The sequence below is a fragment of the Thalassophryne amazonica genome, chromosome 13 (genome assembly GCF_902500255.1).
Source record: "Thalassophryne amazonica chromosome 13, fThaAma1.1, whole genome shotgun sequence".
NCBI lineage: Eukaryota > Metazoa > Chordata > Actinopteri > Batrachoidiformes > Batrachoididae > Thalassophryne > Thalassophryne amazonica.
The window spans coordinates 34,802,946-34,947,124 of record NC_047115.1 but is presented as its reverse complement, the minus strand read 5'-3'; the positions used below and the strand labels follow the sequence as shown (position 1 = coordinate 34,947,124).

The following is a 144,179-nucleotide window of genomic DNA, read 5'->3' as shown; positions in this document are numbered from 1 at the left end:
TTCACACAGCTCTAGTGATCTGTTGAAGATCTGGGTCCGTCTACACCAGAAAACACCTTACGTGTTTGGCTCTGTATGTGTGTTTGTAGTGAAGATGGCACTCTGCGCAGTGGCTGGCTATGTGTGTAAGCCGCCACTTCACTCAACAGAAAAACGAGCATGTGCTTCTTAGATGGCATGTTAACACTATCATCACTATGTGATGGTAGCGATTTCTAAAAGATGGTGTCATTTTCAAGATGTGAACAATTAAATCTATCGTGAGTCACTGCTTTAAGGCACTCTCCTTGGTCACGTCATTGGTCACAGTTAGAAATAAAAATAAATTGCTACTTTGTATTAATCTGCATATTGCAAACCAGCTTTGGGGGTGTTTCCCACCACCTACTACATCATAGTGATTTAAATCATAGTATTAGTGATTCTGAGTCAATACAATACCGAACGTCAAACAATAACTTGAAAAGTAAAGTAAAGCATACAATTAATATCAACACTGTCAGGACACAGCACAAGTTTGATAGTTTGAGCACAGTCCTACTGCACTTTTAAAAGATTGACTTTATACAAACATTGACTGACTGAACCTTCAGCAATGCTATAGCCTATGACTATGAAACTTAGTTTATTTTTTAAAACTTACGTGACAATCTAGCAACATCATTAATTATTTTACCTTCTGCGTTTGGTATGTGTACAACATTTCCTGATGAAGATGAATAAATACTGGGTGTAGAAAAAATGTAAACACACTGTTAGAATCAGGGTGGTTGGAGGCTATAAATGAACAACAGCACTCAGACTGCATAACTCTGTTAAGGTAAAAACACTTACAAATAACTACAGGGCAAAAATGTTTTAAGTACGTGGTGGTTTAACGCTATAAAATTCATACTCTGCATGCTGTAGTTTTATTTATAGCTTAAAACCACTGTGTTGACGCACTGATTCCATTCATTAATTTTCTATACCTGCTTACTCCAGTTAAGGGTCACAGAGGTGCTGGAGCCTTTCCCAGCAGTCATAGGGCGGGATGTTGGGTACACCCTGGACAGGGCGCCAGTCTATCGTAGGGTCTCGTATAGACAAACAATTCACATGCACACCCAAGGTCAGTTTAAAGTTTCCAATTTATCTAACCTGCATGTCTTTGGAGGTGGGAGGAAGCTGGAGCACCCGAAGGGAACCCATGCAAACACAGGGAGAACATGCAAACTCCACACAGAAAGGCCACAGGTGGGAATTTTTTTTTTTTTTTTTTTTTTTATACAAAACTCAACCTGGTAACTTGTTCACCTGGGCAAAGATGGATATCTGCTATAAAGTATTAAATTAATTGAACTTTTTTTTTTAACCATTTCAATGTAGTGTTTTAAAATGCAATAAAACTTTGCATTTTGTGTTGCTGTTTCAGAAAGGATTCAGGGGAACAATCAAGGACTTTCCTGGAGCCGATCCACTCAAAGATGTGGAGGTCTTGAGGAAGGCCATGAAGGGCTTTGGTAAGTGATGTGTGTTAATGTTTGTTGGTTAAATTGTAGTGCATGTTGTCTTTGAAATGGTGTAAATTGTATTTTCCTTGGGGCTTCAGCCTTAAACAACTTATAGACTGATTGAAAGTTGGTGTTTTTTTACATCCATTGTGTCAAAACTGATGGCTGTCAAATTATTGACAAACCTAATGGTACATAAACTGACTGTTCAAAACTTAGTGAAGCCACAGGGGTAAGAAGAATGGTGAACAAACAAAAGTTGGAGTTAAGATATTAGTGATCAGAAATAAACATATATATTGTCTCTACAGGAACTGATGAGCAGGCCATTATCGACTTACTGGGGAGTCGATCCAACAAGCAGCGCGTGGAATTACTCCGAGCTTACAAAACATCGTATGGGAAGGTGTCATAATTTTTATGTAATGTCAATGTAATAAGCTATGTAATTTTCTTATTGGAAGAAAGTATCTACTTAATAAGGTTTGTTTACTTGTACAAAACAAATACCATTTATTAATCTAGTGTTAACGCATGCCTTGCTGTCCATTATGTGGTGATTTTGATATGTACACAACAGATGCTAAAGCTGCTTGGTCTTCAGTTGATGTTGCACGTTATTACAAATATATTTCTGGTTCCAGGATCTGATTAAGGATCTACATTCAGAGCTGTCTGGGGACTTTCGGAAGCTGGTCATGGCAATGTTGAAGACTCCGGCTCAGTTTGATGCCTCTGAGCTCAACAGTGCCATAAAGGTAAATGCTCAGCATCACAATCTACTGTAAATATTCTGTGTGATCACATTTTTTTTATCAAAACAGATGATCATTAATAAACAAACCATCTTAGTTATGCGATTTGCATTATAGAGACATTAGTTAATTATTTACAACCCAAATCTGTAAAATTTGGGATGGTATGGAAAATAGCGCAGTGTTTCTTACATTTTCATTGACTTTTATTTCATATCATTCGGCTGCCTTTTGGCAAAATCTTGCATGTTTGTTCCGTTTTGACATCCCTTGTACATCATGTTTCTCACCCTGAATGTTTGGTGGGAGTAATGTGTACACATTTGGTTGCCAACTGCCAACCTCCACAGAAGAAGAAGAATAACTTGCTGTGCTGTCACACAGTGATTCATGTGCTCTGTGAAGAGGAGAGGTTTTTATTTTTTTTTTTTTACATAAAGGAGGGATGAACACAAAAACTTTTTTCCACTCATGGATAGTGGTGGGTGAAGCCATTTATTGTCAAACAACTCTTTTTTTTTATCATGACAACAGAAACTACCCAAATGACCCTGATCAAAAGTTTACATCTTAATACTGTATGTTGCCCCCTTTAACATCAATGTCAGCTTGGAGTCTTTTGTGGTAGTTGACGAGGCTCTTTGATGGTAAAGCTGCCACTGAATGTCTTGGACTTTATTTGCATCCGTTATGAAGAAATGCAAACAGTATGGCACTCTGTGGTAAATCTGCATGGAGTAGACAGTTTTAAAAAACTGAGTGGCTGTGCAAGAAGGAGAAGAGTGATGAAAGACACAAAGACACACAAACAACCCAGAAGAAGTTATAGGCTTATGTGGCTGCAATTGGAGAAATTGGGCAGAGAGCAGATTTTGCATTTTGCATCACCACTCTTAGTTTCTTAGTGTAGTAGAGCGGAGATATTCTTTCACCAAAACAGATCGAATCAAAGCTTGCATCTCAGATGTACCTTCTCACAATTTGTAGCCAAACTTTCAAGTCTTCTTTTTAAGAAAATCCTCTGTTCCACTTCATCATGAAGCTGTATAACGGGTGATACAAAATGCAAAATTTGCACTGTGTGCAATTTCTCCAATCATAGCCACATAAGCCTATAACGTCTTCTGAGTTGTCTGGGTGTCTTGGTGGCTTTCCTCACTCTTCTCCTTCTTGCACAATCACTCAGTTTTTAAGAACCGTTGACTCCATGCAAATTTACTATAGAGTGCCATACTGCTTGTATTTCTTCGTAACTAATGTCCAAGACATATTCAGTGGCAGCTTTACCATCAGAGAGCCTCATCCACAACGACCACAAAAGGCTCCAAGCTGTCATTGATGTTAAAGGGGGGCAATTACACAGTATTAAGAACAGGGGTATGTAAACTTTTGATTAGGGTCATTTGGGTAGTTTCTGTTGTCATTATGATTTAAAAAGAGTAAACACAATAAATGGCTGAAACTAACTAAACTTGTTAACTGAAACTATTGTTCTTAGGGCTACACACTTAAAAAAAAAAAAACAGTATATAAAAAGACATTCATGTAAAAAATACAAAAACATATATCAATAACAATGAAGCTCATAAATATAAACAATACAAATATAAAAAAATCACACATCAAGCCTTTACAAAACCAAACAGTATAGTAAAGGATAAAAAACACACCTCAAAAATAGAAAACCTATGACACATACAAATTAAAAGAAAGCAGCCCAACAGTAATTCCTTATTCATTCCTCTTGGAAATTCCATTTGTAGTGTGTGTATCCAAAATGCTTCCCGCTGTGATAGAAGCTTCTCCCTATTACCTCCCCGTCTAGGGGGTTCAACCATTTCTATACCTTGAAATCTGAGAGAACATACATCGTGGCCAGCACTCAAAAACGTCTCGCCACCGAAGACTTTTCAACTCTGTTCCTAATATTACTTTTATGTTCTGAGATGCGAGTCTTTAGTTCTCTCTTAGTCTTGCCCACATAACACAGGCCACAAGGGCATTTTAGCAAGTAAACAACAAACTTAGTTTTGCAGGAAATCCTGCTCTTCACCAAATATTTACGGCCCGAATGTGGATGTGTAAAGCAGTCTCCCTTAATCATAGCGTTACACTGAACACAACCCCGGCAAGGATAATTCCCATTAGGCAGTGAAGACAAAAAATGTTCTGGGTGCATATATGTGTCTGTCTTAACAAGCTTGTCTCTCAGGTTAGGGGCTCTCTTATGGGCAAATATAGGCAACTCTTGAAACAAATGGCCAACTTGTGAATCACTTGACAAAATGTACCAATATTTCTTAACACTGTTTTTAAGATCTAGTGTGATATCCAAGAAAGTAGTGGCACAGACCAACCGTGAAGTATTGGACGACGAGGTGTAGGAGTTAAAAGCGACCGTCTGTCAATTTGTTTGACCCTGTGCCAGCAGTCCACCAGTATCTTTTTGTCATATCCTTTTACTAGAAATCTATTATAGAGTTCCTCTGCCTGTACATCAAAACTCTTGTCAGTACTACAAATTCTCCTTACTCTCAAAAATTGACTGAAAGGCAGACTCTTTTTAAGACCAGATGGATGATAACTGGTGAAATGCAAATAACTATTAGAGTCAGTCTTTTTCTTATACAGACTGGTACTAAAATAGTCATCCTTACACACATTCACGTCAAGAAAAGAAACAGAATCAAAGCTAAATTCTAGCATAAACATAGTAGGCATCCTAGAATCAATATAAACCTTAAAATCCTCAAGTTGAGCCACAGTTCCAGAAAAAATGAAAAAGATATCATCTATGTAGCGAAACCAACACTTTAAAAACTGTAAAAATGGATTATTATTGTATACAAAATCTTCAAACTTGCCCATAAATAAATTGGCATAATTTGGACTATATACACTGCCCCTACTTAACACCTTGACATTGTAAAAAATAGGAATCCTCAAATTTGAAATAATTTCTATTCAAAATAAGTTCAGACATGTCCAAAAGGAAGTTCGTGGGAGGGACAGGATTATCTCTGGTATCACGGAAAAACTTCAATGCTAGTAGCCCTTCAACATGTGGTACATTTGTATACAGACTGGCTACGTCCATTGTGCAGACAAGGTCCTCTGTCGTAACACTCTGTATCGCCTCTAATTTATTAAGCAAATCAGTAGTATCTTTAATAAATGACGGTAGCTGAAAAACCAGTTGTTTAATATGTTGATCAATATAAATAGAAATAGGCTCTGTAAGAGAGTCATTGCCTGCAACAATGGGACGTCCAGGTACTGGTTCAACCAAACTCTTATATATCTTAGGAAGAGTGTAAAAAATAGGATGCACTGGATATCTTTGAAAAAGAAAATTAAATTCAGCTAGTGTGATAAGTTTCTCATCCACTGATTTTTGAGAAAAGAATAAATTTCATCTTGAATCTAACAGTGGGATCATAAGAGAGAGGAGCATAAAAAGAATTATCACTCAGTTGCCAAAGAATCTCATTTCTATAACAGACTTTACTCTGAATAACCACAGCACCCCCCTTTCACAACACCCATTTCTTGTTTGTCACATTCAGCCTCTAAACAACTCTCAAATGACCTGAAAACAAAGATTGTTCAACATCATGGTTTAAGAGATGGATACAAAAAGCTATCTCAGATTTCAGCTGTCAGTTTCCACTCTGAGGAACATAGTGAGAAAATGAAAGACCGCAGGCACAGTACTACTTGAGGCCCGAAGTGGCAGGCCAAGAAAAATCTCAGATAAGCTGAAGCGAAGGATGGCGAGAACAGTCATAGTCAACCCACATGATCTTGCTGCAGATAGTGTCTCTGTGGATCGTTCAACTATACAGTGTACTTTGCACAAGGAGATGCTGTAATGCAGAGGAAGCCTTTTCTCAGGGATGAGATTTTTCTGCGGATTTGACAGTCCCGGGGGTCGATTTTGTGAAACGTCCAAATCCGTTGAGAAAATTTTAGGGGGGGTAAGAATGCAAAAAAAATAATGCCAGGCGTACCTTTGTTTAATAAAATTGTCGTCTATTCAGAACACTGAGTGGTCTTTGTTTGTTATCGCCGACGCAGCAAGTTTCGATCAGTCTGTCAGTCAGCCGAACGCGGAAGTAACGCTGTGCTGATCAGTGACCAGTATGAAGTAGGTGCACAATGAGCATGTAGTGTAAGGGAGGTAACTGTGTAGTCTTTCAACTTCCAATATTCGGTAGTTTTCCCTCCAACAAATCATAAAAACCGAGACGGTATCGAAGCGCAGTCAAAGCTATTACTTACGCACGTTTTCATTGGTTATTACAAAGCTTATGACCAATCAGCGCAAAGGTTATATATGCGTTTCTCCCGCCCTTACATGTATGTTTGTTGACAAGTGTGCCATGCTGAAAGTGGAGAATGCTGAAAATCAGTTATGAAAAAATATTTTGGTCACAAAAATACACATGTACAGTAGATAGTCTTAGTAAGGGTTTACAGTTTGAATTATAGATATGAACACCTGGCATTTATAGTAGTTTTTAATATCATTTTAGTGCAATTTACATGTTTTAAAACAGCAAAAATGCTGCTCCGCCCTGGACCCGCCGGGGCCTCCGGCCCCTGGACCCTGGCTTATTTTCCTCTGAAAATCAAATTTGCCAATCTCATCCCTGTTTTCTGCATACACGCCGCAAACAGAGTCACTTGAGGTATGCTACAGCACATTTGGACAAGCCAGCTTCATTTTGGAATAAGGTGCTGTTGACTGATGAAACTAAAAATTGAGTTATTTGAACATAACAAGGGGCAGTATGCATGGCTGAAAAAGAACACAGCATTCCAAGAAAAAACACTTGCTGCCTATAGTAACATTTGGAGGTGGTTCTATCATTCTGGGCCTATGTCACCAGTGCAGGTGCTGGGAATCTTGTTAAAGTTGAGGGTCACATGGATTCCAGTCAGTATCAGCAGATTCTTGAGAACAATGTTCATGAATCAGTGACAGAGTTGAAGTTGCGTGGGGGCTGGATCATTCAACAAGACAACAACCCTAAACACTGCTCAAAATCTACAAAGGCATTCATGCAAAGGAACAAGTACAATGTTCTGGAATGGCTGTCTCAGTCCCCCGACCTGAATATTATTGAAAATCTGTGGTGTGATTTTAAGCGGGCTGTTCATGCTCAGAAACCAACAAACCTGAGATGTTTTGTAAAGAAGAATGGTCCAAAATAAAATAAACCAGAATCCAGACTCTCATTGGAAGCTATAGGAAGCGTTTAGAGGCTGTTATTTCTGCAAAAGGAGGATCTACTAAACATTGATGTATTTTTTTCTGTTGGGGTGCCAAATTTATGCACCTGCCTAATTTTGTTTAAAGAATTATTGTACACTTTCTGTAAATCCTAGAAACTTCATTTCACTTTTCAAATATCACTGTCTTGCCTGCTATATCTGCAAAACTACATATATATTTGCAGCAGTTATGGTATTTTTATGCATAAAGACATCCCTCTTATAAATTAGTGTTTTGTTTTTGGATACATTAAGGGTAAATCTAAGTTGCAAGTGAAGGCGGTTTTTTCCTATCAAAAGCAAATTTTATGGATGTTTTTGTATTTATTTCTCACAACAGAGGAAAGGTGGCCCAACAAAAATGATTAGTTAGAAGACTACCCCGTCCAACTGATAAGCATGTATTATGTCTTCTCCAGAGTATCAGCTATTTGATAACATGAATCGTGTGTCACATGCACCCGGGGCACAGTGAATCAGTCTAGAAAGTGATTTACTAAGCCCCAGTATCAAGTGGATGACAAATATTACTTGTTGAACCTTATACATTTATTTTTCTATGAATTATTTCTATAATTTGTGTATATAAACAGCTGTTTTCACGTTTGAACAGAAATTATGACAGTTGTATTTATAATAGTTTCTAAAGGACTTATATCACTATATATGACACTCACACATTACATAGTTGGTTTGTTGGATTACAGTTTGTATATGCATCAGCATATATTTAATAATTTTGAAGAAATCTTTATAATCGTGTTTTTTTTTCATTATATTCTAAATTGATTCACTGTGCCCCGGACACAAATTCATGGGGCACAGTGAATCAAAATTTTAAAATCGATTTTTAAACACCTGTAAATTACACTTGGAGAGAAATAAATAACACAGCCTTATAAACAGTAACTTACTGTATTAAATCCACAATAAAATGACCTAAATCTATGCATAATGTGTTTATGCTGCCACAAAACAACATTTCTGATCCACTGTGCCCCGGTTTCCCCTATATTTAACTTAAATCGCTGAGCCAAACAACCAGTGATTTATAATGGAAAATCATGGATGGTGCCCAAACTTTTGCATACATCTCTCTCTCTCTCGCGCGGATCCGAGGAATTCCGCGGATTTCATTATGCAGAGGAGTGGGGGCTGTTAGTGTGGTACTCTGTAATTGTGATCGTCACTGAGTTTTTAAAATGCCTATCACAAAGCTTTTCCTTTTTCTTTTTTTTACGACATCGTGCAAGGTTTATAAGTCCGCGGACACTGTTCTGTGTGTTACAGATACAAATCTGTGTCCTCGGATCCGCGGAACTTCGCGGAGGAAAAATGCCACTCAAAGCGTATCTGTTACGACAGTTGTCGTAAAGCGGGACTGTGGTTGCTGCAGCGACGCTGTGTGTCTGCTGCAAGACAGTTAAGCTAAACGTAGCATGTAGACATTGCAAACTTTTGGAGATCTCAAGTTTTTAAAAGAATAATTTTGCAGCATGTGTGTCACGGGGCGACATCAGACAGAGCGACGATGGTGAGAAAGACGGTTTGAAAACGTTTGACAAGGACAAGAATCTGTGGAATTGTCGCTGGCTTCATGAACACACCTGAAAGATAAACGGGAGAAACATGGTAAGAATTTCTGTCTCCCTGGAAAATAAACATTGTGCTGTTCAAACAGGATTTTAGTAATAAAACATTTTTAATTACCAACTTATAATACAATAAAAATAGGCATTAATAAATTTGTTTACAGGTTGATTACTCAATAAATGTTAAACTTCAAAGTAATGAATGATTTGACATCTTAATCTGCAATAAAAGGGCAATTGTGAAAGTAATATAAAGTCTTAACGCATCGGCAAATAGTTGTTAAGCACATCATTTAAATTTAGCCTACTTATTTACAGTTTGTTTTTTTTAAAGTTTAACAAAATATTTTTACAGAGATACACACACACAAAAAAAAATTTAGAACATAGAGCAAAGAACATGCAGGGGTGTACTTAAAAAAAAACAACATTCAAAACATTCAATTTAAAATGAGAATACAGAGTGTCATACAAATTCAGGATGCCTGGCAGAAATGTAACTCCTCCATTTGCTCCAAACCTCTTCGAATTTGTCCGATTGTAATCTCCTGGAAAATGTAATTCGTTCCATTGTGAATAGTCCGTAAACAATCCTGTGTCAGTCCTCTAAAGATGGAGCGTGGGAGCTCATCCACTTTTTGGTGATTGCTTTACGGGCTGCCGTACTTAACATGCCGTATAGACATCTGGTTTCTTTGTCTGTGTCCACTGAATGTAAAGGTCCAAAAAGAAGTTCGTCCCAATTAAAAGGGAACTTCAGACCCAAAATTTTTTCCATTTCAGAATGAATACAAATCCAAAAGCTATTGACCAGTGGACATGACCAAAACAAATGGAAGTGTTTTGCAGTCTGGGCTCCGCAGTTTCTCCAACAACTGGAGGAGCTTGAATAATATTTGGTTTGTGCTGGAGTGATAAAATATCTACACAAGCTTTTCCAACCAAAACATCTCCAAACATTAGAGCTGGATATTTTCCATTGAAATGCACATTATTTAGACCAAGTAACATCAGAAATCACCACCTTTGATTCCCTTTCCCATTTTTGTTTAATATATGATTATTTCAATCCTTGGCTGCTTGTATAATTTCGAGATTAATTTAAAATTTGAGTCTGTGCGATATGCCTTAATAAAAATTCTAAGTATTGGAGTTTCAAAAATATCCTTATTTCTAGGCAAAGTTTTTTGTAGATGATGACGCATTTGGAGGAACCTGTAAAAATCTGAATTACTTAGTTGATATTGCTCCCTTACTGATTGAAATTCCCTCAAAATTTCCTTATCATACAACATACAATAAGCTCCTAAGCCTAGACCGGCCCAACTTTTATATGTTGTATCTAGTTTATTAGGAGTGAAATCCAAGTCATAAGCACACCATCTTAAAATCCTAGCTTTCTCATGCCAACCATTCTTATTAAGACAATTTAGCCAAAGTTTCAGCGGAAGATTAATCCATTGATTACCTTGTTCTATCTGCTCTTTTATCAGTCTTTTGTCGCCTAACTTTGCCTGAATTGGATAGTTTTCAGACTCGGCCATCTCTAGCTCTTTCCATCTTGCTTTATAGTCTGGATTACACCAACACACTAACGTCCGGAATTGTGCTGATAAATAATAGTCCCTCATGCACGGTAGAGCTAATCCCCCTTTGTCCTTTGCCAGCTGTAAATATTTGTATTTTAATCTTGGTCTTTTCCCCTGCCAGATAAATCTAGAGATTAGTTTGTCCCATTCATTAAACTGTTTATCAAATATTTCAATTGGGAGAGTTTGGAACAGATAAAGCAGTCTGGGAAGAGCATTCATCTTAACTACATCAATACGTGACTCAAAACTTAAAATTGGTAGCATGTTCCATCTTTTAATATCTTCATTAATTTTATGACTCAATGGCTTATAATTCACATCATGTAAATTTATAAGTTCTTTAGGTATGTTCACGTCCAGGTACTTCATCTGCTCCAAATCCCATTTCAATTTAACACTTGTTCCTATTTCTTGACTGGGCTCGTAATTAAAGGTTAATATCTGTGTTTTTGGAATGTTAAGTTTATAGCCAGATATTGAACTGAAGTCCTCCAGGAAAGATAGCAGTTTGGGGAAAGACAAGTTTGGATTTGTTAAGTAGATCAAAACGTCGTCTGCGAACAGGGAAATTTTGTGTTCTTGGCCCGCCATTTTGACTCCAGAAATACCACTGTCCTGCTTGATGTCTTGACTCAGGGCCTCAATGAAGAGAATAAAGAGTACTGGACTCAGCGGGCACACCTGACATGTCCCTCTTCTCAGGTCAAAGGATTTTGAGTGTGCTCCGTTAATTTTAATTCTTGCTTTCGGACACCTGTATAATGCCTGGATGACTACAATAAACGACCGATGAAAACCAAATTGTCCCAAAATTTTATATAAAAATTCCCAGTTTACCCAATCAAAGGCTTTTTCAGCATCAAGACCAATGAGGATCATTTCAATATTTTCTTCTGTTACGTGATCAATTATATGTAGTGTTCGTCGGATATTGTCCTGTGTCTGTCTCTGCTTAATAAAGCCCGTCTGGTCCAGGCTAATTATCTCAGTGAGAATATTCTCCATTCTTTTGGCAAGAATGTGTGTGAATATCTTGTAATCTTGATTAAGTACACTAATTGGACGATAATTTCCACAATCAAGCTTGTCCTTTCCCTCTTTGGCTATTAAGGAGATAGTAGCCTCGTTCCATGATGGGGGAGTTACACCTGTCTGTAAAATAAAATTAAATGTGGTTTTCATTAAACGCACCAAGAGGTCTTTCATCTCTTTGTACCACTCTGAAGGGAAACCGTCTGGTCCCGGAGCTTTATTTGGTTTCAAATTGGAAATGACCTTCTTAATTTCAAGTTCAGTTATTTCAGTCATCAAGTTTTTATTTTGATTTTCACTCACTTTCGGTAGAATTAGTGTATTCAGGAAAGACATGTTTTTTTTTTTTCATCAGTTTTTGATTGTGTGTATAGTTCTTTATAGAAAGTTAAAAAAGTATGTTGAATATCTTCCCATTTATAAATTAACTCGTTTGTTTGAGGATCTTTAATTTTATGAATTGTATTTTCTAATTGTTGTCTTTTCAATTTATAGGCTAACAGTTTTGCTGATTTACCCCCTACCTCGTAATATCTTTGCTGTAAAAATACCATATTTTTCTTTATTTCATTAATTGCGTTTTTCTTTTTTTTGTATTTCTAAGGACAAATTTTTATTCATAGTAATTTTATGGTCATTTTCCATTATTTTTAATTGTGATTGGAGTTTTTTAAATGTCTCATTTCTTGTCTTTTTTAGATTGGAGCTATAGCCTATAAGTTTCCCCCTCAGGACAGCTTTTAAAGCATCCCATAAGATAATTGGTGAAACTTCCTCATTATCATTCTCGATCAGATAATTCGTAATATCTTCCCTGATCTGTTCTCTAAATGGGGGTAGAATACCTGTGTTTAATCTCCAAAGTGTGTCTCTCTTTCTATTCCCAAATACACTGGGATGTGGTCCAATAAGTCCATTACTCCTATCTCACAACTAACCACTCTATTAAAATCTTTTTGGAACATTAAGAAATAGTCCAGCCTAGAGTAGAAAGAGTGCGGGTGGGAGTAAAAAGTGTAATCTTTTCTAGTTGGGTTCATCTCCCTCCACACGTCCAGAAGGCCCAGTTCTTTAAGAATTAATTTAATAAACTTAGTTATTTTATTTGGCTCCGAGCAGTGAGGGTTAGACGAATCCAGCACTGGATTGAGTCGAATCAGAGTGCCCTGTACCTCTACTGTAATTAATTCAAAAATATTTTTATAAAATTTCAACTCTGACCCCGGGGGAGCATATATGTTCAAAAAAGTAGTCAAAATACCTTCCAAGTATCCCTTCACCATTACAAATCTCCCCTCCTTATCTCTTTTCTCTTGAATACACTCAAAATTAAGCCTCTTTGAAATTACGATTACCACTCCTCTTTTAGAGCCCTGAGAACAAGCAGATGAGAATTGGTTAAATTTCCATTTTATGAGTTTCTCATGTTCTGGCTGTGACAAATGAGTTTCCTGCAAGAGAGCCACTTCTATTTCTTCTTTTTTCAACTTAGACATAATCTTACCCCACTTAATAGGATTACCCAACCCGTTTACATTATAAGATACAATCTTAGTAGTTTTATTACTCTGCATCATATAGGCATTTAAATTTGAACCTCAATATCTTTGATAAAATAAAACGTACACCCCTGGTAAACAACAACCAAAAAAAAGAAGGTAGTATTTGATAGAAGGAACAGTAAAAAATAAAAAACATACTACCTTGACTTCCAAAAAAAAAAATAGCTACCGTATAAGCTGAGAGTGGTGAGGGAAAGACTCTTCTGCCAACCTGTGGAAGAGTGCCCCCTGCAGCCCGCTGACTGACAATGCGTAGGTCCGTGGTGTCCCTATATCTTTCACTAACCTGACATAATCAACTTATAAATGCCCTCAATCCCCAACAAATTAGTATAACAAAACAGTGAAACAATTTAACAAATGAAATAAAAAAATAAAATGGATAAATAAGAGAGAACATATTCCTCATATATAATGTCTCTGTGTAAGCCGCACTTTTGTTAGTTTGCGTCATCTCTATGCCTGAACTCCTGGAGCCGCTCTCTGAAGCCCTGCTTTTGTGCCGTGCTACCTTGCTTCATCTTCTTACTCTTTGTTTGCCATGACTGCTGATCGATTTGGTCCAGAAGTGTAGATCGATCCTTCACCACTTTCACCGACAGTCCCCTTGTCACCATATCCGCCGTAGCTTCATGCGCCGTGTTGTACGTCACTGTGCCGTCACTATAATACACTCTCAGCCTGGCTGGGAAGGGCGACTGGAATCTAATATTGTTCTCCTTAAGTACATCCTTGGCCGCCATATACTCTTTCCTTCTTCGTTGTATTTCTGTGGCATAGTCATTGTCCACGTGCACTTTTTTCCCCCTTGAAGTCAAATCCTTTCGCTTGCCAAGCTTGTTTGAGTATATCCTCTTTGGTGCGATAACTTGCAAATTTGACAATAAATGAGCGAGGCGCGGCTCCTTCAGGTGGTTTTTCGGCAATAGCACGGTGCGCTCTTTCAATACCCAATGTGGAAGGAGATGAGAGACCAAAGCTTTTTCAAACAACATCTCCACAAAGTTAATCACAGATGGAAATGAGTCCTCTTCTCCCTCCTTCACTCTGTATATCCTGATGTTCTCCCGCCGTGAGCGGCTCTCGAGGTCCAGCATCTTTGTTTCATACCGCGTTTGTTGTTTAGTTAGCTCCCTTAGCAGCTCTTCCGAATGTTGCACCCGGGTCTCCACTTCATTTAAGCGGCCCTCTGCTTCGTCCAGCCTTTTGCCGAAGCCATTTACTTCTTCTGTCATTGCATTAAACTGCTCATTCGTGTCTTTTCTGAAATCACGTAACTCTCTTAGTATCATGCCCATATTAGCAGGGCGGTCTTTCTTGTCAGCGCTACCTTGTGGCTCATCCTCCATGTTGTTGCTGGCTTGCGACAGAGTATCTTCACTCGCCTCACTGCGTTCACGTGCTGTTTTTTTCTTATGTTTTGTCAGAATTTTTCTTCTTTAGAATAGTACCCGCTTCTTTAGAACCAATATTTTCCAATTTTCGAGTTAGAAAAATAGGGTAAAATAGGGAATTACTCAGTCGGGAGCGTGCACTCTATGCTGCCTTCACTTGTCCCGCCAGACCGGAAGTCCCCAAACAGGATTTTAGATAAGATTATGTCACTTTTTTATTATTAATCTAGACTTTCTTTCATTGGAAAAAAGACTTTGTGGCTTTGAATGGATGTACATGAATTTACACAAGAATGTAAATCAGTTTTTGTTAATGTAGACTTTTTTCATGGGAAAAAGACACTGGATTTACAAGAATTTACACACAATATTTGTCTTTTTTACTATAAGATATGTTATTGATATTTTACCCTGATTTTCAAAATATTCTACAAGCTTTAGCTGTGGTTTTTGAAATGCTGCAACAGTCTTTTCAGTCTTCATGAATTTCATGTAGTTTAATTGTTCTGAGTTAATGCATAATTTGGTTTACAATTAAAAGGAACATCATTCCAGGTCCGACTTCCACATCATATTCTCTTATTTCAACATTATCATTGACAGTTAAAATAAAAGGTTGAGTCTAGGATCATTTAAATATGTGCTTTTGAGATTTTGTTTTTTCTTCCAGGAGATGCTAAAAATGTATCATTAGATAAAAAATTAATTTGGTTTCTGGGGCCCCATGGGCCCTCGACCCCCTCCAAATTTTCCTCGGATTTCACAATTTCCATTTCACTGTGTGTGTGTGTGTGTGTGTGTGTATATGTATATGTATATGATTGTTACAAACCCCAGGCTTTCACATTATTGCTGTGTTTTCCTCTTTAACAGGGTGCTGGAACTGATGAAGCCTGTCTGATAGAGATCCTGTCTTCTCGCTCAAATGCTGAGATCAAGGAGATAAACCAGATTTACAAACAAGGTAAAATACATCTGTGTGGCTATTTCACTGCCTTGAAATACTGCTGTTCTTACTTATTATATTCTCTTAATTCCTTGTCTGTAAAGTGTTTTATTACATTATTCTGCAAGTAGTGTGTGTGTTTTGGCACTGCCAAAAATACCTCCAAGGGTGGTGGCCAAGTGTTTAGTGCAGTGGTGTCCAAACTATTCCAGAAAGGGCTGAGAGGGTGCAGGTTTTCTTTGCAGCCACTGACTCCAGCAGGTGATTTCACTGATGAACTCATCCCACCTGCTCAAAGGGATGTTAATCAGTGAAATCACCTGCAAAAAATTGTATTTTTAAAAACAATTATAACTAATTACTTTCTTTGTGTTTACATGGTAACCTGTTGTACAGTTTCCTTATTAATATGATTAAGTTAGCCCATCCTAACAACCCTGAATAGCTGTTAGGATGCAGTCGTATGTTTGTTGGAAAATGTTGGTGCCTTATTCTTTAAATAGAAACTGTAAGCAAAAGGGAACACATTCTCATAGAAGTCCATGTTAAAATGCCCAGATTCAAAGGAAAAAATAAACATGTTTACAGCCTGGTACAAAAACTGGTTTTGGTCTCTATAGCTAGTTTCCCCCACCATTTTTTTTCTGGTCTCCTGAGTTTAAGCTGTTTTAAGCCATAAAGTTATGTATAATTAGGGGTGTGGTTGCTCTGAGTGACAGCTAGTCTGTCTGATGGCAAAGAAGCCACTCTTCTTCTAGTTGTTGCGAGGGACCATGTTTGTCCTTGCTGAGCATTTTATGTCAAATATCTGTATGAACATGGGTTGTTGTGTCGTTACTTGTCCTGATGTATCATGTAAGATGTCTGTGTTCAGTATTTCTGTCAAGTGATATTTTTGCCTTGTTTAATTTTGGATGCTAACAGCATTAACACTTTTAGCAGCTATCAGTAGCTTGATGGCATTGATGGTCCAGTTAATCTGCCCTTACTAAGGAAATAAGCGGGTCAGAATTTTTAATGCCCACACCAAAGCAAACCAGTACCCAGTCCCTAAAAATATAATTTAATTAAAAACCTGATCCAAGTTTAGCTTAATTTGTCTGATAGCTGGAAGACAGGGTTGCATATTTGGGCCTCATTTGTCCCACCCAGATCGCACACAGTCTCACCCACACTCCACCTCTTTATCCAAATATGAGTTGATTGTGGCGTACGCAGAGTAAGCACTGCCAACATGGCAACACCCAGAGCAGCACTGTTTGGTTTTCAAGACTGGTCTTCTGGATCTGTATAGAGAGGCTTTGTGTGACATCATGCAGGGTGTTTCCTGTGTGTGTGTATATTTAGTTTTTATATATATATATATATATATACTCTATGTTTAAATGCAGTAAAAGTGTCGTATTTAAATGTGCTCAACATCAACATTTTAGCAACCACAATCCTGTATCCCTGAAACCCAAGTTTCAGTATAGAGCCTTTGCTTTTACTTGAAGATTTTATTGTTGCTTGTTGATATTCCAGAATACAAGAAGACACTGGAAAGTTCTATTAGTGGAGATACGTCAGGCCATTTCCGTCGGCTCCTGGTCTCACTTGCTCAGGTAAAGCTCAGACCCAATTATATGTGAGATCTCCTTGTTATTACAATGAGACAACAGTAGATGCAGTACTGTACTGTTTTAAAACTGTATTTGAGACATCTGTGCCTTTCGTAGGGTAATCGTGATGAGCGACCAAATGTTGACCTCTCTCTGGCCAAGCAGGATGCTCAGGTAAAGTCTCGTTTATGAAGAACTTCCCTCTGTTCATGCGCAGCATCACAGTGTGGAGTGGTTAGAACTGTTGGCTCCTGGTTCTAACCTACGCTGACAGTTTTTCCATGTGGAGTTTGGATTTGCTCCCTGTGTCTGCAGGTACTGTTATATTCCTAAAACAAAAAACATTTTGGTCTTGCAGGCCTTGTATGCTGCGGGAGAGAACAAGTTAGGAACAGATGAGTCCAAGTTTAATGCAATTTTATGTTCGAGGAGCAAAGCCCATCTGAGCGCAGGTACTGTTGAACAAAATCTAATTCAATTTTAAAATTCTGTATAAAAAAAAAGAAGTACAAGTAGAATGAAGCCCATTGAGCAAATGTGTGTGTGTGTGTGTGTGTGTGTGTGTGTGTGTGTGTGTATGTGTATAGTGTTTAATGAGTACCAGAAAATGTGTGGTAGAGACATTGAGAAGAGCATCAGCAGAGAGATGTCTGGAGACCTTGAAAGCGGCATGCTGACAGTTGGTGAGAATACACACACACACACAGATACAACGTAGCGTATTCCCAGAAAGGCTGCATCTGCAGTGCATTGTGAGTAAAAGAGTGCAGAGATTTGCCAACATGTTTTATGCACTGATATAACTCTGTGTTTGAACATTTGTATCGCACAACTACAAAATATTTTCTGTGATTCTTGTTTATCACATAATACATTGGAACTGGAGGTTATATTGCAGCTAATTGCAAAATCTTTTCTTTTTTGTTTTGTCCCTTTTTGCTAACATTTTTCAGGTCTGTGATACAGTAAGATGATTTCCAGTAGATGTGCTTACATTTCAGGAAATCCACACTGTACATATTCCCATGTTGGTCCCCTGGTGTGTAGATGTCTGTCTTTGTGATGAAGTGGTGTGCACTTTGTGTTTTCATTTTCATGTCATTGGTATGGGGGGGTCTTTGTTTTCTAATTGAGATTTATATTCTTTATATCTCTGCCGCTGTACAATTATCTCTGCCAAGGAGCATTTATCTGTGTATTTGTGTGTGAGAGAGAGGGGGAGAGACTGAAACGAGACCTTCAGCTTGACCAGACCCAAAGTGGGTAATTTTTAAAACTTAGATTCCAGACCATTTTAAAAGATATTTAAACATTACAAAAGAAGCCATTAACAACCTTGGCAGAGTTATGTACTCTCAGTACCCTGAGAATTTATTTTCATTTAGCTTGTCATCTTCAGTTACACTTGTTTTGGGCCCTATTTTCCACCAGGCATAAAATGGTGCACAGCACAATGCTTGTATCATTGCTAGTTTCCACCTGATGCAGTTGTAAGTTTTGCAGCCACGTCATCAAGTCCATTTTGCACTCGTCAGATCATGTTGGTCTAAATCTCATGTGTGGTCAGGTGTAGAGCCAGTGCATTCGTGTCAGTTCACAAGCAACCATTATCTATATTATAATAGTGAAGTGGCTTCTGTGTGTGCGCGTGTGAGAAACCGGTGAGAGCTGACATTTTCCATTTGGCATGCTTTTGTATTTTGGGTCAAGGATAAATGCTGCAATGCACCATGACAGTTTAGGGTTTTGAGGCTTTAAATGTTGTTATTGTGGTTCGTATTAGTTTAACAGTGTTGTTAGTGTTTTTTGATTCATTGTGTTTTTGTAGTTCAGTTGGTTTAGTCAGTTTAGTTAAGTGTTACTTTGCTGTTACCATGAGTGACTTAAGTGTCATGCTCCCAGTACCATAAGTGAAAAGTGCTGTGCTTTTAATGTCTTCCGCCCCACTCTCTGTCAAATTAAAAGCACCTGCTTACAGCAGAAAGCAGAAAAGACAAAAAAAAAAGCTCTGTGTGCATGCAATTTTGATCACGCACAAACTTTGGAGAGCTGACATTTGGCATGTTTATGTGTTTTGGGTCAAGGATGAACGGCGGCAAGGATGAAAGCTGAACGTAATATTTGTAGAGAAGCTAAATTAGCCAACAACACTGAATAATGGACCATTGATATTTCCATTTGGGACTCACACACCAATCAAGCAGGGGGCGGTAAATTTATTTATTTATTTTTTGTAAGTTTCATTGTAAGTACATAATATTGTAAATACGTTAAAAATACATGGATAACACAAGAAAGGGAAAACACTTATTTCCATGGTGGTCCATTTAAAAATAAGTTAATAATAGTGTGAATATCATAATAACCTTAACAATTTATACAGTAAATTAACATTAAAAAATTATGTAATTAACAAGAAATAAAAGGTTTGAGTTCTTCTAAAACTGTTGAGGTCTAAGCTCAAAGGTTCTAAAAACATTCTGGAACCACACACAATTCCAATTCAACTCCATTATAGAAAGATTGCACTTTTTTTTTTTTTTTTAACCACCCTTGAAAAATGTCAGCTACTTATTTTATGACGACTACCCAATCTAGAGCCTGTGGATCCCCACGAGCAAGACACTAGTTGTAGAACTATGAAACTTTTCTCAAACGTAGTGCAGGCAACCGGCCTCAGAACTTGTTTTCATTCCAGAGTTTGCATGTGAAGTCCGTCTCAGAGGCAGAAACGGCTGCAGTGGAGAGTACATTAATCCAACGCTCATAGCAGTCACACCTCTCATGTTTTGTGAATGAATCCAGCTCCTGTTTTGCACAGCAGCCTGATTTGCTTATTGCAAAGTAAACATCAGTATGATGCCAAAGTCACCCTAAAAACATTTGCACAATGTGTTGTGCACCTGCCATGAAGATAAGGCAATTTTTTGTGTATTTCTTCATATTTTGGTTCTTTTTTCAGTTACTTATTGAATTTTTCCTGCCTTCTATCACCCTATACTGACTAGTTATTTTGATTATGTAAACATTTGGACAAATTCATTTTTTGCAGAAGAAGCCCCTTAATTTTTTTTTGTTTGTTTGTTTTCCAAGGGGATTTTGGCAAGACAATACAAAGAACGTTTAAAGCTTGCATACAGTGTAACTGGAAAGTATTCACAGCGCTTCACATTTTCAACATTTTTTTATGTTGCAGCCTTATTCCAGAATGGATGAAATTAATTTTTTCCTCAAAATTCTACACACAATACCCCAAAATAACAGTGTGAAAAAAGGTTTTTGTTTTTTGCAAATTTATTAAAAAATAAAACTTAGAAATCACATGTACATAAGTATTCACAGCCTTTGCCACAAAGCTTAAAATTGAGCTCAGGTGCATTCTGTTTCCACTTATGATCCTTGAGATGTTTCTACAGCTTATTTGGAGTCCACCTGGGGTAAATTTAGTTGATTGGACATGATTTGGAAAGACGCACACCTGTCTACATATAAGGTCCCACAGTTGACAGTGCATGTCAGAGCACAAACCAAGCATGAAGTAAAAAATTAAAAAACCTGTCTCTTGACCTCTGAGACAGGATTGTCTCAAGGCACAAATCTGGGGAAGCATACAGAAACATTTCTGCTGGTTTGAAGATTCCAGTAAGCACAGTGACCTCTATCACCCGTAAATGGAAGACATTCAGATCCACCAAGACTCTTCAAAGAGCTGGACGCCTTTCTAAACCGAGCGGTCAGGGGAGAAGGGTCTTAGTCAGGGAGGTGACCAAGAACCCGATGGTCACTCTTTCAGAGCTCCATCATTCCTCTGTGGAGAGAGGAGAAGCTTCCAGAAGGACAACCATCTCTGCAGCAATCCACCAATCAGGTCTGTATGGTAGAGTGGACAAACTGAAGCCACTTCTTGGTAAAAGGCACGTGACAGCCCGCCTGGAGTTTGACAAAAGGCACCTGGAGGACTCTCAGACCATGAGAAACAAATTCTCTGGTCTGATGAGACAAAGATTGAACTGTCTGATGTGAATGCCAGGAGTCACATTTGGAGGAAACCAGGCACCATCCCTACAGTGAAGCATGGTGGTGGCAGCATCATGCTGTGGGGATGTTTTTCAGCAGGAAGAACTGGGAGACTAGTCAGGATTGAGGAAGGATGAACGTAGCAATGTACAGAAACATCCTGGAAAAAAACCTGCTCCAATGCGCTCTTGACTTCAGACTGGGGTGATGGTTCATCTTTCAGCAGGACAGTGACCCTAAGCACACAACCAAGATATCAAAGGAGTGGCTTCAGGACAACTCTGTGAATGTCCTTGAGTGCCCCAGCCAGGGCCCAGACCTGAATCTGATTGAACATCTCAGAAGAGATCTGAAAATGGCTGTGCACGGATGCTTCCCATCCAACCTGATGGAGCTTGAGAGGTGCTGCAAAGAGGAATGGACAAAACTACCCAAAGGTAGGCGTGCCAAGCTTGTGGCATCATAATTCAAGAAGACTTGAGGCTGTAATTTGCTGCAAAAGGTGCATCAACAAAGTATTGAGCAAAGGGTGTGAATACTTATGTACATGTTTTTATTTTTAATAATTTAATTTAATAAAAAAAACATGCTTTCATTTGGGCATTATGGAGTCTTGTGAGTACAATTTTGAGAGATAAAAAATAATTTACTCCATTTTGAAATAAGGCTGTAACATAACAAAATGTGGAAAAAGTGAATTTTTTCCAGATGCACTGTACTTGTGTGCCTCATTGGTTGTAAGTAACTGATTTGTCTTTTTCAGTGAAGTGTATTAAGAACATCCCTGCCTACTTTGCTGAGAGGCTTTACAAGGCCATGAAGGTGAGACATATGTCCTGTTTGGAATTTTTTCAAGATAATATAGTGTAACAGCAGTTATATCATTTTCTAAAATTTCTGTTTCGTGTCACCTGCCTTATATACAGTGTATGTGTGTGTTCATGTGCTCAGGGAGCCGGAACCAAAGACAAAACCCTGATCCGGATCATGGTGTCCCGTTCTGAGGTTGATATGCTGGATATCCGCCAGGAATACCTGAAAAACTATCGCAAGTCGCTGTACACAGACATCTCTGTAAGTACCTTTCACAGATCATTGAAAAGTAATAAGTGAACTGGCTATTTTTTGCATGGTGAGCAAGTTCACAAACAGAATAAACGCTTTGCTGACATTTTGTTTGATTGGCAGGGAGACACATCAGGAGACTACAAGAAACTACTGCTGAAGCTCTGTGGAGGCAGTGACTGAAACAGAAATACAAGATCTACTGCACTATAGCAGTTTCCTACCAATATCTGATTTTCACCTTATATATATACTATGCACAAGCTGCAACACTGCATGTCATGCCAATGCTCTCAATGCAACTTTTAGTCGCTTATCAGAACCTCATACATGTTGCTGTTTCTTCTTCGTGCACTAAGGTTTTATACTTTTTTGCCACGTGTATGTTTTTGCATATACATGCTTGAATGTTAAATGTCTATCAGATTGTTTAAATTTTAAGAGCTACAGTATGTATTTTCAGGATATTTAAATTGTGCCAATATCAGATATCTCAGGATATTACATTTATTAGCTAATTTTCTAATGTTAAACAATTTTGAGCAAAATGTTGTACATCAGATTATGTAGCAGCTAAGTACCAAAGTAGAATGTTGTTTACAATTCCATCATTGCTATATTTTTTTCAACTCTTCACCACAGTTGTGCTGATTTGCAGATCTTTGTTTTGACATTAACTTATGTACACCAGTTTAGAATTAAATTCATTAATAAAGCCACAGCTAATAATTACTTTCATAATTTAATAATGGATTTTATTTCTATGGTTAACCTTTTGTGTAGGCTCCAAAATGTCATTAAACCAGTGGAAAAAAAAAAAAAAAAAAGTAATTCCAAGCCCACACACAAAGATAATATCTTTACAATGCTTGTTCAATTAAATACTTGTAAAATTTAATTTATGTTGGTAATAGGAACAAAGCAAGAAATGCACTTATTCAAAAAGTTGGAAATGGGAAAAACTTTTTTCCTTGATAAATTACAAAAATTATTACAATAGTTGATTACAGTTGATTATTTAAAATTTGTTTCAGCTACATCGAAAACAGTGTTCCTTTAAACCTGGTTTTTAGCCCCATAGAATTGGCTTTGTTTTAAAACTGGATGTGCACATGCACCATTTCATAACAAAAACAATATAACCACAATATCCTGAACAAGTAAGGAGTGTCTCCTTGTAAATAAACGCATTTCAATAATTGATGATGCTTGTCTTAATTACTGTCACAGAAATAAGAGAATTTGCATTTAAACTAAATTTCACACAGTCAATATCTGTTGTTCATTGGACAGAATGATCATCAACATCCACAAAACACCTGCAGCTGTAAGCTTGCATCTCACACTGAATCGATCGTATCCCTTCATTCACAATCAAAGGAAACACAATATTGATGTTTGTTTTATCAGGGGGCATACCAACAAATAGAATTATTATAATGACATTATTATTATAACTCTTAACCATGGGTGTATTTTATCTTTTATCATTGTTAGCACTTGGTTGTTGCACGCAGTTGGCCACTTGCCTGCCAAACGGGAAAACCCAGGTTCCCAATTCAAAGTCAGCCATGCCTCATTCTTCATGTACATCTGCAGCTGCTTCAGGAGCAGCATCTGGTGTAAAACTTGAACCAAACAACATGCAGATCCATATTGGCTCAGCTATGGTGACCCAAAGCAAGAATGAGAGCAGCCAAAAATAAACTGTAATAGCTGTAGTTTGTCTTGTTGTTTACCTGCAGAGGGCAGTGAAGTCTTTATTTTTGTATGATTTAAACCCCTGGAACGCTGGAACCTGATTACAAGTGCTCAGCTGTGAACAGTATGGATCGACAGCATAAGATCAATAATTATGATCACAATTCATTTTAAATTGGTTCAACCTGATGATTTCAAAAACAATAATACCATAAAACTACACTGTATTTTAGTCTGTTTATACCCAAGAATGAGACAGCTTTTTTTTTTTTTTGTCTTTTAGTGTCCTTGAAGGCCTGCATGCAGAAGTCTCCATGCTTTATCGAATCCTGTTTGCTTCACTTAAAATTCAGTTCAACAGACTTGACTATAAAGACAGCTTTCCACTTGGGTGGCTACAATAATGTATGTTAACTGCACTTTGATCAATAACTCAGAGAAGGTGGGGGCGGCTGTGGAATTGATGGCATCCATAAAGCTGCCTTAGCTGCAGTAAGCAAGTCTAGGATTCCTACAATGCTGTGACAAGACAGTGGGTAACGGCCACTTTAGGTTCAGATGGAGAAAGGCGGCAAAGGCTTGAAGGGCCTTTAGATACATTGTAAGGTAGCAGTTCAAAGGCACTGTGAGTAGGATTTGGGGGTATTTAGCATTATCAGAAATGAATTGTAAAAACAAATTGTTTTTCATAAGCAGAAGAGCCCTACATAACTGTGGAAGAGGGTCCCTGCTTGGAGCCCACCATATTGATACAGTAGCCCCAAAAAGGACATATTTGTCTTTTGCAGCATGGCTGAAACACTGGAGGAAAAAGGTGGCTGCTCCCCTATACGCAGTGTGGATGCTATTGCAGGGTAACAACTTCAGCAACCTTCATTTTGGGTCATGCACCCTGAAGGGAAACAATGTGCCTGCCAAAGGCATGATGTAATCTGCAATCTCACCACTAGATGACACTAAATCATAAACTTTAAGTTCCAAAAAGTGCAGACATTGATTAAAAAAAAAAAAACCTTTCTGCTGGAGACAATTTGGTGAGAATAAATGAAGGCTATGCTTGTTGGCAGTATCTTCAATAAAACATAAAGCTATTAACTTCTGTGATCTGTCCTAATTAAAACAAAACCTAAATAAAGGCTGACTATAAATGTGTCTCTTCACAAGTATAGACATGTCTGAATCTGTCACTAGGGAGAACCTGCTTCCCTTTGAAACGAATGAACTGTAATTAATTTTTCATCTAAGCGGGCGGTGGAGACATAGAGAGACGGTTGTGTCTGCTGCAGTGAATTTCGGTGCATGCTTGAATAAGGCCATAATCTATATATAATACAGAGAAGCACGGCTGCAGATGCTCCAATATTATCTCTATAGAGACACTAAAAGCAGTAAAGATGGCAGAAGTTACCTGATTGTTGCTGCTCACATTAGGGGCCGCCACAGCAGATCAATCGCTTCAATCTCATCCTGTCCTCTGTATCTTCCTCTGTCACACCAACCACCTGCATGTCCTCCCTCAGCACATCCATAAACCTCCTCTTTGGCCTCCCTCTTCTCCTGCCTGGTGGCTTCATCCTCAGCATCCTTCTACCTACATACCCTTGGTCCAAACCATCTCAGTCTTGCCTCTCTGATTTTTGTCTCACCTGAGCTGTCCCTCTGATATGTTCATTCCTAATCCTGTCCATTCTCGTCACTCCCAAAGAGAATCACAACATCTTGAGCTCTGCCACCTCCAGCTCTGCCTCCTGTCTTTTTGTTAGTGACACTGTCTCTAAGCCAGAGAACATAGCTGGTCTCACTACTGTCTTATAGACTTTGTGCACCATGCCGGTGCACAGGAAGGGAGGCTTGCAGAAGAAGACACCACTCCCATCTCTGGATGGAGCCGCACCTCAAACAGAGAGAAAAAAATTTAATCAATTGACCCCAAGTATTTAATCTGCTTTCACCGCTTCTACTCCTTGTCACCACACTATTCTACACTATTCACATATACTCAGTCTTGTTCTTGCTCACTTTCATTCCTCTTCTCTCCAGAGCATATCTTCACATCTCCAAGCAAGACTCAACCTGCTCTCTACTCACTACAGATCACAATGTCATCTGCAAACATCATAGCCCATGACTGTCTGATCTCATCTGTCAACCTGTCCATCACTATTGCAAACAAAAAAGGACTCAGAGCTGATCCTTGGTGTAATTCCACCTCCACATTGAATGAGTCTGTCATTCCTATTGCGCATCTCACCGGTGTCGCACCATCCTTGTACATGTCCTACAGTATCCTCACATACTTCTCTCCCATTCCAGACTTCCACATACAATACCACAACTCTTCTCTTGACACCCTGTCATAAGCTTTCTCTAAATCCACAAACACACAACGTAACTCCTGTCCTTCTCTATACTTCTCCATCAGTATTCTCAGAGCAACATTGCATCTGTAGTGCTCTTTCTTGGCATGAAACAATACTGCTGCTCACAGATCTTCACCTGTTTTCTAAGCCTAGCTTCTACTACTACTACTTTCCCATAAGGTCATGCTGTGGCTGATCAACTTTATGCCTCTGTAGTTACTACAGCTCTGCTCATCACCCTTGTTCTTAAAAAAAAGGAAAAAAGGAACTAGCACACTTCATCTGCACTCCCAGGTATCCTCTCACTTTCCAATTATTAAACAGTTTGGTTGCTCTCACTTCATCCTTACTAATCACTTGTACTTCCTGATTTACTCTTACCACATCCAGCCTTTTCTCTTTCGTTTTCTTCAATCATCAGCTCCTCAAAATATTCCCTCCACTTTCTCAACAGACACTCCTCACTTGTCAGCACGTTTCATCTGCATCTTTTACCACTCTAATCTGCTGCATATCCTTTCCAGCTCTGTCTTTTTGTCTGGCCAATCGTTACAAGTCCTTTTCTCCTTCCTTAATATTCAGTTTCTTGTACAGCTCACAATGTGCCTTTTCCTTAGCTTTTGCCATTTCTCTCTTCGCCTTACGCCGCATTTCCTTGTACTCCTGTCTACTTTCTTCATCTCTCCGACTATCCCAATTCTTTTCCGCCTGATTGTGGTTGTACTAATTTGATGGACATTTCAAATCAGGAATTATACCATTACATTTTCAGTTATTTATGATATAAGTTGATAATTGCCTACAGTGAGAAGCAAAGAAATGGACGTTTACACTTCCTCACCAATGCCAATTGCTTTTTTTATTTTCACTCGATGTCATCATGTGACAACATTGACACCAGAGGTCTGCAGGATAAGATAAGACTTTATTGAACTCACAGTGGAGAAATTCACGTTAGGTCAGCTCTTAAAAACACACACAAGATGGGTGTGAGTAGATGAAAATGAGCATCGAACAGCGTGTGCAAGGATAAGCAATAATAATAAATGGACTACATTTATATAACGCTTTTTCATCTGTATCAGACGCTCAAAGCACTTTACAATTATGCCTCACATTCACCCCGATGTCAGGATGCTGCCATACAAGGCGCTCACTACACACCAGGAGCAATAGGGGATTAAAGGCCTTGCCCAAGGGCCCTTAGTGATTTTGCAGTCAGGCAGGGATTTGAACCCATGATCTTCTGGACTCAAGCCCAACATCTTAACCACAAGACCACTAATAATACTTGTAACAATACAATAAAATAAGAAAATGAGGTAGAAATAGTATATATATATATATACACACACACATATAAGTACATATGCATATATAAACATGATTGGAAATGAAAAAGTTAGGAGCATCTTATTTACAATATGTGAAGTGGAATTTAGATGTGATAAGGTGACATTAGTGCTGGGATTTGTAAATGAGTTGTTATTGCACATGATTTGTAGACAGATTAATATTGCACGTGATTTGTGGACATATTATTGCATGTGGTTATTTCACAGTGTTATTGTACAGTCTGACGGCAGCAGGGAGGAACGACCTGCGGTATCGTTCCTTCTTGCACTGAGGGTGCCTCAGTCTGTCACTGAACGAGCTGCTCATCTCCACTACAGTCCGGTGCAGAGGGTGAGAGGAGTTGTCCATGATGGATTTGAACTTGGCTAACACCCTCCTCTCAGCCACCTCCCCCAGAGAGTCCAGAGGACAGCCCAGGACAGAGCTGGACTCCTGACCAGCTTATTCAGTCTCTTTCTCTCCCACTCTGTACTGCCCGGGGCCCAACAGACAACAGCATAGATGAGAGAAGAGGCTACAACAGAGTCATAAAAGGTCTTAAGCAGAGGCCTGCTCACTCCAAAGGATCTCAGTCTCCTTAGGAGGTGGAGGCGACTCTGTCCTTTCTTGTACAGGGCGTCAGTGTTGTGAGTCCAGTCCAGTTTGTTGTTGAGGTGAACAACCAGGTATTTGAAACTGTCCACAGTCTCTATGTCCTACCCCTGGAGGCTCACTGGTGGGTGAGGTGGTGGTTTCCTCCTGAAGTTGATCACCATCTCCTTTGTCTTACTGGTGTTGAGACACAAGTGGTTGTGCTCACAGTCCACAAAGTCTGTGATGACTGACCGGTACTCCAGCTCGTTCCCCTCAGACACATGACCCACAATGGCAGACTCATCAGAGAACTTCTGGAGATGGCAGCTGTCCGTGTTGTAGGTGAAGTCCAAGGTCTAAAGGGTGGAGAGGAAGGTGCCCTGGGGGGCCCCGGTGCTGCATCTTACCACCTCAGACTGACAGGATACCACATTTCAATTATGTTTTACTGTGAATTATTCGGTGTTTAGTGCATATTTATACATGCCGTATAGAGAGAGTGCAGCTCAAACTGAAGTCAAATTCCTTGTATTCTTTGGATACTTGGCACACACACACTCATCTTCAACCGCTTAGTCCAATTAAAGGTCGCGGGGAGCTGGAGCCTATCCCAGCAGTCATAAGCTATTCTGATTCTGGTTCTGATTCTGATTAGAGCCTGACAGATATGTATTTTTGGGGGTCTGTTAGAGATATTAGAGAGTACAATGTTTGCAGTAGTGACACATCTGCTGATAGTCATTCATTGCTTTCTATACTTGTTTACTCCAATCAAGGGTCACTGGGAAGCAGCATTTCCCAGCAGTCACAGGGTGAGAGGCGAACAGGATGCCAGTCTATCGCCATATCTGCCAATATATACACAAAAATTAGCAGTGATTCCTAACATTTCATTCTCAAACCCTTATAATAACAACAACAACAAAAAACATAATTGAGGCTTGATGTTTATAGTTTAAACATGAACTTTATTATAAATACATAACTCTAAATATAACCAGCAATCAACCAATGTACATGCTTCACTTGGACTGGCAGACACCATGTTGCATCACTCAGTATTAGCATAACATAGATTTCTCATCTATTTTGGCCTTGCCTAGCTGACGGCATATTGGCTGCTTGTCTCTTCTCATTGTAAAACAATAACTCTGCTTGAAAATGAATGGTTACTGCTTGATTGCCTCTGTTTCTTGTACCTAATGTGACCAAGTTATGTATCCCAGTTATGCTTGACAGCATTATAAACAATGCCATTGCACCCTCTGCTGGACCAACTATGTAATGATGTAATTTCCAATAACCAAAGTGTTTTTCTGCATTGTTTGTTCTGTAAATATAAATTTTCATGTCAGCAAAAGTAACACACAGCCCTATACAGCTGCTGGGATAAGCTCATTCCCCCCATGACCCTTGAATGGAGTAAGCGGGTATAGAAAATGAATAAATGAAAAATAACACTCATACTGAATGTTCAGGCTCATATTGCCTGATATTCTCAACCAGCTGTTACAATCCACAGGATGTTTGACTACTCAGTAGGCACGGTACCCAATAGATCTACTACCTTCATAGTATACAAGCAGGCAGCTGGAGCCTGGTAAAAGAAGATGAAGAACTAGTAGAGAAAATTCAAAGATAGCAGACATGCACTGTAGGTTTAACTACGCTATCATACTGTTTACACTAATTACCGTTTTTGTTTATCGTGTTATCTTGCTGGGTACAGTTGGCTTATTCACGCCTAATTTAGCTCTTCTACTATAACTAGCTTATTTTTGCCATTCACAATTCTATTTTACATGGTGTAGATTTTTAATGATTCATCAGTTTATGTGTTCCTTTAAAGATATCAATATATAGTACCTAGGTTCTTAGGTTTCCACTTGATAGCATAATGATTATACTTCTTATTTTCCTATAGTATGCTAACAGAGTTACTTTAGATAGATACCAGTACACTCACACACTCATAGCTTCTGCTTCTATAGCTTAGCCTACTAACTATATTTGATTTTACTACTAGTCTACATACAAAATTACCTATACTACAATCTTCTCCTGTGATGTCTTATCCTTCTTATGTCTTAGATATTACTTATTATATTATATATACCTTTTTCTTGAGCTGCTTGGGTGGGTAGGGAGGTTTCCCATGGGATAAAAAAGCTTTTTAACCTACCATCCCTGGTTCTCAAGACCAGGCACCTAAGTGGCTCTACGGCTCTACTCTACACTTTTCTACTCTCCTATTTTACTCTTCCTTTTTAGATATTTAGATATACCTTTGTATACTGGCATAGTTCCACCTTAGAATTGGAATATAATATATAATTCATAATTTATAATTCATAATTCATTTTACTGTGTAAAATATTTGTATACATGATTGCATATAATGACACATCATAAATCATAACATTCAATAAAAACAGCTATTAACAATTAAAATCTGGTGGCATTCATTATAATACAGATCATAATTTGCTTTAAAAATATCTGTACTTGAGGATAAGACCACTTCAGGTGGCAAACTATTCCAGATCTTTACTGCTCGGTTACTAAAGAATTCTTTCCTCACATTTAATCTAGATCTATTAACTTCCAAGCACAATTCATGACCTCTGAGGCCAGTATACCTTCTCAATTCAAAAAATACAGTGGGGTCAACATTCTCAAAACCATGCAAAATTTTGTATATTTCAATCAAATCACCTCGAGTTCATCTGTCTTCAAGACTTGTGAGACCAAGCTGCAAGAGCCTATCCTCATAAGACAAATCTTTAAATTCTGGAACCAACTTAGTGGCCCTTCTCTGTACTTTCTCTAAAATATTTTTGTCTTTCTGCAAATATGGTGACCATGCCTGCACACAATATTCAAGGTGAGGACGAAGAAACGTTTTGTATAAAAGAAGAAAGGAGTCTTTGTCAATAAACAAAAAGGCCCTTTTTATCATCCCAAGAATTATGTTGGCCTTAGCTGCCGAAGAGCAATGTGGCGAGAAAAGGATAAGTCCTTAGAAATCAACACTCCTAGGTCTCTTTCTTCTGAAACCACTTCTAATTGTTTTTCATTCATAAAATAATCGTAACATGGATTTTTTCTACCAGTATGGAGAACTTTACATTTTCCTTCATTAAACCCAAGTAACCATTCTTCAGACCAAGCCATGAATCTATGTCTGACTGGAGTTCTTCCCCATCAGCTAAAGAAAGGATGGGGTGATACACCTTGTGTCATCGGCGAAAACTTTACAATTTGACTTTATTGCACATGGCAAATCATTAATAAAAAGCAAAAACAATATCGGCCCTATGACCGATCCCTGGGGGACACCACTGGTGACCTTCGTCCAAGAGGACTTCACACCATTCATACAAACTCTCTGTTCCCTGTCACTTAAAATTTTTTCTATCCAATTACAAAGTCTTCCTTCTATACCGTACTTTCGCAGTTTATAAATGAGTCTGGCACTCGGCACAGAGTCAAATGCTTTTCGAAAATCGAGATACAGGGCGTCAAAGGGTAAGCCCTCGTCATACATTTGCGTCCATTCTTCAAGAGTAACAAGTAAATTAGTGAGACAGGATCTGCCCCTTCGAAAACCATGCTGATCGTTCGAGAGCACTTTTTCTATAAAGATTACAAGCTTATCTCGAATGATTTTTTTCACATAATTTGCAAACCTGTGATGTCAGACTCACAGGCCTGTAATTACCTGTTATGGTCTTTTCACCATTCTTGAAAATTGGGGTCACACTGGCCCTCTTCCAAATGTCAGGAAGTCTACATTGGTCAAAAGATTGCCTAAGAATGCAAAATAAGGGTAAATAGATGGCCTCAGCCGACTCTTTAAGAACTCGAGGATGTATTTCGTCCGGACCCATCGACTTATTAGCATTCATCTGAAGCAACAACTTTTTCACGTCTTCAGGTGAGAAAAATATGTCATCTAAAACATGATGTTCAACAATCTGACCATAAAAATTAAAGGGATCACATACTGTTCGCCGTAAATGCATTTAATAAAATCATTAAACCAGATCAGGCTTTTATCTTCTTCATTCACAAAGACCGACTGGAAAAACGATTTAACTCAACAGCAATTTCTTCATCATTATCAATAATCATGCCATTTTCATTTTTCAATTTTTCGATAGTAAACCTGTTTTTAGTCCTATTATTTACAAGCCAGTGCAGGGAGTAAAGTACAGGAGTGATGTGGCTGTGCTTCCTGGTGTTGGTCAACAGACGAGCAGCAGCATTCTGGACCAGTTGGAGTCGGTTTAGGGAGCCTTGAGTGATACCAACATAAAGTGCATTGCAGTAGTCAATCCGGGAGCTGATAAAAGCATGCATAGCCTTTTCAAGGTCCTTTTGGCTTAGAAAGGGTTTGACTTTTGCCAGGAGTCTCAGCTGGAAAAAACTGGCACTTACCACACTGTCAATTTGTTTCTCAAATTTTAAACAGTCGTCACACAGCACACCAAGGTTCCTTACCATAGCCCTACGATAAGGAGCCAGGGAGCCAAGATCTGGGTCAGAGTCAGTTTTAGCTCCAAACAGAATACACTCTGTTTTGGCTTCATTAAGGTGCAGAAAATTCTGAGCCAGCCAGTCCTTAATATCCTTTAAAAAGTTATGTATGGACTCCAAAGCACTTGTATTATTAGGCACAACTGGCATATAAATCTGGAGGTCATCAGCATAAAAATGAAACTGAAGAAATGAATGAAACATCTGAGTCAAGGGACAGGTAATAAGATGGTGGTGACGTAATCCTTCCAAATTGTCTCTCTTCCTTTTGCTGGCTTACTTCTAGTACGTACTACAGTAACAGTTGAGTAGTATGCAGTAATCAAGTCAGTACATAAATGTATTCGATGCTGTGTTGGTCTTCCCTTTCTGGATGGAGAGAAGGCATGGCAAGCAACAGCTTCTTTCTATTTAAAGGTACAGTAATGACTAATTTATAGACCTGAAAAGTGTCTGGTTTTTCAGATGCATCTCCTGGGTATATGGAATAGTTTTACTATTAATGCTTCTTAATTAAACACTGACTGATACATAGCTCAATAAAAAAGGTGTACAATCAGACAACGCAAGAGACTTTATGACTCCCCCTGGAAGGGATGCCAGTCTGACACAGGTTACATCCCCAGCTGAGTCCAGTACCTGTTTGCAGCTGGGTGCACTGAGATAATGTAGATCACGTGTCTTTTGTCAGATTAATAATGAAGAAAACAAATATTTCTTTGGTCCGCTGAGCAGGTAATAAACTGAATCTATTCATTCTTATCTTTTTTTTCCGCCTGGGATTTTCGACGTACTACGGCCGATGAGAACGCCCATTGAAGAAGAGGTGGGTGTGGTTTCAGTAAAACCCCGCCTTTTTATTCTTTATATGGCCATCGAGGGGAGCGTTGAGTGACAGCGAGCAGCAGCTGCTGAGTTACTTAGACATGGCGGAGGAGGATACACCGTGAGGAGCAGCGGTGGAGTTACGATAGTTTCTCCAGCAGCTGAGTCGGAGAACGACGCATTAAATGACACATAAGAAGAGGAAAATGTGTTCGGGTTAAGCGTACTCCGCGAGGAAACCAAGAGCAAGCCGAACAGCCACCCTCGCGTAAAATGGAAAAATGTATCGCTGTGAGTGAGTGTTTAAAGCAGTCAACAGCCTTGGACAACAAATATGGCTTCTTGTGCCTTTTTCATTATGCTGTAAAAATTGTTCTGCCGTGCAACCTAATGCCGCGGTGGCTCCGGCGAACTTCTGTAAGCCGCGATAAGTTTCGTTCAGTAATCGCTCGGTACTTTTGATCGGTGAGGACATTCTATCCACTTGTCTGTGTGTTAGCTGCGAAGCTACGGAACTACAGCAGCGGATAGCAATGGAGCCAAAGCACAAAGAGTTGCTCGACCAGTGCCACCAGAACTTGCTGGAGTCCATAACGGATGCCGACCGTGTGATCGAGCTGCTGATCGTTTCTGGTACCTTGAGCCAACTCGATAGGTTCGAATTGGATCAGAATTGCTCGTCCAGCGCTGAGAAAGTGGATCACCTTTTGAAGATGCTGATGAACAAGGAGAGCGACCATTTCCTGGACCTGTGTGTGGCCCTGGAGAAGGCTTACCCCGACCTGCATTCTGCTCTGTTGAGCCACAACGGCGGAGGACCCGTGGACCACTCCACTGGTAGGAACTGACGTAATTAACTAGTCATTAATAGCTTCAAGCCTGTAACAGCCTTTGTACACCCATTTGCCACAAGGAGCAATTTGGGTGGTCCTCTGCAACAATATGTTTATACTTTTTAGATGCTCCTATATTGTGATAAAATTGGTGTTGTGTAGTACTGTATTCTGTCACTTCATACGGCATTCAGTGACAAAACACTGTGATTGTAGGGCATCCATCCATTGACAAACCGTGCTGATCAAATGGCGTCCAGTGACAAAACACTGTGATTGTAGGGCATCCATCCATTGACAAACCGTGTTGATCAGACGGTGTCCAGTGACAAAACACTGTGATCGTAGGGCATCCATCCATTGACAAACCGTGCTGATCAAATGGCGTCCAATGACAAAACACTGTGATTGTAGGGCATCCATCCATTAACAAACCGTGCTGATCAAACAGCGTCCAATAACAAAATGTCGTGTGATCGTAGGGCATCTGGTAACAAGCTGCCATGATTATTGTGAGATAAATGGGGACATCATGGGGTTGAAGCTGTCCAGATGGCAATGGACCGATGTTACAATCTGAATGCGCATTCTCAGTGGTGTATAAGTCTCATGAGACTAAAGGTGGCCTTAAACTTGCACGACTTTGATTCGCTCATTTCCATGCACTCTGCTGCGCACAAGAGTAAACTCGTCTTAAACTCGTTGTAAACTGTGCACATGCGCAAAGAAAACATTCAAAATCTCCATCATGCATTAATGATCTGAACATTGCGCAAACAATTCAAAAACACTGCGAGTGATTGCATCAGCACGCAGCCTGTCTGAACTATTTAACGAGACGTTAAATCTATCGTAAACGTACTTTTACAGCTGCACACAAGAAGGAATGAACAGGCAACTGTTTTACCAAGCTATTTACAATATAAACATTAAAAATAATTCCCTTTTTAGACTGTTCCAAATGCATTCTCCACCACATTAAGCATGCACCTGTGAGAGAGACAGAAAAGCTGCAGCTGGAGCAGTCCGCTGTGATTCCGGAAGTGATCAGAGCTGTTTTCAACAGCCAAGTCCGACAGAAAATTATACAAAATAATTATTTTATATACGTGGCAGCCAGGGGAACAAAGCACGGCGTCCAGCTGGGAACACAGTGGGTAGGATCGTCACGACGATGTGTGCGGATCAAAGTCGTGCAAGTGTCAGGGCACCTTAAGCATGAAGTCTCATTTCTGTCATCAGCTTGGGGGGCAAAGCATTATTCCAATATTCAACAGTATAGTGTTCTCTACTAAATATGGTCTTATTGTTACATCTGGGACACGTTTAAGGGACTTTGCCCCCCTTCTTTGGGCAACTTACAGACATTTGTTGCAGTGTTATCCATAGATTCTGCCATGTCTAAGTAACTTACAGAGCATGCATGTCAACGAACTGCTCACTTGCAGTTTTGCATACCAAGGCGTTCCATGCGAGGGAATTCCGGAGTACTTATTGCGCATGTGCCAAACAACGCAACAACGCTCGATTGATGAATTTCAAGCTGAAAAATGTGGAGTTAGCTGGTTGTTGTGGATGAACTGTGATAATTGGGTGCTGGACTAATACCAATTTGCAGTTTGCGTACTGTATCATACTATATCATTTGGCACACGTTTTATGATGGATACCTTTCCTGACACAACTCTGTGTCCCATGGAACATGGGCAGGGGTGGTCTTGAACTGGGAACCCTTTAACGTTTCAATAGCAACAGCCTAAAATGTCTACTGCGTAGACAGAGGTGATGTATTTTAGAGGCCCAGTTGAGAATGAGGAGCTGATTTGATACCACATTGCATTTCTGGGTAATTTACATTATTTTTTGGGCACTGTTACCTCTTGTTTTGATTACCCTGACCCTGCTTCGGCCAAGAGAGACTGTGCAACAGCATCTCTACCTTCTCGCCTTTGCCTGCCTTATGCTTGATTTGCAAATGGTCAACACATCTCGACCTTGAAACATGCAGTTTTTATTTATTTATTTATTTTTGCTGTGGTTGCCACTCCTGTAAATAAGTACAAGGCTCTCCCCAGAAATTTAGAGCATAATGGTGCTGGAAGTCAGGTTGGGTGCAGAGCAACCCCCGCCGCGGGAAGCGCTGCACCTGGCTGTCACTACGTGATGTCAACGTCCCCCTAACATTACAACAAATGATCTTCATTGTACTGTTTTTTTTTTTTTTTTTTTCTCTCTCTCTGTTGTGCAAGAGCTTCAAGTGGTCAGTGAGCTCAAGACCATACAGAGGAGAGACGACAAATACATCACCCTCAACACTGAATTTTTTGAGAGGACTTTGGATCCAGATGTGTGCAAATCCTGGTGTCTGCAGAAGTCGGATCGCAATGCCATTTTAACCCGACTGTGTGGACGTGCAGCTGAAACACCACAGGCTGCCTGAACATGCAGCTGTATTTCTTCCACTCACATTTTCCATCATTACTGCATTGATGAGACACTTATGAGCATGCACCAAGCTGTCTCTAGCTGTTTTTAACAGACTGCATTCATGACTGCTCACTCACAGTGGCAGCCCGTTTTCTCTCTTTTTTTTTTTTTTTAAGCAGCGACTACATTGAAATTAGCGCAGTTATCACTTTTTAAAAACATAACACAATCACACACATGTAACCTACAGAACACATGCATTCTGAACCGTGGGGTGTCCTTTTGGATTATGGCATGATGGCACTGAGATCATAATATGATGGGCGCAGCACCATTATTCCATTGCTTCGGTAGAGCTCTGAAATAATTGTCAGTACTCAGTTTGATTAGTGGAAAAGTTCTCATGGTTTCCATTTTTTTTCTTATCTATTTGAAATTACATAAGGTTAGGGATGTGTGGGATGAGCTGCTTGATCTATTGCCACTGCAACCCCGTTAAGTGACAGAAAATGAATGAATTTGAAACAAGGGTAATGTCAGGTCTGCAATATATTTTGCCCTCTGCTGGGCCACAGGAATTGTGTTTTGGAAAAGACGAAACAGGGTGTGTATTTATAGTCTTGTTTCCTGCAAGTTTCTGTCATTGGGCTCATAATATGACACCTCCCCCCCCCCAAAAAAAAAAAATCAGTTCTTTCCTTAAACTGTGGTTATATTGATTCTGGACAGAGACCCCCTAGTTAGACTAAAAATGGTTTTATTGGTGTATAGTGTAGTCCTTTATTTCACACCTGTGTGACCAATGTTTGACATATCCCTTGGTTTTCTTTGCTTTCACATGGTATTAGTGAGAAGTGGAGAAAAAATATGAGAAGTCACTGTCTACTCACTCGTAATAAGTGCTGTGTTTATATGCCAGGATATTGGTCATAGCAGCAATATCTGGAAATTGCTCAGTGGATTGGTGGGGTGGGAGCAGTCTGTCACTAAGCTGAGGTGCTAGTATTAGAGCTAACACTATCCTCACAAGATTCCACCATATCCACAGGATCCGATTAGTCCTGAAGATGCATAAATTAAATGCTTTCATACAAAACTATACAACATAAAGCTCTGCATTTTCTTAAGCTTATGTATGTTATTTGACCATATTTTTGAGGCCAGACTCCCCATTGACCCACAAGTTATTCTGTAGTGTAGTTTGACAGCAAAATTGAGTCCCAGGCCAGTTATGTTGCTGCAGTTTTGAATGAAGTTGCTACTTTTCATAAGGCCAAGTGAAAGTGAATGGAGTGGAAAACACACCAAATCTGAGCCAAGCCTTCCAAACAAGGGAGGGGTGAAAACACGGTAAGAAGTGACGTGTTTCTGTATGTGCTGCTTTAAATAGAAAGGTGCTGCTGTTGCTTGACAAGATACAGGTTGTTCCACCTTGTGTCTCCTACACACTGTGTGGGTGTGTTGCCTAGCACACAGGTGTTCTACACATGAAATAATAGGTGGCAGCAGGTCGGCCTGTCACGATAATTACTATATCGACTTATCGTTTTATATATAGATATATCACAAACATTGTCGATCAATAATTTGGTAACTTAGTCTGTAGTGTTTTTAGTGTTGAATGCAGCCTGTGAATAGCGTCAGTTCAAAGCTCAGAAGCACACGCCGTTGTTATGGTACACAGTGCTACAGAATGGAAGAGGTCAGTGGGGCAAACAGGACTTGTAAGATGTGTTGCTGAAGTCCAGAACAAACCTGATCAGACCTAATTTTTTTGGAGTAGTAGTGTAGTTTGTACATATACAGACACCTATGAAATGGATATGACAACAGATTTTTTTTTTTTTTTTTTTCCCCCAAAGATGACCCCGTATGGAGGGAAAAACGACAAGGAACTCCATGTACACTTTTTTCAAAGTGTACAAAACGTTCTACATTATAAAAACGATATGCCCTTGGACCTGTAGAGCTATTGCACAGTTTGTAATTAATTCATCCAGTGCTGTTTTTGCTTCCCGGCCTTAAAAGGTGTTCTAAAAAGCACAGCCAGTGCACATTATGGCGTACGTTTGGATGTATACAAAGCTAATTTCTGTTAAATCTGTTATTCTCATATTAGAAGATAAAAGCAAAATAATTTCACTGATAGCCAACAACCATAATCAGTGGCATGATGTTGTTGTGGTATATTTGGAAGCTGACATGTTTCCATGACAGTTGGTTTGCAGCGAGCATGTTGGTCCATATCCACCTGTGCACAATCTGTCCTTACATGCTTATTAATCTGCAGCATGACAGAGATTACAGTTTGATATTTGGAGGGAAAAAAAATTAAAAACACATAATTTCACATGCACAGAAGTAAGGTGTTTTTTGGTGGGCGGGGTGTCTTGTAATTGGTTAGTAAAGCTTAATTTCAGGGCTATTCATTGGACTCTCTTTGCAACAACTGCCTCTGTTGGAGCAGTTTTGTTTGTTGCACAGACACTAAAGGCAACCAAGTGTGAAAGTCTCATCTAGTTCTGCCTGTTTTGCTTTGTCTAAATGACTGAAGCTGGTGGCTTTCTCACAACCAACGTCACGCCCTGAGGGCCTGATTGCAGGATGAGCCTTGCTTTCAAAAAGCAGGGAGCAGATTTGGAGACCTACTACAGTATTTCCCCAATGCTTTTATAGGCCTGGCGGGGCTGGAGGGTTAACGGGAACCTCAGCCTCATTAAAATTTGTTTTATTTTTAAAATGATGCCAAAATTAATTAATTTGGATGCCAGTCATTTCAGTTCATCTGCAGCACTTTGATTGTGGCTTTCCCTTTCCCTATCACACACTCTTCTGTGGAGTAACTTTTTTTTTCTTTTTTTTTTTTTTAAGTGATATGGTGGTGGATTTACTAAATATCTGGGGAAAATTGATTCATATTTATTGAAAATCTAGGTGAAATTGATGTATATTTATTAATTATATGGGTGAGATTGATTTACATTTACTACATATCTGCATAAAAATAATTTGGATTAACTAAATAAAATAAATCATATCAACTCATATTCTAGCAAAAAAGTAAGAACCTTCAGCTGTTCCCTTGTTTGCACTCGGGGTCGCCACAGCAGATCCAAGGTGGACCTGCATGTTGTTTCCTGGCACAATTTTTACACTGGATGCTTTTCCTGAGGCAAGTCCACATTACATGGAGAAATGCGGCAGGGGTGGGGTTTGTACCAAGCACACTAATCACTGGGCCACCACCCCTGTCTGACTTGTATTCTAGCACATTGTTGCTTAATTCAATACATTTACACCATTGTTCTTATTTATCTGTACCTAAAATAACTGTTTTAATTTTAAGTTTTAATTTGTATTACGGGACTTTTAATCTATTAAATAATATTGAATAGATTAATTGTGTGCTTGGTTTCAGTGCGAAGGTTCCTGGTTCAAACCCTGACACGATTCTCCATGTAAGGTGGACTTGCGTCAGGAAAGGCATCCATTGAAAAAATTGTGCCAGAATCAACATGCAGGTGCACCTTGGATCTGCTGTGGCGACCCAGAGTGAAAACAAGGGAGGAGCTGAAGGGCCTTACTTACCTTTGTGCTAGAATATGAGTTTATTTTATTTACTTAATCCAAATCATTTTTATGCAGATATGTAGTAAATGCAAATCAATTTCACCCAGTTAATTATCAGTAAGTATGAATCAGTTTCCTGTGTGCTTGCTCTAGGGGTTGGTAAGGTTAGACCTTAATTGTGTGAAGCACCTTAAGGGAACTTTGTGATTTGGTGCTGTATAAATTGAAATTTCCCCCAGATATTTCGTAAATCTATAATATTTTTGCTTAGATACTTAGTAAATATGAATGAGCTTTCCTTGTGAAATTGAATAGGATTTACTAAATATTTTTTGGCAATATAACCAATCATTTGGCGTGCTATTACTAAGTCCAACATATTTCAACTTTTTTTTTTTAGGTTTAGTTAATGTTTTCAGTACTTTTTAATCAAAATTGTAGAACTTAAAATGTATTCAATTATATTGTGTGTCACTTTGTTGCCACAATTTTTTTTGAGTAAATGTTGGTCAGTTTTTTTACAGTGCAGGCGGCAAGCGATCCCACAGCCTCTTTGCTGTGAGTTAAGTGCTAACCACTGAACCACTGTGCCGCCATTATTATTATTATTATTATTATTATTATCATCTTACCAGAGGTCAGCTGACATCAGTGCAGTGTTGAAAACTCCTGTTAAACATCCTACTCTCCAGCATCAACTAAAGTTAGCAGTCAGAGCTTTAAGTAACAACTTCTATCAACATTCTCCTCTACCATCTCCCTCAGATGTTTATTTTTTTTTTTACTTACTTATTTTTATTTTCATGGAATGCTCTCTCACTGTTTGCGCGATACATTGGTGCCAATAAAACTCTTAACTCCTGTTTCACACCAATCATCTGTGTTGTTGAAGGGAAAGTGTAATTGTTTTTTTTTTTGTTTTTTTTTAAAAAGAAGGTATACTGCTTTGATGATTGGTGTGATGGTTTTCTTGGAAAGCGCCTTGTTAAGTTGGCCACTGTACAGAGCTTGAATCGGGGCCGCTAATTTGCGGCCCACGGGCCATGTCTATCCCGGGCGCCGTTTGTTTTGAAATGCTTCAGCAGGAGGTTTGGAGTCAAATTTTAAGAACATAGTGGCTGCACATGCGATCTGCCAGTGGTGACTGGGAGGATTCTGACGAATGTGGTCATAAAATTTTGCTGTTAATGAAATATATTCTTGCAGTAATCATCCAGTTGCCAGTAGAGTCGGTCTGCTCTGTGTACGCCTGATTCTGTCAGATCTCAGAAGCCAAGCAGTGCAGGATCTAGTTAGTACTTGGATGGGAGATCTCTTCGGAACGCCAGCGGCTGTGTGTATTTCTACAGGTAAAACTGGAGTTGCGTCAGGAAGGGCATCCAGCGTAAAACTTGTGCCAGATACTAATGCGGATGTATGGCTGTATTCGCTGTGGCGACCCCGAACAAAACGGGAGCAGCCGACAGGACAACAATGCAGTTGTCAGCAGAGAAGTTACTTATGTTGAAACTGCGTGAACCTAGTCTTTGGGATTTTTTTTAAATATGCTAAATGTCTTTTTATTTTTTTCCCCCGTATGTGCTGTACACACTCACTGGTAAACTCTACATTCCAGAGAAACATACATGAGTGTGTTTCGGGGTTCTTTTTTAAGGCTGAGAGAATGAGATGAAAAATAAAACCTTGCATCTAGTTTATGAAATGAGTGCAGACTTCTTAAAGGTTAGTGAGATAGTGATCCACACAAACTATTCTCTTTTCTTAGTGTTACATTTGTGATTTAGTTTTGCAGCCAGTGTATACAGGTTCATCTGAAAAAAAATTTATCTTCAGAAAGTGAAAAATTTATATATACTTGAATCATAAGGCATAAATAAAATGTTTCAAAGATCTTTTTTTTTTTTTGTTAGATAATTACATCCTTCAGCTCCAAAAATTAGGAAAAATAATTCATATCTCAGAATATTAAGTATTTAATTTTAAGTTTGGTTAACACTTTCTGCCATATAAATACCATGAAACTTGATCTTGTTCAGTACACACAAGCACAGTCGTAAAGAACAATGCTGACTTGAAAGTTGTGGAAGAGACACTCACAGACACCCTCCACAAAGTGGGTAAGCCACAGAAGGTCATTGCTGAAGGGGCCAGCTATTCAGAGTGCTGTATCAGAGCATATTCATGGAATGATGACTGGTAGGAAAAGATGTACAAGCAACAGGGATGACCACAGCATTGAGAAGATTCTTAAAGATGGTTCAAGAACTTTGGGGAGCTTCACAAGGAGTGGACTGAGGCTGGAGTCGGTGTATCAAAAAGCCACCATGCGCACACGTGTCCAAGAATTGGGGTAGAAGTGTCACATTCCTAGTGTCCAGTCACTCCTGAACCAGCCATGTCAGAAGTGCCTTACTAGGGCTGAGTGTTGCCAACTCCTCAGTACGAAAAGTAGCTATTGGCTGTACGAAAAGTCACCAGAAATAGCTAGACCCCATCGGCTAATTTGCATATTATTTGCATCTTATGATGTCATAACAGATGTAGGAAAAAAATATTGTTTGAGAGATCACTGAATACATTATCATTTAATTATGGAATATGGAATTTAATTATACATTAAATTCCATATTCATAAATGCAGAGTACTGAAAAGGAATTTACACAGATTTCTGGCTGAATTTGAACAATATATAAGCAGTATTAAGCTTATAGATCCTCCCAAATGTCATAAAACTGTCACGCTCTATAAGGAATTTTTTTGAAAGAGAATTAATGTTAAAAAAAACCCTTTACTTTTGTTATTTTACAATTAATGTATTTTTTTCTATCTCTTTCTATTTTGGCCTTGTCCTTTGTTCATTTACTATTAATGTATTTTTTAAATACAGTTTTTGGGAAAAAAAAAAAAAAGTGAGACAAAAAAGCGATTCTTGGTTTATTTATTTTTCTATTAAAATTGGCCATCACTCTTCAAAATAACATAACTTCTCAAGGACAGGGAACCTCATATTCTGGATACTATTACAGCACAGCATACGAGGTAACTAGGCTGAACGAGTCAGAGTCAGGTTTGACATTCAATGCAGCAACATCCGCGAAGGTGTCACACGTGCGTGTTTGAACGCGGAGGATTGTAGATATCCCTCTGCTCAGTGCTTTGCAGCAGCAGTGGCGGTGGGGAGATCCGCTGCCACTCAGTGAAAACAGAGACTAGATCTGAGTCGCCAAACACCAGAAAAGTCTCCAGTGACACCAGGAAAAGTCCTTAGATTTGTCGCTAGTCGCTTTTGAGAAAATAAGTTGAGCATTGAGCAATGGTCCAAAGTCCTCTTTTCAGATGAAAATAAATTTTGCATTAATTTGGAATTCAAGGTCCCAGAGAGGCTCAGAATCAAAGTTGCCTGACGTTTCAAGGGTCAGTGATGATTTGGGGTGCCATGCCATCTGCTGGAGTTGTTCCACTGTGTTTTATCAAGTTCAGAGTCAACACAGCAGACTGCCAAGAGATTTTAGAGCACATCATGCTTCAGTCTGCTGACGAGCTTTATGGCAATGCTGATTTCCTTTTCCGGCAGACCATGGCACCTGGCCACAGTGCCAAAACTACTAGTAACTGCTTTGATGACCATGGTATTACTGTATTTCACTGGCCCTACAGACAATACCTCATAGGTTGTCTATGTAACAGTGGAAAGGAAATTTTTTTTTTTATCTATCTATGCCAAAATCGATCTGATTTTTCGATTCCCTTATCAGTACCTCCTTTGAATTTTCTGTGTACTAAAAGCAGGCTTTACATGTTTTCTATGTCAATAATATTTTATTGAGTGTTAAAATAAAGAAACATGAAATTGGTCACTGGATCCTTGATCTCTGGACATAACTAAAAATAAAAAAAATCTATACATGGTCACTGGATCCTAGATCTCTGGACATAAATGCAACCCCAATTCCAATGAAGTTGAGACGTGTAAAATGTAAATAAAACCACAATACAATGATTTGCAAATCCTCTTCAACCTATATTCAATTGAGTACACCACAAAGACAAGATATTTAATGTTCCAACTGATAAACTTTATTGTTTTTGTGCAAATATTTGCTCATTTTGAAATGGATGCCTGCAACACATTTCAAAAAAGTTGGGATGGTATGGGGGTGTGTTAGTGCACATGGCATGGGCAACTTACACATCTGTGATGGCACCATCAATGCTGAAAGGTACATCCAGGTTTTGGAGCAACACATGCTGCCATCCAAACAACTTTCTTTCAACTTGTCTTTTTCAGGGACGTCCCTGCTTATTTCAGCAAGACAATGTCAAGCCACATTCTGCACATGTTACAACAGCGTGGCTTCATAGTAAAAGAGTGCAGGTTCTAGACTGGCCTGTCTGCAGTCCAGACCTTTTGCCCATTGAAAATGTGTGGCGCATTATGAAGCGCAAAATATGACAATGGAGACCCCGGACTGTTGAACAACTGAAGTCATACATCAAGCAAGAATGGGAAAGAATTCCACCTACAAAGCTTCAACAAATAGTGTCCTCAGTACCCAAATGCTTATTGAGTGTTGTTAGAAAGAAAAGTGATGTAACACAGTGGTCAACATACCACTGTCCCAGCTTTTTTGAAATGTGTTGTAGGCATCCATTTCAAAATGAGCAAATACTTGCACAAAAACAATAAAGTTTATCAGTTTGAACATTAAATATCTTGTCTTTGTGGTGTATTCAATTGAATATAGGTTGAAGAGGATTTGCAAATCATTGTATTCTGTTTTTATTTACATTTTACACAACGTCCCAACTTAATTGGAATTGGGGTTGTAAAAACAAAATCTGTACTTGATCTCTGGACATAAATAAAAACAAAATCTGTAGTTTTTGTTAAAAGCGTTTCCTTTCAGGTATTAACAAGACAAATTTAACTCCATAGCCACTGAGCTGCAGTCTTTCAGCTGGCTGCGCTGCAAGTCAAGATCAGTGTAATTTGAATGAATGGAGGACATCTCATTTTGGGGAGGGGAAAAAACAGTTTTGGTCTGTTGTAGTTTTTCTGTACAACGTTTGGAAAGGTGTCATTTGATTTCAAATGGTGATTCGCTTTGAAGTTATACATTCTGACTGGAATCTGTCTTTCCATGTTTGGAGCTGTGCAGTTAGTCCCACAAAACATTTTCTTTACCTGAGACAGTAATTTCAGTTTACAAACCAGTGAATTGGGTCCAGAGAACCATCGCATGTGCTGCTCATTTAAAGTTAATGAGGAACAAATTAAAAACTCCGGTGTGGAACAGAGAACGAATCTCGTTTCTTGTCCGCAACAAGACAAGAGTCCCAGTTAGTGACTTTAATCAGTACGAAGGTGAGTCACAATTGACATCTTTAAATATCTTTGAGGGGGGTTTAATGACGTAATTGCGGACCTGCTGATTCAAGCAGTGAAGCAGCGCTGCGACCCGCTGCTTCAGTTAGCGTAGAGTAATGAACATTTTCCTGATACACACCCTCAAAAACAGTGGCCGCTCCACCATAATGTGAACTGAAGAACCGATAAGGGCATCGTTAAGCAAAAAAGCTATTAATGTTGATGGATCAAATAATTTCTTAGCGATTCTTAACAGGAACAAAAATCAAATGAACAAAATACAATAAAGAATTGTCAGATATGCCAAACAAGATCAGAAAAGAATAGTTAATTAATGTGGACCACTAGCTGGATACTCCTTTCTGCCACAGCCATCAGTGAAGAGTCTGATCACCACACCTCAAACAGAGAGTGAGCAGAATCAATTAGTTGTAATGTCCAACTCGCAGAATAACAGACATGGTGATAATGTGATTGCCGGCAACTGGCCCTTTGCTTCACTAACAGACCCAGAATTTAGTTATGAGACTGAGCCCTGCTCTATTTTTAGTAATAAAATGAATATAGAGTACAACACTAATATCTGAGTCATATGAAAGACAGATCAAATGGGTCTGTAATCTGGATTTGAACAAATTGAATGAGTCACATTATTTTATAATGGCAGGCAGACTATTTCACAGAATAAGTGCATGGTAAAAGAAAGCTATGTGGTCTGCTTGCTTCTTTTTAACCTTTGGAACACACAGCAGTCCTGCAACCGTTTAGTTATTTAGGGTCTACTCCTTTCTCTGCCCCTGACCAAGGTGGTGTCTCTGCATCTGGAGTTGGTGGACTGTGGCTGCCCCATAGAGCTGTATATGAGTATGAGAGAGTGCAGTTGCAATGCTGCCTGCCTAATGCAAATGTTCCCTCATGGAGAGTGAGCCGGCATTTTCTAACCGGGCACAATATGGACCAAATCTCAAATGTTTTCGTGTGCATTTCAGTGCGGATGTAAAAATGTGAATGAACACACACGGAAAAAAAACTTTGCAAAAAAACATGTTAAAATACCCTTTCTTACCTGGATATTGAGCCAGTAAAATTAATTTACATTAAATTATTTAACGAAAGTATTAAACTTACCCTGACACTCACACATTCTGAATTATTAGTGTTGAAAGTTTACACGGATCTGATCTGTTCCAGTTTCAGTCATTTTCTTTGCAGATGATCATTCATGAGTCACATTTTATTCCAGGCACTGCCAGGCAATGTCAAGGTACAGAAGTTGAACTTGAATATCTCATAATCCAAACAAGTCAAGCCACCTTGACACTTGCACGAATTTGATCCCTGCACTGAATTGCACAACTTGTCGTGCCAATGTGACCCGCTTTTGTCCAGCTTGACACCGCACTATATTAAAATAAAATAATCGTCTCATAGTGGATGACGCATTTGCTCTCAGGACTTGGCTGATGAAACTGTCTCTCATTGCTCCCAGAATCAGAGAAATGATCTGCAGCTGCATTGTCTTGTGCACTGTCTTGTGCACGTCGTGTGGCGGAGAATGAATTTGGAATAGTCTCAAAGGTGATATTTATAAAGACTGTGCGTGCACTCATTGCTTGCCCATACATTGCTGCAAAGGACCTATTGTTTTTATGATGCGTGGACCTTTGGCCCATTGGTATTTTTACCCAGAATCATCCCTGTAATATGAACCAAATTTTTGAGGAAGGTGATTCAAAACCTTGTTGAATCTGTGCCATGAATAAATAAGGGATTTGGAAATCCAAAATGTGGTCTAACCTGGGAGTAGTAAGGTGCACCTAATTAAGTGACCAGTGAGTGCAGATAGTGTGTGCGTGTGTGTGTGTGTGTGGGGGGGGCGGGGGTCTGGCGAGAGAGATCCAATGTTCTACTATTAGTGCACAGACATTTGCAAGTATTGCTTAGGTGTTTTTCCTGTACTCCCGATTGAACACTAATGCTTTCTTAAACTTTATTACTTCTTGTATTGAGTGTAGCACTCAGCCTTAATTACTTGAAAATAAATGAACAGTCTTATATCTGTGAGCACCTGCTTCACTAGTCTCTCTTTTCAGTCCCTTCAGAGCCTGTGTGTGCGCGCTATACGCATATTGACGCACACAGCTGAATGTATGATAACAGAGATCTAGACACTGATGCTCACTTGTATTAAAACTTGGGTTTTATATATCCTTAGTGTTTTTGCAGGCAAACTCAATTGTGTCTGCTGTCAGGAACTTCCAAACGAGTCATTCATTATTTAGCCTGTTTTTGTCACACCAGTGTGCTTGGGTAGTGTGGCTCACTTATTTTAACAAATTCCAGAAGTCAGATTAAACTGCCAAGCAGGAGATTCTCTCTGAACATTGAGAATAAAGTTTGAGCTTTATTATGTAGATGAACACGAACAGACATCACAGCTTCCAATTTGAGTTGAATTAATTCCATGCAGTGGATTATGCCTTTGCCCTCATAATGGATGAGGAAGATGCACTGTCACATCCCCTTTTCGTTTTAAAGATTCTGTGCACTCTGACAGTGATTTAAACCCAGTCCGAGAGGACAGCACAATTCTCCCTGACAGGAGGCAGAATCCACAATCTTTTGCTCTGTTTGCCTTCACTTTGACACCCCCCCCCCCCCCCCCCCCATGTTATTGTTTGGGTCAGGTTGTCTGTTTATCTTCTCTTGTTCTTCTTCACTGAGTGGTTTGTTTTCTGCACATGGTTAAATTGATGGTTGAGACAGTGGAAGGCAAAAGAAAGAGGAGCAGCAGAGAGGGAGACAACATGCTCTGTTAGAGAATTTGAGCAGAACCAAAGTGTCCAGTCAGCGGTTTGCTCTGTGTACAGCAGCCTAGGGCATAGGCCTGTTTTTGTGTGTGTTGTCTCCTCTGTCAACCAGTTTCTCTGTCCCACCCCATAAACCACAGTGGACAGACAGAATGAGTTATGACCCTGACACACTGTCACGATTGCTGTCTTTAAATATCTCCCATGGGCTGGACCTGACCTCTTCTCTATCTATCTATCTATCTGTCTGTCTGTCTGTTTGTTACTCGGTGATCTCACTTATCTCTTCACCTTTACTTTTTCCTCTGTGCTTAAGGTGGTTTTTACCTCCTGTGGACAGGCCAGTGAGTGCAGGGGCATTCGTAACAAAGACAGGCACAACATGTATTTAGGGCGGTCGTATGCATGTGTGCACAGTAGTGTATAGTGTAATGGACCGTAGCTGATCCTAAAGAATAGGGATGAGTATCATTGAGATTTTAACGTTACTACTACATTTAATGATACTACAGTACTTTAACAGTAACATCAGTACTTTCTGGAAAAAAAATCAAATTACAGGGGTCGAAATACATTTTTTTAACCTGCTTGCACTGGTGCTAGCAACCAAAAAAAAAAATTACTTGCACCAAAAAAAGTCACAACCAAAAGTCACTTTAGTCACTTTCACACCGGGCCCACTTCAAGTTGCTTCTTCCTGTGGCGTCATGACGATGCAGGAATTTCTGCGTCAGGTGCACGCATCAGGGGGCAGAGAGGATGTGAGAACGCAGCCTGTAGGTTCTCTGCACAGAGAAATCAGAGTGCACAGTTTGGCTGCAGCCAGATTATGCTCTGTGTGTGAGAGTCATAAAACGCAGGGAAGACGTAGACAACACACTGGAAATAGTTTTTTTTTTTCCCCCTTATTTATTCCTTTATTGGTTCATTCTATCGGTGCTTATAGTTGATTAAAAATTGGATAAAGTTACTTGCACCAGTGATAGTGAAGTATAAAATTACGTGCACCGCTCGAATAATAAGTGCACAAACTAGCACATGTACGTACTATTTCGAGCCCTGAATTAAGACTAAAATTAACAGTGCTTTATTTTCTATATAACACAGCAATCAAGTGCAACCACATTTTTGAGCATGTAATTCTCTCAGCTATGCGAGCGTGTGTATTTATTTGTGAGTGAGAGCTGATCATTCAGTATTTTTTTTTCAAATGCTCAAACACTTTTGTGTGTGCACCCATATATACAAGCGGCACTCTGTCTTCACAGTTGCACGGACACACAGATGCAACAAGAAACAGAGCTGAGACAGCTGATTCAAAGGGATGCCGCACGCAGTTGTGCAAGCACACAGAATGCAAGGTCCCAGCGAGAGACAAGATGCGACATCTGGCCAGAAGACCTGCCTTCAGCAGGCAGTCTCTGCCTCCTTGCACTGGCCTCAAGGTGGTCTGTTGCAATGTTGTCACACGTGCCCATCCAAGCATGGCAAGAATCACTCTGAAATATCAGGAATTGAGAAAGGCGTAATTTCCCTGTGACTGGGAACTTAAGCTACAGCAGAAAAATATAATTTGTCCTGACTTTTGCTGAGTTGTGCACCAATTACAAAGCAAAGTTATATTTGCCCCTCCCCTTCCCTTTTTCCCCTCTGATACAAAAAAATGATCAGATCATGACTAAAAACCATGATCTGAGCTGAATTGTGAGTTTTGTGATGTGTGACCCCAAGTGCATAGTGGGCAAATTTTGTTTTTGTAAAATGAAGCTGACAGCTTGTTGAATGATGTGCATGCAGCGCATTATTCAAGTTGATTGGTGAAAGTTAATATTCCTTAGTGAGCTCATGAAATGTCTTGTTTTTCTGATGGTTTGAGAGTGAGTTTGTATTAGAGCAATTGTTTGTAGGTCACAATGTGGTGGTGTGTTTTTTTTGTTTTGTTTTCCCATTTGTGAAAGAGCTTCAGAACAGCTTTGCACCACAGCATTGTCAGAAGTTACAACACTGAAGTACTGTTGTTGGGCATGGTCATCGTGAAAGGGTGTAAGAACGGTTGATATTTAGTAACGTGACCGGTTCATCACAGAGCCAACTGCAGGAAGTGGAACTCGGCTCTCTAGGTGTCTGCACACTGTCATTTTTGGGACAATTGTTTTTTTGTTTTTTTCAGGGGTGAAATTTTACATTTATACATTTTTATACATTTTTAAACCTACTTCACTGGTGCTAGTAACAAAAAAAATTACTTGCACCAAAAAAAAGTTACTTGCACAACCAAAAGTCAGTCTTGTAACAACTTTAAAACTCCTCCTCTCATGTGTCAGACTCTTCCTGTCTTGGGAGAATTTGAGGGGAGAGCGGCAGCAGCTGCAGACAGATTTTTTATTTATTTATTTTTTTTACGTGCGTGCACGAACAAATTGTCCATGAAGATTATTTTATTTATCAACTACACAGTAGTATAATAAAACAAACGGTGGCTGGTTTATTCCACAATTATGACAGAGTTTGAGCGGAGAGAGAGTGAGGAACCGCAGCGGCAGCCATTTTTTTTTCACATGTGCGCAAACTAATCGTCCGTGAAGATAATTTTATTAACTACACAGATGTATAATAAAACAAATGGTGACTGGTTTATAACACAATGATGACAGAGTTTGAGGGGAGAGAGAGTGAGGAACCGCAGCAGCAGCCAGGTTTTTTTTTTCTTTTCTTGTTTACATGTGCGCGCGAACAGTAACAAATAATGAAACGCCCCCAATTGGGAACGTCTCATGAGGATGTTGTGAACCCAGGTACAGCGCCGCTGGCGACGTTTGTCAGCTTTCCACAACAAATAGAGCACAGCAAGTCGCTTCGTGTGTGAGAGTCATAAAACGCAGGGAAGATGAAGACAACACACTGGAAATTTTTTTCCTTATTTATTCCTCTATTGGTTCATTCTACTGGTGCCTATAGGTGATAAATTTACTTGCACCAGTGCTAGTGCAGTATAAAATTACGTGCACTGCTCGAATAATATGTGCACAAACTAGCATATGCACTTAATAATTTGACCCCTGTTTTTCATTTCAAATAGAATTGCTCCAGAATGAAGGTTGGCTGACTTTGAACAGTCAGTGTGTCAAGTTGAATAATGGCTAGATGCCAGACTGCCAGCTGATCCATGAGAAGATTTGCCTCTTAATTCTGCTGTGTGGGTAATGCTTGTAGCCATCCTGACTATGCTCATTGAGCATCTTGGCCAGGGGTTTATGCTGGATGTAATGTTTATGTTCACTGGATACATTCACATATGGTCTGTCTGTACCTAGCTTATGTTTTCAACAGGGAATGTCCAAAAAAAAGTCCACCTGTGTTCTTAGTAAATGAACACAGAGTAAGTGGTTATTCACAGCATTGCATGAAATGGTGCTGAAAAAATTATATGTCCTTGTTTTCTGTCAATCATTCTTTCTGTGCAAGCACTTGTACTCACAGAGCACAGTGATGCCACATGAATTCAAAAGTATCAGACATGTAGACAAAATGTTGCTTGGGTTTTTAAACAAACAAGTTCTTTCATTCATTCATTTTCTATACCCACTTGTTCCAATTAAGGGTCACTTTGGAGCTGGAGCCTATCCTGGCAGTCATTGGGAAAGAGGCACGGTAAACCCCTGGACAGGCCGCCAGTACATCACAGACATACACATTTGTTGAAGTTCACTAATGATAAAATAATTGATTGAAAATTGGCCATTTTCCTATATATTCCAATGGGACAGGAACTTTGACTTTGACTGTTCACCAGTCATAATAAAAATTTAATCTTTTCAATTGGTACCTGCCAAGTTTGAAGATCTTGTTTGCATATGCAAACATAGTTACATAGAAACCAAATCAATCACAAAATCAATATTTTACGAAAATAACTGCATTTTACAGGTTAAATGCTCTGAATAATTGCTTTGAACAAAAGTAAATCTAGGAAAAGGGTCTGTTTGTTTGTCTTAGGATCGTTGAAATACACGTTTTGGCAGTGTTGATATGCTGAATTGAAGGATTTGAAAAAAATAATCAGTTTTGCTCATAAGAAATGCCCAGTTCCATTTCAGCAATTTCTTAAATCTTCAAAGATCAATCATCATCAAAAATCTTAAATTTCAGTTCTGGACTCAGTTTGCATTCCAGTTATGTTTGAAACTGACCATGATTCAGGTGCAAACTAGTGAGAGGGTTACTAAAATTAAAATAAATCTATTGATTTCTGGTCATTTAAAACATTACTGTAGCTCACCATTAGTGTAAAATTTGTTAGGTTGTACAACCCCTGCCAACGTTTGTGTACACTGTCTTTATTATGGAGCAGCTCTTCATTACAGTTTTACATGTTCCTCTACGTTCTAATTGCCCCACAACATACAGGAAATGCCAGCATCTAAATGTTTGCCAGCAAAGTGAAGTCATGGAAATAAGCTGTTTTGCTCTTTGACTTAACTATCAGCACCTGACCATCCTCCAGTCTCAGACCTGTGATCTTTTTACAATGTTTTTACAAACTGTTTAGTTTTGTTTTAGATTTTGAAGTTAACTGTGATCAGATGCATCCAGAACAAGTCGCGAGATGCTTCTTGTCCTGTGGTGTGTCACATATAGTCCAAAAACAGGTGGTATTTCTCTGTTTTTGTCATGTACATAGCGCGGAAGCTGCAGCTCGTCCATGCATTGTCTCGTCTGGTTTTTACAAAGAAAGGCTGTAACAAAGCAGTATGGCATCTAAGAATGGACAGCCCTAGTTGATGATGAGCTAGATTGCACACTACATATGGGATGCATGATGAAGGGAGTTTATGTTCTACTCCACAGCGTCTGATTTAGAAGAGCACTGATAAAGGGTCACACATGAATCCTTTGTGGTTAAAAACAGCAAGGTTGGCATGCAGAGATTGCTTATGAAGTCTCCAACAATTATCTAAGCATGAGTTTGGTTATTCACTCAGTGTATTATACATTTTAGTACATAGTTTAAGGGAACATTGACCTTACTTTATATGTAACCTTTCAGGATGAATATGGAATGCTAACATGCTCTAAATTAATTAAATGAGGCATTATTAAATGTGTAATCATAAGCAATGCAAGCTATAAATGTTTGAAATGATCAAACGCTGAAATTAAAATTATGAATTTTTTCAGCTTTTTCATAATTAAACGCCAGCTTCTTGGGGTCCGAGGGTATGTGGGATATGTGATGATATGGCAACATGTGCTTAAACTTGCTTTAAACCTCGATCTGCACGTAAGCCAAACGAAGAACCCCATGTGTTTCAGATTTATTTGGAAACTGGATCTCTGTTTGAAACACATTATGTCAAGAGCCAGTCCTTCTGTATGAGTGAAAAAGACAGGGGTGGGTTTGACCACAGTGGTAGACGAACATGGAGCTGTGATTCAGGGTCTGTGCGTGCGATGGAGTAATCCTGGCTCATGGAGTCATCATGTTAGAGGTCTTCATGTTTATGCTGAGTGTGGATGCCTTCAATGAGATGAACAATCCGTTGCTCTGGCAGTAACACTTCACTGGCTTCTTGCCCAGAAGCCTGACTTGCTGTGTCACTGCTTCTGCAGAAGTTGAGCTGTCTGCTTGGCTTTACTGCAAGCAACTATGTTGTACAACTGGGGGACAAGAATTTTGGCAAAGTAACTGTTTCTCAAAACCCATTGAGGCATCATTAAATAACTTTTTACCAAACAGCAAGTCATAATCCAAAGGTTTTTTTTTTGTTGTTTTTTTTTTACAACAAAATCACGTCTGACACTGCATGAATCCACTAGGACCAGTCAGTTGCTGTAATTTATTTTGGGATTAATATTTGTCATGTTTGTGATCCTATTTTTATTTATTTATTTAGTTTTTTTTTTCCAAGCATACCTACATCTTTTTTGTCATGCCCTCAAGCTAAACTGAAAGACAAGCAAATGTGTATTGACATATTGTAGCGATGGGCCGATCCACATTTTTTCAGTTCCAATCTGATTCTGATACACAACTGCCGATAACGATACAGATTTCGATACAGTAACTCTTGTGGAACTTGTTAAACCCTATGTGCTTTCTTTTCAAAGTTTATTACATTTCTGGAAAGCATCAACAAGAATCTGCTGCCTCTTGGTTTTGTCTGTTGGCCAGCATGAATGCCTGGTACTCTTTCATGTGAAATGTTAGTACCACCCATTGACACGCTGGCTTTGCATGTTACGAGTAGCTGTCTTGCTTTTTGGGAGTTCCAGGCTAAAATATCACCAAACATATGACATTTTAGTCAAACCAATAGCTCATGTTCCTCACTCAGTTACAGGCGGGCTTTGCTGCAGGTTAATATAGTAATATAGTAGAATGGAATCTGGATTGTTGGATTGTTTTCTTAACTGATAAGTCAAGTTAACTTAAACGTAAGTTAATGAACACAACCCTAGTTGCTACCTCTACAAATGGTTCCACATCCTCTACAACAGAAGCCTATGTGTCTGTAATGTATAGTTACACCAAGTGGCAAAGAATGATATTTCAGTTGCTTTTTATCCCCTGGTATGAAATACAGGGGATATAGGGATCAGCGTGTCCATCCGGCCATTTTCGCATGTAGTGCGATATCTCAAGAACAAGGTGACCAGTTTCATTCATATTTAGCAGAAGGGTGTACTTGGGTGATTCCCAGACACCACTCAATTACAGTGACCCTGGGGTCAATTTCAGGGTCACAATGAGATATTCAAGCTATTGTCATTTCCACCCTTGTTAGCGCGATATCTCAAGAACCTGTTGACCGACCACTTCCATTCATATTTAGTATAAGGATGGACTTGGGTGATCCCCAACACCAGTCGATTTACAGTGACTTGGGGTCAATTTCAAGGTCACAGTGAGATACTCAAGATATTGTCATTGCCACCCTTGTTACCGTGATATCTCAAGAACCAGTTGACCCAATTCAATCATATGTAGCGTAGTGCTGTACTTGGTGATCCCACGACACTTCGTGTCACTGATGTGGTGATCCTTGATTTTAAGTTGCACTGATTGTGTTAAATGGGTACTAGATGTTGTTTCAGATCGATCACAGGCGCCCAAATTGAATCGTATCATCACAGACTTTATGATGACAGCGTATTTCACATTGCCATAAAATCATGATGAAACTTCTGATTACAGCCCCATTGAACACACAGATATTCCAGACCTACAACCCTCTCTGCTTCCTACCAGAGGGGGGTGTAAGTGCAGTTAAAGGATAACGCACTTTGCTGCAAAGTTTAAACTATCCCAGTAGCATTTTTATAGACAGCTAACAGACGTCAGTATGGTATGATACAGTAGCTGCTTACCGTCTGATCTACTGTTGTGTCAAAGATTTTGAAATGTGCTGCAATTTATTAGCTTGGACTGAAAGAAATTAATCACATTAACCATCATCCAAAAGAGCACTTAAATCAGGCCCGATTCTCTTATTGCCGAGAGCTTCCCAGGAATATTACAGTACCTCCATTTCATTTGAGGGTTTAACTTCTTCACACAACTAAGCAGCCTGTGCACACTCCCTGTCAGTACTGCTGCACCATCTGTACAAATGTGACTGCAGGATTTTCACATGTTTTTGAATTGTCTACAATCTTAGAAATGTTCTTGAAAATTGAAATTTGTGTCTGACACATAAATGAGGAGCTGTTATTTTATCCACTTGCAACGCAAACTGACATGTTTGCTTCATATTATCCACCACTTGCCAAACAATATTAATGGGCACAAGATCCATCTGATGGCACACTGTATTGTTTGATAATGGAATTCCTGTGAGTATGTTAGGTATTTTTGTCTGTCATTGTTTCAACCAACACTACTGCTGGGAAAAAATGAGATCTTTAGTGATAAAATGTGTGTGTGGGTTTTTTTTCTTTCCTTTTTTTCTGCTAGCCACAAGTAGTGATAGTGCAAGATGCCTCCAGTCCTGTGCTTGATTCCTTGTTGCTTTCTTAAGTAGCTTGTGAACTGATTAGACATGTCATGCATGTACCATTTTACCAGTGTGCCTATTTAAATGCATGAGGATTTTTATCATTTTGGAAATAAAATGCAACTTCCAATCTTTCCATATACCCCTTGCAAGCGTCTTATTGAGAACCACTGCCCCACAACAGTGATTTTTGCATAACAGCTAGCCCAATCTTTATGATATTAACCCTTGATAATATGTTGGCAGTTTTGTTTGATTCAAAAATAACTCTTTAAAATGATGCATTGTACTGAAAATACCCACAACAATACCACCACCAAAATCATACTAAGCATGATTGCAGTGCTGACATCAGTTCTCTGCAGGAGTTTGAAGCAGTAGAATACGATCACTTCGACAAACATACATGTATTTAGGAATCATTTTTATTGTCTGGTAAGATTTTCTGGGCCTGATGAATAATTTAGTTTCACCTGATAATGGGAGAGAAGTAGACTTTGCATCTTTCTTTAAGGTACTCTTTTAAACACGATCCTCCACTGCACTTCACTCTCTCGTTTCTTCTTTTTCATGGCACTGCAGGATTTGCTATTCCTCTCATCCAGTTTCACTGTGGCAAAATATGTCATCTTGCTTTATGCACTTGAGAACATTAATCTGGTTGTCTGAAGCAACTGTTGGCTGCTGAGCACATGACTTGATTGGGATGGAAAGCTGAGGAAAGAAAAGAGCAGTGGGGAGGGGCAGCAACAGAATCACCTAAGGTAGGGCGAGTATTAGCCTGACCTATTTAGAGGAGTGTAGGGACAGGCCTTTGTTAGTACCTCAGGCAACACAGGGATATTACTCACCTTAGTGTTCATCTCTCTATCATTAGTGCTGCTTTAACCACATTGCACTATTTAATGTCTCCTGATTAAATCTGTGTATTACTTAAAGCAGCACAAACGTGATCTTAAAATGCAATGCAAATTTCTGCTGTAATTTCTCATTTATAATCTGTCCTGTCTGACAAGCATCTAGCAGAAACTGCTGAATTCTGCCTGGATAGATGAGATCTATGGTGTTCCAAGGGAAGCATGTTTTAGTGATGCTATGAATGTCTACAAATGACTGGTCCCACTATCTGTGGCTCCTGCTAATTGCTATTGATGATTAAAAGCCTGCCAGAAAAGGCCAGTGCTGCAGACCTATCAACTAAATGCAAGCCTGCCTATATCTAGCAATGTATAGAGAATTTGTTGGCGCAGTTACAAAGGTAACTGATCTAAATATAGAAACCTTTGAAAACATGCATAGTGGCACACACATTTGTTCTTCTAACCAAATCACATTGTGTGAAACTAAGGTTTTGTCCCAGTTTTTGGTATTTAGCAGCCAAACTAATTCTCAAGTCAGAATTAGTCACATATCACCAAGTACCTTTGGTGTGATTTTAAGTTGTTTTACTTTAGAATTTCAATGATATTACATGCTGAATCACACTCTGCATGTATGCATTGCCATGTTTAGAAATGCATATGACTTAAGCATATAATTGTTAAAAATGTTACAGTAAACAACCTTGAGAATCATCAGGGAGGTATGTGAGGATATGTTGAACAATAAATATTATGGTGTTTATGGATAACAATTCGTCATCGTTTTTCATAAAAAATTTTTATATGATGTTCGCAGAATTAATGATTAACTACTAATTAACCATCCTGTATCAAAAGAGCAGTAATCACAGATGTATCCATTTCTGGTCTTTCTGCAAGATTGAAGACCTGAGGTGCTGAAACATAATTAAATTGAAGTAGATCTGTAGATAAAATGCACAATACAGTTTTATTTTGAAGTCTATGCGCTGATCAATACCTTGCATACAGTCCTTGGTGCGTGTTACTTTATAGATGTATCTGTATGTATACATGTATGCATTTCTACAATAGAAAAGGAGGAAAAATCTAAATATTCCTCTTTAACAATCTAAGTGGTCATTCGCCAATAGATTTCACAGTTTACTAAGTTCAGTTGAATGGATTACATTTATTGTACAAATGAATGCAGATGTGCAATCAGTTTGTAAGTGAAGATGCTGTAACTGCTCATATCTGAAGTGTAGCGGGCATGACGGCAGTAAATAAAAGCTAGCAGTGCGCAATGTCTGCCTCGCGGTGGACTGCAAACTGCATGAAAGGGATTCTGTGTTTGGAAGTTTACTTGACCTGTTTCTCATGGAGATGAGAGCATCCTACCAGGAAACACTTGTCACTGGGTTTTCACTGTGCCATCTTTTTAGCAACCAGTGAGGCTAGCCTAGCCCAGTTGTAGTTATGAAACCTGACTGACTATCATCATGTAAAGCCCACCCCATAGCAAATAAACTTGCAATTTTATGCTGCAGTTTCTTTGGGAACGATGTTGGACTAATTTTCAAGTGCAAATTTAATATGAGCACTCAGATTAGTCTGCTTCCCAGCAAGACTTTGAACCAGTTCAAGTAACAATAAACTAAAACCACAAAAAAACAGGAACATTATATATTTTTAATTTTCCATAACAGAGAAGCTTAGATGAACTAATGTTAACCTTTAAATAACTTTTTATTTTGTTTTTCTTCTTTTATTAAAACTAAAATAGTTTCTGCATGCAGTGATTTGGGACTGAGTTCACTTCCTGCCTTTCTCTGAATGTTATGCATGTCTTTGAATGTTGGAGGAAAAAGTTTCCAGCAGGAGATTAAATTATAATGTGATGTAGCCTCTCTGTTTCCAACAAGAGGAGGTAAATTTTGTTACTACATGTTGGTCGTAGTCATCACCTTCAATGTTTGACAGACAGGCTAACATGTAAAGAGAAATTATGCTGGATGTAGTTGACAACTCCAGTTTGCAGTCTGCAGTGTAAAATATTGCTCATATCAAGAGGTATTTTTATTAAGAACAGAACGGAGGACGATTCTTGTTTCTTTCTTGGAACAAGACAGGAGTCCCAGTTAGTGACTTTAATCCGCACAGAAGTGACTCATGATTGACATATTCAGCGATGAAAGTGGTGAAAAACAATACAAGCTGAAACCAAAAATTACCCCCCAACACCACCTGCATGAAAATGTTTGAATTCTAGAAGCTCTGAAATGCAATCTGGGACTATTCCAGACAGAATTACAGTGAGTGCAGCATCCACTTGGGTGAGAAAAAACCCAACTTTCCTTATTCAGATTAATTTGTAGTATTCTGCTCTTACTAGGATGCAGCAGTTTTCTAGCTTGGCAGATAGTTCTGGAGGAAATCACTGAAGAAATTAACACATTGAAAATATGATTTGACCGAAACAAATTGTCATTAAAGTAGGTGTTCACAGGAAACAGTTATTTTTCTATATGTATTTGTTTATATTCATTGTCAGTTGGTTTTATATTTTCTGTTTCGTTTTGTTTTGTCAGGTTCTTTTTCACACACTCACGAGCGCCACTAGCTTAGCTTATGGCAAGCTAAAAGTGGACGCTGTCGTTATGGCCAAAGTATTCTGTGTTAGTACGCGCCCGCGGCTGATGTGCTTGATGAATTCCTACGCAAAAAGTAGTTCCCAGATAATTGTGATGATTGCTCAAGCGCATTGTAAACATTGACACGATGGAGTTTGATGCGGAAGAGCACACTCTCATGAGCACCACTAGCTTAGCTTGCGCTCGTGAGAGTGTGGTAAAAAGTAGTCCGGTGAGTTCAATCTGTGGGCGAGAGCTATCCCACAATTCCAAAATAGCAGAGATGTTGGTCCAGTGAGAGCGGCACGCTGAGCAGGGTGGTTCTTTGTCTCTTTCTCTAAAATTGAAATGTCGCATTATTAGTTATTGTTGTTTTTATTATTGTTATTATTAATATATAAATACAAATAAATTTAAAAAATTACAATTTAACTCTTTTACGACAATGAACAATGAGCCATTAATTATTATACAGAAAAAAATGCACACAAACGTGCTGAGATGCGAACAGCTTAATGCTATTTTTAACATTGAAAACACCATAGACATTTTAGCGCGTTAGCATCGGTCCCGTTTTTAAGTTATAAAATACATCTATCAACTGTTACAGAAGACCATAACAGGTCAGTTTAACATAAAAAGGTAATTATTACTCAGACATATGCTCTTTAGGGTTTTAGCGGGGAAAAATTAAGATAAAGCAAAATAAAACAATGAACCAACGAAGCAGCACGAAGCGAATCACTTCTTCGATTGGTTCAAGGTTCAAAGCAAAGCCACACTGCAGAAAAGTTGATTACAGACGCGCTGCAGGGTCTGTAATCAAAGTAGAGACATTGTCATTTTTCTGACCAACACCCCCAAAAACAACAGCCACTCTGAAGGACAAATAAGGGAATCGTTAAGCAAAAAGGTTATTGATGTCGGTGGATCGAATCATTTCTTAATGATACCTGAAGGGAACCGGTTCCTGATACCCATCCCTAGCCAAGCTACATCCTGTTACAACAGCGTGGCTGAAAGGAAAGGTGTGTAAGATGTAACACAGTGGTAAACATAACGCTGTCCCAGCTTTTTTATCCGCCTATCGAGAAAAAAAAAATTGTAATTTTTGCCAGTAGTACGACTAGAACTTTAAGGGTTATTTTTATATTTGCAACCACGGTGGTTCACAAGCGAAGTAGGCTCACCACATCATGTATTCATTGGCCATATGCGGCATGGCAAGGGCTTGGATGGGTAAGTAGATCGGTCCTGTCCTTGTGATAGCCGATACGTAAATGTCAATATTAGACCCTAGTACTTGTAGGTGGGGAGGTGATGGTCTAGTGGTTAAAGTGTCGGGCTTGAAACCAGAGGATCATTAGTTCAAATCCTATCCTGACTGGAAAATCACTAAGGGCCCTTGGTCAAGGTCCTTAATCCCCTAGTTGCTCCCGGTGTGTAGTGAGCACCTTGTATGGCATCACCCTGACATTGGGGTGAATGTGAGGCATTATTGTAAAGCACTTTGAGCGTCTGATGCAGATGGAAAAGTGCGACATAAATGCAGTCCATCTACCATTTACTGGTATAGGACTGGATCGGGTCCATCTCTTTGTAATAATACCTCTGAGGCGTTTGCCATCAGGTCTCATGCTCTGTTCAAGAAGTCGGTTGTTGCTTTTTAATGAACATTTTTGCATCACTCTATTGGGTGCACTGAACAAACGGCGCTCAGCATCAGAGTAGTTCATATCGTGTGATACAGCAATATGAAATGAAAGCTGTGTGCTTCACAGAGTGAAAGTGTTGAGTGTCAGGGAACATCAGAACAGATTAAAAGGCTTCACGTGCAGCTTCTCTCTGCCCCCCAACAGCTTTCCCTAATTTCACTCTTTGTTTCTTAACAGCCTCCCTCCCTCATTTTGCAGCTTCAGACCATCTCCTTTCATCGGTCCTCTTCACACCGCTCCATGCTTTCCTCTTCTTCCCCCTTCTGCACTTCCCATCCCTCTCCAGTGTCTTGGAATGGAGTGGCTCAGTTGCACAGAGATCATAGTTAATTAGGCTTGGCCTTGTCACACAATGAGAGCTGCAGCCACAGTTGTGGCTGAACCCAGTGGGGAAGCGAGGACAGAGATGAGATCTGGAACAGTTGGCTTCAATCTGTTGCCTGCTGCGGACAAAGCAGTCGTCCATTCCTCCCCTCCGTTAATGTGGTCATACATGAGACTTTGTTGACGTTTTTGGTGTATACTCTGGTGTCATAGTCATAACCAGTATGATGCACAATACCATCAACACCTTGAGAAGATATTTATTAAAGTGATCCAGCGGCTCAAAATTGGTTATAATGCATTCACCATCCAAAAACTGAAAAATACAGTGATTTTTAATTTCCTACCATATTTGCCCACCTCTAACTTAGTGTATATTTATCGCATTGGATTAGCACCGTCTCTCATTGTGCAACCTTTTTAGATTCAGACGTATTTCTAAACATCCATTTCAAAATATGCCTTTTGCAGTCAGTATGTGTTTGGAGCTGTCATGTGTTTGGATTAGGGACTTTGTGATATAATACTGATGTGCATGCACAGCCTCTTCTCTGCTTGTGGCAACCCTTTGGTCTCTCTTGTGCGTGTGCACTCTTTCTGTCTCTGTGCTTGACATAAAAAGAGAAAATCCCATTTTAAGCATGACATTGTGCCTGTGTAGCAGAAATATACAGGGACTATACATCAAAACCAGCCTGAGTGCACAGTGAGGGAGAGAGAGGAGGTATAATGACAGCTGCAGTCTGAAGCAATAATGCAGAATACGGTGGGAAGGCATGGTGGAAGTTGTTATTCCAAGCATATGCGCTGCACCAAATTTATCTTACAGCTACTCAGGGAATAGGCAGCTCATTTTATAACACTCTTCCTTTGTCTGTTGTACGGACAGTTAATCCTGGCTGGAGAGAAATTGACTAATCAGTTTGCTGTTGGTTCTTTTTTTTATGTTCATCTTCTCTTGATAGGTTCTACATACAGCGTGCTCTCCACCATGCCCTCAGACTCGGAAAGCAGCAGCTCCCTCAGCAGTGTCGGTAGGTATTATCACCTAAGGTGCCTGTTACACCGCACCACATGCCAAGTTTCGGTTTGTCTCTTCATCCGCCATTACAGTGCGACACATCGATAAATCAGCCTTGTCTCCATTAAGACTTGTGCTATGACATTAATGCTGTCATTATTTTGCAGCTGAAGACAGAAGGCTGTTGATGTTCCTTTCTCCTTCTTTAAGGAGGTTTTCCATGCTTGTTTTTCCTAATTTTGACTGAGGTACAAATGAGTACAGCTGTGTTACATAAACCTCCAAAAGGGCCAAAGATGAATCTAATTCTCAGATTTCTGGCCCATCCTCTCTGCCGTGGGTGTTCTTTACTATGAAGAGCCTTGTTTTGTCAGAAAAATTTTAAAGCCTATCATTCATATTTAGCAATAGTGAAGGGCATGATTTAGTATTGTAAAGGTAAAAACTCTTCTGTTAACATCACTTTGCCAGAGTCAATGTGAAAGGCAAATGTCATATAAATGCATTAAAAAAGTGTTGTAATAAAAGCAGCCACTATAAATTATTCATTTATAAAGACTTATTACCAATCCACACACAAGTATCTGCATAGATGTGTACATTTAAGGGAAGAGTATATTTGAGATTTTGCTTTAAACCACAGAAAAGGTATTATAATTTCAGTACATCATCAAATCCCAGCTGTTCTTCCTCTCTTATTTTGCCACTCGAGACTGCAAAATATAGCAGACTTGCAGCTCTTTAATGCTAATATTTGCAGGAACTGTGACTGACCTCCTAATTCTGGAGTTGGTTTTATGCAAAGCTCCTTTTGAGCTTGGGTATTTTTGCCACAATGCTCATTATTCATTAATTAGTGGCAACTTGGCTAATATGCATTATGTAGCTTCTAAAACATAGTGAGAATTGCTGGTGAAATGTCACCAATGTGTATCACTCAAAGTCTGAGTATCGTGCTTATGTGCTCACTGTTTCAGGTTCGCCAATTAACGGTGAAGCCTCCTCCCCGCCCCTAGTCATCAATGACAACCGGCCAGCTGGTGACAACCTGGACACCATCTTGTTCCAGCTCCGCCAGGTGACCAGGGAACGGGATGAGCTCCGAAAGCGGCTGGCGTTGGCATCACCTGGGACCACTTTCGATGACTGCAGGTGCAAATCCTGACATGTCTGCCAAATGTTTGTTATTCCACCTGCACACGGTAACTGTATTGTTTTGAGCTGTATGTGTGTGTGTCTGTGATCTGGTTTAGAGAAGTAAGTAGTTGTGGTTTAGCCTGGTTGAATCACTTTTAAATTCAAGGTCAAGGTAACTTCATTTATATCCAAAGGTACATTTGGTTTACGGTGAAGCGAGTTGGATTTCTCTACACACAGATAACACTTAAATTTTGATTTAAAAAAAAATGGCAACAGTGCTAAAAGTCAGTGATCAGTGCAAGTAAGTACAATACAAATTAAGAACCATCATAGCAGATTAGAAGAGCAAAAACAGGATAAAAATAAATAAGAGCTGTACAAAGAGCTATATTAAAAAAATCTATACAATCAGTAAATTAAATTCCAAAAGATACTTGCTAGGGTTTGTTGATCATTCCTACGCCTGCAGGAACCAAGCTGTCTTAATATCACTTGGTTTTACAGACCAGCAATTTGTATCTGCGGCCTGATGGAAGAAGCTCAAATTCACCGTATAGTAGGTGGGAGCCATCTTCCAAAAAAAAATACAACCAGCTGTCCTCTGCAACCGTCTGGTATGTAGAGATTCTGGGTTAAGCTGTGGCTCTCCAGTCAGCCTACTGGACCACATCACAATTTGATTCAGAGAACCTTTATTCTTTAGGGTAAGGTTACTGAACCAAGACACCAAGCTAAAAGATAAAATTGAGTCAGTAAATAAACAAAAAATAAAAGGTCGAGTGTTCTATCAATATAACAAAAAGAGTTTCCTCAAACAGTGCAATGTTGGTTCCCCTTCTTATACACAGCTTCACTGTTTGCCTCAAAAGTTAGTTTGTCAATGATTTTTCCAAGATATTTCTATTTTTTTCCGCACACACTGTCTGAGTCTTTATAAGAGTGGGTTCCTGAGCCCTGGGAAGTTTTCTGAAGTCAATACATGCCTTTTATTTTAGAAATGCTGTGACAACATTCAGCAAAGTCCTGGGTGACTGGGTCATGGATTGGTCAGAGTTTCTCTCTAATGTCAATAAAGACGGACTATTTTGAATGATTGTATTAGATTAATGGTTTGTGATGCCTATTTGCTTAATGCTGCACACAAATGATGTCAGATATGACCCACTTGCTTGTCTTATTATATATCATGTCTTCAGGTGATCTTGAAACATCAAAGTGAAGTTCATAAAAACTCACTGCATAGAACTGATATAAATGCTCATTCTAGAAGAGAATGATAGGATTTGGTGAAGAAAAGGTTGTTGAATAAATGCTATTATTACAGCTTTGTTTGCTGATTGAGCATTTCATTGTCAAATGTGCAGGGCACTGATGTGCACTCTGTTCAGTGCCTTGCATGGACTGGGTCTTGGGTAAGGTTGTAGAAATCAGCAGTTGAGTTGCCTTTGTTGATGACTGAAGGTTTACTGACTTTGAGTTTGAAGATGGTGCTGTGATCGTTGTGGAATCATTGCAGTTGGAGAGTCTGGTTTTGTGATTGACTTGGTATCAAGACTAAGACCCAGGCTTTCAGTGACATTTTGGGACTCAACTATGGGGATTGCCTCTGTATGTAGTGAAAGTGTAAAACTTATTGATAGATTAATTTACAATCTGTTATCATTGACATTCATTCTCCTTTGTAGCAGAACAAAGGTCTAAGTCCTCATGGTTCTGGTGTATCCTCTCTTATAAGTTTGTGAGACTGGGGTATTAACCAATGACCTATGGAGAAGATTGGCTGTCTTTGTTCTCTTTGGATCGTCCTTTGGTACTGCAGATCAAATGGATGGTTCTATAGTGATTATATGTGACTGATATGAGGAGTATCACTTTCATTGTGAGGAAATGCCAGCTAAGACATTTTGACCAAGTGTTGCATATCTCTAGATGTGATCCAGCATGCAGGTGTCTCAGATTGAGGGTTCTAGCAGCTGGAGAACACCAAGGAGTAGGGATGGGAGATAACAGACATAAAACTGTATCAATATTGCATGGTATTTTTGGAATAGCAATATAACTGATGATATAAAAATGGTACCATTCAAGGAGACACCACCTGGAATGGCAGATAGATGAATACTTTTGTGAGGTGGGGTTAGACCAGTGGTGTGCCTGGGTGGTTGCCATCCAGGAACCAAGGCGTTTCCGTGATGTGGTGACGCACAGCACCAGCGCCGGCTCTCAGACCTAGTCTGACCTGTTGAATCTGTTTTTAGTGATGATGTCTACCTGTTTGCTAAAATTAAAGCCACTAAATCCATTGATTGTCTCAGGTGTAAGATCTGTTTTTCAGGAGCAAAGTGTGTAGCAGCTTGTGCAAGCCAGTGTGACGCCAGCTCTCTTTGCTATATGTCTTCTAATAATATTCAGCTGTCAGTCATATTTATTTTACTTTGAAGATTGAGGGCACTGACACAGTTGCCTATTTAACTGAGTTCAATGTGCGCCAGTATCCAAATAATTCATATTTATTAGATTACAGCGAGGCTGAATTGTGAACATCTTGTTTTTTAATGTCTTGATGACTTGTCATACAACAGAGTGCATCAGCAGTCTTTTCTGTCGTCTCCTCTGATTTGTCTCTGGTCATGTTCTCATACAAGGTCAATGATGGAGTGTTGATTCTGTGCTGCTTTTCAGCCAAAGGCCAAATTCCAAAGCCATTCATGACTATGAGCGTCTGAAAAGTCAGTGCATGAGAGCCATGGCAGACCTGCAGTCACTTCAGAACCAGCACACTAAAACACTCAAGAGGTGTGAGGAGGCTGTTAAAGAGGCCGACTTCTACCAGTGAGTATCATGGTAATTAAAGTCATTGTTTGGAGTAGATACCGCCATTCTGTAGTTCAAATTTTGTTGAGCTGGTTAAATTTGATATGGGTTGAACATCATCACTTCCCATGAGATGCGTTTGAGCATTAAAAAAAAATCTTCTTGCTTGTTTATTTATTGTTACATTTTTATACTGGAAGACTGTAAAACATTGATGTGGTGTTGCACTTAATGTGTGGTCAGAAAAGGTCAACTTGCAAAATGACAAAAATGTTCAGTGCTTTGTCAAGATGTGGCATACGTTTAACATCAAAGACCTGAATATATGCAGTGTGCAACAAATTAAATACATCTTAAAATATGAAAATAAATGCATACAAATGCCAGAAGAAATTTTGCTTTTTTTGTTGTTGATAAGGTACTTGTATGTTTTTGTTACGTACTTTGTGTACTGTAATTAGTGTTCATATTTTGCATCTGTTGTTGAATATTTATTTATTTATTTATTTAAATTCTAAAGTCATTGATAGTGCTTAGGATCTCATTTGGAAAGCATTAAGTTTTTTATGGTGAGCTAATGAACATACTTTCTCACCATTTGGCTGTTAAAGCTCCACCCACCTTTCATTATATTCCCACTGAGGATGGTTTACTGTTGAAGTACATTCATTTTATGATTGTCCAGTGCTGGCTTTTGATGTCACAGATGTGTTGCACTTACACTAATTGAAAGCACATCCCTCAAAGCTACAGGGCTTCATATTTAAAATGAGCTGGAATTATAAAATCATGCATGGTTTTAAAAGATTGGGAATGAAGTCATTTGTCTGATTGAACCTATCAAATTAACAATTCATAAGTTTGGCAAAAAAAAAAAAAATCATTGCCTTGGAATAGATGGATCATGCATGTACACACTCCCCTGGTTCGCAGCAAAGCGATTACAAGCCCAACTGATATTTGCAATGGCTACTTTTGCTATTCTTTTCCTCTTTCTTTTACAAACAAACCTGAAATTTTTCTACTCTTTTAAAGAGTATGCTATTATTGTGGCATATATAAAATTACACGCACACAACCAAGGAGCTATGCACTACTTACCAGGACATGTAGAACTCAGCTAGAGTCTTTAAACCAAGAAAAGTCAGGTGACTGTCAGGGAGATACTGACATTCAGATTAATGGACATTTGTATTTTTCTTTGGTGTCATTAGCAATATTTCTGGCCTGGCAAGGTTTCTGTCCACATGGCGGTCATGAAGGTGATGAGATCAATTCCCACCTGTGGCCTTTCGGTGGGGAGTTTGCATGTTCTCCCCGTGTTTGTGTGGGTTTCCTCCGGGTGCTCCAGTTTCCTCCCACATTTAACAACATGCAGGTTGGGCGAATTGTAAACTTTATAATTGCCCAAGTCTCCCTTGCAAAAGAAATCTAAATTTGGGACTAACCTGGTTAAATAAAGGTTAAATTAAAAAATGTTCGAGACCAGAAGTCAGCTTTAATGTTGAGCTGGTTCAAGGTGCATGCTCTTCCTGAACTATGCACGTGTAACAGTTTAATTTAACATGTCTGCTGCACATTGACATAACACAAACAAAAACCCAAATGTTGAAACCCAGTAATTTTTACCTTGTCACATGTCACCTGCATAGTTGGTCTTTGCTATGCTGTAAGTTTAGTTGATATAAGTTACTTGCTTTCTGTTCTGAATAGATGGGTGCCTGCCAGCATGTACATACGTACACATCTGTGTTTACTCTTTGTGTATATGTCTGTGACCTGTCTCCAGCATGCTGCACAGCCGTGTCTTAGGTGATCAATCACAGTTGAAGGAAGAGATGGAGACACTCAGGAGGGACAACACCCAACTTGTCAGAGAGCACAATCACCTAAAACAGAACTGTGAGGAGCTCAAAAGGCTGCACAGCCAAGACCAGAAAGAGTTGGCAGACCTCCGGCTGCAACAACAGCAGGTGCACAACACACACACACACACACTGCTGCTGTGTCCCAAGTGTTATTGACTGCAAAGATTTAGTTGTTGTTGTCATCATCGTCCACTCCCTGCTCCCTTGTTGTCCTTGGCCTCCACAGCGGATACGGCCAGATCCGCATTGGTATTTTGCACAGATTTTACGCCGGATGCCCTTCCTGACACAACTCCAGTGTCACCTGGAGAAACACACAGCCACTGGTGTTCCAAAGAGGTCTCCCATTCAAGTACTAACCAGGCCCCGTACTGCTTAGCTTCTGAGATCTGATGGGATCAGGCTGACACAGAGCAGACTGGGAGCACGACTGCAAAGATTTAGTGGCAAGCCCAATATTTAACATTTAGTGCACCCACTAAAGCATACCTGCGAGTTACTGTGAATTTTATGTATCCTGTGTGAAGTAGACACTCCAAATTATGCTGTTACATAGAGCCTAACTGATATGGATTTTTTTTTTTTGGTGGGGGGGCTAGGGTTAGGGTTAGATATTTTCATGTTTAAAAAAAATGATAGAGATATATCAAATCCTTATATCAAAGAAATATAATTTTAGACTTGCTGTTTTGCTGTTTTAAACCTGAGCATTGCCATAAATAACTATTAAGTATAACCACCAGCCAACCTTCACTCAGATTGGCAATCACCATGTCGCATTCCTCAACATTTGCATGAAATGGACTTCTCATCTATATTGTCCTTGCCTAGTTGGTGACATAGTGTCCACTTGTCACTGAGACACTCTGATTTAAAAATGAATTTTAGCTGGTCACGTTGCCTCTGTTTCTTGCAGCTAATGTGACCAATGAGTGATGGGGATCCCAGCCATGCTTGACAGTAGTGTAACTAATGCTGTCCAGGGGCCCTGTGTTGGACAAAAAATTGTAATGACAGCATTTCCAACAGCCACAGTTTTATACATTAAGTAAATGATTAATGAAGCCATATAAACCAGTCTTTCGCTTGTGAAAAGGTATGAAATAAGGTAAAGTTTAAGATATTACAAATTATCAGTGATGAATGGTAAATGGCAACTGCGCTATCCACCACCACTTCAGGATTCTCAGCTATTAATTTATAAATTAATAAATATTGTCTTGTCTTGAATAGCGTAATTGTTGCGACCACTTAGTATAACTATTGAAGGTTCAGTGAACTGTCAGGTTCTGTAAGAGGGTCCATCAACAGTCAAAGGCACCATGACTATGTGTAAGTGTTCAGTATAAATTGTCTGTCTGTCCGTGGATCTTGTAAGCACATTTCAACCTAAACAATTCAGTGGATTGCAAAGAAAGCGCACACACACACACACACACACCATATGAAAATGTGCATGAACAATTTTTTTTTTTTTTTTTTTTTTTTTAAATCAGACCTCTTTGACGGGAGGTAATTGGAGTTTTGTGCTTAATGATGCATCACACATTATTGACCTTGTAAGCACAACTCCTCCTAAAGTGTTTAGTATGTCAGTAATTGCCATTTGGGAAAAATGTTGGTGGCAGGTTTATGACATGATGTTTTTTGTTTGTTTGTTTTTGTTTTTTAAAAAATTTAAAAGGTTTTGCCTTTGCTTAATCACCACACATTATTAACAAAGCTGAAAGGTTTGTACTTTGTACACCTTAGAGCCCTTTAGCTTCCCATTAGCTTCACCATAGAAACACCATCTCTTATCATCTTTGTGATGAAACTTGTTACAGAAATGGCTGTATAAGGATGCTGTGACCTGTATTGGACGACTATGCAGTATTGTCTCAAACAGAGAACACTGCAGTAGTAAAGAGCACAGGGAAATGCAGACAGAGCATTTCTGAAAAGGGAAAACACTAAAGAATAGGGCTTTGGTCTGGTCAAAGGGCACATTGACCCAAAGGCACGTAACTACAAGATTAGTACATACACAGGGTCTCTGAGTGATTGGATGAGGTCAGGATGGTCCTCGAGCCGATTCAGCTCTTCCTCCAGTCAGGAAAGACTTTATCAGCAAGATCTGTGGCAAGGGGGGGCGTTTAGACTCCCATGTAGTGAATAATCCGTCTCAAGGAGATGCTTTGCCCATAATGATGACTTAATTTTGCAAGCTTGCTTGACATGGACCAATTTAGTAAAATGCAGGGATATGCTAAAATACAGTCTCCCTTTGTGTATACCTGCCTTTTACTGTCATAATAGCACAACATCTACCCATTGGTGCCACCTGCTGCTTAGCTAGTGCATAGCAAATTCAGATCCAATTTGATTTAATCTCATTTTGTCCGTTTGCATACAACTGGATTATTATGTGTGTGTCAGCAATTTGAGTAGTGCCAGTGGATGTGTGATTAAACTCCTTCAAAGCACCCTGCACTTCTGACACCTGCCTATTTCTTTTTTCCTCCCAGGTAATGAGAGAGAATGGCTCTTCAGAGGTTTTAAACAAATTGTATGACACAGCTATGGACAAGCTAGAAGGTGTGAAGAAAGAGTATGATGCCCTCAGCAAGCGCTATAGTGAAAAAGTGGCCAACCATAACACAGACCTGAGACACCTGGAGCAGGCAGAAGAAGAGAACCGGCGGCTGCAAAAGCAGATAGATGCATTACTCAAACAGCGGGATTCAGCCATGCACTACCAGCAGCAGTACTCCACCTCGATGAGGAGGTGAGGACACGATACATGAGCTAATATTCAGCAAATAGCAAAATTAACTTCATGTGAAAAATCATTGAGAATTCATTCTTTCATGTTTGAGTCAGTGCAGTAAAAGAGATTGACGAGCCAGCGCCCATACAGGAAGTGCTGATAAACATCTCCCAATTTGTTCACGGTCAGTACATCATTTTCTAAAAGCGGCCATCCTATCCCTCCCAGGTTTGATTCAGTGCAGCAGGAACTGAACAAGTCCTCAGCTCAGAACAAGGAGCTGCAGAGAGAGATGGAGCGGCTGCAGTCGGAGGTGACGCGCTACAAGAACTTGCAGCTCAAGTCAACCAAGGACTGCGAGAAGTACAAGGAAGAGCGGGACTCTGTGTTCAATGAGTATCACCTCATCATGAGCGAGAGGGACCAGGTCATCAAAGAGCTGGACAAGTTGCAGACAGAACTGGAGACCGCCGAGGCCCGACTCAAAAACACTTCTTCAGAGAGGGTGGTGGCCAGTGAAGAGCTAGAGGCACTCAGACAGGTATCAGGCTTAACTGCAGCTGTGGCACACTTGGCATCATTAATTCTATGGCATCAACTGATTAGGCATTAACTAATCCTTAAGTACACATGGAGTTTATTTGAAAACCAATTCTCTACTCCACAGGATTGGGGGCCCCTGAAGAATGTGGTTGGAAACCACTGAAACAACTAAATTACATATAATAATACAATAACATGCTTTTGGAGGGCGGTATGCATTTTCTGAGTCCCTCCGTTCACACCCAGTCACCCAAAATGACAGATATTCGCCCGAGTTAGACAAGGGCAAATATCTGTCATTTTGGGCGACTGGGTGTGAATGTCGGGCCTCTGAAAATGCATGCCGTACGACAATAGCATGTTATTTGCATTATTATCACTTTTTACTGAGATACACAACACGTAACGCGTACATAAAAAAGTTGGGTCACTTAATTTTTGTCGTGTCGGCTAACTGGTGCGCGCTGTTCTCCAATTTAGCCAGTGTGTCCTCATCAAACTGGCTGCTTTAGCTGCTGCTCATTGTCATACTAATCATCCAGAATATCCATATTGGGACCAAAACACACTTCTCGCATTTTCATCTTTTCCTCTGCGGACAGTTTTTTTTTTTTTTTTTTTTCTCCCCTCTGTGGTCAGTTCTTGGGCAGCGCGCGCTATGACGTCATTTGTTTATGCACAGCGGGCGGGTATAGCCAGGTACCGTCGACGTAAATCTACGATACCGGCCTAGCAACGCCCCGGTAAAGTGATAATAATGTATAATATGCACTAACTTTAATTTAGAGATGTCTAATAGGGGTGTGTGCAAGAAGAAACCCTGAACCCCCCAAAAACAAACCCCACAGGATTTTCCATTAACTCAATGGGCTGTGTATCATTTATTTAAAACAAATACAAAAAGAGGGTAAGATGCTTTTTGTGTAACATCCAACATCTGTCCGCTGTTTTGCAGCGAGTAACAGCTTAACTTCATCTTGATGTTGACTTGATTGCTTTAAGACATCGATTTTCTTAGTTACTATTTACAAGGTTTTGTAATGATTTTTCTTCAGCTGGTATTCAAAGTTTCTCGGAGTGTATATGAACTGAAATAACTTAGTTACGCATCAAAAATGATGTTCTTCTGTTTCCGTCTCATTGTTCTTTGGCAGGAGTTGAACTCCTCACTGGTGGACCGCGACAGGGCCATCTGTGAGCGGAATGAGCTGCTGGAAAAGTACTGCCATGAAGTGAAGGACAAAGCCGAGGCCCAGAAGGAGCTGAGCCAGGCCTGCAAGGACATAGAGATGGTCCGGGAGGAGCGGGACGTAGCACGAAAAGAGAGGACTGAGGCGATCATTCAAAGGGATCAGCTGCTCCGAGAATACTATCAGGCCAGACAGGTAACGCACGCCTAACTCTGTCTTTGTCACACCACACTTCAGGTTTGACAGTATCAAGTCAAAGGTTAGGCTTCTGTTGATGAGCTTCGTGGAGCCGGAGAGCTGTCACAGTCCACTGACCCAGTCCACTGACCCTAGTCGTATTTAAATCATGCCTCAAGCAAAGTGCTGTATGACCTTCTTACCAGTCACGTGTGCAGAGATCATGTTGAACTTCGGATTGATTCAGTGGCACGCATCGTTTGTTTTACAGATGGGATGGGGCAGTTAATATTTTGTATCTTTCTCCCCCCACACCAAATTCTGTGTATTCTTAGAAACAAGACTCGGCCACCCTCGACATGGAACGAGCCAATAAGGAGATTGAGATGCTGAGGAAACAGTACGAGGCCATGTCTCAGGAGTTAAAGGAAGCCACACAGGAGACCGAGGTGGCCAAATGTCGACGGGACTGGGCTTTCCAGGAGAGGGACAAAATAGTGGCAGAGAGGGAGAGCATCCGGTCAGTTTGTCAAATTGAATTTTCAGTGTTACAAACATTAGAGACACTGATAAATATCTTTTCCTTTGTATTCGTGACGCATCATGACCCCCCCACTCGCCTTCTCCCTTTAGGACTCTGTGCGATAACCTTCGAAGAGAAAGGGACCGAGCAGTCAGTGATCTGGCTGATGCGCTGCGGAATCTTGACGATATGAGGAAGCAGAAAAATGACGCATTACGAGAGCTCAAAGAACTGAAGTGAGTTGGCCCTCTGGCTCTCGAGCCTCCTTGATCTGTTTTAAGGGAAAATAATTGAATTATGAAATGTAAGAAAAATCCTGACTGTCCGATGCCAAAGCTGGCTTCTGCTTTGCCAAGTTTGCTTACTGTTGCTTTGTCTCTACAAGCTGTTGTATTGGGTGGGTGGGCATAAGCGGCAAGTCGGCCTTTTGGGGAGGTCATGAAAGCTCAGTTGTTTGTCTGGCATCATGTCCAAATGCCCAGATTAAAACTGTAATCCTCAAAAGTGCCACCATTGTGTTTTGACCCACACAGCACATAATTTCTCAGTCTTCATTTTCCTCTTTTTTAATAAAGCTCCCTCTGCTGGATAATGTCAATATAACATCCCTTGTACTGTCAAAACAGTGTGTTATGACATTGACAGTTTCATCCTCTGCAAAAAACAAGATTGGCTATTCTTAGATACTGTGGAGTTGTGTACACGGTTTCACATGATTATAAATGCTGTAATGAATATGGTAAAAAAAAAAGAAATTCTACTGGTTATTTTATACCTGAGGTGTAAATTGCCACCATGTGTGATGATGCAGTTTAAATTTATATTTATTAATTTGTACACCTTGTGCATTTTGTAAGTCTGTACTGGTGTTTATGTGATATCTCTTGCCCCCCCCAAAAAACCCCACTTCTGTCAGCTCTGTCCTGTCATTCTTAAGTGATTGACCTTTGATTGTGTGTGTGTGTGTGTGTGTGTGTGTGTGTGTGTGTGTGTGTGTGTGTGTGTGTGTGTGTGTGTGTGTGTGTGTGTGTGTGTGTGTGTGTGTGTGTGTGTGTGTGTGTGTGTGTGTGTGTGTGCGCGCAGGGAAAAAATGGAGAGCCAGCTGGAGAAGGAGGCCCGGTTCTGTCAGCTCATGGCCCACAGCTCTCATGACTCTGCCATCGACACAGACTCCCTGGAGTGGGAGACGGAGGTGGTGGAGTTTGAGAAAGACCGGGTAAGAGGCACAACTCATCTTTTATCACTTGAGGTTAGGATGGTGATATATCACATGTGTACAGTCCTGGTTAGAATTGTTGGCTCTAATGAATGTTTAGTACATCATTTAAAATATGGTCAAAAATAAATGTAGTTGAACCAGTTTTGTATAACCAGAAATTTTAATAAAATGTGAAGTGATTGAATGAAAGCATGCTGAAATTAAAAATAATAAATAAATACATGCAGATCTAAAATGTAAATTTGACTGGTGATGCAAGAGACAGATGCTGCACTATGCCCAGTCTCTCCAGTCACAACAGCAGAGGCTAATAGCTCCTTCAGACGTTCATCATTCATCATCTTGCAGTCACTCAGTTTTTGAGAACTACCTGCATGGATTTAATCATACAGTACCCTACTCTTCTTATTTCTTAATGACTGAGGCAAGTGAGCTCTGACATACATTCATTGTGCGCCTGCAGTGATCAGGCAATTGTTAAATTAATTGCAACTATTTTTATACTCTATTGATCATTTTGAGTCCAAAGTCTCTGATTTCAGCTTATTTTTTAATCATTTTCTTTACTCCTTTTTGACTGTGAACTGAATATCTTTGGGTTACGTACAAAACATTTGAGGGCATCCATCTTGGGATTTGAAAAACACTGACATTTTTCACCACTTTCTCACATTTTATGGCCCAAATGACTAATTCTTTAGACCTGAAAATAATCAGCAGATTAATCAATCATGAAAATTGGCATTGTTGCAGCCTTTTAAAATATGTCATGATTTTGCATCTTTTTGTCTCAGGAAGATGCAAAGTTGGTGCAAGAATTTTTTCCACAAATTTTTTTTTCATCCTCCAATAGATGCCCTTTGAATCTTTGGCACTTTATATTTTTTTTATCTGTTTTTTCCCTTTAATTTGGAAACTAAATGCTTTTTTTTTAAATGGGGAAATATTTGAATAAAGCATTATTAGTGGAATTTATGGTTGTGACTTATGTAAGTAAAGCAAAAGATTAAAGGCTGCTGATTGGAAAATTATCAGTAGATTAATTGCAAAAAACTTAAACAACAAACTAGTCATTGCAGTAATTGAAAAGGTTAATCAATTACAAAAATAATCTGTTGTATCCCTAATTCAGTGACCCTGAAATGCTTGTGTATCTATCCCCTAACATGCCTGATGTCAATAATTCTGACCAAGACTGGGTAATATTTTTAAAAAGTGTCACTTACTGATATTGTTTTGTTTTTAATAACAGGATGACATGGACTTGAAAGCACTTGGGTTTGATATTGCTGAAGGGGTAAATGATCCATATTTACCAGGAGACTGTGGAATATTTGTAACGAGGGTAGACAAAGGAAGTATTGCAGATGGAAGGTTAAGGTAAATGCCGCCACATGCAGCTCTCCTGTGCTCTCTGCAACACTACACTACATAATTTCCCTCTTCATTCATCCTCTGGTCTAGAGTGAATGATTGGTTGTTGAAGATAAATGACATGGACCTGACCAATAAGGATAAGAACCAGGTGGTGAAGGCAGTGCTTAATGGTGGAGGTTTGATCAACATGGTGGTACGAAGGAGAAAGTCTCTGGCAGGAAGGCTAGTCACGCCTGTCCACATCAACCTGATGGGACACAAAGGTACATCATGCTGCCAAGTGATTTAGCTTGATGCAAAAATGTCAGTTTTCTTTTGTCATTTCATGTCTGTGACAAACTTGTTTGTTATTAGCAGTTTTCCTCTGCTGTGTTTCAGACAGTGGCATTGGTCTGGAGAGTGGTGTGTTTGTTACTGCCATTGTGCAAGGCAGTCCAGCAGCCAGAGAAGGTTTTCTTACAGTTGGGGACAGAGTGATCGCTGTGAGTCGCTGTCAGCTTCTATGCAATCCCCTTTCCTGAATGCACCCCGCTGCTCTAACAGGCACTATCGACTTTCTAATCCCAGGTCTTGTTCCGTTTGAGGTTAAACACTCCAAAGCCTTAAATGTACTTTTAGAGGGGTTTCTCACCAAATAGTTTTTTTTAAGGGTTGGGGACAAAAATACAGTATTATTCATTCATATTCTGTACTCACTTGTTCTAGTTATTGGCCACAGGGGAGGCCAAGCCTGTTCCATTGTTCATTGGGCAAGAGGCGGGGTACACAGAAATATTTCTGATCTATTTTTTACCTTTGTTCACTTTGCTTTGACGTCACAATATTTCTAAATGTCCCAAAAAGCTTATAAGCAAAAGTCATGTCTGAGCACCCTCATTGGTCAGAAGTTCCATTTATGTTCCGGAGAGAGATATATATATATTATTAGGGATGTGAATCGTACAACAGCTCACGATTCAATTCGATTCCGATTCTTGGGGTGACGAATCGATTCAGAATCGATTTTCGATTCATAGAGCTCTGAGAAATAGTTATATTACTTAAAAAATGTTTATGTTTAAGAAAATGCAGCTTTACAAGGTTAATCAAGTGATTCTAAAGATGTAAATTTACTTATCTGCTTTGCTCGTTCAGAGTTGACTGGCAGTTTAGCGAAGCGCTGGTCAGTAGTCGGCAGAGACCGCTGCTCCCCTCCTTTTAGCTCCGGGTGATGACATAACATGTGGGCTTGCGGATTTGAAGTGTTTCCGAAGTACTTAACTTTCATTTTGCAGATTTTGCACACTGCATAAGTCATGTCAAGCTCCTTACGCAGCAAACAATAAAATCCAAAATGCACCCAAACATTTGCCTTCAGCAAAGACGGTGCTGGCTGAATTAGCTATTCATCTGCCATGCTAAGCTACAGCTCACAAATGTTTGAAGCACGCCGGACCCCCCTGCCCTTCGCGGAGACGCTGTAGTACGGAAGCCGTTGCCTGACAAACAGTACACGCAGCAAGTAAGCAAGGAAATGTTTAATAGAATGCTTTTTAAAAATCGATTCTTGGACATTTTGGATCGATTCAGAATCGTAATAAATAAGAATCGCGACTCAGATGTGAATTGATTTTTTTTTTTTTTTTTCCAACACCCTTAAAAAAAAAAAATATATATATATATATATATATATATATATATATATATATATATATATATATATATATATATATATATATATATATATATATATATAAAATTCCCTTTTGATTGCACTCTGAAAACCTTCTCGCTCTGGGGTGCTAGGTGGCGCTGTCTTTGCACACAGCTGCATTGTACTCACTGAATAGAAAGGGAAGAGACAAGGGTCAGAATTTAAACTGTACATCTGAATTTATGTTTTTAAAAACAACCTCGTCTCATCTCACAGCAGTAGAAAGGACAAACTGTGTACTCTTCAAAAATAAAACAAAAAATAATGTGGATTTGTCAGTTTGCCATTTTACAGTGTAGAAGAATCATCCATTTGTGCAGGAGGGCAGACGTGCAAAAGGAAAGTGCAAATGATGTTAAGATCATATTTGTGGAAGTGAATATATTATTTAATAAATGGTGACTGAGTTTCTATATGCATTTCTGTAGCGCTTTTCCATCTGATGCAAACACTCTTTGTGTGTGTGCACACACCAGGAGAATTTGGGGATTAAAGATCTTGTTCAAAGGCACTTTTAATGAGTGGGAGCCAAACTGAGGTTCCTCTGGTGAAATCACATTAACGGATACATTTAAAAGTCTGTATCTCAACGGCACTGCTCAGAGTGCTGTTTTTGTTTTCCTGATTAAGAAATTATGTGTGTATTTTTTTTTATTTTAAGTTCAAGTATGAAGATAGTTTATAAGTCATCAAAATATTACTCAGTTTGGCCTTTGTAGATTTTTATCATTTCAAGTTATCAAGTGAAGAATATTGTAATTGCTTCAAAGTGTAACTTCCTGTCGTGTAGCAAATGTTTAGTGTGTCACCTACTGTCGATCAAGAAATAAGACTCCGCCCCTCAGGACAAATCAAAGTCCTAACACACACTACTATACCGCTAATTGTAGTGCCTTCCTGTGTTTCCCAGATCAATGGTATTGCTGTGGATAACAAATCTGTAACAGAGTGTGAGGCTCTGCTGAGAAGCTGTATGGACTCTCTGAGCCTCTCGCTTATGAAGGTGAGCCAAATGTTCAACAGCTCCTGCTCTACTTGTTCTTATCCGATATTACAGCTTTGCAATGTTTCCTGCTGTCGTTTACTTAATTTGGACTACTTGTCTAAGGTGTAATTATGTGGTACTTTGCATCTTTGTGTGGAAGTGCAGTCTTAAGCCCCAGTGACAAGTGTACAGCAAAAATGGATTTTCCCGTTTCTCCAGTCTATGGTTCATTGACTGGAGTTCAGTATTTTCTGTTCTGTCTTAATTCATGTATTGATTCTGATGCATTGATGTCTTGATTGTGATCCATTTTTCAGCCTTGGTGACTTGGTTCACTCATGGTGCATCACATTTATTATTTATTAGGCTAAAATATACTGTTGCATTGCTTCGTTTTTAATGATACTACATAAAAATAGAAAACGGATAGGATATGGATTTTATTTAAAAAATAAGGCATTCCATGCAAAAAACAATGCAAAACCCAAGTATATTTGCCTAATTTCTAGTCATAATATACAATCTACACTTAATATCAGACACCATCAAGTATGAAGTAAAATGTTAGATATAATGAATTCTTCTTTTTGTAAATCTTAAAAAAAAAAATTTGATACGAGTTTTGGATATATCATGTTCTGAGTCATCTGGGATGAAGCAAGATTTCTTTTTTTTTTTACAAACGTTATTTGGTTTTTAACAGGAATTGCACAGCCATACAACCACTCACAATGTGATACATATAAAACAAATCATACAATTCCCTTAGGTAATAAACAAACACACAAACAAACAACCTCCAATCGCTCCCAGGCAATAAGAGAAAATAAGAAGAAGAAAAAAAAATGGAAATAAAGTAAAATTAAAATACAATCTGCAATGCCCAGAAGAAAGTACAGTTTGTACCAAGGACTAGCCTGGAATAGAATGAAAATCAACTTGACCAACCAATCGTAGCAATGGCTGCCAAATTTCTGCAACTTTGTCAGAGGAACCCCATAGTGACATCCTAATTTTCTCAAGTTTAAGAAAATAAACAATGTCCCTCAACCAGTGTATAAAAGGAGGAGGTTGTGGTGATTTCCATTTAAGAAGGATTATCCTCCTTGCAATAATGGTCATAAAGGATAAAGAATTTTCTTGGGAGGAGGACAAAGGAGACGGCCCTGAAAACCCCCCAAACACAGCACTCTGAGGATTCGGATCAGTTTTTCTGCCGACCACATCTGATATAACAACAAATACCTCTGTCCAAAAACTCCTGAGCTGAAGGCACAGCCAAAACATATGTATGAGGTTTGCAGGAGATTGTTGGCACCTATCACAGACTGGGGAGACAGTGTTATAGAATTTAGACAGACGAGCCTTGGTATAGTAAACACGGTGCACAAGCTTGCATTGAATAAGACAGTGCCTAGCATATATAGAAGACTTATGCACTCGTATTAAAATACGTGACCAGAGCTCATCAGAAATAGCCTCTCCTATATCCTCCTCCCAGAGGGCCTTGATTGAACTCAGACTTCAAGTGGATCGAAGCTATGCGATTATAAAAAATTGAAATAGATCCTTTCAGCCTAGGAATGGGCAAAAGCAAGGAGTCAAAGTCAGAGTCCTCAGGCAGCCTAGGAAAAGTGGGAAAATGACTATGAACAAAGCTGCGAACCTGTAAAAATCTAAAAAAGTGATGTGATGGAAGAGTAAATTTGGCTGAGAGTTGTTGAAAGGTAACAAAAACACCATCAATAAATAAATCCCTAAAAGTCTGAATGCCCAGGTTTGACCAAATCACAAAGGTTTTGTCTGTGAGAGAGGGAGAAAAGACATGATTATTTGCAGTGGGAGCATATGGAGATAAGAGCTGTAGACCAAAATAACGCAGAAATTGGGTCCAAATCTTAAGAGAGGTTTTAACATACTCTATTCTTTGTATAAGCAACAGTCGAAGATTTAATTGGCGAATACAGTAAAGCCGCGAGAGACACAGGTTTTGCCGAATTCATCTCCATAACAAGCCAATCAGGAGAGGAAGGACCACACCGAAGCCAGGCTGTTAAGACCCTAATATTGGAAGCCCAATAGTAATACCTGAAGTTCGGCAGGGCCATCCCCCCGAGCGGCTTAGGTCTCTGTAGATATTGCCTAGACAATCTAGGAACCTTCCCTTCCCAGAGAAAATCTGAAACAAGAGAATCTACCCGACTAAAAAAGGAACTGGTTAAAAAAATCGGGACACATTGAAAAAGATACAAAAAGCGGGGGAGAACATTCATTTTAACACAATTAATTCAAGCTACCAGAGACAACTTAAGTAAGGAGCAGCGCTCAAAATCTTCTTTAACTTTCAACAGTAAAGGAGAAAAGTTAGTATTAAATAAGTCCTCATGTCTATGCGTAACTTGAACTCCAAGATATGTGAAACTGTCATTGGCTACCTTAAAAGGAAAGCCATGCAGGGGAAAAGCCCTAGCAGCTGAGTTGATAGGAAACAATTCGCCTTTACCCAGGTTCAGCTTATACCCCGACAACCGACCAAAGTCCGAAAGCAGCTGCAAAGCAGCAGGAATAGAATTATGCAGTTCTGAAACGTATAGAAGTCATTGGCGTAAAGTGAGACCTTAGCCTCCAAACTATGTCGTCGTATGCCCACAATAGTTGGACTCGAACGGAGCATGATGGCGAGCGGCTCAGTAGCCAAGGCGAATAAAAGGGGACTCAATGGGCATCCCTGTCTTGTAGAGCGATGAAGGAGAATGTACCCCGACCGAGTGTTATTAGTCCTAACTGAGACCTGTGGGTTAGAATAAAGCAACTTAATCCAAGACAAAAAATCTTCACCAAAACCAAACTTTTTGACCATATAAAAGAGGTAAGACCACTCAACTCGATCAAAAGCCTTTTCGGCATCGAGAGAGATTAAGGCTTCCGGAGTATTATGAGATGAGTCATTATAAATAACATTAAAAAGCCTCCTAATATTAAAAAAAGAGTGTCTATTTTGAACAAACCCGGTCTGGTCTGAATGAACTACTGTGGGCAGAACACACTCAAGACGCAGAGCTAAAACTTTCGATAACAGTTTAAAGTCAACATTTAAAAGGCTTATAGGACGATAGGATGAACAACGAAGAGGGTCTTTACCTTTTTTCAGAAGAAGGGAGATGGTGGCCTGTGAAGCAAGATTTCTGACTTGCCATTAGATTTAGAAACTGCTGTGTTATTTGTAAAAGATGTAACCATTCCTAATACTAGTAAAATAAAACTTAAAAGTTAGCTTTCTCAGCTATTTTTTTAAAAGAAAAATCTTATGTGAATTTTTACTTGGTACACTGGCAGATTTTCACTTATTTATTTTCTAAGAAGTTTACCTTGCCTCATGCCCTGTGACTGCTGTGATAGGCTCCAGCTCCCCTGTCACCGTTAATTGGAGTAAGTGGTTGAAGGTGTGTGAGTGAGCAAGGTGTTTTTACCATGTCTTTTCCTTCTTTCGGCTCCTTCCATTACGTGTCACCACAGCAGATCAGCTGTCTCCATCTCACCCTGCCTTCTGCATCTTCCTCTGTCATGCCAACCACCTGCATGTCCTCCCTCCACACATCCATAAACCTTCTCTTTGGCCTCCCTCTTCTCCTCCTGCCTGGTGGCTCCATCCTGACCATCCTTCTCTCTATATACCCCGGGCTCCTCTTCTACATATGTGTACACCATCTCACTCTCGCCTCTCTGACTTCGTCTCCAAACTGTCCCACCTGAGCTGTCCCTCTGATATGTTCATTCGTAATCATGTCCATCCTCGACATGCTTAAAAACAATTGCAACATCTTCAGCTCTGCCACCTCCAGCTCTGCCTCCTGTCTTTTTGTTAATACCACCTTCTCCAAGCCGTACAACATAGCTGGTCTGACGACTGTCTTGTAAACTTTTCCCTTCACTCTTGCTGATATTCTTTGGTCACAAATCACTCCTGCCAGCTTTGTCCTCCCACTTCACCCTGCATACACTCTCTTTTTCACCTTTCTACCACACTCCATTACCTTGGATATTTGACCCCAATATGTAATCTCATCAGCATTAACCACCTCTGCTCCTTGTATCCGCACTATTCGACCGGGCGCGCCCCCATTCATACACATGTACACAGTCGTGCTCTGACTGACTTGCATTCCCCTTCTCTCCAGTGCATATCTCCACCTCTCCAGGCCAGACAACGTGCTCTCTACTCTCACTAAAGATCACAATGTCATCTGCAAAGATCATAGTCCATGGAGTAAAACAAGTAAAAAAAAAAAAAAGTCCATGAAACGAGTAAAAATTGACTTAAAATTTCTTGAAATAAGACTTTGAATTTGGCAGAGAAGACTCATTTTGAGCCTCAATCTGCTCTAATTGGCAAGTGGTGCATCTTTAACAAATAGCACAGCGGCTTAAAAATGTTATTGTGAGTCAAAAATCGTAATTTGTCTTATATGACTCAAAACAACATGTCACAAATATTTTCACTTCAAGGGTTTTGAAATGTATTATTTAAAACAATTCTTTATAGGTTACTGAAATTTTACTTTTTAAGTGATCTGAAGTGTAGAACAGATGTTGATTAGAAATTAGGCAAATCCTGTAAGATTTTGTTTTATCAGAATGAAAATATATTAAATCTTTCTTTAAGTAGTCTTACAAATGGTTCAGATGAGGACAATAAGAGACTATTTCTTACATTGTGAAATTAAGGTTGTGGGGAGACTTTGTATGACAGTGTTTAACTTTTTAAAGTCATTCAGACGGTCATGAGCAGAACCAATAAAGGTCATTGCGTTCACAATTGATGGGCGCTAAACCACGACAGTAGACTCAGGTTCTAAACTTGCTCTGAACTTGCAGGAAGATGTTTGCAAACTGTTGTCAGTATGACTGCAAACCTGAGAGTCAGTCCTGGACGGATAAGTCTAACTTTACCATCTTGTTGAGACCAGTTCAATCCAATGATTACGAGGTGTATTCTACAGTGTACTTGCTGAATTTTGCAGCTACCCTCTATGTTGAGTTTTCTCATTTTGACATCTGTCCTCCCCACAGTTCCTCCCTCACAGCACATCTGGGCAGAACATCTTTGAGAGTCTACGCGAGTCATCAGAAAAGTCCAATGGGCGCATTCACCTCTCAGAGATTCACTCTCGAAACAGCCGCAACCTCAAACACAACAGCTCAACGCAGACTGACATCTTCTGCCATGATCTTGGAAATGTCAGTGCAAGTAACATGTCTGGGGACAGGCGGAAGGTCGTGGCTGACTCTGATGAAGGGGGCATGTATGGGGATATTGGCAAACCCTTCTCCACAGGCTCACTCCACGCCACTACCCTACGGGGGGCCTCTGACTTGGGTGCTGGCCGCTATGGCCCCAGTGCTTTCCAGGAGTGCTGCTCCTACACAAAAGCCCCTTCCTCCTTGCCCTTTGACTCTGTCTCTCACTCAGACTGCATCACAGTGGAGACTACACTGGAGAAGAAGCACAGTGGAGGCACTTGGCCTAAGATGATGGTGGGTGGCATGTCTGTTGCGCCCGATAACACCAGCACCATCACAGCGGCAGCCCAGCTTTCAATTTTCAAATCGCCAAAGCAGAGGAAGTCCATTTTTGACCTGGATGCTTTCAAACGGCCCGAGACACCCACCTCGAAGATGGAGTTCATGGCAGCCAATCAAATAGCAACAGTTTACGCTACAGCGCCTTCCCATTCCCCACAGCCATCAAAAGCAGAGTCCTTGTCTTCCTCATCCACCCCAACCCCTCCAACCCCGCCCACTCGCAATGACTCTTTTAAATTCAAACACAAACATCAAAGCAGCTCCGCTTCAGACTGCACGCTCACCTCAAACGGTAAGGGAGAGGCCACAATCTCCACATCAGCTGGAGAGAGGTGTGAGCGAGAAAGAGACAGGAATGGAAACCACTACTTCCTGGATGGCAAGGTTCTAATTTCAAGGAAGTCATGCGATGAGGACATTGGCCGAATGAGAGGAGAGGAGCCAGAAGTGAAGAGGCCGCGCCCTAAATCTGCCCCTGCCCTCCGACGGAGGATGACCCCTCAAATGATCACGCTGCCCACCTTTCAAGTGAGTTCCTTTAAAGTAAATAACCAGATGTGGAGCTTTGGCTTAACACAACTTTTGTCTATTTAATAAAATGCACAATTATTATTAAAAACTTCTTTATCTTTAATAAAATAGGGCAGTTTCATGTGACTGTCACTTCCATTACGGCTTTCAATAGTCCTGCTGTGATTGAGACATCCCAGAGAATTGTGGGTTGTCTGTTATCTCTTCATCCTTTTGAGAACTAGAGCACTTGGCGAAATTCTGTTGTGGTGCATTAATGGTAAATATCCACCAGGTGGAGATATTGCACCATTTCAAGAACCTTGAGTACAGGCTGCCGTGAGACATGACTACAAACCTGTTGCTTATAGTAGTAGATAAGATCACAGGAGGACCACCAAAAGCAATAATGTATGTTTCAGTTCCATGGAATTACCCAGTGACAAAAGGACATGCATGAAATCAAGATGGGCAGCATGGTGGCTTAACAGTTAGCACTGTTACTTTACAACAAGTAGGTTGTGGGTTCACTTCCCACCTGGTCCTTTCTGTGTGGCGTTTGCATGTTCTCCTCCTGCTTGCGTGGGTTCCCTCCAGGTGCTCCAATTTCCTTTCATGCAGGTGAAATTGGTTACTGGAAATTGCCCATAGGTGTGAGTGTGAATGTGTCTGTCTATATGTGGCCTTGCAACAAACTGCCATCCTGTCCAGGGTGTACCGGGCCTCACATCCTATTACTGTTAGGCTCCAACCCCCCTCCCTCCTCACGCTGACCCTTGATTGGAGTAAGCTGGTATAGAAAATGAATGCATGAAATCGTGATGGGATTAACATTTCAAATAATCTGGATGAGCAGATGGAGCCAAAGAATTGTTTTTGAAATAGATTTTAATTACAGCCTGTCTGAGTTCCCTCTGGAACTTTGTGTGTGTGCGCGTGTGTGTCTCTCACTGCATCAAGTGATTGAAGTTTCTGAACGCTGAGTCAGTGCCTGGGCCTCGGACTACCATGACTGGTTGCCCCTGAGCATGCAGCAGTGCCATAAATGTTCATAGTTATGGTTTTTAAAATGTTCATTCTGTCATTTTCACATATTGAACTTGTCTCCAGTCAAGGGTCAAGGATAAGTGGTTGTTAGCCAGTAGGGAGAATAATGACTTCTTTGTCATTTATCCCAGAGCTACGCTAATGATGATCATTCAGCAGAAACCAGGGACATTCTGCACTCCTCCCCCAGTCGCTCCCACAGACACAGCGTTGGCTTCGTACCCACAGTCTACGGTGGCTCCCTGCCTCCCAGTGAGTTTCACAATATTCTCAAATGCTTATTATCGATTTCTCCTGTTTGACGTAATAAGTGTGTCTGCTCTAACAGATTCGGCCCACCAAGGTCTGGCTCCTTGCCCTGCCGTGACGGCCGTGATGAGGAATCCAGTATACACTGTGCGCAGTCACCGTCTGCACACCAGCAACTGTCCATCTGTAGCTTCTCAGATCTGTCACCAGCACACACACACAAGGTAACACTGATGGCTTCCTTGGTTAACACTTCCAAACGGTTTTATAGTATACACTCCTTTTTTGCATTGCTCCGCCCATCAGACAATGTGGTGAGGGGGGAAAAAATGTGATCAAGCAGGTGGATTTCTCTCTGTTCCATGCATTTCTGAGCATGTAGGTGGAGTGCGCTGTGCTCATTTTGGACAAACAGTCATTTACTGTCTTCTTGAGCTTTTTTGTTTTTTTAGATGGCATGGACAAGTCGTATTCCAGGCTTTTTCTGCCACAGTACCACATGAGGGAGATCTAGTTCCATAAATTAATCTTCATCTGAACATAAGAAGCCACAGAATTCATCAATGTGAACCTCTGGATATGTGTGTCTTTGGATGCCTGATACAGGTTTTCCACACAGTGGCAAAAATATACCATAGATTTTCTATTTTGTCATTGTTGAGGAAGGCTCATGAATCTACGGTCATCCTATGCCATGTACCCTGGAAAATGTAACAAGAGAATACATCAATAGATCCCCTTTAGTTGAAAGCAATAACTCCAAAGCAATAAAAGCTATTGTATTGCATGTCTCCAGTATTAAATGGAAATATAATCAAGACGAACCAAACCCCAACCACCAGAACTGAAAAAATTAAGCCAATGCTGAAGTGCTAATTCTTGAAGTACCTCGAACATTTGCTGGAGGCTGGCTCAAAAAGAAAGCTGCTTCGTGTAGAAGCTCCAACTCCAAAACTACAACTTTACAGCAGCCTGCTACAAAAAAAAAAAAAATAAATAACTAGAAGCACTCAGAGAGTGCAAACCTCCGCCAAGGCCATGGGGTCACTGATGCCATAACATCTACACGCCGTGGAATCATTGAACCTAAAAAAAAGTCTAACAATGATGTTTGCTCAGTAGTAAAAAAAAAAAAGTTTCATCTGTTGTGACTGGATAGCATGTATCCTTAGTGCTTGGCATCACAGTTTATTGCAACTTGCACCTTTCCCAGAAGCTACTGTCATCGGAGCACTGATATTGATATTGCATGTGCTTAGAGACAAAAACGAGACAAAATTCAATTTATTATTCAACTAAACTGCAAATATATGAATTTTTTAACATTTATGAAACACTTCTCTAAACAAGGCCATAGGGTCACTGACCCTAAAGAGATTCCCTCCTTGGCACAGTGATCTATTTCTTTTTGTCTCTTTCTCTAAAATTGTATATAATAATCATTCGATTATTAATATATAAACAAAAATAAATTTAAGAAATATTACAATTTGAAAACAAATGCACCCGAACGTGATGACAGCTGCAACTGCTTAATGCTAACTTTTAACATTGAAAATGCCATAGACATGCTAATGCGTTAATTAATAAATTTAATCATTTGTTCCTCTTGTCATTTCCAACCACTCCACAAAATTTCATCAAAATCCGTTCAAAACTTTTTGAGTTATCTTGCTGACAGACAGACAAGCAAACAAACATGACCGAAAACATAACCTCCTTGGTGGAGGTAATTAAAAAAAATGTGTTCTCTGTAGCTAGTTTCCCCATTCATGGCAGCTGTATCAGGCATTGTTTTTTTTTTGGGGGGGGGGGGGGGTAATTTTTTTTAATTTTTTTAAAGAAATAAAGTTATGATTAGAGGTGTAGTCGCTTTGAGTGACAGCTGTGTGCCACTGAGAGGCATTCATACTCCAGGGCCCTGTTAACAGTGGCTGCTAACTGTTGTGGACTTGACTGTTTTTCCTTGCCATTTTATGACAAATATCAAAAGTGACATTATTTCTTTTGTGGTTAGTTTTACTAACAGACCATCAAAGAAGTCTGTGGTCCAGTATTTCCCTTGAGTGAAATTTTCTTATTTCATTTGTATGTTAGCACAGTTCACAGGTATTGGTATCTTGGTGAGTTTTGGACCACTGATGGTGTAATGGTTACTGAGGTCAGTCATACTTTATGAGTTGGCCTGTTAGCTTTAGCTTATTTAGGCTCTCTGAGATAGGGGTGGAGGGGTGGGGTGTTTGTTCAGACTTCATTCGTCTCGTCAAGGTCACGCCAATTTTGCCAACGTGCCACCTCTTTGTCCATTTATGAGTTGGTTTTGAGTTCGGTGGAGTTGGGTACTGCCAACATGGCGACATTGATAACTGTTACATTTGACTTTCAAATGTGCTCTTCAGAAACCCTGTGCACAATGTAACTGAGAGTTTGTACAGGGTATATACAGTCTACGGGGGGTGGGGTTTGGGGTGTTGGTGATGATGACTCATTAAATTTTGCTGAACTTGGATGCATAATTTTTTAATTTGCATATTTTTTAAGCTGATTTGTCTCTGCTTCTGTACAGCCCACAACACCAGGGTCGTCTGAGCCTGGACCTGAGCCAGCCAAAGCGCACAGGCGACTACTCTGAATCCTTGCCACCATCACGCAGCAGCAGAGTATCACACGGTACAAACTCACTGCCCTCCAGTGCCCGACTTGGTCAGTCTTGCATAGCACACATGCACGCGCATATGCACACAAAGTCACGTAGTGAATGTCTCATTCACCTTCTAGTTATTGTGTCACAATATTTAGCCCTGTGTAATTTCTCTCTTTGCCAGGTTCTTCCAGTAATGTCCAGTACCGCACAGAGAGGATCAAAATCCCCTCAACTCCCCGTTACCCCCGCTCCATGCTGGGGTCAGACAGAGGTACTGTATTCACCAGCAATGAGATACTTTATCATATAATTACAACCGCAACGGTTCAAGAACCGCATGAAAATCAGCATCTGGAATTGTATTACCCAAGGTGTAAGTAACATGTTTTGCACTGTTGTGTGCCTTCCCAAAACTCCAGGCTCTCTTTCACACTCTGAGTGTAGCAGTCCCAGTCTCATCACTCCACCACAGTCGCCACTTAATCTGGAGACTTCCTCCTTTGTCAGCAGCCAATCACAGGGTTCCATTTCCACTTTACCTCAGATCTCTGTTAGTCCTGTGCCAATAGGAGAACGCAGGAAAGACAGGTATGAAAAATGATGAAAGGGTTTACAGATGTTTGCTGTAAATGTGTATGTTTGCATTATTGGATTTAGATTGTTCAACATAATTTTGTCCACTTTCCTGATTTTATAATCGGTTTATTTATTTGGTAGTGGGAGTGACCTAATAGAATTGGATCAATGTTGGAATAATTGTAATTTATTTTATTATAAGCGTCAAGACTTTGTTCCTGAAATAATGGTTCCACAAATGCTGTTGTTGTTGTTGACTAATGGAGAATAATGATTGTTTCGGAAACTGGTTTCAAATATTGCCTTTGTTACTCTTAGAAATACTCCTGGGCTTCATCAAATGGTGTTGCCAGGCAACAGTTCTATCCTGATCACAGATGTGCAAGTGTTCATTGAAATTCAGATTGAACACTCACTTAATGCTTTTATGGGAGTCTCTTCAAATTGACAAAATCAGCGGGGACCTTCCAGTCTGTTAGACTTTGACATTGTGTTGTTTTGTGTTGCGATTCGTCACATTATTTTACATTGTTACTGTGTGTGATTTCTGTCCTACATACTCCCCCTTATCTTCTTCCTGCCTCTTTGCACCCTCCACTTACAGATCGCTATACCGAAATCAGTCTTTTCTAAGGATTCCTCTGGCTGCAAGGCTGAGGTTCTCCTCTCTCAGGAGCCTCAGGTTCGTTAAGGTGCCCTAACAAAGGAAATCCCCCCTCCCTAAAAGTTCACATCGTTCCATGTGTGCGTGTCGTTGGGCAAGAGGATATAGGGGAGCACAAGAGTCTTAATGAGTTTCTGTGCAGTTTAAGGCAGGTTTTCGTTATGTTTGCCCACCACCCTCAAAGTGCACTTGGATTTTTTTTTTCTTTCTCCCCTTTGCCAGTTCATTGCATCCTAGTTATTTGCATGCTATCGTGGAACTATAATATGGGATATTTCCATTAAAAAAAGATATTGTGGTCATGGAAAAGAGCTTGATTAGCTATACCTAATGAGTTTGAAAGAGAGAGTAATTTGTTGACATTGTGTCTACTCTTATTTCACTCCATGGCAATAAATGCACTTGGGCCTCAGATGTTGCATGCAGTGTCCATGCCTGATGATGATGATGACATGGCCAATGTGCATGTGTATTTTGGCCTCATGATGAGTTGCGTTTTATTCTGCTGGTGAATGATAAATGAGGGTTTTAATCAGCCCTGAGCTGGTCATGGTTTGTGCACCACCACTGCTAATCCATCTTTTCTCTCATATTATGTGTATGTCATGTGCAAACCCACCTTCATATGAAAATGCACAGACACAGTGAATCTTCCTGTGATGTTGATGATGGTGAGGATGTACAGTTTGGTCGGATGTTTACATAAACTAATCATGGGCATGAATGTCATCGTAATTTTGGGCTGTTAATGATGTCCTTGAACTGTTCTGTTGCCAAGGTGGAATGATTGTACAGTATACATCATTAATGACTTTAAAAAACAAGAATTGGGTGCACAGGTTTGAATTTATTTTGGATCTCCTCTCATCCACACAGACTCAAAATGATACATACAGGCTCAAATATATACATATACTCAACAAAAATATAAACGCAACACTTTTGGTTTTGCTCCCATTTTGTATGAGATGAACTCAAAGATCTAAAACTTTTTCCACATACACAATATCACCATTTCCCTCAAATATTGTTCACAAACCAGTCTAAATCTGTGATAGTGAGCACTTCTCCTTTGCTGTGATAATCCATCCCACCTCACAGGTGTGCCATACCAAGATGCTGATTAGACACCATGATTAGTGCACAGGTGTGCCTTAGACTGCCCACAATAAAAGGCCACTCTGAAAGGTGCAGTTTTGTTTTATTGGGGGGGATACCAGTCAGTATCTGGTGTGACCACCATTTGCCTCATGCAGTGCAACACATCTCCTTCGCATCATCCGTGAAGAGAACACTTCTCCAATGTGCCAAACGCCAGCGAATGTGAGCATTTGCCCACTCAAGTCGGTTACGACGACGAACTGGAGTCAGGTCGAGACCCCGATGAGGACGACGAGCATGCAGATGAGCTTCCCTGAGATGGTTTCTGACAGTTTGTGCAGATATTCTTTGGTTATGCAAACCAATTGTTTCAGCAGCTGTCCGAGTGGCTGGTCTCAGACGATCTTGGAGGTGAACGTGCTGGATGTGGAGGTCCTGGGCTGGTGTGGTTACACGTGGTCTGCGGTTGTGAGGCTGGTTGGATGTACTGCCAAATTCTCTGAAACGACTTTGGAGACGGCTTATGGTAGAGAAATGAACATTCAATACATGAGCAACAGCTCTGGTTGACATTCCTGCTGTCAGCATGCCAATTGCACACTCCCTCAAATCTTGCGACATCTGTGAGATTGTGCTGTGTGATAAAACTGCACCTTTCAGAGTGGCCTTTTATTGTGGGCAGTCTAAGGCACACCTGTGCACTAATCATGGTGTCTAATCAGCATCTTGATATGGCACACCTGTGAGGTGGGATGGATTATCTCAGCAAAGGAGAAGTGCTCACTATCACAGATTTAGACTGGTTTGTGAACAATATTTGAGGGAAATGGTGATATTGTGTATGTGGACAAAGTTTTAGATCTTTGAGTTCATCTCATACAAAATGGGAGCAAAACCAAAAGTGTTGCGTTTATATTTTTGTTGAGTATACATTCACATCTTTTAATAAGTTGTGGTAAAGGCGCTACACTGGCTGTTTCACAGTCAGGGTACAAAAGTATGTGTCACTGGCACCAAAAAATCAAAATGGTCAAGTTACTCATCCATATCTAACTGCTGACTGGGGTACTTAAATTCCCAAAGTTTCAGACCTGTCAGATGTTTACATATATGAGCTCACAGATATGATCTGCTATACTTTCCGGAGAGGACTTTTTTTTTTTATTAAGATAATTGTGTAAATTATACAGACTAAGAATAGTGCAATCTACCTATATATACTATCTACTAAAAACAGTTGATGGTAAGTATGTACTCAGCGTATACATCTGCTATTGTGTTTCTGCATTGTCAAATTGTGATGGACTATAAGCATTTCTGCAGAGGACTGTTTTTGACAGACGGAGAGCTGCGCCCCAATATTAAAGACATTTGAGCGAATTAGGTACACATCCTTTTGTGGCATCACAGATAGTGATTACCTTTTTCAAACAAAAAATTATTATTCACATAACACTGATGCTTGAGTTTGAAATGCACTCTATTTCCAGAGAGGACATTTTTGACAGACACAGGTATAATTAGAGTTCTGCTGGTAAACAAATGGGAATATCAAACTGAATGACAATTGGTGCTGATAGACCAGTAGTTGTTATCCATGTATGGCAAACTAAACTTTGTGGGTCATTTCCACCTTGTCATTAAACCAGACTTTATCTTTAAAATACACTAGTGTACCTTGATTGTAAAACAGCCCACAATGCCTTTTAATGTAACAGGAGCGAGGCCTATTAAATCCTCATTAGTGATCTACAACTGGTAGTTTCTTTTTTTCCCATCATAAAAGGATGTGTGTGACAACACTCACTGGATTGACCAATACTTAGAACAATGGAAAAGTCCAAGGAACTCAGGGATGTCTCGGAAGAGGAATTGTAGATTTTAAAAAGTCTGGATGGTGTCTTAGAGCCATTTCTAAGCAATGGCAGATTCCAACAGTTGTACATATGGTAAATACAACTTATTCGATGTGTCACCACTTTGCCAAAGTCTAGAAGAAGACCCAAACTATCACCATCAGATGAGAGGAAACTGATTAGGAGGTCTTGAACAACACAGGAGCCACCGAGGCTCTGGCCTCCCATGTACTGGAAACTGCTGGAACACTGTAGTCACTGTCCACAGTGAAGCAAGTTTTACATCGCTATGGACTGAGAGGGTGCCGGTCAAGAAAGAAACCCCTGCTCCAAAATCAACACCTTCAAGCTAGACTGAAATTTGGAGCTGTCCACATGGACAAGGATTTATGGTCAGATGAGTATTGAGCTATGTTTGGATGAGTAAAGGTGAGGCTTTCAAACAAAGGAACACTGTACCATCTGTCTCAACTGTCAAGCATGGTGGTAGGAGCATGATACTATGCGGCTGTTTTGCTCACAGTGGTACCGGTGCATTGCACAAAGTGGATGGAATAATGAAGGAGGAGGACTACCTCCAAATTCTTCAACATCACCACAAATCAACAGTGAGATAGTTGAAACTTGGCTGCAATAGACCCCTTCCCATTCTGGGCATGGTTACCCATAATTCCTCACTTACCTCCATATTGAAGGGCAGAAAACGTAAACATAGAGTGAGTGCTGGTGAGCCTTCAAGCGCCAGTTATCGCAAAAGTGAGAAAATAGTTAATTCATGGATGGTGTTTAGGTGTACAAACCATGGAAATGCAGGCAAGATGTCACTAAGATTTGTTTGGCGTCCCGACAGTCATTAGACATCAAGAAGAAAGGGCCAAGGAGCTTTCATTCTAGTGACGCAGACTATGGCTAGCTCTGATCAACGGAGCAAATTTCAATTCTGACCTGAGCAAACAGCATTACTAAGTGTGCACTGAAAATTTGATCTCAAGTAAGATTTTTTTTGGTGGATAGTTCTGCAATGAGTCAAGTAATATAAGATGCAGAAATATAGGGATTACAAGCTCTAAAAAAGCAGTGAAATTTGGCCATTTGTGTCTCCATTTACCATTGCATTAAGCAGATTTTTTTTCACCCATTTGTGATCATCAGAAACATTTGCACAAATAATTTAGTGTTTTATAATAGCTTTAGAGACATTATGAAATTTAAAGTCCCCCCAAATAGTAATGAAGGTGTCACTAACTTGGCTAACCAGTCTGCAGCACAGACCAAATTTTAAACATCAAATTTCATGAGAATTATCAGACATATCCACAACAGTTTATCTAAAGCAACAGATGGAGTGTTTTCAACCCTTAGACTTTAATTGTGGTTGTGGGTTGATCATGCGATGAGGTGAGGTGGTCGAGGGTCGATGCTTTCGTGATGCGATTTGACTCTCAACCCATTGGGAAAAAAAATGTGGCCCTTTTTTCCCCTCATACTTATTTGAGCTGATAATCTATGTTGGGAATATAAAACTTTAGCAGTGTCTGCAAAACTCATCGCGTTCAAAACTTTAAATATTTTTTCATGTCAAAAAGTAATGTCCAAACTCCAGTCACAAGTCTCTACCTCCATAAGGATCGATCTCCAGCTCCTTTCGATTCTCCTTAAAGTGAGCAAATTTTGCGTCATCCTAAGAATCGCTGTAGGCACTCTACAGTGATTCTTAGAATGAAGCAGCGGGGCAGAATCCAGGGCATTTTCAGCATTTTCGTTAAAGCACAAAAATACCATGACGTTCATGCCCATGATGAGTGTATGTAAATCTCTGACAACAACTGTGTATGCCTCTTTACTGTACAGTAGAAGTCTTCTTGCTTCTAAGTGTTTAGAACTAGACCAATATATGTCCTGTCCAAAGTGAAGGCAGGTAAATTCATTTCTAAAAATAGAGACCCCGTTTGAAAGTACTGTACGTATATTCCCAGACTATAAGTTGTGTTTTTGTTTGTTTGTTTTTTTATAACTCCTTTGCAAGGTCCTGCGACTTATGTATCAAAACATAGTGCTTGAATGGTACACAAAAATAATGGTTTGGTAATTTTCTGCACAATGGAAACAAGAAACACAACATTAAATTACTTTTCTCCTCCCTTTTCTTTGAATTAAATGGGAGTGGGGGGGCTTTGTAATAATGCTCAATAACTTTCACCCTGCCTTTTAAAACGTGTCCTCAACAAAAGATTACAATATGGTCCCATACTCACTGATATAAAAAAAAACAAAAAACACCTAAGGTCTTTATAATAATAATTATTATTAATAGTCTTTCTAAATTGTGACTGTTTTGTTTTTCATTGCACAATAGGTTTCAGAAATACATTTACTTACAGTGAGGAAAGTAAGTATTTGAACACCCTGCGGTTTTGCAAGTTCTCCCACTTAGAAAATCATGGAGGGGTCTGAAATTTTCATCTTAGGTGCATGTCCACTGTGAGAGACATCTAAAAAAAATAATAATCCGGAAATCACAATGTATGATTTTTTTTTTATTTTTTTTATTTTTTTAAAGAATTTATTTGTATGTTACTGCTGCAAATAAGTATTTGAACACCTACCAACCAGCTAGAATTCTGGCTTACACAGACCTGTTAATTTTTCTTTAAGAAGCCCTCTTATTCTGCACTGTTGTATTAATTGCACCTGTTTGAACTTGTTACCTGTATAAAAGACACCTGTTCACACATTCAATCAATCACACTCCAACCTGTCCACCATAGCCAAGACCAAAGAGCTGTCTAAGCACACCAGGGACAAAACTGTAGCCCTGCACAAGGCTGGGATGGACTACAGGACAACAGGTAAGCAGCTTGGTAGAAGACAACAACTGTTATGATTATTTATTAGAAAGTGGAAGAAACACAAGATGACTGTCAATCTCCCTCGGTCTGGGATTCCATGCAGGATCTCACTTTGTGGGGTAAGGATGATTCTGAGAAAGCTCAGAACTACACAGGAGGACCTGGTCAGTGACCCGAAGAGAGCTGGGACCACAGTCACAAAGATTACATTAGTAACACATGATGCTGTCATGGTTTAAAATCCTGCAGGGCAGCAAGGTCCCCCTGCTCAAGCCAGCACATGTCCAGGCCTGTTTGAAGTTCACGAGTGACCATCTGGATGATCCAGAGGAGGCATAGGAGAAGGTCATTGATGAGACCAGAATAGAGCTTTTTGGAATCAACTCCACTTACCATGTTTAGAGGATGAGAACAACCCCAAGAAAACCATCCTAACCATAAAGCATGGGGGTGGAAACATCATACTCTCGGAGTGCTCTTCTGCAAAGGGGACAGGACGACTGCGCCGTATTGAAGGGAGGATGGATGGGGTCATGTATTGCGAGATTTTGGCAAACAGCCTCCTTCCCTCAGTAAGAGCATTGAAGATGGGTCCTGCCTGGGTCTTCCAGTGTGACAGTGACCCCAAACACACAGCCAGGGCAACTAAGAGGGGCTCCGTAAGAAGCATTTCAAGGTCCTGGAGTGGCCTGGCCAGTCTCCAGACCTGAACTCAATAGAAAATCTTTGGAGGAACCTGAAAGATCTAGAGAAGAACTGTATGGAGGAGTGGACCAAAATCCCTGCTGCAGTGTGTGCAAACCTGGTGAAAAACTACAGGAAATGTATGTCCTCTGTAATTGCAAACAAAGGCTACTGTACCAAATATTAACATTGATTTTCACAGGTGTTCAAATACTTATTTGCAGCAGTAACATACAAATAAATTATTAAAAAATCATACATTGTGATTTCCGGATTTCTTTTTTAGATTATGTCTCTCACAGTGGACATGCACCTAAGATGAAAATTTCAGACCCTTCCATGATTTCTAAGTGGGAGAACTTGCAAAATCGCAGTGTGTTCAAATACTTATTTTCCTCACTGTAGATTCCAGTGCAACTTATGGTCTAGAAAGCATAATAACTCAATGCTATGAGAGCCTGGTTTAAAAATGGCCCGAGGCTAAAGGCACTTGATTCAAAATACCATACACCCAGAATGATGCAGAACACTCACATAGATACACACACTGCTTAAAGTGCAGTTTGTTGGTGGTGGGATTGGCACTCCAGCCACTATATTTAGAGAGGAAAAAAAAAGTCCTCCATCAGAGGACAGCACACATTATGAAGGGGAGGAAGGAAAAGCATTTAGGTTCTCTTTCTGAGAAAAGAAGCAACAGCATGAGAGCTCAGAGGTTATTGTCTCTGTAGGCTGGCAACTGGTGCAGTGCCAAAGGATGGTTCAGCGCACAGCAGCTCGCATGTCTCAATGGATACAGAGAATTCAAATATCCTCTGAGCTGCCTGAAAATCCACCCGTAACGATTTTGAGCACAAATCACAGCCTGAATGTGGACACAGGAAAAGGCTGCCACCACAAGAGGCATAAAAAAAAAACTTAGCATCTGATTCATGTGAACATACATCATTGATGTGTGTTCACATGAATCAGGTGCCAGTTGACAAGTATTGAATGCAACAGTTGACCGACAATGCAGACAAGGCAGATCTGAGGCCAGCAACAACAGACCTGGTCCTAACTGGACTGATTGACATGTGGGTTCAGTCGTGCTCAGGTCTTGTAGCAGCTCTTGAGTTGTCACATCGGAGGGAACTTGTGAAGACCTCTACTGTACACACTTCCAGTTTATTCTGTAAACCAGGGGCCAGATACATAAAATGTTGTGTTTGGCAAGTCTAAGGCTATATATACAAAACAAAAATAAGCAACCGTTGTGCCCCTGCAGCCAGTTTGATAAAGCAATGCCATGGTTCATTCTCTTTTTCTTGGTCATTGTGATATTGTGCAGATACAAAGAAGTCTATCCTCCCCCACCACAGTTTGCATTATGTTGACAAATGCAGACCTGTAATCTGCTGTTTGCACATACGAATCTCTGTGAAATGACTGAAAGAATAAGCACAGTTTTGCTCAGTAAGGTCCAAAAACATGTCATTATGCACCTGAACAGCTGTTTATGGAAGTCATGTTCTCATTGTTTTATTTTTCTTTCTTAATTAAAAAAATGTAAACTCTCAGAACCAGCATTGCCCTTACTCAGTTATGATTACAAACCCCCTTTTTTTATAGCTCAGTTTCTGTTTGCGACATGGTGTTTCATATAATTTATGTATACACATCATTTGTACTTCTGGCCCCAGGTGTGAATGAAAGCTCTGGAGAGATAATTTACAGCCCTGGAGGGAAAACATGGGCTCCTGCTCCAGTGCACCTGTCTTAATTGAGATAAAATTAATTGATGTATTGCTAAAACAAACCAGAGTAGGTATTAACCCTCCAGAGCTGTAAATAAGTTGGTCAACACAGCAGATTTTTTTCCCCTCTTTTTTTTAACTTCACCATTTATCCTGCTCATCCATGGAATAGTACAACCTCTGTTCTGTGATGTTTACTCATATAAACTCCACCCTACCCCACCAGGCCATACTTGGAGGAGCCTCGCAATGTCGTTGTGCACAAAGGTGCGGAGCCTTTGGGCATTTCCATCGTTAGTGGAGAGAACGGCGGCATCTTTGTGTCAAAAGTCACTGGAGGTAGCATTGCCCACCAAGCGGGATTGGAGTATGGTGACCAGTTACTTGAGGTATGATAAGTCTTAGTTGCTCATAATAGTCAAAGCTTAAAATGATGTAAACTAGAGCTGCAGTGATAAATCGACTACTAAATTAATCATCTGTTTTCATAATCAGTTAATCACCTTGAATGTCTTCTGTTTGTAAAAATTACAAAATTCTATAATGATTTCAGTTTAAGTATGAATATTTTCTTTGGTTTACTATTTTCTTTCCTCCTCTTTGGCAATAACCTGGATATCTTTGGGTCGTGGTCATTGCAAGACATTTGAGGATTTCATCTTGGACCTTTGGGGAATACTGATTGCTATTTTTCACCATTTTCTTACATTTTATAGACCAAACTACAAATTGATTATTTGAGGAAAAATAATCTAAAGATTAGTCAAATATGAAAATAATCATTAGTTGCGGCCCTAGTGTAAAACTACACACTGTCAGATTCCTGTGGGAAATATAAACGCAAGAGAAAAGATGGCTACTTACAGCTTTGTGGTAGAATGGCACAGAGAAGGATTTTCTTAAAGCAAAACAAGGCTTGGATTAACTGTGTGTAGCACCCTTACAGCCACTCTGTAGGAATCATGGACCAGAATATGGGAGGGTGCTTGGGTCCAATTACCAGCAGGATGGACTCCGCTGTAGGAAAAGATCTAACAAGTGGCTCGATAACCCCCTTCCCCACTTACGGTGGACTGGACACCTGCTTGGACTCTCGTCAACTGTTATGTTCTGTATTGTAAACCTTTTCGGTAGAATGGCCTAAACAGTGGGTCACCTCTTTGAGTCTGGTCTGCTTGAGGTTTCTTCCTCAATATCATCAAAGGGAGTTTTTCCCCTTACCACTGTCGCATGTGTACTTGCTCTAGGGGTTGGTAAGGTTAGACCTTATTTGTTTGAAGCGCCTTGAGACAACTTTGTTGTGATTTGGCGCTATATAAATTAAGTAAATTGAAATTAATTTGAAGAAATTGAGCACCCCCAATATTGTAGTATCCCTGTTCAGTGACAGAGTATTCTATTCTATTTTGCTGTATCATTGCTAATCACTAAGGTTGTTTTTCGGAGTTTGATGGAAACCTGTAGGCCTAAATGAGCTCCTTCTGTCCATACGTATTGGTATAACACCATGAAACCACCAAAATGAGACAATTAAATCTGTCTAATGACGTCAGCTGCACGTGGCTGATAGCTGTCCAAAGGTGCATAATGTCCACCATATCTCTTTAGAGAATGTGTAGTAATAATAATACATTTTATTTGTATTGCACCTTACATTTCATAGAAATCTCAAAGTGCTACAGCAAGGATTTAAAAACAGAATTAAAACAGATTTCAAAAACAGATTTTGTAGAAACCATTTCACACGATAAGATATCTAAAAGGCCTTTTGAAATAATGTCTTTAGGCCTTTTTTTAAAGGCCTCCACACTTTGTGGGGCCCTCAGGGTCTCTGGGAGGGAGTTCCAGAGCCGAGGGGCTGCTGCCTGGAAGGCCCTGTCTCGCATGGTGGAGAGTCTGGTCCTGGGTTGGTGGAGGCAGTGTGAGGAGGTGGTGGAGCGGAGAGATCTTGAGGTGGTGTGTGGGGTGAGGAGTTCACTGAGGTAGGCAGGGGCGGTTCCGTGCATGCACTGATAAGTCAGGAGGCAGAGTTTGTACTCTATTCTGTATTTGATGGGCAGCCAGTGGAGGGATCTGAGGACAGGGGTGATGTGGTCAAACTTGCGCCTCCTCGTCAGGACCCGGGCAGCACAGTTCTGGATGTGCTGCAGGATTTTACCAGGGGTCCCGACGAGGAGGGCATTGCAGTAGTCCAACCTGGAGGAGACAAAAGCATGGACCAACCTCTCAGCATCCGGTTGGGAAAGGGAGGGGCGGAGTTTGGCTATGTTTTTGAGGTGATGGAAGGAGACTTTGCATAGGTGGTGGATGTGGTTGTCAAAGGTGAGATGTGGGTCAAATCTGACTCCAAGGTTGGTGACGGAGGTGGACAGGGGAATGTTGTGGCAGAGAATGGGAATACTGATGAGGGAGGAGGACTGGGTTTGATGTGGGGTACCGATGAGGATGGCTTGAGTTTTGTCAGTGTTTAGTTTAAGAAAGTGATCAGTCATCCATGCCTCTATCTCCTCCAGGCAAGCCTGAAAGGCAGACGGCAGAGCTGAGGGGCGTGTGGAGTCCATTTTGATGTATAACTGTGTGTCGTCTGCGTAGCAGTGAAATGAAATCTTGTGTTTACGGATGATTTGACCAAGGGGGAGCATGTACGAGGTCTATTAAAAACGTATCCGACCTTATTTTTTTAAAAAAACATATGGATTTGAATCATGTGTGATTACATCAGCCAAGCTTGAACCCTCGTGGGCATGCGAGAGTTTTTTCACGCCTGTCGGTGGCGTCATTCGCTTGTAAGCACGCCTTGTGGGAGGAGTGGTCCAGCCCCCTCGTCGGAATTCCTTTGTCTGAGAAGTTGCTGAGAGACTGGCGCTGTGCTTCATCAAAATTTTTTCAAAAACTGTGAGGCACATCCGAGTGGATACCATTCGAGAAATTAAGCTGGTTTTCGGTGAAAATTTTAACGGCTGATGAGAGTTTTTGGATTGTTTCTATCGCTGTAAGGACTTCCCACGGAGCGGGACGTTGCGCAGCGCTCCAGGGCGACGTCGTCATCCTGTTTCAAGCTGAAAACCTCCAAATTTAAGCCTCTGTTGACCCAGGACGTTGTGAGAGAACAGAGAACTTTCAGAAGAGGTCGGAATCAGCAGTTTATCCGGACATTCCACTGTTAAAGGAGATTTTTTTAATGAAAGACGTGCAGACCGATTGGCGCGTTGGCTCGCAGCCGGCGCGGCGCACTTGCCACAGGAAAAACACCTCCGTTGGAAGCCTTAAGGACAAGTTGGAACATGCCCTGCTGTTAAACAATTTCTCAGATACTCACTCAACTGAAAGCCACCAAAAGCCGCCTGGATTTTAGAAATGGTTGGCACGCCCGCCAATCCGTCCGCACGTCTTTCATTAAAAAAATCTCCTTTAACAGTGGAATGTCCAGATAAACTGCTTATTCCGACCTCTTCTGAAAGTTCTCTGTTCTCTCACGACGTCCTGGGTCAACAGAGGCTTAAATTTGGAGGTTTTCAGCTTGAAACAGGATGACGTCGCCGCCTCTGAGTGCTGCGCGACGTCCCGCTCCGTGGGAAGTCCTTACAGCGTTAGAAACAATCCAAAATCTCTCATCAGCCGTTAAAATTTTCACCGAAAACCAGCTTAATTTCTCGAATGGTATCCACTCGGATGTGCCTCACAGTTTTGAAAAAATTTTGATGAAGCACAGCGCCAGTCTCTCAGCAACTTCTCAGACAATGAAAATCCGACAAGGGGGCTGGACCACTCCTCCCACAAGGCGTGCTCACAGGTGAATGACATCACCGACAGGCGTGGAAAAACTCACGCATGCGCACGAAGGTTCAAGCTTGGCTGACGTAAAAACATATGAATCAAATCCAAATAGTTTTTTAAAAAAAATAAAGCGGTCGGTTTCTTTTCTAATAGACCTCGTAGATGGTAAAAAGGGTTGGACCAAGGAAGGACCCTTGTGGCACTCCACAGCTGACAGTATGGGTTTTGGATTTGGATTGTCCGAGTGTAACACATTCTGTCTGTTCGTGAGATATGAGCGAAACCAGTTGAGTTGTGCCAGTGAGTCCTATTTCAGTGTTTGCAGTGTAGTATGTAATTTTTAGGTGGGAAAATTGGTCCAGCTCTGATCTGTCATCAGAGTGAATGAATGAGGATCAAGTTTCCTTAAATGGTGGGAACATGCAGTGTACATGCTGTGTCTTGGGACTTCTAATAACCATTATCTTTCCCACTTTTTATGTCAGTTTAATGGCATCAACCTGCGGAACGCAACAGAGCAGCAAGCCCGCCTCATCATCGGCCAGCAGTGTGATACCATCACTATCATGGCCCAGTATAATCCACACATGTACCAGCTCGGACACCACTCCCGCTCCAGGTGATGGTTTCCTTTATAGCTCTGTGGTGTGGAGGAGGTCTAATTTTCAGCTGGCCAATTCACGTACCAGTTCTGCTAAATGTTTCAGATTTAGTATGATACGGTCTTTCAAATAATTTTCTACAGCTATGTGCTTGTGTGACTTGTCATATGATGAATTTCCATTGTATTTCACATTTTCCAGCTGAGTGAACAAGAAAAGACTGAAACAGTAATTGCTCACCCAGGTGCTCAGTTTAAAGACAAAGTAATAAAATAAAGCGTGGATCTGTACATCTTTAAATATCCAGTGTGCACGGCGAGAGACTGCAGAGCCTCACATAAAGTGCCACACTGTGGCTTTTAGAAAAAGCTTTCTGGTCAGATGGAAGGATTGTTGTGTTCAAACATCTTTATTTAGAGGACTACATCCAGAGAGACTAGTACTACTGTTTGCCGCAAACAGACATGCGTACATTTCCAAAATGAGTGCTTTGTTCACACTGGTACTGCAGATGCTGAATTGTTTTCATTTGGGGCTTTGTTACATTCTTACTGCTCAAATTTACAGCTTCTTAATCTTCTTTCTGCTTGTTTTTAAGCAAATGTCACTGTAAAAGCCTTCCAGGTGTTGTTGGTGCAAAATTCCCACTGAAAGCTGGTTTTTACTTCTGCACTACTGCACCTCAGTGCCATATACACGCAGAGGCGGTTGCATACAGACAGCCGCCTCTGCATGAGAATTTAACCAACACTCGTAATGAGAACAAATGCAGCATCATCTTTATGTAGTGCATCTGGAAAGTATTCACAGTGCTTCCCTTTTTCCATATAGACTTATTCCAGAATGGATGAAATTAATTTTTTCCTCTAAATTCTACACACAATAATACCCCATCAGGACGATGTAAAAAAAAAAAAAAAAAAGTTTTTTGTTTTTTTTTAAATAAATTTGCAAAAATCTTAAAAAAAACAACAACAACAACTAAGAAATCACACGTATGTAAGTATTCATAGCCTTTGCCATGAAGCTCAAAATTGAACTCAGGTGCATCCTGTTTCCACTGATCATCCTTGAGATATTTCTACAGCTTAATTGGAGTCCACATGGGGTAAATACATTTCTTTGGACATGATTTGAAAAGGTTCACACCTGTCCTCATATAAGGTCCCACACCTGACGGTGTATGTCAGAGCACAAAACAATCATGAAGTCAAAGGAATTGTCTGTAGGCCTCCAAGACAGGATTGTCTTGAGGTACAAATCTGGGGAAGTCATGCACCTTTGGCTCTTGATATTGCCTTGTCCCTTCCCCATACATTTCAACCTCCTTGGAGGTTAAATTCCTTACTACTCGCCGTCTCTACCTTCTGTGAGTATATTTCATCTTCTATCGATAACTTTTTAATTACTAATAAATCTGATGCCCTCTCGAATGCTTTATTATGGGAAACTCTAAATGCGTATCTTAGAGGCCAAATTATTCCTTTTTCGTCTCACCTGTCCAGGTCCAGGAGAGCTGGGTAAAAAGACCTTACAACAGAAATTTTAAAACTTGAGTGCTAGTATGCCCGGAAACCTTCCCCAGAATATTATAAACATCTTTATTTGCAACAGAAGTATAAAACACCTTTAAAAAGCAGAAAGTGGCAAGTGTGGACTTGCCACTTTCTGTTCCGTAAACACAAATCGAACTGCACCCAAATTAGAAGAAATTAAATCTGAGAACACCAAGAACGGTTATGTGTGTGTGTGTGTGTGTGTGTGTGTGTGTGTGTGTGTGTGTATTTCAACACTTTACATGAGTATCTTGATAAGTTTTAAATCTCACTTAGTGGAAAAACAAGCTCTTTATGTAGTGTAGTTGCCTGTGTTCTCTCCTCTTTAGTGGTCTGACCTTCTGGAGTTGTGTAATGTGATTTGGTTGATGGAGCCAAAATGTCACCTCTCTTTATTTGGGTTGTTTTTGTCTGTGCAGCTCCCGTCTCGAGCCAGTCAGCACTCAGGCCACTTCCCAGGTGAGCGGGAACGCCACACCTGACAATCACTCCACCATTGATGCACTCAGTGAACAGGATGAGGGCACCCTCACACCCTCCTCCAAACAGACCACGCCCACTACCAGCCCAAACAATTTCAGCAGGTAATTTCAGCAGGGAGTTGTATACACATAAGTGTGTGTGTGTGTGTGTGTGTGTGTGTGTGTGTGCGCGCGTGTGCGTGTGTTGTGCACCTGCTGTTGTTGCAAACAAATAACTTCTGTTACACCACCTTGATGTTCAAGCAGATGTAATCATGTGAATATGGCACAAAGCAAGGATTTTTTTTTATTTATTTATTTTTGATAAATAATAATATTGAATTGTATGATAAACTATATTGTTTTTCATTCATTCATTTCTCGATCTCTCGGGATATTTATTTATTTATTTATTTTTTACTGCAGTATTTTCACTAATAATACCAGTGACCACTGTCTGGTAACAAACTTGCCTCCTCTACACCTGACTGTCACATCAGGCATGAGTCATCCAGGGGCTGTAGAGGCCACATGCCAGAGAAACCAGCAAACTCTGTGCAGTTTTTATGAAAAAGTCTGAATTCTTCCAACTACTGTATCACTTAGTCTTCTTTAATGGCAACAACGGGGAAAGCGTCATACCCTAAATTCACACTTAGCAGTTGCTCTGAAGTGTGAGGTAAGAAAAACATTAGAAAACAAATGCAACGCAGTAAATGTGACTCGTACATGAAATCTAAAGAAAATGCAGGTAAGAGCAACAAATCTCATTCTTCAAGGGAAGAAGGTAGCAAGCTGGAGAGCTGTAGTGAGAAATGTAGTCTGCTGCTGCCACCGGCTACCGTTTCGTTGTCTCCTTGCTTCAGTCAGTTTTCACCCTGCTCCAATAAAATACCTGCCTCCAAAAATGGAGAGAGGGTGAAAAAAAAAAACTCTTGACATGAGGTGTGGTTACAGGGGAAGCACACACACACACACACACACACACACACACACACACACACACACACACACACAGAAAAGACCAAACTAACGTGTAAAATTGCATCCAAAAAGCAGTCACAGAAGACTGTGTGTGAAAATATAAACTTAAAAATTTAAATATATAAATTCACCACAACAGGGGTGGTGGCCATGTGGCTAAGTATGCTTGTTTACAGTGCGGAAGGTTCCCAGCTCACACCCACCCCTGCTCATTCTCCATGTAATATAGAGTTGTCAGGAAGGACATTCTGTGTAAAACTAGTGCCAAATCAGCATCCTGATCAGCTGTGGCAATCCCGAGTGGAAAAACAAAGGAGAAGGACTTACTATAAACTCACCATCACGCTTTTGAACACTGGACAGCAATCCTACCTGTTTCCATGTGTGACATGCATTAATGCAGCAACTGATGTGGAATTGAGGACTGCAACATGGACACATAGATTATATCTGGTCACTGGCCTTATATAATGTGGACAGTCACTCAGTGAGATTAGATTTGGATCAGATATGTAATAAATTAAATTTGAATGGACAGTGTAAACAAAGCCTGTGTAGGCTGCAGCTCCCCATACTTTTTACTGGCTTGTAGACGTGTGCATGTGATGTTGCCGTGTTATCAGTTTGTTGTGTTATTCTTTCAAACACAAACAAAAAAGTGCCATATGAAGAGAAAAAAATGAATGACTGGATTCCTTTCAGTGTAACTACACTATTGTTTATTTTAATCACCACCAAGTGACAACACGTGCCATCAAAGTGAAATATTTTCTGCTTGTACTGCCTACCGCGGCAACACACAAAGCGAGTCATCAAAAAAGAGAAAAGACAGATAGTAGCCCAGAGTTACCTGTTTTAATCAGGTAAAACAATTGTCAGTTTTTCTTCTTCTACTGTTTATTGGGTGACGATAATGTGCCCCCCCCCACACACACACATTCCCCCCAGACACAGGCTACGATATATGCCATAAAATACATGATCAAAGTGATTTGAAACCGCCTTGAAAGCAAGTAAAGTTAAATAATCATTGAAGACACAAAATCTCAAGCAGCTTTGGTAGCTGTTGTATGCTCTGACAGGTTGCTGCACATCTGTTAACTTGTCAGAAATCCTTTCACTTGTGTCTGCTGTCTGGATACCACTATGCACCTGGAACACTCCCCTTTCAAGGAACAGACAAGAGCTGGTCTGTTTGGTTAATATTTGGACGACAACACATTCATACCTAATAGTAAGTCCCTTCGGTTGCTGCCTTGTTTTCACTCGGGGTCACCACAGTAAATCCAAGGTGGATCTGCAACTCCACATTACATGGAGAAATGTGGCAGGGGTGGGGTTTGAACCAGGAACCTTTCGCACTGAAACAAAGTACAATAGCAACTTGTTGCTCTGGTATACATTCATACCTAATGAACACTGTAAATTAACCCATTTATACCCAGTGCCCAACTTTGTGACAGTGTTTTGCATCACCTAAACGGCAACCCCCTCCCCTCCCACACACAAAATTTCAATTCAATTTAATTAGCTTATAATGCGCCAAATCACAGGAAAAGCCATCTCAAGGCACCTTACATGGAACAATTCAACATAAAATTTAAATAAATAATTAAAAATGAATAAAAAAAATTCAAATACATAATTAGACAAAGACCTGTTTTTTTGTTTGTTTTTTTTTTTTTTTCTTTCGTGATCTTATTCTGGTGGTTCTGAAGTCTCTCTCCTGAAGCAAAGCATCTTAGGACAGATTTATGTCACACTCCCTCACTTTGGGTGAGAAGCGGGCCTAATAAACTGTGACGGGGGAATAGTCACCCCGTCACCTCCCTCTCCTGCTGGCTGAAGGCATGGACTGGCAGGCTCACCTCGTAGGTGGCTTCTTCCTCTGGATGGGCTCCTTTCGTGGATCCTCTCAGCTACGGACCCACCATGACCACATTTTGTGATCAGATGACAGATAGGTTTGTTTGAGTCTCTTTTCAGAGCTCACTCTGCTGTTTTGGACTTTTCCTCTTCTTTGTTTAACTGTGGATTACCAAACATACTACTTGAGCACAGCACTGACCTCTTGTGGATTACTTTCTATGTGGAACATTTGCCAAAGTGACAGAGTGGCCCAATGCAAAATTATAGTATGTTCAGTTTTAAATCAGCTCACAGCAGCATTTATCCATTTACTGTTCACGTTGCTGTGGAAATGAATGTTTTTTTTTTTTTGTGCCGTAACAACGCACTCGCACAGACATGAACATCTGTAACAGTGCACCACACACACACACACACACACACGAATGTCTGTTCCTGTGCGTTTTTATGGTGCAGTTCTTTGTGTCATTAGACATGCTTTGCTATTTGACAGACATTTTTCATATATATATATATATATATATGTCCATAAAGTATCGTACCTTTATATTTTATTTTTTTTAAACTATATGGATTAGATTCATATGTTTTCACGTCAAACAAGCTTGAACCCTTGTGTGCATGCGTGAGTTTTTCCACGCCTGTCGGTGACGTCATTCACCTGTGAGTACGCCTTGTGGAAGGAGTGGTCCCGCCCCGTTGTTGGATTTTCATTGTCTGGAAATGGCGGAATGATTTGGGTTTTTTTTCCATCAGAATTTTTTCAGAAGCTGTTAGAGACTGGCACCTGGAAACTATTCGAAAAATTTATCTGGCTTTCGGTGAAAATTTTACGGGCTTCACAGAAAATAAGGTCTGTTAGTACAGCTTTAAGGATCCCTTTAAGGACGCTCAGTGCGCCGCGCTCAGAGCTGCGACGACACGGCACAAGCCACCGGACCATTTCTGAGCTGATGGCTCTGTGGATACGCGACCGTCGTGTGCTCTTTCTCTGGTTATCACAAGAGCTGGACATCAGCCATTTTCCGGCAGATTTCACTTTTAACGAGATTTTGTCATGGACAGCCGCGCGGAGGCTTCGCGCGTCACAACCGATTCGCTTTGGAAGCGAGACAAAGGAACACCTCCGTTTCGGCGTATCAGAGGACGAGGTTGGACATGTCTATCTCGGCTTTCAATGCTTACCAGTCCAGTAAGTATCAGTGAAATTGTGGAGAGCTGGACATGTCCAAACTTGTCCTCTGACACGATAAATTTTTCGAATAGTTTCCAGGTGCCAGTCTCTAACAGCTTCTGAAAAAATTCTGATGGAAAAAAAACCCAAATCATTCCGCCATTTCCAGACAATGAAAATCCGACGACGGGGCAGGACCACTCTGTCAGGTCCGTTGCCCTAACTGGACCTGGCACTTAAACTGTGCCTGAGATCGTATCCTGCAAAATACAGTTTCTCAAAGCACAATCACATAAAAAGACACATTAGACAGAGATCTCTTTTGTGAGCTTTGCGCAAAGGGGAGAAGCTTCGGAGAGCGCGTACAAACCTAAGACCAACCTTGCTTTTCCTGCTCCTCTCCGCCGCCCCTCTGGCGCTTGCTCTTTTATTAGAAAAGAAAAAAAAATCATAAACAATACAACGTAGCATCAGGGTACATTGTGTTTGGGGAAGGGAGGGGTGAACGGTTGCTTGTGAGTTACGGTTTCCTGTGAAACATGCTCGTTTCTTTCACCGAAAGAAGGGAGTAAGCAGTTAAGTTTCGATGTCAGCAGAGTCCTGAAACAACCTTTAGTTCATCACTGTGGCTGAGCAATCATTTAGCTTAAATGCAGCATATATGAATGGGTACATAATTATTATGATTGAAGGAGTAAATGAAATATAAAAGAATATAATTCAGACAATAATAAATGTAGAATCCTTTAACAAGTCAGCTAAGACACATATTCTTTCAGTCTTGTGGCTGGTTTCACTCCCACATCACACAGATAACAGTTGATACAGTTCATTTCACAAGAAACAGAAACTTAACTCAGACTACTTTTGATTACATTGAATATCATGTAAGCAGGCAATGATTAATTAAATAAATAACTCATAAAATCTCCATCACAGTCCTTCCACAAGGCGTGCTCACAGGCGAATGACGTCACTGACAGGCGTGGAAAAACTCACACATGCGCACAAGGGTTCAAGCTTGTCTGACGTGAAAACATATGAATCAAATCCATATAGTTTAAAAAAATAAATAAATAAAAAGGTACGATACTTTATGGACAGACCTCGTATATATATGTGTGTGTGTGTGTGTGTATGTGTGTATATATATATATATATATATATATATATATATATATATATATATATATATATATATATATATATATATATATATTTGACACATTCCTGACATTCTTAATGTGACTTAACGCATCTGAATAGGTTTCTTAATAGTGCGTGTTGGTGCATGATATTCTTGATATTTGTGGAGCATGTTTTTGCCTGTCAAAAAATTTTCCACGAATGTCACACACCACCCTCATTTCGTCTCACGTCGTGGAGGTCGCAGCTGAGCATGTTGATCCGTCTTGATGAGTAGTGATCCTTAATAGAACGTGACAACGTTCGTAGTGGTTCCTGTGATGGTTCTTGGAGCCCAAACTGTCACGCGTTATTACGAAGTGACACGGAAACTGTAAAGTTTTGACACGACTTGTAACGCGGCGTCACATTTCACTGCGCGTCACGACGAATCAGTTTTCTGTCACGTGTGCACAATTAAACTCAGCTCCAAATGTCGTTCCACAGTTCCTGCCGACGCTCCTCAGGACGCTCCTGCAGGTGTTCCACCTGCTGTTGTAACTGATGAGCGGGAGAACGAGTCTGAGCCAGAGGAACCAGAGGAGCGAGAGGAGGCTCATGTGCAGCCAGACATCTCTGCACCTCCTCCAGTCCGGTGGAGGAAGAAGCCTGCACACAATTAAACCCTGCTGCACCGCATTCAGTTTGATTGCTGACACCAAGTTGGCTAAAAGTCTCATTTTAGTGCTCTTCAGCGCTCTCCTGCAGGTGTTCCACCTGCTGCATGTGCCTGATGTTTGGGAAAATGCGTGAGACGAGACCCGCATGAAGCCACACATCTGGCTCTGTCCTCCTCTGCCACTCCTCTGCGCCACTCCATGGCACAGAGCCCAACTATGCATGCAGTCACAAAGTTCTTCTGAAAAACTGGAGTGATCTGAATTCGGTTGGATGAATATGGGTGTGTGTGTGGAGACAATTCACCTCATTCACAATGTGACAGAACTTATAGCTCATAGCTTCTGTTTCTATAATAAAATACCAGATTTATAGCTTAGCCTAATAACTATAATTTTACTACTAGTGTTACCTATACTACAATCTTCTCCTGTGATGTCTTATCCTTCTTATGTCTTATTATTTATTATATTATATATATACCTTTTTCTTGAGCCTCTTGGGTGGGTAGGGAGAGTTCCCATGGGATTAAAAAAGCTTTTCAATCTACCATCCCTGGTTCTCAAGACCAGGCACCTTGGATGTACTCTACTCTTTTCTACTCTCCTATTTTACTCTTCCTTTTTAGATATTTAGATATACCTTTATATACTAGCATAGTTCCACCTTAGAATTGGAATATAATATATAAGATATACCTTAATGAATTTTCATGACTGCTAATTGTATTTCAGCTGAAGCAGACATAAGGAAAGGCTGAAAATAGTAATGCCATGATAATCGCTCATTTAAAGATTTAGGCTGTTAGTGATAATCTGGTTTCAAAGTATACAGCATTTGCAGCAAGCAGCTACAGAGACGTCCAGAAACAAAGTACTCGTAAGTACTCGCGTGTTTCTGATAAGTGACGTTTGTTGCTAGAAGCGTCCCAGCGTGCGCTTCAATGGAATGTAGCTGCTAACGTTAATAACTGAGGCACAGATTAATTCCAGAGTAGGGCTGTCACGACTAGTCAACTAGTCACGACTACGTCGACTATTGAAATTGTGGACAACTAATTTAGTAGTCGACGAGTCATTTGCTTTGAACCTTGAACCAATGAAGCAGTGCTTCGATCCACTGCTTCGTTGGATCTTTGCTTTGCTCCTCTTCAGAAGCAGTAACTCTGTTACTGCAGGGGTGGGTGTGAGCTGGGATGGAAATGCTTTTGACAAAAACTACAGATTTTTTTTTTTTTTTCTATTTATGTCCAGAGATCAAGGATCCACCATGTAGAGTTTATTTATGTCCAGAGATCAAGGATCCAGTGACCAATTTCATATATATTTACTTTAAGACTCTGTAAAATCTTGACATAGAAAACCTCTAAAGCCTACTTGTAGCACCCAGAAAATTCACAGGAGGTATCGATAAGGAATCGGGTCGATAAGCGGAGTCGATAATGTATCAATATTGATAAATATTGATGACTAGTCGACTATCAAAATAGTCACTTGTGGCAGCTCTATTCCAAAGTTTCCATAAGTGTGATGTGGTGTTATGGCGACTCGTTTTTAAGTGAAAATTATTCATTTTGATGCAGTCACAGTAAAAGCTGCAGCTCTGAGAAGGTTTCTGTGCACCTGCATGGCCATGAGTCATAAACACAGCCTGTCAATAACAATCTCTGCTCCAGGTTCAGCTTTGTGCACAATTAACTATGAGTGTTGTTATCAGTAACTGCTGGGGAAAAAACATCTGGGAGACATTCCTTTTTACAGCGAGCCGGGAGAAGCAACAAGCAGCAGCAGCGCGCGCACACACACATACACCAGCTCCAAATTCACACTCAAAGCAAAAAAAAAGAGAAAAAAACTTTGCCACAAAACACAAAAGGTGTAACATCCTGAACATGCCAGACTCACCGTATTATAGATTTAATACCAAATGTAAACTCCATACCATCAAAGAAGCACGTACGTGCGTGCGCAATTGCCGGCTGCAGCTTTGCCTCTGTCACCATTGTGGCACGTTAAATAACTTCCATTAACTCCTGGAAATAATGTATTCTGACTTTTTCCAATCTAACAAATCCATCTCCGTGTAAGGAAGTCTGTTTAAAAACAGCGTCATCATGGAGATGTCCCCACATCCATGTTCACAGCTTCAGTAAACCAGCATCCACACAAACAGCACGTCACCACACTTTAGTTCCAAAATCCAACACTGTGAAAAAGTAAGAGTTTTGGGGTGAAGTGCGTCGTCTCCTGTCTGTAAATCTGAGCCATCGCATTCGAACAGCAGCTCAGAAGCTTTGTTTTTAGACGGAGCAGGTTTCCCCTCTGTCTGTCAGTCATTGGGATGTTTCTGTTTTGCTAATAAGTGTGTCACACATTGAAAACTGCAGAGAATTGCCGAGTGAAGCATTTTCCGGAAATGCGCCTGTTAACGCTCAGAATGAGAGGAATAAAATGCATCAGAGAGCACTAATTATTAGCACATGTGTGCAGAGAGACTTACAATCATGAGTACTTTTATGTTTGTTAAAACAAAAACACAGTTTAATGGTGTTCCTCATTTCAAGTGTAAAGAAAATTTGTGGTCGTAAATCATGATCCCCCCCGTACATAAGTTGCACTGGACTATAAGTCGCAGGACCTCTCAAACTAGCAAAAATAAATAAATAAAATGCAACTTAAACTCCGGAAAATATGGTACTGATTTCTCTGTCAGGGAAACATGAGGTTGTGGCAAGATGTTTGTCAAGAAAAGGGCTGATTTTTATCATGTGCATTGCTTTGTCCCACATTAATGTATCTGTTCTTGTCCCTCAGAATGCTGTCAGAAGGCAGCAGGAAGGTGCCTGAGCCGCGACTTGTGACTGTCCGCAGGCCTGGGGTGGAAGTGGGCGTGACACTGTGTGGCGGAAACCTGCGGGGCGTTTACATAGAGAGCCTGGATGAGGACAGTCCTGCCAGAGGTCCTGATGGATTGCTACCTGGGGACCTCATTCTGGAGGTTTGAAGCAGTGTTGAATAGTATTCACATGCATGTATGGAGACACATAATCTACTCAGTGCTGAGGAGAAAAACATAGTGACTGATCACTGCACTGTAGCAAAAATACTTTCTCTCAATATTATTTCAGGCACTTATAGGCTTTGTTAGAAATTAAATTGTGCTGGATTTAGTGACACACTCGGCAGTCATAGATCATTTTGAAATGTTCTCAGCTGTTCCAAGGCCTTGCATTCTGCTGTTATTTTGGACTCCACTCATGCCAGCACTGCTGGCATTTCTTTTCTCATGGCTGTCACTATTTTTCATTGATCTGTGTTCATCTCTCACTGCACTGGCATGTATTCAGAGCACAGCAAACTCATAATGGATAATTCTCCTAAGCTCCTAAGAGATCATGCTCCTACTTCAGTGCCTCAGTGTCCTGTATTCTGAGTTGTCATGCAGCACCTAACTGGCCTTCAATATCCCAACCTGTATCTATTCTGTTTAATCTCAGGTGCAACTTGGTACTGAAATGCATTAATACAGCTGACAGCATTCAGGAAATGTAGCTGTTTGCCAGTGAATCCTTCAGACACTCAGTGATTCCTTGCTTTGGTGGCAGCATAGGCCTACTTTGTACAGCAGAAATATGGGTGAGCGGGCATGTTTGTCCATCCCAGCCAGGTTGTGTAAGCAATAACTTCCAAACAATTAATGTTAACACACATGACAACTGAAAGTTGCTCCTGTACACTGATCTGAATGAGATATTGTCTGATCCACACTGCAGAGGAAAAGGTGGCAGTAATACACCATTAAGATTGATGCCATCCGCTGTAAAATAAGAAGACTGAATTGGAGGGAGGCTGTGTCTTAGGCCCCTTAGGAACAGGCCCCTACTGGGCACTCAAATGTTTGTACTTTGTGGGACAACTGCAATCACAGCAGAGAAGGATAGCTAAGGTAAGGCTAACTGTATCAGTCGTTTTAAAAAGTTTCACAGTCAGTGAGGTAAATTTGCATGTTTATTGCTGCGTTGAAGCGGTCTGTATATCCGCACACTTCTAAAGATGATTTTATTTGTTTACTGGTGGCAAGAACCAGTTTACTCTCAAGTTCTTTTTGCCTCGTATAGTAACATTAATTGGCACGTTAGCTTCTGCTGGCTAATGGGCTGTTTGCATTATAAATAAATGTTTCAGTTAAATATTCATTTTCTTTTTGTTGCATGAAGCAGTGGCACCATGGTCCAAAAATAACATATATTCTGGAAAATGGTAGATATGTGTGCCACCTGCTGTGTGGTCAGTGGATGACGGGTGGACTTCAAGATAGTTTGTGTGCCACCTGCTGAAGACTGGACACGTCGCATGCTCATCTGTGCGCTCCACCACCGGTGTCTGCCTTCACTTCATCACTGCATCAGCTAACATGCTAACAACTGTTGCAAGGAATATAATGTGATGCTATGTGAGCCGAAATATAAAGCAGAATGAGAAAGTAAAACTATAATTAGTATGGATAAAATATGTGGCGTGAGTTTTCAGAATGGCAAATTAGTGATGGCAAAGCTGAATGTTTGAAAACCTTCCTCTGTTAAAACATTGTTCCAGAGTCTGTGTGCTGTGTTATGTTGGGCTTTATTATGTCAACCATTTCAAAACAGATGTCTAGAAATGTTGTACCTGATTTGTGCCCTCTGGTGTTGAAACATAACACATTGGTGAATGAACGGGTGCAGTGAGCACGGAGTCCGTACGCTGCTTTATTCACAGAAAGTGTAAACACTCAGCAAATTTCTCTGCTTCTTGCCTTGATCGCATCATACTTCTCATAATGTGAAGAGCTCTGCTTATCTGACTTCTTATTTCTTGTTTTTCCAGTATAACTCAGTGAATATGAAGAATAAGACTGCAGAAGAGTTGTATGTTGAGATGTTGAAGCCCGCGGAGACTGTCGCATTAAAAGTGCAGCATCGCCCAGATGACTTCAACATGCTCAAAGATATTCCAGGAGACGGTTTTTACATTAGGTACATGATGGACACCCCCTCAGTCACCATTTAATTGGATATTAACTTTATTTCTATGCTTTCTATAAATGTGATCTTATCGTCAGGTCCCTAAATCGTTGTACGGGGACACAATTTTTGTAATTTTTCCACTGTATATCACAGTGGAGTTGAAATGAGACAATAAGTGTGCACTTGTAGTGTCACTATTCAGTTTTACTTCTAGGGCTTTAACAAAATAGTGGAGTGGAACAGAGAAGGATTTTCATATAAGAAAATTGGTTACATCCAGGCTTAAGTCTCCTATATGGCTTCTGGCTGAAATTTCAGGTCTTTTTGAGCCACTGCACGATGAAGCTGTATAACTGGTGCTGCAACAGTCAAAAGTTACACTGTACAATTTCCTGAATCGCAGCCGTGTGTTGCGAGATATAAACCCTGGTTCGATTGGCCTTGGGGCCTATAGAGGACTTTCTTCTGAAAATGGAGCAACTGCGTATACAAATAGGTTTCATTCCTGAGGGGTTGATGCAGTATATTTTGTAAAACCAGTTGAATTAATGCTGAAAATCAGCACTGCAAACACATCTTTGTTTCATTTCAACTCCTTTGGTGGTTGTACAAGGCAAAATTAAATAGTTTGTCACTGTCTAAATGCTTATTTTGTGTGGTGTTTTTGACCAGTTGTTCCTCTTGTTGTGTGCAGAGTTGCTGAGGATCGGCTAATTGTTTTTTTTGTTTGTTTTTTTTTGTTTTTGTTTTTTAAGTATCAGCATGTGTGCAAATGTTTTTAGTGGCCATTCCATGTATACCACCATCTGCTCAATTATTGAGCATTGAGATGGATGGATGTATGAAGGGATGAGATTTATTGTCATTGTCATTACAAGTGCAATAACAAGATTCTGTCCACACTCAAATTGCCACAGACAAGGTACAGCAATTAATCCACAATTATTACTTGTTTACCGTAATAATGGCACACATCAGAATTAAGACAACACATATACATCTGACATTGTTTATGTGCACTAAACTTGAAACAGTCCATTTTCCGAATTGAGGCGAAGTGAGTGTGTGGTAGCCGCAGCATCATGAGTCGCGCAGCCTCCAGCTTGGGGGGAACGGGGACCTGCCGCAGCTAAAACTGCACAGCCCCTGGAGATGAAAAGGGGTGGTGTGAGCAGTGACCGGGATGGGGTGTGCGATGGGGGCAGGAGGGGAGGTGGGGGGGAGGTGGAGCATGCTTTCAGTCTTTGTCCATGTGTGAGTCAAGTTTCTGTCCTTGTGTACTGGAGTTAGAGAAGATAAGGAGGCAGCAGAATATTCACCAAGGCCGTAGAGATTCTTCTGGAGGAAAAGAATGGGGCATTTTGTCCTTCAGAGGCTGATAAGCCTGCCGTGTTGGTGGTTGAGCAGTGAAAAACACTTTTATAGTCTCACATGAACAATTCAGATCCCAATTATGAATAGTCCCCAGTCTCTGAAGTCTTCCACTGCAAGGTGCGCATTTGCTCCGAGATGTTACCCAATTTGCGTCTGAGTTCAAGGGTTAACGCAGTCCGAGAATGCATTGCCTTGCCCAACTCATTAATCATGATGGACAAGTGAGGGGTCGTGGTTCTGGTGGCAGCTGTCTTGCCAATTTTCTGGTAGGTCAGGGCAGCACATAAGCCAGTAAGTACCAGCCCTCCTACTATGAAACCAAATATAAATAAATCCTCGAAGTCCTCCAGAGAGAATGGCACAAAGCATGCGACTTGCCACATCTCCCAGGCGTCGAGAACATAGCCCACAGGGTAGGTTCCATCTGGGCACACAGGGTTCCCCGGCCCTGATCATCTTGTAGAAAAGATGGTGTCAATAGCGTTCAGAGACCAGCTGATCAATTCCATGGTTAATCCAATATAGTTTGAAGAATTCACAGTCTGGTGAAGTAGGGACTTTGAAGGTTGGAGCAGAGTTAGAGGAGAGAGGAGAAGATGCGACCGTCCTTGCCGGAGTCCCAAGCTTTATTTAGAGTTATTACTGCTCTCTCACCTAGGGTGGTCCTTATTTTGCATAGTTTTGAAATTTAACACTCTGACTCCCTTAATAGGTTCCAATTGATGGAAAAAAAACATGCTGTGTAAAATGTTTGTATAAATTAATTTTTAGAGGCAGCTCAAAAGCATTGAAATTTTGCTATTTTCTGCTATAAAATGCTATACAAACTAAAGCGTAATGGTGCCCCAACGCATCCTAATCAACATATCAAAAGTCCAAATAAATCCTGCTGGTGCTTACTTATAAATTCAAGATGGCCCCCACAGGTGATTTTCAAGCTTTAGTTTGTATAGTGTTTCATAGCATGAAAATAGCAAAATTTTAACGCTTTTAATACAAACAAAATTTTACATGGCATGTTTTCTCATCAATTGGAACCTATTCAGGGGGTCAGAGTATTAAATTTTAACTTATTTTAAAACTGCAAAATAAGGACCACTCTAATATAGAAACTCCACTAGAGGACTATTCTCATGTAACCGGTTATATCCCAAAACCACTGTATGACAACCATGAAGACAGTCACACCATAAATTCAGATTATTTAATGTATCTTACTACGTCTGACTTTGTGCACATTTTTTTATGTGTATAAGAATGAAAAACGATCCTCTGAAATACAGCACTGATGTTTTATTCTTGGAATTTTTTTTTTTCCCCTGGAGTGCCACCACTACAGTCTCTTATTATATAAGCAAGTGAGATTGTGATGTCATCTGCAGTAAATACAGTCAACAACCTGTCTGGCTCTGAGATAGTCTGCTCCAGAATGACCAACAGTGCCCCAGCAGAAGGAAATTGAAGCCTCCACTGCAGATGGTTGAGCCTCTCCCCTCGTCCTTTCTGACCCTTCTTCTGTTTTGCTTCTTTATCTTGTCATTTTTCAGCCTTTTTTGGGTGATACATGACTTTGTGTCTCACTTTATCAGCTTAATGCTCCCTCACACTCTGGTTGCTGTGCTGTCTTCTTCATAACGTCACATCGGCCTCTGTCTCTCCCTCCCGTCAGAGCACTTTACGACCGTGTAGGGGAGGCCGAGGGGGACCTGACTTTTAAGAAGGATGACATCCTGTACGTGGACGAGTCTTTACCAAAGGGCAGCTTTGGGACCTGGATGGCCTGGCAGCTAGATGAGAATGCACAGCAGATCCAGAGGGGCCAAATTCCCAGCAAGTACATGTGAGTAAACAATGCAGGCACCCATGCATGCACAGTCCTGCACGCACATACAGTATGTGAATGAGAAGAAATGTGAAACGTCTGTGACAATAGTCTGTCAAACTGCAATTATACATGGTAATAAAGATTGAGCCACTTCTGTTATGTATGTGTGAGGTCAGGTTGTCTTTTAGTCAGTGTGCACATTGCTGGACCTTTAACACTCTGTTCCAAAACATTTGTGTGAACATTCTTCCATTATTAAATGCTTTTGACCTTCAGGCCCATATGCCAACACATGACCTTTGTTTTTATAATGGAGTTCAGACTCTTTCTCTTCACATCCAACAAAGAGTAAAGTCAAGTCTGGGAGCATGCAATGGTGCAATGTGTTGCCGCATCCACCACACCACAGAATCGCCCCTGGTCCTGTGGCAACCAGCCAGAGAGACAACTGGTCTAACCCCACCTCTCCAAAGTAACCACCTATCTGCTGCTGTCAGGTGAAATGTGGGCATCCCTTGGCCTTCTCCAGCCTTTAGGATCTTCAGCACTGAGGTATCTCTGTGCTGGATCATGCACAGAGAAACACATGGCCAAACTGTCATATCCGGCACTCCCTTGCAAATGATGTTCTTCATGTGAGTCTCCTGAAGTAACCGCTTGTTTGACACAGTCACTCCAGCGGTACCCAAGGATCCTCCGAAGAGATCTTGTGCCGAAGACATCCACATTAAATCGCGGGTTTGTGTCTAAGGCCCAGTTCCAATAATCTCCCCTAAGACTTAAGTGGTAGGGCAGCGTCTCGCAACCATACAGTACAAGAAACAATAATCACATTGTGTTCATTTGGAATTAAAGTTGAAGAAACAAATTTGGATACAATGGCTGTATTTACACAAAGGTTTCCAGTCAGAATGGAACCATTCTGAATGCCTGTAATAAAAAAGCTGAGATAACTAAACATATTTTTTATGTGTTGTTGCTCAGTACACTATGATGGGCTATTTTGACATATGGAGAAAGTGGCTGCTCTTGGCCCATGCAATTTAATTTCAATAATGGCCCCATGTATAGTATTCAACCTGAAGGTAGTTGTTCTATTTTCAGTGCTCAAACTGCATCAGGAGAGATTTTATCTTAAAAAGGGCAGAGCAGTGGAAACACACCATCTCATTTTACACTCTTTACTTCCCAGACTCATGTGGATGAGCGTCCACAACAGAGGCTGGTGGTTCATGCACATTATGGTATAAAACTGCTTGTTTTATCTTTTTCTAGCTATCAAAATAGCCAGCGATTTTAAAGTCTTTAAAAATCTTTAGCAACAGTGTAGCCTCTTCCCTTCTTCCTCTTCCAGAGGACTTTTTGGAACCTGAAGTGTCTGAAAAGTTCTGTGTGTGTCACTGATCCGGCATCATTCCATAAGTGGTGAACATGTGCGGAAAATTCTGGCTGTAGATCCACGTAAATGTCACCAGTGACACGTGTCATTCCATGGAGTGGGTCCTCTCAGACATATTCTGCTTTCATGTGTGTCTGGTGCAGGATGGACCAAGAGTTTTACCGCAGGCACAGTGTGACAGAAATGAAGGAAGATTCCAGTAAGACTTTGTCTGCAGCCGCCCGCAGATCATTTTTCAGGCGGAAACAGAAACACAAACGTAGCAGCTCCAAAGACAGCAAAGAGATGGTGGCTCTGGACGCCATCAGCACAGATTCCATTTCCTTCTTTGATGGTGAGGTTCAAATGTTTGTGATAAATGTGTAAATTGTAAAAATATCAAATGGCACTGAAAAGGTTCTAGTTTACTGTATGTTCAGGAGGCGTTTCTATTTTGAGAGTTCAGGTTTTGTGTGTGTGTGTGTGTGTGTGTGTGTGTGTGTGTGTGTGTGTGTGTGTGTGTGTGTGTGTGTGTGTGTGTGTGTGTGTGTGTGTGTGTGTGTGTGTGTGTGTGTGTGTGTGTCAGACTGTGTGAGCCTGGCATACCAGCGGGTCCAGAAGGTGGAATGTGCGTCCCCCCGACCGGTGCTCATCCTCGGGCCACTCACAGACCCAGTCAAGGACATTCTGGTCAAAGAGTCACCCGGGAGGTTCTGCAGATGCATGTCTGGTGAGTTCACTTAGTCTACATAAAGCATGAGTTTACAATATCCCTGCAACTAAGAATCAGTTTTTCTAATTGGATAATCTGTTTTTTTTTTTTTTTTTCCAGTTAATTGATTAACCTAACATTTTTAAATTAATCTATTGCTCATTTTCTGATCACGCTGTTAATCCTTTGATTTGTTTACCAGAAATCAGAATCATAAATTCTTACAGTAACTTTTAACATTGTCTTATTGTCATTAACTGTATTATTTTAAAAATGATAATAAAACCCAAACATTTAAATGTCTTAAACTGCCAAACATCAAAAAGGCAGTTTTCATTATCATTTACTTTGTTGATTCTTTTTTGGACTAATTAAGATGTTTGGACCATAAAATGTCTAAAATTGGAGAACAATATCTGTCATTTCTCAAAGCCCAAGATAACATCCTCAGATGTCTTCTTTTGCTCACAGCCAAGATATTCAGTTTACTGTAAGAAAATATTTACATTTAAGAAGCTGAAATCAGAATTTGGACTGAAAACAATGTATCTATTATAAAAAATAGTTTGCAACTAATTTAATAATCTGTGAATAATCAATTATATAATAATTGTTAGTAGTTTACAATGTGCAAATTTAATTCTGTACTGCAAATCTTGAAGCAGATGCTAGCAACAGGATTCAGACCCCAAAAAATGTTTTATACTATTATAATATATATAACTGTAACATTATGCATGCTGTCAGAAACAAAAGTTCTAACTGTATTTGTGGTGTTCCTGTTTTATATATATGTATGTATGTGTGTATATGTGTATGTATATATGTATGTAATTTTATAGCCAAGTGGTCATGAAAGTGAGCCTCCCACACTCCATAATCTGGCTCACAGTGACCCCAGTTTCATGTTCTGCCCTGACTGAAACTTTCTGTCCTCCGTACCCCCCCCCCCCCCCCAAAAAATAAGACTACAATAGTTGTCTTATTTTAACTGAGCAGCTTTTCTTTTTACAATAGTTAGTGTGTACACAGGAAACGCACAGACCAATCGTGTGCATTGTAACTATGTGATGCAACTCAACCAATGGAGTCATTTATTCAGAGTGACCTTGTATAGTGTGTGGCGCACACACGTGGCTAGCACAAGGAGACAGAGGCACAGATGTTTAAAGAGGAAACAGACACTCTAAAATTAGAAAAATAGACAGAAATCAGAGCTTTGACTCCAAGAATGGATAGGCTCGTATATGTTCATATTTCACACAGGAAGTTCAAAACCAGTTTGACTTGTATGCTCAGTGACCGTAGCTATAACTGTAAGTGACAATGGGAAGTGTTACTACGAGACAAAACAATTTTTTGGAGCAAACATACCCACTCAAAAATTTCGAATGGGTATGTTTGCTGAAAATACATGATATCATCATTGCCACCCTTGTTAGCGCAATATCTCACAAACCAGTTGACCAGTTTCATTCATATTTAGCTTAAGGGTGTAGTTGGGTGATCCCCCCCCCCCGGCACTTTGTATTACTGATTTGTGGATACTGGGGAGATGTTATCTCCTAATGACTCTTGTTAAAGCACTCTCCAGTTCTATGTGAAAATTATACTGTATTTTATTTGTCAATCACTTGTGTACGACATACATATGTTGATACAACTACTAGGCTACGTCAAAATATGACACTGACTCATAATGTATGTGAGACATTATGTTGTTCCGGACCTTTGTTTGAGGAAATTTTCTCAAACTGGACCCCTGAATTTTAATTGAGTGCCGCTGCTGTACGTGGTCTGTCATACTTTCTGTCCTCTGCAGAGGTGATGAAGGCATCTCAGCAAGCCATCGAGCGGGGCGTCAAAGACTGCCTCTTCATCGACTACAGACGGAGGAGTGGCCATTTTGATGTGACGACGGTTGCTTCCATAAAGGAAATAACAGAAAAGGTGCCTGTTCCACATTGAAATTTTATCAACTAAGAAGAAGCTGTTTGTTTGATTTTTGAATCTCCACGTTTGTTGACGATAAGATCTCACTGTGAGAGCCATTTAATCTCAAATATTAAGTGAAAGCAAGATCTCTGCTCTTAATGCTGAACATTAATCTCAATCAAGCCGTAAGAAGTGTTCCAGTAGACTATTTGGAATTAAAGAATTTCTGTTTTGCCTCACTCAGGGCTGTCACTGTCTGCTTGACATCGCCCCGCACGCCATCGAACGGCTCCACAGCGTTCACATCTATCCCATTGTTGTCTTCGTCCGCTACAAAAATGCCAAACAGATCAAGTAAGTAGAATTCACAGCATTCACTGCGACACAAGTGTGTTGTGACTTGCAGAATATCTGGCTGTTTTTGCCCAGAGTCACGTGCACGTGCATGTCAGTAGGATGATGAACGTCTCTTTATAGTGTGCGTGCAGATAAGCCTTCACACTCTCCATCCTACAGCGATCCCTCTGCATCTGTCAAAGCATCCAGCTCTGCACACACTTTCATGATCCCAAACAGCTGGCGCATTTATTTATTTATTATCGCTCTGTCAACTCCCTTTCTTTTTAAAATAAAAGCTGTTTTCTGTTGGAGGGATGGTGAGGATATATTTGATAATTATCTCTTAATGTTATATTGCTAGATTACATTAGATCAAGTGTTTATATTAAAGGAGGGATGATTGATATGAGAGAAGGTTTAACTGTGTTTGTGCCATGTGCATATATATATATATATATATATATATAGTGTGTGTGAATAAAGATGATATAGAGTTTAAGAAGTAACAAATTAAGTATTGGCTGCTATTCATCTTATTTGTGATTGATCAGTTTTATCAGGTTAGAATGACTGGCAGCTTCAAGATGCAAAACAAAATTGCACCAAAATGACTGGTAATCAGGCATCAGAGGTAATCTTTTATTTAACTTCATTTTTGTTTATACAGGGAACAGAAAGATCCAGTCTATCTGCGTGACAAAATATCTCAAAAACATTCCAAGGAGCAGTTTGAAAGTGCGCAGAAGATCGAACAAGATTACAGCAAATTCTTCACAGGTTTGTATCCAATCAAACAATGTGAACAGCTAGGACTCTCGTCAGAGCGCATATAACACCACCACCTCACAATGATAGAAAAATGTTAAAGCGTGTTTTGCATTCCTTTCACGTTTAGGATGCTGAAAACTCGAACCGATGATGTTTCATGTATGACTACATATTCAGACAATCTAAATAAGGCATCAGTGGTAATGGATGACAGGAAAAGAAAAAGAAAAACATTCTTTGATTGTTGTTCAACCTTTTATACCATTTGGGTTACACAGTGAGTTATCAAATGCCAAAAAAATTATACCCCTAAAACCAAACGTGACATTTACTTATGTTATCTCATTCTCATCTTCATGTTTACAAAAAACACCACAAGGCAAAATGTGCACTAGCCAGTTGGATCTATATTATAATAGCCAAGTGGCCTCTGTGTGTGTGCGTGCGTGTGTATGGCTTCGACCACACAGAAACTGGGGAGAGCTGGAATTTGCCATGTGGTATGTTTATGTATTTTGGGTCAAGGATGAACGCTGCGAAAACAAAAAATTGATAGGACAAATATTTTGGAGAAATGAGTGATTTTAGTTAACTAGTAAACAATGGATGTTGTGCTGCAATGCATCATTGGAGTTCACAGTTTTGGGGGTTTAAATGTTGTAATTGTGGTTCATGTTAGTTTAACGGTGTTGTTAGTGTTATAGATTTATTGTGTTTGTGTAGTTCATTTTGTTTAGTCAGTTTAGTTATGGTTCATGTTGCCGGTACCATGACTGAAATGTGTAAATGCCTTCCACCACCGTCTCTGTGTCTAAAAATAGAATTACCTGCTTGTGGCAGAATGCGGAAAAGACAAAAAGCTCTGCGCGCGTGTGTGTGTGTGTGTGTAACTTCAATCATGGGGAAACTGGGGAGAGCTGACATTTGCCATTTGGTATGTTTATGTATTTTGGTTCAAAGATGAACGGCACCAAAATGGAACATTGATAGGACTAATATTTTTGGAGAAGCTACAGCTATTACCTAACAACACTGAGCAATGGACATTGCTAACTACATTCTGGACTCACACACCATTCCACCAGGGGGCGGTAAATCATGTGTATATTAAAAGCGTGAGTGCATCTGTGCGTGATTGTATTTAGTAAACGGACTGACACCTCCCTACTCAGCTGACCTAATTAAACCCTATGTACCAGCCCGGGCTCTGCGTTCTCAGGGTGCAGGACTACTTTCTGTCCCTAGGGTGAATAAAATGTCTGTGGGTCACAGAGCTTTCTCTTATTGTGCCCCTGTTCTGTGGAATGCAATCATCAATAAAACAGTTAGATTCTGCAGAGTCCAGACTTAAGATGCACTTATTTTCCCTTTCGTGTGGCTAGCATGCTGGCATAGTATGTTACTATGCTTTTTACTCTTTTAAATTCATTTTATTAGGAAACGGAGCGGGCCGCGGTCTCAACTTTATCTAAAGTCTTTTAGTGAAGCTTAGGGCTAGTGGCCGATGATCACCTTAGTATTTCTTTTGTTTTTCTTGCTGCTTAATGCTAAATTATACTGTATTTATTGTCTTTCGGATGGCTGATTGTTTTTTTTTCTCTCTCTGTTTGAGGTGCAGCTCCATCCAGAGATGGGAGTGGGGTGTCTACTTCTGCAACCCTCCTGTCCTGTGCACCGGCAAAATTTCCTGTAGATTTGTTTTGTTAATTGTGTCAGTAGCATGGCCCAAGCAGAGAGTCGCCCCTTTGAGTCTGGTCTGCTTGAAGTTTCTTCCTCAAATCATCAGAGGGAGTTTTTCCTTACCACTGTCACCTGTGTACTTGCTCTGGTGGTTTGGTAAGTAAGGTTAGACCTTACTTGTCTGAAGTGCCTTGAGGCAACCTTGTCTTGATTGGGCGCTATATAAATGAAAATAAATTAAATTCAATGTAAGTACATAATTGTAAATAGTAGAAAAATACATGGATGACACAAGAAAGTACATTTAAAAATCAAATGACAAAATAGAAGTAAAAATAAAATAATAATTATGATGATGATAATAAAAATCTCGGGCTGTATTCATACAGTACCTCATTTTAACACAAGGAGGCCTTTTAACTTGCACTGCAAATTCCTACCTAAGAGTTTCTAATTAAACCTCCAGGTACATTGTGTCAAGGAAATGGGAGAACCTGTGCTTAAAGAAAGGGGGGGTTGACTGTTTCTGCACTGTACTGTTTCTGGGAGGACTGGGCAATATATAAACATTATTTTGAGCAGTATAAAATATGCTTGCAGAAAAAATGGTCTAGACATTTAAGTTCAAATTTTTACATCAAAGCTCTGACTTGGTAAAGTAAGTCCCTTCGGCTGTGTTGGTGCTAAGTGAGAATAGAAGAGTCCCTTACTTGGAAAAGATGCTCCATGTTTCTCTGTGTTCTTGAGCTCGTATCAAATGTCAGTGTCTTCTTCCACAAATTCGGATCGAGGGGACGGAAAATTATTTGTGTTGGCTTTGACTGTGTTACATAGTTAACATTGTCATAGGAAATTGTAGTGCTGTGATGGAACACCGTAACCTCATTGACTGATATATTTGGAACAAGGGTCACATTTTGGGACAGCTTTATGTAACAATGAAATTAGTTTATCTCCTTTTTGCTCTCCTTCTCACATACTGTTTTCCTCTCATTTTCTTGTTCTCACTCATTTTCTTGTTTCTGTACTCATGTTTTCTTTTTCTTTTTGATTCCTGCTCATTCTCACTTGTTTTCTTATTCTCTTGCGCTCTCACTCTGATTTTCTTCTCTTGTTTAGTAGCTCGTTTTCTCATTGTCTCCATTTTCTTGTTCTCTCTCTTGCTGTCTCATGTATGTGCGTACAACAGACATTTCTTGTTTTCCTAATTGTGTCACAAGGTGCTACCTTTAAGTTTAAGATGCTTCTTGATTTGAGATAAAAACAAAAATCAGTTTCTTTGAAGCTGAACTTTGAGTTAGCTGGAAATGGAAAGTAAAATGGAAACAGCACAAATTAATTGGTTACAATGAAGGACACGAAAATGTATGTAAATTTGAAAAATGCAACATTAAAAATGGATGTCAGATTTAAAAAAAATGGAGTGATACATTGTCAAGTGGTTTGGTTATTTTCATAATCTTCACTCGATTGTATTCATCATTGCAACACAAAATTCCTATTTGTTATTTCAGGGAAATTCTGAGAGGTTGGAAGTAACAAAAATTAATTGATTAAAATTAAGGTGATGAAAATGGATGTCAAGTGAAAAATGGAGTAATAAATAGTGTGTTCCACTTATTATTAATTCCTAACTGACATTTATCATTTACAGCAAGTAAAGCCCCGTTTACACATAGACGGTAAGAGCTCCCGGAAGCGTCCTGGAAGCGTTTTTGGCCGTCTTAAGGATCACACGCTGTTGTTAATGCCAGCACTAGGGGGCGTGGCTTAGTTCCGGCTTTAACGGGAATCGTCGAAAAAATTATTCAACATGTCGAATAATTCCGGGAGCGCTCCGGAGAATTCGCGTGACGACGGAGACAACGCGAACAACGGCGTTTGATACTTTTTAATCGCCGTTTCATCCTGCCCCTTCCTGTAGTGCCGCAGTTTACACCGCCGTAATTGGCAGCCGGCGTTGTATCCCTAATCAACGGTGTGTAAAACGGCAATAGAGCCCACATCAGCGTCCTCAAGGGCATTTTAACTGACGACAGAGGCAGACAAAATGGCGGCGCTAGCGGACAGTACGCCATTCTAAACGCCACCTCCAAGGTTGACAGTGTCCCAATCGGCCGATAGGCGGCGGTCAATATAAAAACGCTAGCGCGCTGCTTGCAGGCCTCTCACTCGTGGCCAGCTCCAGATATTTTTGCAGAGAAGCTCCAGTATGCCTCCTAAAAGAAAATTGGCAGCAGCAAGGACTTACCAAGAGGTCTGGTTCAGAAGCAGAGGGTAGCCCTGTGGTGGAGACGGAGCAACACGTTGAGGAGGCGAAAAAGGAAGGAGAAGAAAAGGCTGAGTATGATCTCCCTCCCCCTGCAGTGACAGAGGCTTCAGCCTATTATACTCTGGGGGCGGTGCCTATATGCAAAAGTTCCTGGAGTAACGCAGGATTTGCCTGGATAAATCCAGCGGTACACAGAGCATTATTGGCGGCAGCAGAACACCGCCGTTCTCACGCACGTCTTAACCTGCGATTGTAAAGGATAGCACTGGGTATTAACCCCTGTTGCCTGACGTGTGCCGGATGCTACGGCGTCAAAACGCCGCTTTATTCGGCAGATTTAGCAGCGTTTTATCCGCGTATTTGCGGCTAGTACGGCAGTCAAAACGCCGGCAAAATGCTCCGCCCCTTTCCACCGCGAAAACAGCCGGAACTACTGCGAACTTCGGTCTACGTACTACCCGCCGACAAAACCGTCTATGTGTAAACCATGCTTAATTTGTGTCACTTCCGCGCTATACAAAAGAAAAGAAAACACTTTTTCTCCTCTTTTTTTGAGGTGAGCAGTTTGCTGAGTGAGTTTTATTTTTCTTTAATAGATGTAATTAGTCAGTTTAAAAAAAGGTACAAAATACTTGCTGTAAATGATAAATGACAGTTGGTTGTTAATAAAATAAATCTCCCTCCATTCTTCCTTTTTTTTTGCCATACCACTCGTATTGATTCACATCCATTTTCATCATTTATCGGTTAACTTTGGTCACTTCCAACCTTTGAGAATACTTTCCTGAAATGATAACTGGCAACTTTAGAACAGAAGTAACAAAAGTTACTCTGTCATTGATAAATGTCAATTGGTTGTTGTTAATGATGAATGTTAGCCAGCATTCATTGCTCTGTTTTCATTTCACTTCCATTTTTAGCGCTCCACTTAACTTCACATATGTTTTCATCACCTGCTTTTTTAAATCATTTAATTTCACCCCTCATTGCTTTTAGCTTCAGGATGTTTTGTGAATATGGCTCGAGTTTATGTGAAAGCATAATTTCATTGATAGAGGTATACATTACAAAAAATCTAATTATAGTTTTCTAAGCATTTTCTTCCATTTCAATTTAATCAGCTTATAAAGCGCCAAATCACAACAAAACCTGCCTCAAGGCATCTCAAACAGAACAGTTCAATATAAAATTTAAAATAAATAAGTAAAAATGTAAAAATTCAAATACATAATTAAAATTAAAAGAATAAAAAAAGATTTTAAAAAAGCTATTCATAAGAAAGAGAATAAAAATAGGTTTTAAGTCTTGACTTAAAAATGTCCACGGACACCGACTGCCACACGGGCGCAGGAAGACTGTTCCACAGAGCAGGTGCACGTTAAAAAGCTCTTTGACCCGCTGACTTCTTCACCCTGGGAACACAGTGTAGTCCTGCATCCTGCGACCGCAAAACCCAGGCTGGCACGTAGGGTTTCACTAGATCGGCCAGATACAACGGCGCCAGTTCATGAACAACTTTATAAGTCAATAATTTCTTGTCTTTTGCAGCATATTTAAATCTTACTCTTTACATAAGGCTGCCGTATTACTGTTTTCTGCTTTCTCTGCAGGTATTGTCCAAGGCGGCACCCTCCCTTACATTTGCACTCAGATTATGACGATAGTTGATCAAGAGCAAAGCAAAGTCCTGTGGACTCCACTTGGCTGCCCCTAAAGGAGATGAGCTGCCGCTACAGCAAACTGTGGCAATCACCTTCATTCCTAAACACTTGTAATTTATCCCTTTCCCACTACACCAACAGGTACACTACAGTGAGCTAGTTATGTAAATTATTGATATTTTTTTTTTATTTCATTTGTTGTTATGGTGTAAATCGGACCCACCGTGGATTCTGATGCAGGTTGGTAGCACTATAGTTAAAGTTAATTCAGTCTTCCCTAAGGGTTTCTGGTGGTGTTTTCGTAATGCTGCATTGTAAGCTCCTGTTTACAGTCAGAAGGCAAGTCCGACTATAGTTGTTGAATATTTGTTTGAATGAGAATCCCTCCCCTGTGCGCATAGCCGCGACACTAATGAAGTTTAATGAACCCTGGCCACTTGTGTACCAAATTACGTTTGTTGTTGAACTATAGTTATGCATTTGACGACAACTGACAACTAATTTTGTGTTTTGTTTATTCGTGTGAGAGTGAGAAAGATACAATGTCAGGAATCCTGTCAAAACTGTTTTGGTTGAGTTGAATCATGGTTGTTTGTTGGCGTGAATCTAATGCTATAGAAACAAAAGGCTAAGATCTGACATCACATTTCTTGTGATGTTTTGTTACAAAGATGCAAAAGCAGCAAACCTGCCTGAAGTATGTAGCTGTGGTTTTACTTAACCGCACTCTTAAATGTGACACAAATACGTTTATTAGCTTTATGCATCGTGTTTCTATAGCAGCTGAGCATGTGGGCAGTTTGTGGGCCTTTCTGAAGTGCCTTTGGAGAAGAAAACTGATCTCAAGCCAGCCTCTGGTCACCTAGTCAAGACGTTTAAATGTCTAGGATCCACTGTGTCTTTTCACGCTTCTTAGACCAGACGAATCAGGACTGATTTGGGGTCAGTACAGTATAGAGCGCATGACAATTTTGGTGGGTAGGCCGAAGCAGCGGCCAAACGGGTTAACTCCTTAGAATGCACTCCAGGGCTAGACAGACCACTGTGTAACTATCATTCTATCTCTCTAACATATATTTAGAATCAATATAGAGTTTAACATATTCAATATGCAGGTACAACTGAACACAAAAATATATTTAAATATATTACATGTATTTTCATTAGGTCATGCTTAGGACCGTATGACAGTCATGCTGTAGCAGGTATTGGCAAGTTTTTTTTTTTTTTATGCATTTTTTCATACTTATTGTGTTTGGTTGTCAGTCACTTATCGACGTACTCGTTAAAAGACACTATGAAGCAAATTTGCAGGGTAACATCTTAAAAGATTTTCCTCTGCTCCATTTAAATGTTAGTGACTTTTCTTTGTAATTTAATTGTATTTTTTTATTTAGGAGGCAAAAAATTATTGACAAATACTCTGTCCTCCCTCAAACCATATCCTGTTGTTGTGCCAAAACGACTTTATCCTTTTATCTGTTTTGCACTTATCTGTGAACCTAAAACATGCAACTGTTCCCAGGTTTCCAGTGGACTATGAATAGGTACTATAATTTCTACTGTAACTATTACATGTTTTTATGTGTCTGTCAGTTCCTTACATTTCATTGATAGCCTTTTATTTTAATTGCAAAAAAAGGATCACTTCTTATTGGAATTGTTTTAAAAAAGGGATGTGTTGTTGCACAGTATTTTAATGGAAAACTTGGTCCAGATGTTTGTTGATTTGGCCATAAAGTAAGAGGGTGCAAACTCTAACATAACCAGCTTTCAGTATATGACATATATTAGCAAATGAGAGGGATACAACTTTAAGTGGTTGTAGATTTAGACACTAGATACCAGGTACTGATTGAACTTTAATTAAACAGAATGTGATTTGTATGTTAAGACATTAACATGGGAATAAAACTCATTTTCTGTATCATAACACTGTTTGAGATTCTGTTTTCTAAATGTTTTTTGATCTACAACAAAGGACTTAATTCAGTTCCTGTTATTTGATGTTCAGTGAGCAGAACAGTCTGCCTTCATGCCCAAGACGTGGATCACTGATTCCGTCCTACTTTGGCATGTACTCATTGAACACAAGCACAAACATCGGCAGTGCTTCTTTGTAATTTTCTTTTATAAATCATTGGTTGTTTGGATCAGCAATTTCAGTTAAATATATCATATAGCAGACAAACACAATGATATTTGAGAAGTGAAATGAAGTTTCTAGGATTTACAGAAAGTGTGCAATAATTCTTTAAACAAAATTACGCAGGTGCATAAATTTGGGCACCCCAACAGAAAAAAATACATCAATATTTAGTAGATCCTCCTTTTGCTGAAATAACAGCCTCTAAATGCTTACAATAGCTTTCAATGGGAGTCTAGATTCTGGTTGAAGGTATTTTGGACCATTTCAGTCAGGTTTGTTGGTTTCCGAGCATGGACAGCACACTTAAAATCACACCACAGATGTTCAGTAATATTCAGGTCTCTGGACTGAGATGGTCATTCCAGAATGTTTTACTTGTTCCTCTGCATGAATGCCTTTAGTAGATTTTGAGCGATCTTTAGGGTCGTTGTCTTGTTGAAAGATCCAACCACAGTGCAACTTCAACTTTGTCACTGATTTATGAACATTGTTCTCAAGAATCTGCTGATATTGACCATGTGACCCTCAACTTTAAGAAGATTCCCAGTAACTGCACTGGCCACACAGCATGCTGCGTTCGTTTTCCACCATGCATACGGCGCCTTGTTAATAACTCAATTTTAGCTTCATCAGTCCACAGTACCTTATTCCAAAATGAAGCTGGCTTGTCCAAATGTGCTTTAGTATACCTCAAGCAATTCTGTTTGTGGCCTGTACACAGAAAAGGCTTCTTCTGCATTACAGCATCATACAGCATCTCCTTGTGCAAAGTGTGCTGTATAGTTGAACGATGTACAGAGACACTATCTGCAGCAAGATCATGTTGTAGGTCTTTGGAGCAGGTCTGTGGGTTGACTGACTGTTCTCACCATCCTTCGCTTCAGCTTATCTGAGATTTTTCTTGGCCTGCCACTTTGGGCTTTAACTAGTACTGTGCCTGCGGTCTTCCGTTTCCTCACTTTGTTCCTCACAGTGGAAACTGACAGCTGAAATCTCTGAGATAGCTTTTTGTATCCTTACCCTAAACCATGATGTTGAGCAGTCTTTGTTTTTAGGTCATTTGAGAGTTGTTTAGAGGCTCCCATGTTGCTACTCATTAGAAGAGATGCAAAGAGGGGAAATATTTACAAATGGCCACCTTAAATACCCTTTCTCATGATTGGATTCACCTGTGTAAGGAGGTCAAGGGTCAGTGAGCTTACCAAACCAATTTTGTGTTCCAATAATTAGTGCTCAATGTATTCAAATTAATAACATGACAACGGTGCCCAAATTTATGCACCTGCCTCATTTTGTTTAAATAATTATTGCACACTTTCTGTAAATACTAGAAACTTCATTTCACTACTCAAATATCAGTGTGATCATCTGCTATAAAATATATTTAACTGAAATTGCTGATCCAGACAACCAATGATTTATAAAGGAAAATCATGAAAATTACCAGGGGTGCCCAAACTTTTGCATACAAGTGTGTGTGTGTATACATATATACACACACATATATATATATATATATACTCAACAAAAATATAAACGCAACACTTTTGGTTTTGCTCCCATTTTGTATGAAATGAACTCAAAGATCTAAAACTTTTTCCACATACACAATATCACCATTTCCCTCAAATATTGTTCACAAACCAGTCTAAATCTGTGATAGTGAGCACTTCTCCTTTGCTGAGATAATCCATCCCACCTCACAGGTGTGCCATACCAAGATGCTGATTAGACACCATGATTAGTGCACAGGTGTGCCTTAGACTGCCCACAATAAAAAGCCACTCTGAAAGGTGCAGTTTTATCACACAGCACAATGCCACAGTTGTCGCAAGATTTGAGGGAGCGTGCAATTGGCATGCTGACAGCAGGAATGTCAACCAGAGCTGTTGCTCGTGTATTGAATGTTCATTTCTCTACCATAAGCCGTCTCCAAAGGCGTTTCAGAGAATTTGGCAGTACATCCAACCAGCCTCACAACCGCAGACCACGTGTAACCACACCAGCCCAGGACCTCCACATCCAGCATGTTCACCTCCAAGATCGTCTGAGACCAGCCACTCGGACAGCTGCTGAAACAATCGGTTTGCATAACCAAAGCATTTCTGCACAAACTGTCAGAAACCGTCTCAGGGAAGCTCATCGGGGTCTCGACCTGACTCCAGTTCGTCGTTGTAACCGACTTGAGTGGGAAAATGCTCACATTCGCTGGTGTTTGGCACGTTGGAGAGGTGTTCTCTTCACGGATGATGCAAAGGAGATGTGTTGCACTGCATGAGGCAAATGGTGGTCACACCAGATACTGACTGGTATCCCCCCCCATGAAACAAAACTGCACCTTTCAGAGTGGCCTTTTATTGTGGGCAGTCTAAGGCACACCTGTGCACTAATCATGGTGTCTAATCAGCATCTTGATATGGCACACCTGTGAGGTGGGATGGATTATCTCAGCAAAGGAGAAGTGCTCACTATCACAGATTTAGACTGGTTTGTGAACAATATTTGAGGGAAATGGTGATATTGTGGATGTGGAAAAAGTTTTAGATCTTTGAGTTCATCTCATACAAAATGGGAGCAAAACCAAAAGTGTTGCGTTTATATTTTTGTTGAGTATACACATATATATACACACATATATATGTGTGTATATATATATATGTGTATGTATACACATATATATATATATATATATATATATATATATATATATATACACACACACACATATATATGTATATATATATATATATATATATATATATACACACACATATGTGTGTGTATATATATATATATATATATATATATATATATACACACACACATATATGTGTGTATATATATATACACACATATATATATATATATATACACACATCTCTCGCTCTCTCGCTCTCTCTCTGACACACGCACACCTACGGACAATTTAAAGATTCCAATCCACCTAACCCGCATGTTTTTCTGGATGTGGGAGGAAACCGGAGCACCCGCAGGAAACCCACGTATGTATCTCACTGTATGTTTATGACATACAGTGAGATACAACCACCCAATTTCACACACAGATCCTCACCCGTTGTTCTGAAGCTTTGGCATTTCCTGAATGTGAGCCCTTTGTTGTTACAACTAGTTTCAGTTTATTGCCATTTGCAGTAGAAAAACCACAATGGAATTAAAAAGATTGCGAGCACATCTCAGTGCACATCATACACAAACCATTCATTCAACATGTACAGCATGATTAATAAAAATCTCAAAAGAAGGTATTCAAAGTCAATAAATAGTAGTTTAAAATATCAAAAACGTAAGTGCCCATGCAGATCCAAAGTGCTTTACTATAGCGCATTGTTTAAAATTTTCACAGCCTGTGGGGAAAAAACTCCTGCTATGGCGGGATGTTGTGCTTTTAATGGCACAATACCTTCTGCCAGAGGGAAGCAAGTCAAAAAAGTTACTGGCCGGATGATGAGATTGGTCATTAATGATCGATAATGCCCAAGAAAGAAGTCTTTTTTTTTATAAATGTCCTCCAGATTGGGCAGCTCCACACCTGCAATCCTGCTGGCCGAGCGGACAACTTTGTGCAGTGCTCGTTTTTCTTTGTTTGTGGCATTACCAAACCACACTGTGACGGCTCCTGTGAGGACACTCTCAATAGCACAGCGATAAAAGTTTGTCAGAAATTGTTTGGGGTGAAAGCCTTCAACTTGGGTAAAAAGAACAAACGCTGACGGGATTTTTTTAGCAATAGCAATAGTGTTTGAATTCCAACTTAAATTATTTGAAAGAGTCATTATAATATAATAATAATTTCTGCCACATCAACAATTGGCACTAAATTGAGGGGAAAAATTTTAAACCAATGAAATGCCGGTATTTACTAGTATTTACCCATTGGTTGCTATGACTCCTGGACTACTGCTGTAATTCCACTATAGTGTTTTGTCTAATGTTCTGAAAATACCGCTTTTGCACGTATTTGTAGTGGAACCACAGGTGTTGTCGTATGTTACCAGATTCCACTTTTTTTTCATGTTTTGTGGTCATCCTAGGTGTGCAGAACTTCAGTTGAGCAGGCTGTATTCAAGCTAAATACTGGTGTTTTATATTCTTGTCCTCGCTCATTTGGAAGTTTTTTTGTGAACATTTGTTCATTATGAAAATGTACTTGCATATGCTGTGCCAACCTGAAGAAAAATGCTGATGTGTTTCTTTCAGTCAGCACAGTTTCAAAGCAGAGTCTACCAACAGGAAGGTACTCTGTGACCCCTTGATGGATGGTTCTTATAGGTCTAGTTCCTGTTAAGCTGTAGGATCTCCAACCTTTCTGCTGGGGGTGTCTGTTTCAAGACAGCTGCTGCCACTTGAACTTTAGAAGTCTTAAGTCTTATTACAACGAGGGGTCTTTGTCGTCCACATTTGCAAGTCAAGGTCTTTCGAAGGAGACAATGGATGGTGAAAGTGTATCTGCCTTGAGTCTTTGTGACTTGTCCCTCTCCAGATGTCCTTCAGAATTACCGCCTGACTGGTCTCACGTTGATCTTATTTGTCATTTGCGTTAACCCACAGGAACGACACAGAATGAGCCATACCCCCTCTTCTATGACCTGCAGTAAACACCAGTGAGAATTATTGTCATGCATACTGTATGAAACATGCTACTGGTGCTCATGCTCTCAATGACCTCTGAGAGGATCAAGTGGATTTTAGGATTTGGATCTCCTGGGTATGTGACTGAATATGTGATAAAATGCCAAAAAATTACAGTGTGATGAATCTACAATCTAAAGTCATGATGGATTTGTTATTTTCGGGCAACATGCTTCTTGAAAAGATGAAGAACAACAAAGTAAACCCAGCATTGATTTTGTAATTACATTCCTGTGTCATGTCTGCTACAAGTCACCGTAATAGCCACCACGCCACGGAACTGCCCCATGTCCAAGATCGCAACCACCCAGGCAGACAACTAGTCCATCCCCACCTCTCAAATGTAACCATTTTTCTTGGAGTTGATTACGGACCATTGTTTTGAGAACAGCTGCTCTAGGAGGTGGGTAATGCTACAGTCATACAACCCTTGGCAAAAATTATGGAATCACCGGCCTCGGAAGATGTTCGTTCAGTTGTTTAATTTTGTAGAAAAAAAGCAGATCACAGACATGACACAAAACTAAAGTCATTTCAAATGGCAACTTTCTGGCTTTAAGAAACACTATAAGAAATCAAGAAAAAAAGATTGTGGCAGTCAGTAACGGTTACTTTTTTAGACCAAGCAGAGGAAAAAAAATATGGAATCACTCAATTCTGAGGAAAAAAAATTATGGAATCACCCTGTAAATTTTCATCCCCCAAATTAACACCTGCATCAAATCAGATCTGCTCATTGACATTGACCCTATGTGTCTTTTTGCAAGGAATGTTTTTGCAGTTTTTGCTCTATGGCAAGATGCATTATCATCTTGAAAAATGATTTCATCATCCCCAAACATCCTTTCAATTGTCCAAAATATCAACATAAACTTGTGCATTTATTGATGATGTAATGACAGCCATCTCCCCAGTGCCTTTACCTGACATGCAGCCCCATATCATCAATGACTGGAAATTTACATGTTCTCTTCAGGCAGTCATCTTTATAAATCTCATTGGAAAGGCACCAAACAAAAGTTCCAGCATCATCACCTTGCCCAATGCAGATTCGAGATTCATCACTGAATATGACTTTCATCCAGTCATCCACAGTCCACGACTGCTTTTCCTTAGCCCATTGTAACCTTGTTTTTTTCTGTTTAGGTGTTAATGATGCCTTTCATTTAGCTTTTCTGTATGTAAATCCCATTTCCTTTAGGCGGTTTCTTACAGTTCGGTCACAGACGTTGACTCCAGTTTCCTCCCATTCGTTCCTCATACATACGTACATTTTTCAATTTTTGAGACATATTGCTTTAAGTTTTCTGTCTTGACGCTTTGTCTTCCTTGGTCTACCAGTATGTTTGCCTTTAACAACCTTCCCATGTTTGTATTTGGTCCAGAGTTTAGACACAGCTGACTGTGAACAACCAACATCTTTTGCAACATTGCGTGATGATTTACTCTCTTTTAAGAGTTTGATAATCCTCTCCTTTGTTTCAATTGACATCTCTCGTGTTGGAGCCATGATTCATGTCAGTCCACTTGGTGCAACAGCTCTCCAAGGTGTGTTCACTCCTTTTTAAATGCAGACTAATGAGCAGATCTGGTATGATGCAGGTGTTAGTTTTGGGGATGAAAATTTACAGGGTGATTCCATAATTTTTTCCTTAGAATTGAGTGATTCCATATTTTTTGCCTCTGCTTGGTCTAAAAAAGTAACCGTTACTGACTGCCACAATCTTTTTTTCTTGATTTCTTATAGTGTTTCTTAAAGCCAGAAAGTTGCCATTTGAAATGACTTTAGTTTTGTGTCATGTCTGTGATCTGCTTTTTTTCTACAAAATTAAACAACTGAATGAACATCCTCCGAGGCCGGTGATTCCATAATTTTTGCCAGGGGTTGTATTAGCTACAAGCAACAGCAACAAGCAAACGGTTTTGTTGTTTGATGGGCAGAGGTGGGATGAAGTCACCAGCAAGTCACTCTCAAGTCATGAATCTGCAAGTCACAAGTCATAATGACCACTAATTGTTTGCAAGCTGACTTGAGACTTGCCAATTCATGACTTGAGAATGACTTGACAGTGACTTTCTCCCACCTGTTGATGGGTGTTCCTGGGATGTGCCTGCTACATCTCTGTAAAACGTCTTGTAAATCACTCCAGAGGTGTTAAAAAGAGTGATTTTAGTTTTAGAAGTGTTTATTTCTTGCCAAGTTTTACAACACCTATAGGAAACATTTATATTTATACAGAAACTCTAATTCTAGAATAGAATTTAAAATTCTTCTTCTTACTTACAAGGTTTTGAATAATCAGGTCCCATCTTATCTTAGGGACCTCATAGTACCATATCACCCCAATAGAGCGCTTCGCTCTCAGACTACAGGCTTACTTGTAGTTCCTAGGGTTTTTAAGTAGAATGGGAGGCAGAGCCTTCAGCTTTCAGGCTCCTCTCCTGTGGAATCAGCTCCCAATTCGGATCAGGGAGACAGACACCCTCTCTACTTTTAAGATTAGGCTTAAAACTTTCCTTTTTGCTAAAGCTTATAGTTAGGGCTGGATCAGGTGACCCTGAACCATCCCTTAGTTATGCTGCTATAGACTTAGACTGCTGGGGGGTTCCCATGATGCACTGAGTGTTTCTTTCTCTTTTTGCTCTGTATGCACCACTCTGCATTTAATTATTAGTGATTAATCTCTGCTCTCTTCCACAGCATGTCTTTTTCCTGATTCTCTCCCCTCAGCCCCAACCAGTCCCAGCAGAAGACTGCCCCTCACTGAGCCTGGTTCTGCTGGAGGTTTCTTCCTGTTAAAAGGGAGTTTTTCCTTCCCACTGTCGCCAAGTGCTTGGGGTCGTTTTGATCGTTGGGGTTTTTCTGTAATTATTGTATGGCTTTTGCCTTACAATATAAAGCGCCTTGGGGCAACTGTTTGTTGTGATTTAGCGCTATATAAATACAATTGATTTGATTTTGATTTGAAACACAGTTGTTTCTGAGCTTTTTCTGCCATCTTGGATCATTTTGTTTGAGCAAACAACCAGCTGATGTTGCGCTACCCATTCACTCTGATTGGCAGTTGCCATGTCACCGTGCTCAGTATTTGCATAAAATAGACAGTCTATTTTGGCCCCACCTAGCTAGCGGCAGAGCGATCACTGTCTCTTGCTGCTGCCAAACATCTGATTGAAAATGGAGGGCAAGTCTTTGCTTGACGTAAGACTAGACCAGTGGTGTCCAAACTATTCCAGAAAGGGCCAAGAGGGTGCAGGTTTTCCTTGCTGCCACTGACTTCAGCAGGTGATTTCACTGATTAACATCCCTTTGAACAGGTGGGATGAGCTCATCAGTGAAATCACCTGCTGGAGTCAGTGGCTGCAAAGAAAATCTGCACCCTCTTGGCCCTTTCTTGAATAGTTTGGACACCACTGGACTAGACTTTACTCTTGTAAAGTGCCGTGGCACTGTATAAATTCTAGCAGTTCCCAAAGGTCTGCTGGACACACAAAGTACCAAAGCTAGGCATCCAGTAGTGACAGTTCACTGGTTACCATCCAAATCTCACAACTGTACAATAAGACAGGAAGTTCTCCTGCAAAAATACCACCATCACCAAACACCTCCGTCCAGTGACCTCGTAACTCTATAAGCTGTTCTCCGGCATCTCTCGAATGCGAACACTGAGGAGGTCCGAGGGACATGAATGTCACTGCCAAGATAAGTAAATGTCTTTGAGTTCAACACTTTCACTGCATACACATACAGTTTTGATGGCCGGGTCCAAGACGACATTGAAAGCTTGGCTCTTGGTCTTGATCCAGGACAGTCACAAACCCAGACACTCAAAGTCTGACATCTTTTCCCCAAATATCAGCTTTTTTGTTGCCGGAGTCACAATATATCATGAGAAAATATTAAAAGATGATCCCTTTGTGGTAATGCACATGAGATACAAATCATAGGTTGATCTTACAAAATTATACCAGCAGGTGGACAACGTTGGTGCCAGTGATGCCGGTAACGCGTTAGTCTAATCTGACCACTTTTTTAGTAACGAGTAATCTAACGCGTTAATCTTTCCAAATCAGTAATCAGATTAAAGTTACTTCTCCATGTCACTGTGCGTTACTATTATTTTTCATTGTGGGTCGATAACAGCATTAAACTTGGTCTGTGGGCAGGAGGTCGGGGTTCGACTGAACTGCCCACTTTAAGCGAGCTGCTTTTAATCCGCGGTTTTTGCAGCTGCTCGACTCGTCCTCACCTCTTAAAGCGTGGTGATCAGCACACCTGCACTGAGCTTTACAAAGACATTTTTATACTTTTTTTCCTCCTTTATTTAGAATTGTGAGCTGAGCCGCTCTGTATCTGGTCGTTAAAAACAGCTGATCCTCCGCGACGCGTCAACAACTAACACTATTTTCCACTCAAATGCACCTAAACTCTCTTTCTGAGGACCACATGATGTGAAAACGCAATAAAACTTTCTTACCTGTAAATCTGGTCATGTTTTCTGCATAAATAAATGTTATCCATTCTTTGTGCTCAAACGCCAAAGCATTTATGGGGGTTTCTCACAAAGAAAAGGGCTCTGATCACATATTTGGCGACATGTTGCCTATACTTAAAACGTGGTAGAACTCTGGAATAAGGTGCACCCACTTGCACTGATCTAGAGTCCGTGGTTAGTTGGGCCTTCAAAACAGTTGTGTCCTTTGCCTTGGCTTATATCTTTAGAACTGTCATGTGCAGTATTTATAGTAAAATGTTAAGTGCATCCCACTAGAAATATCTTCAACAAGTGGCTTCAGTTTTTCATGGCTCATTCCAGCAAATTAAAGTCTGGGTTCTGTCAAGCTACACTGGACCAGAGGAGGTTGAAAATGTGTTCATATTTTTCATAACCTCATCCCTACTCTGTAAGTAACCTGTGATGGATTGGCGTCCTGTCCAGTGGGGAGTCATAGTCTTTCTTCCACTTCGCACTGTGGAATCCAGAGATAATCACCGACACCAACATGCCTGAGAGCCTTTATTGGATGTACTTTTCTGTTAAACAACCTTAAAATCCTGGTTAACTGCTGTGTGGAAAAAGCCAATGTGCCATGTGGCCAGCAGTAACCATGGAAACAATTTGTGCCCTAGACGCTTGAAAAACATTTCTAATTTATTTTTCTTAAATACATAATCTCAGTGGCCTTTTTTTAAATAAATGTTTTAAAACATTTGAGTATAATAACTTGTTGAAATGTTGGCCAATACAACCCCTTTAAAGTTAAACGCACCCCTCAGACTAGGAAGGTTATGCCCCTTAATTCACGTGTGTCTGGAGATAAAAGTATGCTCCATTTTAGGACCTGCATCCAAAGACTTGTTATGTACTAATATCTGTTTGGAACCTGCTACCCATGTGTTACTGTAGTATGTATTACAGGTAAGCAAGTAAGTATAGCTAGGACACAACAGGGACTGCTATGTGACCTAGCCTTTGAACTGGATGTTTACAGGTGATTCATATGGTGTGTATGTCGCAAAAAATTAGCAATGGCAGAGGTTTTTTAAAATGGTTCCCGATACTTAATAAGTGTACATCTGTACAATGCAACATCTCCTTGGATACTGCTACCGTACCATTTTGATGCATGTCCACTCTCTTTTTTTGAATTTCCATGGGAAATGGATAGTTGGACAATGCCACATCGCCTTGGATGTTGGTACCCTTTTTGTATACGTCCACTGTCTTCTTTCAGTTTTCCTGTGAAGTTCTTCAGTAGCCGGGCATCAGCGTAGTGTAGTCTCTTTACACACTGTAGAGGCCGTGGATCATCTAGGTACCATTGGACTACTTGTAAATGTATGCCGAGTATTTGGATTGCCTTCGGGTTAAGCAGGTAGCTCAGTGGATAAGGATCTACCCTGCCAATAAGTAGACCTGGGTTCAAATCCTGCTCATGCTACCTGTTTGTGTCCTTGGAAAAGACTCATCTACATTGTCTTAGTCCACCCAGCTGTAAGTGGGAACTAGCCTCAGCTATGCAAGTAACCTGTGCCAGACTGATGCCTCATGCAGGGGGAATCATAGACTTGTCTGCTTGATTCTCTGGAATCGGGAGATAAGAAATAACCCTCAGATACTATATAGGACTTACTTCTTCAGATTCTTGCAAACTGCTTTTTGCCACCTGTGTAGTAGCTAGCATGAATATTTGGATGTAGCCTAGTAGTGGAAGTCTTAGTGGTGATGGGGCGGGGGGAGACTAACATCTGTAATTTGAACCATGCATTAATTTAAGGTGCGAGCATAAACTCACCTCGTGTGTGAATCTGTGTTTGTGACATTAATTTCTCATAAAATATCCATCAGCCAACGGTCATAATCGAAAAGGCAAGCACAATCCACAATGGCAAGTTTACAACATTATAAACTCACGTTACTGCAGCTTTTATCTCTACTCCTCTCTGCATTCACTTTACATTAGTGCAGCTTCGGGTTTACCAAAGCGGCGGTGGGCGGTGCTCACTTTGACTGTCAATCTTGATTTCTTGTTGCTTGGCTCCGCCTCCCCTACCTGTAAAGCTGCTGTTGTCCTGCGGAGCGCGCGCGCGCTCTTAGCGGTCCGCTCAGTCCGCGTCAGGACTGCGAGGGACCGAATGGACGTAACAGTGACGTCCGCTCGCCGCCGCTTTTTTTAACCACACAATGTGCGATTTATTTATTTTTGTTTAAGTCGTAGTCATAATTAAACAGCTCGACGAATATCACTGTTTATATTTAGAAAACGCGTCTGCGCTCGCGCATCTGCGCGCGGGGATCCCTGAATGGAAGACGGTGTCGCGTCGCCGACAACATGCGCTAAACGTTTATTTGTTTTTGTTTTGTTTCTTCGGCTTACATACGACGCCGTGTTTACCGCGTATTTTAAACCTTTCTTGTAGTGAGGTCTTGTTTTAAAATTGCGAATTATCTCCAAAGGCTGTCGGCAATTAACAATTCATAGGTTGTAAAAGACGCGGGGCCAACACAACCTGCCACCAAGAGGAAGGTGTTTTTTCTCTCTCTTTTTATTTATTTATTTTTTTAAGGCGATATGGCTGGTGAGTGGGGCTGGGGGCGCTGGCACAGGCTCTCCACGGCTCCTAAATGCTAGCTGAGGCAGATGGCACCGTCCCCCATGGAAGCGACAGCTCTATGAGGACAAACAACATCAACAACAATATCAAAGCAGA

General features: G+C 40.2%; 3 protein-coding genes across 12 annotated transcripts in view; all 3 read left to right on the top strand.

Moving 5' to 3' along the window:
• The window catches only part of anxa11a (annexin A11a), a 41,362-nt gene extending 17,859 nt beyond the window's left edge, over window positions 1–23,503 (top strand). For 4 of the 5 annotated variants that reach the window (XM_034185446.1, XM_034185444.1, XM_034185445.1 and 1 more), the window contains 11 exons: window positions 1,415–1,502; window positions 1,805–1,899; window positions 2,138–2,251; window positions 15,571–15,661; window positions 17,168–17,247; window positions 17,362–17,418; window positions 17,603–17,696; window positions 17,832–17,927; window positions 22,025–22,083; window positions 22,213–22,335; window positions 22,450–23,503. In XM_034185446.1, the coding sequence (XP_034041337.1) occupies window positions 1,415–1,502; window positions 1,805–1,899; window positions 2,138–2,251; window positions 15,571–15,661; window positions 17,168–17,247; window positions 17,362–17,418; window positions 17,603–17,696; window positions 17,832–17,927; window positions 22,025–22,083; window positions 22,213–22,335; window positions 22,450–22,509 (957 nt within the window). In that variant the 3' untranslated portion in view covers window positions 22,510–23,503. Of the gene's footprint in view, window positions 1–1,414; window positions 1,503–1,804; window positions 1,900–2,137; window positions 2,252–15,570; window positions 15,662–17,167; window positions 17,248–17,361; window positions 17,419–17,602; window positions 17,697–17,831; window positions 17,928–18,197; window positions 18,210–22,024; window positions 22,084–22,212; window positions 22,336–22,449 lie in introns of those variants that run through there. The other variant, XR_004564630.1, reaches the window with a different exon arrangement.
• Window positions 23,504–33,743: 10,240 nt separating this feature from the next.
• On the top strand, window positions 33,744–132,098 carry dlg5a (discs, large homolog 5a (Drosophila)). 2 transcript variants are annotated; one of them, XM_034185752.1, is made up of 33 exons: window positions 33,744–34,517; window positions 63,160–63,228; window positions 64,193–64,367; window positions 67,038–67,187; window positions 68,959–69,142; window positions 71,545–71,804; window positions 72,015–72,327; window positions 73,484–73,714; window positions 74,032–74,216; window positions 74,330–74,455; window positions 75,303–75,435; window positions 76,691–76,818; window positions 76,903–77,078; window positions 77,194–77,297; window positions 79,419–79,511; window positions 84,564–85,604; window positions 86,765–86,885; window positions 86,962–87,106; window positions 89,449–89,552; window positions 89,708–89,797; window positions 89,946–90,114; window positions 99,219–99,381; window positions 103,255–103,388; window positions 105,347–105,511; window positions 114,032–114,215; window positions 116,084–116,232; window positions 119,267–119,437; window positions 120,965–121,155; window positions 121,387–121,530; window positions 123,335–123,462; window positions 123,692–123,801; window positions 124,454–124,563; window positions 130,117–132,098. In XM_034185752.1, exons 1-33 carry the CDS (start codon window positions 34,214–34,216, stop codon window positions 130,218–130,220), a joined length of 6,054 nt encoding a protein of 2,017 aa, XP_034041643.1. In that variant the 5' UTR covers window positions 33,744–34,213; the 3' UTR covers window positions 130,221–132,098. The 2 variants fall into 2 exon arrangements, with proteins under 2 accessions (XP_034041643.1, XP_034041642.1); XM_034185751.1 differs by having other exon boundaries at window positions 89,449–89,585.
• Window positions 132,099–143,993: 11,895 nt separating this feature from the next.
• The window catches only part of kcnma1a (potassium large conductance calcium-activated channel, subfamily M, alpha member 1a), a 461,512-nt gene continuing 461,326 nt past the window's right edge, over window positions 143,994–144,179 (top strand). For 2 of the 5 annotated variants that reach the window (XM_034184486.1, XM_034184483.1), the window contains exon 1: window positions 143,996–144,179. This exon is cut by the window's right edge and continues 205 nt beyond it. In XM_034184486.1, coding sequence (XP_034040377.1) covers window positions 144,094–144,179 — 86 coding nt within the window. In that variant the 5' untranslated portion in view covers window positions 143,996–144,093. The other 3 variants (XM_034184485.1, XM_034184487.1, XM_034184484.1) reach the window with 2 other exon arrangements.

Bases quoted from the DNA above. Each gene is read 5' to 3' on its own strand.
- dlg5a (XM_034185751.1), top strand. From the start codon at position 34,214: ATGGAGCCAAAGCACAAAGAGTTGCTCGACCAGTGCCACCAGAACTTG. The intron at 69,143-71,544 runs GTGCACAACACA...TTTTCCTCCCAG, and splicing joins TCCGGCTGCAACAACAGCAG to GTAATGAGAGAGAATGGCTC. The intron at 86,886-86,961 runs GTGAGTTTCACA...CTGCTCTAACAG, and splicing joins CGGTGGCTCCCTGCCTCCCA to ATTCGGCCCACCAAGGTCTG.